General features: G+C 44.4%; 1 long non-coding RNA gene across 1 annotated transcript; it reads left to right on the forward strand.

Moving 5' to 3' along the window:
• The first annotated feature begins 54,311 nt into the window (after positions 1 to 54,311).
• On the forward strand, positions 54,312 to 102,768 carry LOC119932526. The gene is made up of 3 exons (XR_005452331.1): positions 54,312 to 54,362; positions 55,439 to 55,577; positions 101,460 to 102,768. It is a non-coding gene; the product is annotated as an uncharacterized LOC119932526 (long non-coding RNA).
• Positions 102,769 to 144,179: the final 41,411 nt, after the last annotated feature.

Raw genomic sequence — 144,179 nt, forward strand, 5'->3', positions numbered from 1 at the left:
AAACTGAAATAATCATTTTCAAGGACCTAAAGCTGTTTCTTGAAGAATGTCATCATTTTATCCTTATTTTACTTACCAGTTACTTATACCAGGGTATGCGCCGCCTTCAAAGGCATCGGCCTGCTGATTTTGAATCCTGCTATTTCCCACCACTCACCTGCCGCACACAGACTAAGAAACTTTCAGTTTCCACAAACCAAATTAATCTTACAGACAGAACAAAGAACCAGACCGAAGGCACAATTCAGCAATAAATATATTTCGCTTCCAGGCTGTGCAGCCCTGCTCTGCTTGGTATTGGATCGGAGAGAGAGAGAAGAGTTGATATTGAGAGGTCTTTGAAGCTGGAGCCTTCGGTCAGTACGTTCATAGCGAAAGAGGGGACAGGAGAAATCTCACGCGTTCCGTCCAAAAAAGTGACCTTCCCCACAAAAATAGAAGGGTTTGATTTGTCCTAGGCTGGGAGCACTTCTCGCTCTCCAATCACTTTCGATGTTACCGTGTTTCTTATTCATTTTAATGTTGATTGCACGCTCACTGGTCTTGTTTCCGCTATTAGAGCTGTGAATTCTTTGAGAAGGGGATCGAGTCTCTCTTTCAGCATACCCCAAGCACTGAGTTCTGGGGTGTGAGTCCTGGTGACACCAATAAATGCTTGTTGATTTACTCACAGATAGGACTCTTCCTCTGGCTGGTTTACTAGTCTTCCGGAGCTCCGGCCTTCATGGGTAATACGCATGCTGGGGCCCATATGGCGAGGCCCATGATGGCTGTTGACCATGGTGGACTCTTAGAAGACCTTAACTGGGGCCATCTCAGGACTGTTCAAGACCAGGTTTCTCTAAGGAATCTCTTCAAAGTTGGTTGGAATCCACAGCCCAATCCATGGGGATCTTAGGATCCTTGGATCTCACACTAGTATACACTTTGGGGGCCAAGTACCTATTTCTACCTAGTATACCATCCCTTGATATAGCCTTCAGAGAGTAACTGGTGAACATTTTGTTGGAAATGGTTGGACTTTTAAAATATTTGCCCCAATTATTAATTCTTACCAACAACCCAATAGCTTTAACTTTTAGCTATGTCCTCAGAGGGAGGCTTTTGAAATAAAACAGTGGGGGGAAAAAACAACCAACCAAAGCTCCCATCCTGATGGTGAGTATTGAAGTGCACTGGTTGATTGAAATGATTTGATTTTGGTCAACAGAAGAGCTCTGAGGTTAAAATCAATACTTTAGACTGTATTGATCATCATTTATATCAGCTTTGCAGAGACTTTTAAAGCTTTATCAACCCATCAAACTAAATAGAAAATATATTTTTTCACGAGCACTTTCCAAATTCATTCAAGACATAGTAGTTACAGCCTAGATTTCATATTAGTGGGCATAAAAGATCACAAAAGTTAAGAACTGGGGTTTAGATTCATATTTTCCATTGTTATAAAAATCTGGTTTCTGCTGCACCTGACTTTTCATTCCAGCCTGATATTTTTTTTTTTTCTGGCTTTGGACTCTTAGGCTTGGACTGGTTTGCAATCATAAATCATTCCTAACTTAGTAACAATATTGTGTCTCATCATCAGTAGAAATTCTAAAGCTTCCAAGCAGGATGTGCACTAGTGATGTTTTTTCTTAAGTCCAACTGTCTTCTAGCTCTCACAGGACTAGGAGACGTCTCTCTTTTTTTCGATGTGGTGGAAAGCCATTGTTTTACTTTTTTTTAATTTATAGGTCCCATTCTTGTTGAAAATAAACCTGGTGGTACCGTAATCAGCTTGGCAAAAGCTTTCGTTACAAAATATTCAGTAGCTCAAATATACTTTTTTCTTTCAGGGAGAGATACTCTCTTGTTCCCTCAGATCCTCACCCCACAAAACAATTATCCCTATATATAAATGACTATATTTAGCATAGAGAGTGGTCTTATGGTGAAGTATGGGGTTCAAAAAATCCCCTGGGTAATTCAGACTTTGCATCCTTTGCAGTGATATTTATCTGAACTTGGATGAGATCATAGTGTGATTACTCAATTTTCTCTGTCAGAGCCTGTCCTGTGGCTTTATAACCAATCACAGAGATGAAAGGTTTTACTGTAGTTTACTTTTGGGTTATCTCATGGTCTTCTATTCATATGGTAGTTTTGAAGATTCACATTTCCTTTATCCTAAAGAAATTATTCCATTTTCACTACATTGTCATCACAGGACAACAAATTGACATTAGAAGTTTAAATTTCAAATTGCTACCTGTCAATCGCTATCATTTTCCAAAATGGCTTTTGGAAACCCTTGTTCAATCCCTCCATTCTGCTTTGAATGGAATGACTGAACAATGACTTTTCCTTGGCAGCTACTGGTTTTCAAACATCGGTGTATTCAAATATGTTATGTTCTCTAATCCAATACATGCTTTAAGAGAAAAAACACCCAATTGCTTATACCATACTTCGGTCCAATATAGCTCCCATTTGCCAATGTGTAATTTTGACTTCCTGCCACCAGTAGATTCACCCTGCCACTAGTGTTGGCAAGGAATAATCAATTCCTTTTCTTGTTTTTTTTTTTTTTTTTCTGATTTTGGGGTTGCAGCACTCTCTCTCAATGCCTTGGGTCAGATGTCTATGGGTAAAAAAATGACATCATGGACACTTCTACTTGTATCTTTAAAGTTGTGAGATGGTTGGGTGATCATAAACAGTTATCTGGGTAAAGCAGAGTGAAAATGACTTTGGAGGAAAATATTTTGTGGGGATTGGGTTATACAGTTTGGCTCTTTCCACTAGTTGAGTTGTTTGCAAAATGATTCCCCTCCGCAGTTCATTATGAATATAAGTAAAGAAGAATTGTCCAGGGTAAATTCATGAGGTTTCCACAAGCTCCGCATCAATAAATGCTACTGCTCTTGCTGATGTGGAGAAAGATTTTCAGCTCTGCCATGATAAACTGGAGCCAAAGGAACCAATTGCTTAAGGTCTGTTGTCTCTCTGGTTAATGAGATGACATGTGTAAGTGCCGCTAGGAAATAGGCAAAATTAGTGAACTTTTTCAGTAAGCTGTCAGGTCTGCTCCAGATACGATCTCCTTCCTCGGAGCATAAGTTCCATGTGTGTAAGGGATGTACCACTTCTGTATTCTGTATTTTCCAAGCGTCTAGTAAAGTGCACTGCATACAGGCACTCAATAAACCCTACTACTGCTACTGCAGCACTTCACTGACTGTAAATCATACTCAAGATTTGTACTTAGTCATTTCATTCAGAAGCAAGAAAGGTAGGAAAACCTAAAAGGCTGTGGAAAAAAACCTTAATGATTTAATAACACAATCCAAAATATTGACTGTAAGCACGCCTGAGGTCAAGAATTATATCTACTAGCTCTGTTGTACTTTCTCAAGCACATAGAACAGGGCTATGCTTAGGGAATGAGCTCAATAAATACCTTTGATTGAATTATTAATTGATTACCAAATACCTATTCTGTGTTAGAGCAGAGATACCACAAAGAGAGCACCCTAACCCAAATTAACTGGCTAACTAATGCCAAGTACTAGGAACTTGGGTGAATACAGCAGCGTGATCAATTACAAGGAGCTTTTACAATCCAGAGAAGACAGACACTGAAATTATTCATAGATAGAAGAGAAAGGAAAAATGGTTATGTAGATGACAAATGCTTAAATAGTAGGCTATGTAAGCCACTATGTACAGAAATGGTACTGGTGATTGTTAAGTACCCAAGTGCATAGTGGATGAAGAAAAGCTCTCTTAGGAGTGTGGGAAGGTGATACATTTGGTCAGTTTGAGATTCTCCACTGCCACAGTAGATTCAATCAGATTTTCCAGTTCGAAGAAGTCCACTTAATCATGTACCGTTCACAGGCGTGAATTCTATGGAATTTATAATGTATAATTTTTCTTATTGACAGCCAGAGTCAGATTCCGTTGTTTGTTTTCCCAAGCATTGTGTTGGATTGCGTCCTCCGGTCTATCAATTTGTGCAGCCCATTCTGTGGATGATTCTTCACCTCTAATTCATCATGCAGTGGAGGAAACAGACTGAGAAGCCACGATATTGTCTTTGATCCCCATCATCATAAGACCTGATAAATAGCCTAGAGAGGGATATTGCAGTCAAGTGGTATGACTAAGATATACTGGTAGAAACGTTTACAGGAGTTAGATATGAACTTGGTTCTCGCTATAGAGGAGTAGGTTCAGCATCACATCATACATATGTAGCTACTGGTTTTACAAGATTTGCAGCGATAGTTACCGTATAGCGAAAGTCACAGCTGGGCTTGGCTGTATTGGGTGATCTCATTTCACTGCCTATAGGGATAGGTACTCTGAAAATTACCGTGGAGTTGATACATGCAGAGTGTGTGGTCTTTGGACAACATCAACGGAGTGATAGCCTGTACTCTTTGCTCCTTTAGGAACATCAGAAATGAAAAGTCTAGCTATTTGACATTGACATAACTTGCGGAGAGAGGATTGACCAGGAAGTTAATCCCTACAGTGTTTTGAGCAATCTACAAGATAGATATAACTGTGGACTGAATGGAGAAAGAGTTGGGGAAGGCAAGGCAACCCAATTTAATTGAAGTCATCCATCCCCATTTCTGGAAATTCTTGAAACGGTTTTCGCTCAGCAACACGAGGAGGGGGGAAATAATCTGAGTTTTAAGACGATAACTCGAACGGTTCCAGAGATACAAACTTGTGAAAAGTCACAATTTCGCATTGTGCAGCAAAGCCACCTTACAATATCGGGACTACCATCACTCTTTAATATCCAGCAGCGTTTTCCTGCTGTGCTTTGTCAGTCAGTAGCAACATCCAAGTCTTTTCGTAAAAGTAATTCACACTTTTTCCTCAACACTGTTGCTTTAATTACCACTGAACTCTGCTGTTGCTCAGACAGGCCTAGCAGAACAAGAGAGGGTCACCACTGCAGTCATTGCCAAAGAAGCAACTGACATTTTTTTTTCTTACTTTATTATTAACAAACCATCTTTGATTGAAATCTTCGTAGCTTCTGCGACCCGGGCTTGTCTCTGGGTTCTCTCAGGGTATTCATTATCAAAGGAGAACCGTACATGTCAGTCTAAAAAAAGAGAGAGAGAAAGGAAGAGGGGGAAAGAAAGAGGGAGGGAGGGAGAGAAGAAGAGAGAACGTACTTAAAATCCTAATCAGAAACTTTTAATAGAAAAAATGACACCTATTTTTAATGAGGAAACAAATATCCTAGGGTCAATATTTTTTCTGTAAATATATATAAATCAAGATCTCTCTATGTATAGCACATAGGTCTATATAAAAATATGGAGGTCAAGATTTATAGATTTATGCTATATATTTACACTCTGTAGTGTATTCAGGCTGACTATAGGGTCTACTTTTATACCCTAAAGTCTTGTTTTGAAAGTATATTTTTATATATTCAGCTTTATTCCATTTCAGCGTGAGGTACCATGAGCACTTACCAAAAGGAAACAGAGGACTGTAACAATCAGCATGTAAGTTTTCTTTTGTGGAATGGTTCCCCCTGGGACCAAAAGCTGGTTCCATACCCCAACAATCCTATTTTGTGAGATTTTTCTTCCACCGTGATTTTCCTGGGAGAAATTGCTAGGTTTGCACCTGGCTGTTTGGGTGACATCTGTTGAAGTTGATTGTTATCTTGGTGGGAATGAGGCCACCTTGGCCCAACTTCCTGTGTGAAGCTAAGCCCTTGAGCCCAAAGTCAACTGGCTAACTCAAAGAGTCAATCAGGATGGATGCTGTGACCTCCCTTCAGAATCGATCAAAATTATTTATTGAGTGTTTCCTATGTGCCGAGTGCAGGGAGAATTCAATAGAATAAGTAGATCCCTTCCCTCAAGGAGCTTAAACGCTAGCAGGGAAGGGATCCAATTATTTGGGAATAGATCCATGGTTAGCCTCCCTCTTGCTGACAGATCACTACAACCAGAGATTAACTGAACCAGAGAGTTCTCTCAACCAGAGAGAAGCAGAGCACAGGCTTGGGAGTCAGAGGTTATGGGTTCAAATCCCAGCTCCACCACTTGTCAGCTGCGTGACTTTGGGCAAGTCACTTAACTTCTCTGTGCCTCAGTTACCTCATCTGGAAAATGAGGATTAAGACTGTGAGCCCCACGTGGGACAACCTGATCACCTTGTATCTTCCCCAGCACTTAGAACAGTGCTTTGCACGTAGTAAGTGTTTAACAAATGTCATTATTATTATTATTATTATTATTTAATGGCAACAGCAATTAGATGAGTGTAACTGAACATGACAGGTTGATTCTCCCAAGTGGAAGGAGCACCATTGCTTGTTTTTGGTATCATATGAGAAGCAACATGGTCCAATGGAAAGAGTATGGGCTTGGGAGTGAGAGAACCTGGGTTCTAATCCCATCTCTACCCCCTATCTTCTGTGTGACCTTGGGTGAGTCGCTTAACTTCTCTGTGTCTCTGTTCCCTCATCTCTAAAATGGAGATTAAAAACCTGTTCTCTCTCCTATTTAGACTGGGAGCCCCATGTGGGACCTGATTATCGTGTATCTACCCCAGCACTTAGTACAGTGCTTGGCACATAATAGGTGTTCAACTGATATTATGGTTATAGTTATTATTTAAGGGAATTGACAGCTATAGGGGAAAGAAGGTAATGGCAAATGTAGCCAAGTATGTCTTGAATATATTTCATAATCAAAGTTCCCTGAGACACCAATGAAGTATAAAAATGAGTAAACACAATGCTTCTAAGCTGCAGACCCTCTTGTGACAGAATAAAAAAGAACAAAACTCTTTTGGATAAATATGTTTGTGATATTATACCTCCCGGGGTAACTCCACTGTATGGAATGTTGGGAAAGAAACAGGGTAAAGCACAAATCTTTCTTCAATATCGAGAATAATATGAAGATCAAACAGGAGAGTAACCCTGGGCTTTCCCGAATGGAGAGATTGAAGTGAGAGGATCATGTGAACCATTCTTTAAAAGATATTGGTGTGACTAGGAAAAAGCAGGTGCTATAGAAACTAGGAAGGCCAAACTCGGCAACTTTGGGTCAGTCAATTACCCTCTGTAATGCCTCAATCAATCAGTCATATTGATTGAGTACTTACTGTGTGCAGAGCAGTATACTCAGTGCCTCAGTCTACGGGTTGGGGAAATAGGGATGATAACATCTGTCCTTCCCACCTCACTGATGTTGCGAAGATGCAGCATGGCCTAATGGAAAGATCATGAGCGTGAGAGTCAGAAACACCTGGGTTCTAATCCCGGTTCAGCCACTTGTCTGCTGTATAACCTTGGGCAAGTCACTTAACTTCTCTGTGCCTCAGTTACTTCATCTGTTAAGTGGGGATTAAATGTATGGCCTTCTTCCTCCTTAGGCTGTGAACCCATCTGGGGCAGGGACTGTGTCTGATTTGATTAACTTCTTTCTACACCAGCACTTCTAGTACAGTACCTGGCATATAGTAAGTGCTTAACAAATACCGCGTTTATTATTACTAGATATATTATGTAAACCATAAGCTTTCTTCAAGCAAGAGCATATGGATTCAAATACCTCCTGCATACTAATGTATATGTACAATCCTAACAGTATATTAAATTTTAAATTCTGTGCAGACGTGGTTTTTTTTAACCTCCCCACAAAAAAACCTAATAAAAAAGCTAATTTAAGAAACTGATTTTTTTGCTCTTTGGAAGAAACCCTTTGTGCAAACATAAGGGTTTACTGTCAACTTTTGCTTTAACAAGCAGCACGATAATGAACTTTATATTGTTAAAGGATACTGTTATAATCATTTTTATGATTAATAGACACAAGTATAGGATCTCTGGAGGTCTGTTAAAATGAAAGTTTATTCCATGTATTGTCTGAGAGAATGAAAACTAAAATCAGCAGAGACATGAACTTGGTGTCTTGAATGAAAATTTGGGAGTAGATACTAAGAATCCTACAGCACAGCTGATTGCCTTGGGGCAAGATTTAGGGAACAAGATGCAAACTAGGTAAATTAATCAAGGACCACTTTGAGATTTCAAGATTAAAACGAACTTGTGTGGGAAATGGAGATAGACAAATCGGTGTATGTGGGTGTGTGTTTCTGTACATGTGCGTGCAGACACTTTTATATACAAGTAGAGCATGACCTAATGGCAAACTGCATGACTGTTGTGTGTGACCTTGGGCAAACCACTTAGTTTCTCTTAATTTCCTGATTTCCTCATCTGTAAAATGGGGATTAAATGACTTCTTCTTAGGTTGTGAGTCCCATGTGGGACAGGAATTGTGTCTGATCTGATTGTGTCTACAATATTAGTATACAGTATGTTAGTATATAGCAGGCATTTGAATCCGTCTAATTGTGTCTAACCCATTGTTTAGCATAGTGCTTGGCATCAGCGCTTAGAACAGTGCTTTGCACATCGTAAGCGCTTAACAAATGCCATTATTATTATATAGTAAGCATTTAACAAGGCCCCCGGTTATTATCAGTATTATTGCCTGGTACATGAGAATTCATTCACTCAATCGTATTTATTGAGCGCTTACTGAGTGCAGAGCACTGTACTAAGTGCTTGTGAGAGTACAAAACAACAATAAATAGATACATTCCCAGCTCACAGTGAGCTTCCAGTCTAGAAAATGAAAGCTTTAACAAGAAGACAGAGGACCAGGGAATGCATGTGAGCCAAAGATGGAATGCCAAACCATATTTGGGAAAACTGGCCTTCAGAGGGGACTACAGAAATTTAATATTTTTTAAGTGCTTACTGTGTGCCAGACACTGTACTAACCGCTGGGGTAGATACAAGATAATAATACTGAATACTGTTGAATACTGTCCCTGTCCCACATAGAGCTCACAGTCTTAATTCCCACTTAGCATATGAGGTAACTGAAGCCCAAAGTCACACAGCAGATAAGTGGCAGAGCCCAAATTAGAACCCAGGTCCTTCTGTCTCCTTAAACCCGTGCCCTATCCATTAGGCCATCCGGCTTCTCAGTTTTTTTTTCAAGTGCATTTAAAAGAAAATCTAGTATTCTTCATCCTGCTCATATTTGATTCTCAAAAACAGCAAAAACTCCATGTCATTTTCATCCCAACTTACTTTGTAGGTCAAGCTGAATCACTTAAAAAATAGTGAGGCTGTAAAAATACAGTGTGAAAGCGGAAGAACAATGAAAAGTAGCAAAAGCCTTGTCAGCAGGCCTCATTGATTTGAACAGATTCAGGAAATATTTAGCAAGTGCGAATGCCTCAGGATTGTGAGGAAATTAAGCTAACAAACCGACTGACCCACATTTCCATTTGAAAAGTCATGATTTCTGGAGATTTGGAAGAACACAACAGAAGCAAATGTAAATGTGAAGATTTCAAGTAATTTTGGAAATTGTGAATCAATTCAACCTTCTATAGCTGATAAAATAATGTGTAGTTCCTAAGATGAAAATCTGAAAACAATGGAGCCAAGGCAACAAAACAAAGTTTAATAAGATTCTTAAAAGGAAAATCTCGGGTCTCTTAAGGATGATGGGAATTCCATAAATATAGGCCAGAGGAAAATGATGATAGATAACTGATATAGAGAATATTAGACTATACCATTTGAAAGGTCAGTTCATATTGCCATTCACAGAAACATCCTGCTAAATAGGTCGGGGTGAAACAACTTGCGATGTTCTGTCTGTGGTGAGTTTATGCCAGATATATAAATAGATTTTTTTAAAATCATGAAGCACCGGTAAAATGAATTGAAAAGCATGGTTGAGCGAGAATCTCATATTCATTCATTCATTCAATTGTATTTATTGAGTGCTTACTGTGTGCAGAGCACTGTACTAAGCACTTGGAAGGTACAATTCGGCAACAAATAGAGACAGTCCCTACTCAACAGCCGGCTCACAGTCTAGAAGTGGGGAAACAGCTAACAAAAACTGTATCTTTTAAATGCTTTCCATGTGTCAAACACCATACTAAGTGTTGGGAGAGTTACAAGACAGCTTCTTTATGGTATTTGGTAAGCGCTTAGTATGTGTCAAGCACTGTTATAATTGCTGGGGTAGTTACAAATTAATCAGGTCAGATAGATTCCCTGCCCACCTGGGGCTTGCAGTCCAAGTGGGAGGGAGAACAGGTATTGAATCTCCATTTTTGCAGTTAAGGAAACTGTGGCATAGAAAAGTTTAGTGACTTGCTCAAGGTCACACAGCAAGCTAGTGGTTGGGCCAGAACCAGAACTCAGTTCCTCTGGCTCCCTGGTATGTGATTTATCCATTAGGCCATGATGCTTTCAGGCTAATTCATTGAATTTCCAAAGCATCTTTATGTAGAGATCCTCAAAGCATTTCTCCTGTACCATCACACTTAGAGACCATTATAGACTGATGTAGCTGGGCAGGGGTTGTTATTCCCATTTTACAAATGACAAACTGAGACCTTCTCTAAGGGGGCTAATACTGACTGGTTAGAGCTATCCAGGTCTAGATTTAAGACCCCGTTGAATGCACTTTCCCTAATTTGAAGGTTCAATTTAATAACTGTGGTATTTGTTAAGTGTTACTATGTGCCAGGAACTGAACTAAATGCTGGGGTGGATACAAGCAAATGGAGTTGGACACAGTCCCTGTCCTAAATGGGACTCACAGTCATAATTCCCGTTTTTCAGATGAGGTAACTGAGGCACAGAAAAGCGAAGTGACTTGCACAAGATCACACAGCAGACAAGTGGTAGAGCTGGGATTAGAACTCAGGCCCTTTTGACATCCAGGCCCGTGCTCTATCCGCTAGGCCACCCTGCTTCTCAACTTGAACTTGTCCACAATAAACAATAAGCACTATTCTATGATATAAGCAGAGTGATTGTATGAAGGGGGCTTTGGTGATATGAGGAGCAGAGAAGATGAAAAAGGGTAAATGAGATGGCATTAGCAAAGAGAAAATAAAGTGTGAAGATAAGGGAAAATCCTTCTAATTTCAAGGCAAAGAGCAATCCGAGATCACAAAACTCAGTCAGACCTGCCTGGAGAAAGATTGTTCACTGTATAATGGGGAGATTCCACTCTATGGAGGGAGATAATTTTACTTGATCTTGTAATCCCTATTCATACTTAATTCCTAGATTGGTTGTCCTCCCCTGAGGTAATGGAACCTGACCTTTGGTCAGAATAAAGTCACCACTCAATGTGGAGACCTTTGGCAAACCTTCATCCTCATTTTCTTATAATAATAATAATAATAATGATGGCATTTATTAAGCGCTTACTATGTGCAAAGCACTGTTCTAAGCGCTGGGGAGGTTACAAGGTGATCAGGTTGTCCCACAGGGGGCTCACAGTCTTAATCCCCATTTTCCAGATGAGGTAACTGAGGCACAGAGAAGTTAAGTGACTTTCCCAAAGTCACACAGCTGACAGTTGGCAGAGTGGGGATTTGAACCCATGACCTCTGACTCCAAAGCCCGTGCTCTTTCCACTGAGCCACACTGCTTATCTTCAGCTCCAGTTCAGTTTCTGTGTCAGTTCCACTGTCGAGCTGAAGAGAAGAAACAAACCCAAAAAAAACCGTTGGTTCAGGTATGGTGAGAGATCATCTTTTCAAAATTTAAACTGGAGTGGTGGGATTTTCTGGTGTTGCTTTGGTGACTAGCTCCTAGATTCAACTGTAGGAGATGTACTGTTCTCCTAATAATAATAATAATATGATAATAATAATAATAATAATAATAATGATTGGTATCTTTTAAGTACTTAGTATGTGCCAAGCACTCTCCTAAGCACTGAGGTAGATACAAGGTCATCAGGTTGGACACAGACCCTATCTCACATAGGGCTCACAATCTTAATCCCCATTTTACAGATGAGGTAATTTAGGCATGGAGAAGTGAATGACTTGCCCAAGGTCACACAGCCAACATGGGGCGGAGCCGGAATTAGAACCTACGTCCTCTGATTTCCAGGCCCGTGCTCTTTCCACTAGGCCTTGCTGCTCCTATTTGGGCTTTGGGCTTCTTCATTTGAGATCCTGAGCCGGTGGGGTTCTTCCTGATTGTGTGTGAGGATATTTCGTTATTTAGCTGGTGTCATACCGTATAACTACACTGTGCTCTCCCAGAACGCATGGTGCAGGGTCTGAACACACTAAGGCTCCATAAATACTTTTGATTGATTATCTTAATTCTCGCCATTTGAGAGAGTGAAATTGAAATATGGTGCTCTGTAAGGTGAAGGTATTGTAAACTAGAGTGGGATAATGTTTCACACCTTAGTCTAGCATGGCTCAGTGGAAAGAGCACGGGCTTGGGAGTCAGAGGTCATGAGTTTTGATCCCGGCTCCACCGCTTGTCAGCTGTGTGACTTTGGGCAAGTCACTTCACTTCTCTGTGCCTCAGTTAGCTCATCTGTAAAATGGGGATTAAGACTGTGAGCCCCATGTAGGATAATCTGATCACCTTCCCAGACTGAGCCCCATCCTTCCTCTCCCCCTCCTCCCCATCCCAATCTCCCCACCACCCTACCTCCTTCCCCTCCCCACAGCACCTGTATATATGTATATATGTTTGTACGGATTTATTACTCTATTTATTTATTTATTTCATTTGTATATAATTATTCTATTTATTTTATTTTGTTAATATGTTTTGTTTTGTTGTCTGTCTCCCCCTTCTAGACTGTGAGCCCTCTGTTGGGTAGGGAGCATCTCTCTATGTTGCCAACTTGTACTTCCCAAGCGCTTAGTACAGTGCTCTGCACACAGTAAGTGCTCAATAAATGCAATTGAATGAATGAATGAATCACCTTGTGTCCCCCACAGTGCTTAGAACAGTGCTTTGCACATAGTAAAGCTTAACAAATACCATTATCATTATTATTATTGTTATTAGTCTTTAATAATAATAACAATAATAATGGAATTTGTTAAGCCCTTACTATGTGCCAGGCACTGTTCTAAGCACTGTGGGGTCTACAAAGCGATCAGATTGTCCCACATAGGGCTCACAGTCTGGATCTCCATTTTATAGATGAGGTAACTGAAACCCGAGAAGTGAAGTGACTTGCCCAAGGTCACACAGCAGACAAGTGGCAGAATGGGATTAGAACCCATGACCTTCTTTGGCAATCAGCATGGCCTAGAGGGAAGAAGCGGGGACCAAAAATCAGAAGACTCGGGTCTTAATCCTGGATCAGTCCTTTGCTTGCGCTGTGACCTTGGACAGTTCATTTAACTTTTCTGGGCCTCAGTTTTCTCAGAGGTAAAATGGGGATAAGAATAATGGTACACCTGCCTTCTTATACTATGAGCTATGCGTGGGACAGGGCCTGGGTCTGATCTGATTATCTTGAAGCTACCTCAGCGGTTAGCGCATGGTATGAACTGAATTAATGCCATCATAAATTATTGTTATCTGAAAATTTACATTCATTTTCCGTATTTTGATTATCAAGGTACATAAACCCACGCATGAGCACAACACCCCATCCGCTCCTAAATCCCCTCCGTACCTAAAATCTCATCCTCCACTTGAATGCAAAATACCTTGGGTTTATTGGAATTTTATCCTACTACTGGATGCCAATCAGTGACCTCACCCTGTTGTGCTACAGGGTTGATGAGGAATGACAACCTTAGTCTTTGCACCAGTATATTTGCCAAGAGAGAAGCATCCCAGAGCTGTTATCCCAGTTGCCACTGCAAAAAGGTTAGGCTGGAAAGAGGTCTCTTATGTTTAGCTGATGTCTCCCCATTCACTCTCTAATAATAATAATAATGACGGTATTTGTTAAGCACTTATTGTGTACCAAGCCCTGTAGATCCATGTATTCACCCTGGGGAAAAGGTAAGTGTGTCCTGTAACTGTATTCTATAGCACACTCTCGGAAATATTAACACAATATAAAATGCAGGCTCTGTGTTTAATCTTTTAAACGTATATTGATGAAGTTCGCTTCAGTGAACTAAGTAGACAATAAAAATTATAAAGAAGGTGAGAAAATACCCCTGTAGGGATAGTAATTTTTTAAAACCGGGGAGGCGGTGAATAAAATCACAACCGAATATGATCTCGATTGGTTTGTCCTGACAGTTGGACCTGGCTCGGCTACATCTGCCCTTCTCAGTTTCACAACCAACAGGGGAAAATCCCTTAGTCTTTCCAGATACAGGATGCCGTTCCAACTTCAGAGTCAGATTTTGGTATTGTGGACATGACAACTATAAAAAAAGCTATAATTTAGGACATATTCTCTTTATCCTTTTATGTTGAATTTCACTTTAATGTGATGCAAATGACAGTAAGAAATACATTCAGTGAATGTTAAAGGCTTCCCATTAAAAATTCTGTATGCATTTTATATTCTAATTCATGTACAGTCAAAAACCCTGATAAAATCACAGCACTGATTTGACTGCTGCACTTATCGTATTAATGAGGATACTTTATGCCTTTTGAAAATTGGGATATAGTCCATTATGTGATTGTAAATGATGTGATTGTATCGCCCCAATTTGTTATTCAATCCCACCCCTCCCTTCAGTCAGCTCTGTATATAAGAAGAATCCCTGGCTCACCAGGATTGAGGCTGGAAAAGCTAGACTAAAAATTAGCCTTTTCTTCTTTTGTGGTGGTCTGCTTGTTAGGCAAGAATACATATGTTTCATTCTGAATCCTGAAAATTCCTTTGAAACCTTGGGACCTGCTCACCAAGGAATTCAAAACCTGTTAAAGGCCCGAGCACCCTTAAAGTAGGTGGAACTCTGAAATTCCTCTCAGACCACAACATCCTCACCTGCATTCTCTCCCACATATGCACTCCCTGCGAAACTGTCCTGTTTCCCTACAGAAACTGCCAAGCTTTTGACCCACTTCAATTTTCTGAAGTCATCACGCCCCATTTAGTCTCCACACCCAAACTACCTTCTCTTGATTCACAAAATGATGCCTTCAACAGTTACATTTCCACCGAAGGGAGCCATGAGAAAAGCATATTGTAGTGGGAGTCAGAAGGTCATGGGTTCTAATTCTGGTTCCGCTACTTGTCTGCCGTGTGACCTTGGGCAAGTCGTTTCACTTTTTCTACACCAAAGCCAACGGCCTTAACTCTATCTTAATCCTCCTTGATCTCTCAGCTGTCTTCGACACTGTGGAAGTGTCAGTGTCCTTACCATTGGTTTTAGAGCACTTAATCAGCTTGCCCCCTCCTACCTTAAATCACTGATTTAAGGTACAGCCAGAACTCACACTTTGCTCCTCTAGGACCAGGTTGCTCACTGAACCTCAGTCTCATCTATTTTGCTGCAAACCCCCTGCCCATGTCCTCCCTCTGACCTGGAACACCCTCACCCCTCTATATACACCGGACCACCACTCTCCCCACCTTCAGAGCCTTATTAAAATCACATCTCCTCCAAGAGGTCTTCCCTGATTAAGCTCTCTTTTCTCCCACTCCCTTCTGTGTCACCTGTGCATTTGGATCTCTGTCGTCAAGTATTTCATAGTCGTCAGCCCCACAGCCCATGTATACATATCCCTAATTCATTTATTTGCATTAATGTCTGTCCCCCTCTAGACTATTTCCTTGTTCCCAGGTAACATGTCTATCAACTCTGTTGTATTGCACTTTCCCCAGTGTATAGTACAAGACCCTGCACATGGTAAGTGCTTAATAAATAATAATAATAATGATGGTATTTGTTAAGAGCTTTCTATGTGCAAAGCACTGTTATAAGCGCTGGGGGGATACAAGGTGATCAGGTTGACCCACGTGTGGCTCACAGTCTTAAACCCCATTTTACAAATGAGGTAACTGAGGCACAGAGAAGTTAAGTGGCTTGCTCAAGGTCACACAGCTGACAAGTGGTTGAGCCGGGATTTGAACCCATGACCTCTGACTCCCAAGCCCGTGCTTTTTCTACTGATCCACATGATTGATTGATTATATGGTTCCCTCTGGGTGGGTCATCTTCATGAGCATTTTGGCTCACTGTGAAGAGGCTTAGGCAAGGGAATCTTCCTCTATCTTCTCAATTGCACCAAGTGTTAGTTTTGAAGATGGTCACTGGCCAAAATTTTCTCCTTCTTACTGCTTTCAAATCCCCCAAGTGCCTTCAACCCACTCTGCCCCTCACAATTACTGTCATCCAGTGAGAGAGATGTGTAGAAAAAGCTCCTTAATACTAATGATAATAGTAATGATGACTTGGACTTATTAAGTGCTTACTAGGTGCCAAGCACTGTTCTAAGCACACTGTTTCCTGCCCTCTCTGTCTCTGACAATGATGAACCCTCTACACTTGTGGATATGCGTGCATTTGATTGAACATTCAAGCACGTGTTATATTCACTGGGAAGCAGCATGGTGTAGTGGGAAGAGCACAGGCTCCACCACTTGTCCGCTGTGTGACCTTGGGCAAGTTGCTTAACTTCTCTGTGCCTCGGTTCCCTCATCTGTAAAATGGGGATTAAGGTGTGAGCCCTATGTGGGGCAGAGACCATGTCCAACCTGATTAACTTGTATGTATTCCAGTGCTTAGTATAGTTCCCGGAACATAGTGAGCACATAAAAAGTACTTCTAAAAATGGATGTAGTCTCAGCCCCACTATTAGCAACCTTTGTCTGTTCCCCTTTAGAGTGCAAGCTCCTCATGGGCAGGGAAATAGTTTTGTGCTTCTGTTGTACTCCCCCAAATGCTTAGCATAATACATTTGCTACCCAATAAAGATTGATGGAAACCATTAATGCCCAACTAGGTTAAGGTCAAAGATCTGTTTATCACACCCTTGAGTCAAGTATCACACCCATCCTCAGGATTTGTAACTCCTCCCCTCTCCCCCAAGTAGCACCCCCGGTCTGGCTTATGGAAAGAGCCCGGGTTTGGGAGCCAGAGGACATGGGTTCTAATCCCGGCTCTGCCACTTGTCAGCTGTGTGACTTTGGGCAAGTCATTTAACTTCTTTGTACCTTAGTTACCTCATCTGTAAAATGGGGATCAAGACTGTGAGCCCCACGTGGGACAAGCTGATCACCTTGTATCCCCCCCAGCGCTTAGAACAGTGCTTTGCACATAGTAAGTGCTTAACAAATGACATCATTATTATTATTACGCAGAGATACTTCTTCAGCTTCAGACATAGAGCCACAAAGCATGCCATCACACAAACAGGTTAAGATTTATGCCAAGTCTTTTTATTAAACTCCCAAAGGTTCCAAGTCTGATGGCCTCGGTATTTGTCTCCAGTATGAACTTGTGATTACTAGACTGTCACCATTCACTCATTCAATCATATTTATTGAGCGCTTACTGTGTGCAGAGCACTGTAATAAGCGCTTGCGAAGTACAAGTCGGCAACATATAGAGACGGTCCCTACCCAACAATGGGCTCACAGTCTAGAAGCATTGTAGAACATCTAGAACCCCACCATGAATGGGGCTTCCCCTAGACCCCATGTTCCTGCTGGCTTCTCCTATTTTTGAGCTTTCAGAGTCCTTCTTGCTTTCATGCCAGGGCTTTTTTTCAGTTTTTTTTTTTTTAATTTTTGCATCCTTTCCCAACAGATTCCCTTCTGCCAACTTCTCTTCTCAGAGGTGATAGGGTCAGGTGCATAGGAGCAAACTCTCCTGCAGGGTTATCCGAGCTGGAAATGCTCATTCCTTTGCAATGCTAACCACTGCACTGTAAGCTCACGTTTCTGACTCTGGTCCCCATTCGCCTAGAAACTTAACCCGAGGGCTTTATCGAGCTCTGGGTTTTCCCTGGGCTCGACTGTCATGGATGAAATGGCTTGTGTGTTTATAGTTCTGTCAGCATCACGAGTGTCGGTATACCCACTGGGAAAGGGCGTGTTTGTGGAAGAAGAAGAGACACAGTCACCCTTAAGCAGTTTTGACACTTCTATTTTTTGGTGGGCATCCGGGAAGAGGGAAAGGGTTCTCTAAAAAGCAGAGGGTGACTTCAGTAATGGTAGATACCTTTTTCCCTGCTTCCCATTCAAGTCCAATGAGACCTTTACACATTCTTCTGGACAAAAGCCTGTGCCGTTCTAATCTCAGCAGATTCACTCCGTCCCGTTCACTGCTCCTATTAATCAGTTCTACTGAACTGTACTTTCCTCAGTGCAGTTACACACACTGCATTTTTATTCTTCAGATTCTGCTTGGCCTTTTCTAAATCTTTGCTTCGTCTTCCATTCAATCACCCACAGCCTGTCGGTAGAATAGGATGAGATTCTGTGCCTGCATTTAGGCAACAGCACATTTATGTCATCTTGCTTCATATATTTTACTTCTCTTTCTCTTAGGAGGGACCTCATTTGAGAAATCCAGGCTCTTCCTTTGGAAAGAAATTATTTACTTTCATTTGGTCTGAAATTTGCCTTCTCGATGCCTTTGTTAATAAAAAAAAAAGTTATTTACATCTTCCTGGATCCTATTAGTTAGCTAAATTGCCTAATTGTTGAAGTTTAAAGAAATCCCAAGTCATTTTCGAGTTCCTAAGTCATTGTCGGTCTGTTTATAGCTGCCATAATACACATTCAAAGTCTTTACTTTCTTCAGTGGCTCTTTGTATTTCTTTAGAAGCACAGAAGCCTGTCTGAGAGGACCATTTCCCTCTCGTGCATATGAAAAGCGGGTAAATCATCTTCACTGAAAGGAACTCAGAGGAAGATAGTAGGCCAGGACAATATCTCCTTCCTCTTTTCAGGTGGATCCTAAGGAAATTTGCTGGAAGCATGGGTGACACTGATTCTGTTTGCCTTCCTGTCTCTGATAGGATTTTAATAGTCCCAAGGAATAAATTTCTTTGTCCAAGAAGGGTACTTGCCTTTCTCTCCTAACTGTCCTCAACTGGTCATGGGGAAGGTACCCAGAGGTGGAACTTGCAGAGACCGGACACACTGCAATTGATTTCGCATGTGTTGTGCTGGGTTTGCTACCGGAGGTAATGACAACATCTGCGACCTTTTGAGAAAGTGGAATCCTAACCCGTCACACCCTAGAAGGGTTCTCGGGAGAGGACTCTGACCCCCTCACTAATCCGGGGCCTCGGAACAAGGCACAGCTACTGAGCAGCCACCCGGCAGGAGTCCAGGTGGAGAGAGATTTAAAATCAAAATACAGCACATAAAATCTTCTGATGTCATATCTGTAAGCACTTAGGACACTGCTTTGCACACAATAAACACTCAATAAATATGATTAAATAAATGAATGAATCTGTACCGGACCTCAGGTAGATGGACCAGCTGAAAACTGGTCTGTACAGTAGAAGGAAGACCAGATTCACTCATTCATTCATTCATACAATCATATTTACTGAGTGCTTATTGTATGCAAAGCACTGTACTAAGCAGTTGGGAGAGTATAATCCAACAACAAACAGACCCATTCCCTGTCTGCAAGATAAATTCTCATCTCATTCAGTGCTGGACTTGCCACTCCCAACCCACCCATCCAACCTGTCATTCCTTAACCAACTGAGGTTGATGACAGAATTGATTTTTCTGGGTGAAGCTTGGGTGTGCTTTCTGCATCATTTTCTTTTAGATAATTCTGCCCTTTTTTATGATGTTTGTTAAGTGCTTACTATGCGCAGGGCACTCTTCTAGACACTGGGGCAGATACAAGTCAATCAGGTTATACACAGACCCTATCCCACATAAGGATAGGGCTCACAGTCTTAATCCCCATTTTACAGATGAGGTAATTGAGGCACAGAGAAGTAAACTGACTTGCTCAAAGTCACACAGCTGGTAAATGGCAGAGCGGAGATTAGAACCCACGACCTCTGACTCCCAAGCCTGTGTTCTTTCCACTAAGCCACACTGCTTCCCTAGATTGTGAGCTTGTGGGCATGGATTGTTGTGGTTTATTGTTGTATTGTACTTTCCCAAGTGTTTAGTATAGTGCTCTGCACACAGTAAGTGCTTAATAAATGTGATCGAGTGAGTGAATCAATGAATGATCAGTGAATGATCAAATGACTACAGCAGTAGCAGCACAGCAGTAGTGTCACCATTTATTCACCACTGGTAAAGTGCACTGTACTCGGCACTTAGGAAGTTCCAAACGAGCAAGGGGCAGATTCCCACAAGTACCCCGCAGTCTCATGGGTAAAGCGGAGATAAAATTCTTTACAAAACAGAGTAATAAAAATGAATTATTGAATAAATACATATCTATAGATACAAGAAATTTGTGTGTATACACCCTCCAGGACAGATGGTTGTTATCCTCTCCCCAAACCTTTCTGGGGGTGTGGAGGCATCTCCTTCTCTGCCCCCAAATTTTCAGGCCTTGCTAATGTAAGGGAACCTTTTCCGTTGAGCCCTAATGGCATTTCTGCAGGTTCTTGGAAAATATGAAATAGAAGGATTCCTGTAATCAGGCAGCAAGAAGTGGATTTGAGAAGGGTTATCAGTTAATGAAATTGTCCTTTGCCTGGTGCTATCTGACTGTGACTTTGTTCAGTGAAAATGAGCACCTTTCTGGCTAATGACCAGTTGTGCAAACCAGTATAATAGCTGGGTAATGGTCCTGATATTTTAATACAGTTAGTTTTGATTTAAAAAAAAACAAAAAAAATAAACCTGGAGAGAAAACATTTCCATCTTTGATATTTTTCCTTCAGGCAAGCCATGCTATCTTGCCCACATCTAAGAGCCTTTCTATTGATCAATCTATCAATCAATGCCATTTACTAAGTTCTGTGTGCAGAGCCCTGTACAAAGCGCTTGGGAGAGTACAGTAGAGTCGGTAGGCATGATCCCTGCCCTCCGGGAGCTTGTATTCTTGTGGATCTCAAGTAGCATCAGGAAGGTGGACAACTGGAAGCCTCAGCAGTCTGAATTTTGGGTAGCTCAGGTCCTTGTGTTAATCACTTTATATCTCCCATGTAGACTGTAAACTCCTTTTTATCAGGAATCCTGCCTCCCAACTCTGTTGTATTGTACTTTCCCAAGCATTCAGTGCAGTGCTCTGCACAGAGTAAGTGCTCAATAAATGCCACTGATGGATTGATATCCCTGTGCATAAATTACTAAGGGGAAAGCATTTTAATAATAGAAAATGTGCATCCTACCGGTATTGTACTGTACATTCCCAGAAATGAATCAGCCATTATGACGGACCGAGAAAGATAAAGAGCCACCCGACCCTACTGAGGTTGAAAGATTCACTATTAGAGCAGCCATGCAGCCCATCTCCATTTTAGCAATTTGACGTCCAAGGTTAAAGTTAACCCGGTATTTCAATAGCTCCACTGGTGTGGGAGTTTCTTTGCATTGATAACTTTGTATTTGATGGTCTTATTGTTCAGAGCTCCCACATAGTCAGGGAGGGGCATTTGGTAGTGGCTTGGTATTTCTCTAGATACTTGGTTCTCATACATAGGAAAATCAAGACAGCTCATTTAGGACATTATTCCAGAGAAGGAAACTTGATGCCTCACCAATTTACCATTTTTTGTTCTTCATGAAGGGAAAAAAAATAGCAATATAACTCATCTCGAGATGTTTATGTCATTGCAATTCAAAAACTGCTGGGAGGGGTTTTCCTCTTTTTTTTCCACTCAAAAAAAGAAATGTTCCTTTGAACGAAAACATAATATAGGAAACTTCTGTTGGAAAGATTTTTGTCCTTCCCCATGAAGTCGTTGATGCGAATGAGCACTAATGAGAAGCCAATTAAAATTGTGCAGGATTTTTGCAGATTATCTACGACATTATAAAACTTTATGCTTTGTTTGAAAAAAGTTGTTCTCAGCTGGAATTGCTACCAAATGACTCTTCAGTGTTTGATCATTTCAAATATAAAATACAGTGGAGCTCCCAAAGTTCATGCCATGCCATCAAAATTATTGCCTTTAATTAATATTATTATTGATCATGTAGTAGAAGTCACTTGTGTGAGGGATATAAGGATTTCAAAATTTCAAGGGAATGTTTTACAACTTAATTATGTTTCCCTGGGAGATTATCGCATAATTCAATTTATTTTCCCCTCGGGTTTCATCAATCATTATATGGGTAGAAGGGATATATGAGTCTCCTTTTCTATGTGAATTCCTTTAGAATCAAGACAAACCATTTCAGCAGCGTATAGATTGTGCGTGTAAAATAGTGCCCGTTCCCACATGGTACTGTCTGTCAGAATCCTGAGTGCCAGGCCCACTGCTCTCTTTGGAGTCACCGATGAATATGGACGGCAAATCCCCGAGGCTTTGACGAACCAAGATCTGCTCTGTTTGGCAAGCTCATCTGAGGCCTATGTAGATTTCTCTCCCCCTCCCCTGATTTTCAATCTCCGTGGACTCACTAATTTATCTTGTCCGTTTTCCGTCGGAGGCTCTGAAGGTTTTGGTAGTGCAGCACTCACGGGGAAGACCTCAGGGCCCTCGCCCTCTCGGGCCAGAAATACACTTCTCGAGCCCCTCTGTCCACAGCTCCTGGGCTGACATGGGGAGATTTCCCTAACCCACCTCCCCAACTCCCAGAAGGGCCCCGGTTCTGACCACGAGCTGCCCTCACGGCAAACGCTTCCTCACCAGCATGGAAAGCACCCGGCTTGTCAAGAGAGCCGGCCGCCTCTGGTGGCGGGCGTCCCCAGCCCTGCTGAAATATGAAAATAAATGAGGTGGAGTTTAATTTTAGGGTCTACAAATTTGTAATGTGTTCAGCAATTCCAGTTGCCTTTTACATGGCAGACTGAGGTTGTCAGACACGTTCTGTGAGAGAACAGCGTTTTGAGGCCCAAGTTAATGATGCTCTCGGGTTTCAGCCTCTTGCTCTAATCTTTACTCTCAGGAGAAGAAAAATAGATGTTGTCCGGGGAAGTGTATGTTGCAAGTGGGGACCTAGTTTCCTATCTTCCTTTTCCTCTCCCTTTCCCATCTTGTCTTTCCCTCTCTGCCTCTCCTCCTCTGTCCATCTCTCTCTCCCACTTTTCTCTTCTCTCTCTGTTTCTCGTCCCTTATCCCTCTCCTCAGCATCTCCCTCTCCCCCTCTTTTTGCAAGGGAAACGGTTTCAGGCTGGGAAGAACCGTAGTCTGGAATCCACCGAGCAAAAATTGCCCAGTGGGAAACCAGCAGAGGGAGCTCGGAAAACCGGCCGATCCAGTCACCCGGCCCTGGAGAAGTTTGATTACCCCCCCTCACCACCTGAGTCCTTTCACCCACAGGCTGGTGAAGCAGCCAGGAGGAATCAGAGATGTTCCGTTACTAGGGGATGAGATGAAGGTACCAAAGAACCAAAAAAAAAAAAAAAAAAATCAAATACTCTTAGATCTGAGTCAGTGACTTTCAAAATGACAGGTCTTCTCTGTTACCGTTAATGTGCAGCCTTTCATAATCAGTTGCTATTACAAGACTAACTTCCTCTATTCAAAGGCCCCCTGAACCCCTCATTGTCCAGCATTTGTATCCTTTGCTTTAATGAGCGCTAAATAAGAATTATATAAGAATTTTAATAATTCTCACTGGGCAGTTAATTAAGCAGCACTGTGACTAAGAGCAGACAGCTATTACTTCCTTTTACAGACAAGTGCTTCCACGGATACAAAGGGAAGGGGTCACATTTAAAAAAAGATGACGGGTGGGTGAGTAATTTTTCTCAGTAACAAATGACCTCTCTAACAAGCTGAAACAGTGAAATGAAAATTCCCCCTTTCTGCCATTTTCCCGAACTCCACTCTTTTGCGTTTCCTCAAACTTCTTTTCAGAGAAAATGAATTGCCTTTACCTTTCGGGGGCTTGACGATGTTGAACTAAAGCTCTCTAAATTTGCTTTCCTCTGTAAATCACACGGGGCCTGGCCCTGCCCAGTCTACCATTACGCATTCTTTTTGAGCGGCTTCTGTTTTTTCTCATATTTGATAGATCCTACTACAAACTTCAACTAGAGTGAGTGCAGAGGACCATAACACCAGTCTTACACAGAGGGTATTTTATTAAGTCCAGCAGTTAAAAATGTACAAAGTTCCTTGTAATAATCCATTCATTCTGTTCTCGCCTGATTCTTGGAGTAAGCCTGCACAATTATTCAAATCCCAGCTTTTAGCTACAGCATCCACCTCGCCATGGGGCTGTGCCTCTCTAATCTTACTTTGGTCTTGCATGTCAAATGGAATTAACTCCCATAAGAAATCTATGCGAAGACAACCCAAAGTGTCTAATCCTGCTGCTGTCTTCAGTTTCGGAAACTCGGAGCTGTCAACTTGTTCTGTTGCTTTGTTGAAGTTCTCACTTTAAGGTTCCAACCCATCCACAGCAAAAGTTTAGGAAATTATGCATTTTCATATAGATAGATTTTGTTTTCGGGTCTACCCTCTCATGGCCCTTTTTACGTGGTCCCTTTGTAGGAATGTTTTTTTCCACCTTCAAACTCCAAGCCCAGTTGATCCTCAGTGGAATTTCTACAACTGGTGAAAGCGGTTCTTTCATTATTATTATTACCTTTTTGGCTTGCAGTATGCAAATTTGTACCTATACTACTACTTGATTATGCCTGCACCAGACTAAAACTGAAATGGATGACATGTGTGTGTGCATGTGCACATGTGTGATTGTGTGTGTGTGTTTGTGTGTGTGTATAAATAATGATATCATTATTACTAAACCTTAGCCACTCAACCTAGCTAATCACAAAAACTAATTCTGTCTCGATTGAATCTCAAACTGCATCATCTCCCTCATGAATAAAATGCTTGGTGAAATGAGCTTGGTTAGTCAACTTGTATGTTGTATTAAAAATAGATTAACTTGGAGGAGTCACTTTTATTCCTTTTCTTCCCTCCGCTCAAGGGGGCATACCTTTCTGATTTCCAACACCAATCCTCAGAAGGAGGCAAAAAAAACCACAGAAAAATTCTAAAGCTACCTCTCAACAATAGAGCTTATCCTCTGTTAGCTGAATTTCCACATTAGTGCATTTTTCACTGGGGATTTTAGGATCTGCGCTGTTCTAAATGAACTAACCACATCATGCCTACTTTAAATCTGGTAAACAGTCCTTGCCAGTTGCATTGTGGGATGTGCTCAGTGCCTTGGTGCGGAAGAGTCAAACCGTAATCTAGTGTGGTGGGGATTTAATAAGTGGTAAACCACATGCTCTCCACATGAGAGTTCATTAAGATCATAGGCTGACCGTACTTAACGCAGAAAATGTGGTCCTGGTTTAGCCATGGGAACCGTCATAAAAGTAATAGTGTTAAGAGTCAAATTGACTGATCATTACTGAAGTACTTGTCTGTGTTAAAGAGGTTGGCACGACCTAAGGAAATACCCCGGTAATTGTCAATTCTTTAAGACTTTGGAATTTCATAGGAGACAACGAGTAGATGTTAAAATAAGAACAAATATCAGAACGCCTTTTCCGAACCAATTGTTTTTGGAGGGTTTATCGACATGAGACTCATAAGCTGCCCATTCCTTCTTTTCCTAGTTATCTTGCTTGTTTCTTTGACTCCTTATCATTGGCTTCTAAGTGACAATCAGTCCTTAAACAAAGGTAATAAAACTCTCTTGCATGTAATATGTAATTTCTTCAAAAGGGCACCTCACCCCACCTCACCACTAACTTACATATAGTAATAATAATAATAATTGTGGCATTCGTTAAGCGCTTACTATGTGCCAGGCACTGTCCTAAGAACTGGGGTGGATACAAACAAATCGGGTTGGACACAGTCCCTATCCCACATGGGGCTCAACAGTTTCAATCCTCATTTTAGAGATGAGGTAACTGAGGCACAGAGAAGTGAAGTGACGTCCCCAAGGCCACACAGCAGACAAGTGGCAGAGCTGGGATTAGAACCCATGACCTTCTGAATCCCAGGCCCATGCTCTGTCAAAACCTGTTGCTTCCTACCTGTAATTTATGTTAGTGTCTGGTCCCACTACTAGATTTCAAGTTTCCTGAGGGTAGGAATAATGTCTACTATGTGTATAACAACTCTGATGTGTTATACCATCCGAAGCACCAAAGAAACAGCATGGACAACTGAACAGAGCACAGACGCACAGTCATGGGAGTCAGAAGGAACAGGCTTCTAATCCTGGTTCCACCACTTTTGTGACCTTGGGCAAGTCACTTTACATCTCGATGCGTCAGTTACCTCATCTGTACAATGGGGATTAAGACTGCGAGCCCCACGTGGGATGTGAACTGTGTCCATCCTGATTAACTTGTGTCTATCACAGAGCTCAGTACAGTGCCTGGCATATAGTAAGCACTTAATGAATACCACAATTATTAGGACTATTATGGTAAGTCATTAACAAGTACCATTAAAAAACTCCAAGTGCAGTGCTTTGTGCTCAATAAACACCATTATTTGATTAATTGATTGCACTCTTCCAAGCACTTAGTAACAATAATGATAATAATGATGATAATAATAATAATGTGTGGTATTTGTTAAATGCTTATTATTTGCCTGGCTCTCTACTAAGTATTGAGAGAGATACAGATATAGACACCATCCCTGTCCCAGCTACAGGTCTCTCAGTAGAAACGCAGTACTCTGCTCAGTGTAAATGCTCCATATGTACTATTGACTGAAGTAATCTCCTAATCTTCCCACCCAAACTCTGGTGTTCCACGGATGTTTCCATTACCATAGACAACACCACCATTCCCCGTGTCTCACGATCCCAGTTCTTTGGCATTATCCTCATCTCACCTTTCACATATTCCCGCCCAATACCCAGATATTCAGTCGTCACCAAATCCCGTCGGTTCTACCTTCTCCACATCTCTAGAATCCACCCCTTCCTCTCCATCGAAACTGCTGTCATGCTGATCCAAACACTTATCATTTCCTGCTTGATGACTGTATCGGCTTCCTTGCTGACCTCCCTGCCCCCTGAATCTCCCCACTACAGGCCATGCTTCACTCTGTTGCATGGATGACATTTCTAAAAAAAACGCTGCTCAATCCATGTCTCATCTCTTCTCAAAAACCCCCAGTGGTTACCCAGCCTTCCCTACATTAAGCGGAAACTCCTTTTCATGGGCTTTAAAGCTCTCATTTGTCTTCCCCCTTCTACCTTACCTCACTAATCTCCTTCCATAACCCATCCCACACACTTTACTCCTCAAATGACAATTTATTCATCCACCCCACCTCAGTCTCTTCTATCTCCCTGCCAACTCCTTGTTCACATCTTCCCGTTGGCTTTGAACTCCCTCACCCATCATATCCAACAGACAACTTTTCTTTTTACCTTCAAATCTCCACCCACAGCACCTCTACGTCTGAGAGGTCTTCCGCAAATAAGCCTTCATTTCCCTGTCTAAGCCTTCCCTTCTTCCTTAACTATCACTTAGTGCTGTTCCCTTTGAGCACTTTGATAATCTCCCTTATGCACACATCCATCTGTAATATATTTTAATATCTTTTTCACCTACTAGTCTGCATGCTCCTTGTGAGCAAGGATCCTTTATAGCAACTCTCGTCCTTGCTCAGGTGTTTAGTACAGTGCTCTGCGCACACCTTTAGGCTGTAAGCTCCCTGTGGGTAGGGACTGTGTCAGTTTTATTGTTGTGCTGTACTCTCCCAAGCACTTAGAACAGTTCTCTGCACACAGAAAGCACTCAATAAATATGATTGATTGACTCATTGATCGACAGATTGAATTGGTTGTGTACTCCACCTTAATGACAGGTAATCTCATACAAATTATGTTGGAAGTAGGGTCACAGTTTCTTACTGATGGGCATTTTGAAACGAGGCAGTAGATTTTCCCGTAAAATATATTACTTTGGTTAATAGGCTGGGAAAAAGACATTAAGTCTAAATGTCCTTTTCGCATCTAGAGCTGCGATGAATTTAAATTTCCTATCAGAGTTTATAGCAGGGCTCTGGGATCACCAAGGCTGGGGGGGGGAACAGTTACTGTAAACTCAATAGAAAATGTTCTGAAGCTTTTGCCACAGCCAAGAGGGCGTAGAGCTCAGGACCGGGGGTCAAAAGGTTATGGGTTCTAATCCCAGCTCCGCCACTTGTCTCCTGTGTGGCCTTGGGCAAGTCACTTCACTGCTCTGTGCCTTACTTACCTCATCTGTAAAATGGGGATTGAGAGTGTCTGCAGGCCCCAACCAGCCCCTTCCCACTTTCTGCCCCTGTCCCCCTCCTATCAGAAGCTCTTGAGCAGAGCTTTTCAGGGAGGGTTATCTGGAGTACTCAGTGTTTGTGGGTCTCCAAAGAAAATTACAGAAGGATTTTTGACTTTCTCGTCAATTAAATTATGAGCTCCTTGTAAGTAGGAATGTGGGCCTTGCTCTCTCCAGAGAAGCTAACACTGTGAGCCCCCGTGGGACAACCTGATCACCTTGTAACCTCCCCAGCACTTAGAATAGTGCTTTGCACATAGTAAGTGCTTAATAAATGCCATTATTATTATTATTAAGAGGTCAGTGATGTAGTAAGTGCTTAATAAAATGCCATTATTATTATTATTATTATTATTACCCAGCAATGAGCTCAATAAATACCATTTACTGAATGGCTGATGGATGAACTATGGGCTTCAGGTGGCTATGAATAGGAAGGTCTTACCTAATTAATCAATCAACCATTTACTGAGCTCTTACTGTATGCAGAGCGATATAACACAGTGGATAGACATATTCCTTGGCTACAGTGAGCTTAGCATCTTCAGGTGTTCTGAGTGTTTTTGCAATATTTCCTCTACTACTACTTAGAGAAGCAGCGTGGCTCAGTGGAAAAGAGCACGGGCATTGGAGTCAGAGGTCATGGGTTCAAATCCCAACTCCGCCAATTGTCAGCTGTGTGACTTTGGGCAAGTCACTTAACTTCTCTGGGCCTTGGTTACATCCTCTATATAATGGGGATTAAGACTGTGAGCCCCACGTGGGATAACCTGATCACCTTGTAACCTCCCCAGCGCTTAGAACAGTGCTTTGCATATAGTAAGCGCTTAATAAATGCCATTATTCTTATTATTATTATTACTACTACTACTAATGATGGTAATAACGGGCATTTGCTAAGCAATTAGTGCCAAGCACTGTATTCAGTTCTAGGGTCATACAGTATAAATGGAGTATTTTTGCAGATTTCTACCCAGAGTCACAGAGAAGTTAAGTGACTTGTCCAAGGCCTCACGGCAGGCAAGTGGCAGAACCAGGATTAGAAGCCAGTATTCTGGGGCCTGTGCTTATTTCACTAGGCTACGCTGCTTCTCTAGGCTGTTGGCTCTATTTGTGGGGAAGTAGGTTGTTGCAGCTGGATGCTGGGAGTCTGGAGGGGAGCAATTGTTTGTCGGTGTCCTATGCAATGTAGCTTACTCGGTGTTTGTTTAGTCGGTCTCCCGAGTGCAGGCTCAGCAATGCGCAGGCCCAAAGACGAAAGGGGTCTCTTCTTCCTCAGGCTAACAATAGTTTGGAGGGGTCTTGGAGGAAAGAGGGAGTCTTGCATCAATCAATAGTGACCCTTCTGGGTGAGTCTGGACAGGCATAAACAGACTCTGAAATTAACCTCAGCTCTCCTTAGCGAGATGGATAGCAGATGAAGTGCGGTCCCTCAAGCGGGAAGAAACGCGTGTGGGGGTCTATTGTCCTGGGGCTCTGGTGATCTCAATCCTGACCCCCCTCACCTTCCCCAAGCAGATCTCAAAGCCTTAACGGGGTCCCTGGTAATGACTTTAATCCTCTGCGGGAGTGCTCTGGAGTAGCGGGTAGGACTCCGAGTTGAGGGGAGACAGCTCCCTTCTCAAAGCGTGTGTCCTTGGGCAAGTCACTTAACTTCTCTGGGCCTGTTCCCTCCTCCATAAAATGAGGATTCGATGCCCATTCTTCCTCCTACTTAGGCGGCGAACGCCATGTGGAACTGTGACCCGATCATCTTGCAGTTACCGCCATCCTTAGAATGGTGGTTGGCACATGGTAAATGCTTTATTAAAACCTCTGGTAACATTACTTTTGCTGTGATCATCTTATTATCGTTATTATTACTTGGATTCCATGGGCAGAGACAGCGCACATCTTTCACAGTAGGCTGCACCACGCCTGTGTACGCGTTGTCCTCTACATCCCAGTGGGAATACGGCGGACAGTGATCAGAGAGTGTGATTGGTGCTGTGCAGCCACAAGCACTAGAAACAGTTCCTCCGCATGGGTTCTTGGTCAGTCATTCCTAATCAGTCAAATGTATTGAGTGCTTACGGTGTGCTGCCTCTCAGGGTTCACCTGGAGAGTTTCCAATACTCTACCAATCTCAGCTATGGGAGGGAGAGTCAAGCAGAGGCCTATCCATTCCATTCCTAGCTTGGGTAGTGGTGAGCGAATGGAAGGCCATCTGCTACAAGTCAAAACAAACCCATGCTGGGTGGCAGCGGTGTGGAAGAGTTAAGGGAGAAGACAGGTTTACTGTGCAGAAGGTGAAAATGGTAAACATTTTCGTATCTCTATCAAGAAAACTCTATGGATGCACTACCAGAACGATTGCAGATGGAGAGCGAGGCATTCAGGAGAGATGTGTCCGTGGTGTCGCTATTGGTCGGAAATGACTCGACGGCATAAGACAACACAGGACTGTGTGCTGAGCACTGTATTAAGGGCTTGAGAGAGTACAGTTCAACAGAGTTGGTAACACATTCCCTGCCCTCAGTGACCTCGCAGTCTAGAGAGAGGGATGATGAGATACTTCATCACTGAGAAGTCTCACACCCTGACAAGGACCCAAGTCCTTCTAGACTGTAAGCCTGGTGTGGTCAGAGATCATCTCTCTTTATTGCTGAATTGTACTTTCCAAGCGCTTAGTTCAGTTTTCTGCACATAGTAAGCGCTCAATAAATGTGATTGAATGAATGAATGAATGAATACTACCTGGTTCCAAGGAAATCTGACTAGAAACAGTTGACTTTCAAAGGAGAAATCAATCAGTCAGTCAATCAACAGCATTTAAGGAGCACTCACTTTGTGCAGTGCACTGTGCTAAGCATTTGGGAAAGTACAGCAGAGTTGGTAGACACAATCCTTGTCCACAAGAATCCAGACCTTTCAAAAACATCCCTTTATTCACCCCACCTTCAGCCCCACAACACTTATGTGCGTATTCATAATTTACTTTAATCTCTAGACTGTAAACCCCTTGTGGGCAGGGAGCATGTCTATTGTCCTCTCTCGAGTGCTTAGCACACTGCTCTGCCCACAGCAACCACTCAATAAATACGATTGGTTGATAGGAAGGGGTTATTGTTTGGACTCAAAGATAGGACATATTAACTGTAAACAAATGCAACCTGGTCCCTTTGAATGTTATTTCAAATTGGTCCATTTGTTCAAAATGATTCAAAAGAATGTTGGGCAGATGGATTTTTCCACTTTTGCCAAGCGAGGTTCTAAAAGATGAACAAGGAATGTGAGAAAAGCTGTCCTAGTGTTCGATCATTAGGCCAGGTGGTGTTTACTTGACTGCAGAATTTTCTTTTTAAAGCAAACAGATCCTTCCTCCACTTTTACGTCACCTCTGGGACAAAGGGAGGAGATTCTCATCCGAAGCTTCATGGGTCAGAGCAGATCTATTCAGGATGAGGAGTTGTGGAAAGAGTAGTCTACCGGGTCCAATGCATCTTACCTTGGGGGGTCTTCCTTCTGGTACCCTTACTCTCTGTGACTCCGTTTCTTTATCCGTAAAAGGGGGATGATAGATTGTGAGCTCTGTGAGGGATATGGAATGTGTCCAGTCTGATAGCCTGGCATATACCTCAGCATTTACCTTGTAAACATATAAAAATCCCATCGATCAGAGGGTCAATAGTATTTTTTGAGGACTTACTGTGTGCAGAGCCCTGTACTAAGTGCTTGGTAGAGTACAGTATAACAAATATAACAGACACATTCCCTGCTCACGATGCTTTTACAGTCTAGAGGGGCAGACAGATGTTAATATAAATAAATAAATTACAGTTATGCACATAAGTGCTGTGAGGCACTATGTGAAAACCATTGTAATAACCATAACACATAATAATTGTTATGGTTATTATTTAGTCACCTGGCTAGGCCTGAGAGCATGGAACTCCATCTCAGGCCTGTAATAATATTTTAAAATAAATAATAATAGCAACAATAATAATAATAATAATTGTGGGGTTAAGCGCTTATTATGTGCTAGGCACTGTACCAAGTGCTGAAGTAGATACAAGGTTGGACACAGTCTCTGTTCCACAAGGGGGTTCACAGACAATTCCCATTCTACAGATGAGGCCCAGAGGAGTGGAATGAACTGCCCAAGGTCACTCAGCAGAGGGATCAGGAATTAGAGCTCAGGTCTTTCTGACTCTCAGGCCTGGGCTCTATCCACTAGGCCATGCTGATTCTCTAAATATTATGCATCATCAAATCACAGAGGATGACTAACTCAATTTTAGAAAACACATCCAGCCGTCTCTGTCACTGATTTCCACCTTCACCAGAGCGACCAGTAGGAGCTCACGACAGAATCTCATTCATTCATTCATTCAATCATTCAATCGTATTTATTGAGCGCTTACTGTGTGCAGAGCACTGTACTAAGCGCTTGGGAAGTACAAGTTGGCAACATATAGAGACGGTCCCTACCCAACAGCTAGCTCACAGTCTAGAAGGGGGGGACAGACAACAAAACAGAACATATTAACAAAATAAAATAAATAGAATAAATATGTACAAGTAAAATAGAGTAATAAATATGTGCAAACATGTATACATATAAACAGGTATATACATATATTCAGGTATCTGTGTATCTCCACACTTGAGCCGAAGAAGAGACCCTGAAAGGGCCAGGAAGGATGTGGAGATTATGTAGCTACGGTACAGTCCTCCCGCCACCTCGGTGTTTTAGCCACTCTCCTTATTTACATATGGAGGCCGCTCCCTTTGTCAAGGTATTTTAAATAATTTATTAGATTGATCTTTTCAAAATTATCCCTGGGCTAAATGTCACAGGGGAAAAAAAAAAAGGCCTTTAAACTTATTTAAAGGTTTGAGCTCGAGTGGGGCATTTCTACCTGCATCGCTGCTGATATTCTAAAAATACCTTCCTGTCCATACTATTATCCATTCTTCACGTCCAATTGCTCTGCTATGGTAATCGTCAGAAGCACACCATGTAGTAATTACTTACAGCTGACTTAAGAAAAGAATATTCAACTCCCCCACTGTTCCACTAGAAGGTCTTTATGCACTATTAACTCATTCCTGTTTATTAATACTCTACTGGTAATTTTGACTGCTGCCGCTTAGGTTTGTAATAGGAGGACTATTAAACAGCAATTATTGACCATATGGGTTGGTGAATATTTGTTTTTTTTTTTTTACCCTTTTAACTTGTTTTTAAGGAGCCATATCACAACATAGTAGGAATAGCACTGCTTCTGCACGAGATAAACGGCTGGCAGTGTTCCCTGTGTCAGAAATGTAAAATTTGTATTCCTGGACTATCGGTACAAACTGGGAAAATAGAGAAGAGTAAAGGAATGGGAAAACCCAGAGGTCTGGGCAGACGAAACCGTTGCCTCCATGCCAATGTTGGTTTCAACATTCTCCGTGTGTGTTTTTCTCAAAGAGGAAAAGATATGAAACACAAACTTCTCAACCTTTCTCTGGGAAGCAGTGGAAAGAGCTAGTGGAAAGAGCCTGGGGCTGGGAATCAAAAGGATCAGGCTTCTAATCCTGGCTCTGCCACTTGTCTGCTGTGTGACCTTGGGAAGGTCACTTCACTTCTTTGTTCCTCATCTGGAAAATGGGGATTAAGACAGTGAGCCCCATGAGGTACAGGGATTGCGTCCAACCCGATTTACTTGTATCTACCCCAGCGCTTAGTACAGTGCCTGGCATGTAGTAAGCTCTTAACAAATATGACTATTATAATCATTAGAATTATCATATTATTATTCCTGTATCATATCCAAGGGCTAACGTTCATGGTTAAAGCCCATCCATCTTATCTGGTTGTAGGTGGGAAGATAGAGGCAGGTGTATCCATCCTGAGGGAATTGCACAAAGAAAATGCATATTTATAGATGATGATCATTTTATTCCTGTTATTTGTCAAATTCCACCCTGTCTGTGGAAAACAGTCAGAGGAAGCGGCCTGTGGGCCAGCTACCAGACAATGCTTTGATCTGCTGAATGGATATTATCAGAGAAGGATGCCTGTGTAGCCATTGGTAATTTATAAACTACATTTCACATTCCCCTTGTCCCATTTCCCATTCTCCCCTTCCCCAGAGCTCAAAGCACTTTAAACACTAGTTCAGTATGGGCCTTTTGGTTACAGTTATATAGGAAGGAACTTTAAATGCTGGATTCCTTTATTAGAGCATAGCTTGAGTCCCTCTGAAATGGTAGCATGACCAGGGAGGGGATCCTGACTCCATTTTCCCATGGCCACTGCTTAGGATGAAGCAGAAAATGGCATCATGAGCAGGCTGGCATCTCTGTGTCTGTTTCCAGTGCTCCTGCTCCCCTATTCCTCTGTGTCAGAGGGTAGGGCATGGAATTTGGGGGCGGGGGGGGGAATGTAGGAATGGGATAGGATAGGAAGAAGAAGCAAACTGAAGGATAATAAGCACTTAATAAATGCTGTCATCATTAAGAGGTGAGACTACACCCCTCCCCACCTCAGACGATGAAATAACTTGATGATCCGGGGACACTGAAATGCTAAAAGTTCCTGCTGACTCTCACTTGGCTCTGGGGCAAGATGTTGCTTCTTTTTTTCAAGGTCAGTTTTAGTGCCTTTTCAAAAAGGAAGCAGGAGAACTGAGTTCTAATCCTGACAGTCACTTTCTGACTGTGTGACCTGGGGAAGTCACTCTGCTTCTCTGCATCTCAATTCCTCATCTTTAAAATAGGATTTTATGCCCCCTCTCTCTCTCCCCCTTAGATTATGAAGCCCCTGTGGAACCATATCTGATCTGATTGCATTGTATTTATCCCAGCATTTACCCAGTGTTTGTCACTTAATAAGCACTTTATGAACATTACATTAATAACAAATGTTATTATTATTATTATTATGGTCTTCAGTCATTCAATAAGCACTTAACAAATACCATTAAGAACAAAAAACAAGAGCGAGAGGAAGCTCATGAGACTGCAGGAACTTCAGTAGAAAAGATTCAAGCTGAAAGTAGAACAGGAGAGAGCATTCCTGGCTGAAATTAGAGATGGTGGGTTCACCTTGCCCCCTCCTACCTCACCTCAATACTCTCTAACTAAAACCCAGCCTGCACGCATCACCTTTTCATGCCAACCTTTTCAGTGTACCTCGATCTCATCTTTTTCACCGCTGATCTCTCGTCCATCCGTGTCCTGCCTCTGATCTGGAATGCCTTCTCTCCTCATATCCGACAGACAGTTACTCTCCCCACCTTCAAAGCCTTATTGAAGGCACACCTGTTCCAAGAGGCCTTCCCTGATTTAAGCCCTCATTTTCTTTTTCCCGACTCCCTTCTGCATCATCCTGATTCACTTCTGCATCATCCTGATTCACTTCCTTTATTCACCATCCCTCATGTCCATATCTGTAATCTGATTATTTATATTAATGTCTGCTTCTCCCTTTAGATGGTTAGCTCAATCCGGGCGGGGAATATGTCTGTTGTAATGGTATATTGTACTCTCCCAAGCACTTAGGACATGCACACAGTAAGTGCTCAATAAATATGATTGATTAATTGATTGATTGATTGATTGATTGATTGACTGAGGAGATTGGGATCCCAACTCAAGGCTTGATTTTGGCTAGACTGGGCTGCAGAAGGTAGAGGAAGGTGAAGACCAAAAAATAGGGCTCAGTGTGCAGTGTCTACACTCTCTGCTACAAGAAGAGAAGCAAGGTGAGGAAGGAGCTCTAGGTGAGAATCTAAACCATTAGAATGTAAGCTCCTTGTGGGCAAGAATCACATGTTCTGCTTCTTTTGTCCCCGCCGAAGCACTTCGTAGAGTGTCCTTTCCTATTCCTGTCTCTGTCCCTTTCCAGTTTTTTAAGCAACGAGGAGGCTAGACTAAATAATGATGATGATGATGATGATGATAGCATTTTTTAAGTGCTTACTATGTGCCAGGCACTGTACAAAGTACTGGGGTGGAGACAAGCTAATTAGGTTGGACACAGTTCCTGTTCCACATGGGGCTCACACTCCCAATCCCCATTTAACTGATGAGGTAACTGAAGCACAGGGGAGTGAAGTGACTTGCCCAAGGTCTCACACAACAGAAAAGTGGCTGAGGCAGGATTAGAACCCAGGTCCTTCTGACTCTCTGGCTCGTGCTCTATCAACTAGGCCATGGGACCAAACCACCCAGTCAGTCTCTTGAACATATCACCAGGATTTTGTCTCGTCATGGAGGCAAGAAAGAAATGGGCGTAGCGACCGTGAGACTGTATCAATGTCAATTCACAAAAACAATCTACAAAATGGTTATCGTGGGTCTCACTGAGAATTTGATGCAGTCTGTCCAAATCCCTCAAGAGGGGTTTTACAACTCACGGGAAAGTTTTGTGCCCACATTCACACCCAGAAAGCATCTTGTAAAGTCTCCCAATTAAGCCTTTATTCACCACCACGTACATAGCTGTAATCTAATTATTTATGTTAATGTCTGCCTCCCCCTTTAGATGGCTAGCTCAATGCGGGTAGGGACTATGTCTGTTATAATGGTATGTCGTACTCTCCCAAGCATTTAGTACATGCTCAAGGAGAGTGCTCGATAAATATCATTGACAGATCGATCCAATGTGGGATCCAGTTTCAGCCCCTGTTGGAAGGTGCTCTGGCCAAGTAGAGATAACCAGAGAAAGAACGCTTAGCACCGAATTAGCCAATCCAGGCCTTCAGACTTCATCACTCCATTACATTCTCCGTTATTTACGAGGAGCCTCCCGTCTTTTTGAGCCTATTGTTTGCTCTTAAAGACATCAGTGTTTGATCTTTATTGTCCTTCGAAATGAACGCTCACATGGCACGAGCAAATTTTCTCTGCCAGAGCAGAAGCAAGACACTTTAAGATGGGGAGAACTGAAGTTTTAATCATGTTTTGTATTATGTCTGTCTTAAATTTAATTAGAAATTGGTTTAATATTGGTTCAAAAATGTAAGCAAATCCTTCGTGACATTTTTGCCTCCTATTTGATTTCTCAAATCCAAAGTGTTGTATTCTTGGGATTATGCAAAATGAAAACATATTTCTATTAATGAAAAACCAATAAAATATGCATGTGGTGGGTAGGAGTGGAAAGAGACATGTATATCCCATACAGATGTGATGTTCCTCAATCTAAAAAAAGGAAAAAGAAAAATATATGGGTGAGAGTCCATAAACGCTCATGAAATCTACTGGAAATCTCACATGTGTTAAACGTGGTGTTTTCCTTTAGTACGGAAGGAGGCTTAAATACAGCAGTCTTCTTTCCGGCACTGAACCAAATCCAGGGTAAGAGGAGTGGAGTTTTCCAGGAATCTGCCTCTGTGAAGTTAAGTAAAGCTGCCAGATTTGAAGCTTTAAAAGAAGACAATGGAATATGTTAAGTAACCGAGTAATATTCTGCTGAAAAATAGAATGGTCTCTTGGGATCCCTTGCAGAATGTCTATTATTGGATTGTGGGTCTCTTCTGTGAAATTGTGATTTGACTTACTCCTCTTCTGTCCCAATCCCTTGGCATTTCACTCTGCAGAATCGGGATTCTCACAGTTCAAGCAACCCAGCGGGACCTAGGGAAGAGAACATTAAGGCGGCTTCTGTGGGTTGTGGAGGAGACAGCTGGAAAGTGGGGCAGCATCCTCCAGATTTGGTTCTTTCCCATCTGGCCTTGCCGTGGACATGAGTCCCGAACCCGCCGCCTTCTCATAAGACAGCTTCGCTCACCTGCCGGGGACTATCACGCTCTCCTGGTGAGTAGGAGGGGTGATTTTTGAAGACCGGTATAGTAGGTAGTGAGTCACTGCTGGCAGTTGCTTCTTTCATTCAGAGATTTTCCATGAACTTCTAGAAAAGGCCCCAACTGGGTGGTATATTTTAGAAATGAAAAATAAGGGGTCCAGAGAAGCATGCAAATCCATGCAGTGTCTTCCTTGGAATATACATGGTGGATCTTTAGTAGTATTTGTTGATATCCTTTTTTTTTTAAAGTGGTATTTCTTAAACATCTATGTGGCAGGTGCTGTACTAAGCACTGGGTTAGATACAAGATAATCAATCAATTATATGTTTTGAGTGCTTAGTGTGTGCAGAGTACTGTAGCATGGCACAGTGGAAAGAGCTCGGGCTTTGGAGTTAGAGGTCATGGGTTCAAATCCCTGCTCCGCCAATTGTCAGCTGTGTGACTTTGGGCAAGTCACTTAATTTCTCTGGGCCTCAATTACCTCATCTGTAAAATGGGGATGAAGATTGTGAGCCCCCCCGCCATGGGACAGCCTGATCACCTTGTAACCTCCCCAGTGCTTAGAACAGTGCTTTGCACATAGTAAGCGCTTAATAAATGCCATCATCATTATTATTATTATTACTAAGTGCTTCAAGGGAACAATACAACAAAATTAGCAGACATGTTCCCTGCCCCAAATGAGCTTACGGTCTAGAGGAATTTGGACACAGTTTATGTCCCACATGGGGCTCACAGTCTTAACCCCCATTTTACAGATGAGAAAACTGAGGCAAAGAGAAGTGAAGAGAGTTGTTTGAAGTCATGAGGCAGACAAACGGTAAAACTGGGATTAGAACGCAGGTCCTCTGACCCCCAGGCCCAAGCTCTTTCCACTAGGCCACACTGCTTGTGTAGAGAGCTCTTTTTGAATCAAGAAGCCGGCCCTCAGGGAGCTGTCACTCCAACATGGGGGCTGGAGGGTTCCAACCATTTACACACTTTAGCTCTTCCTTTTATCTTGCAGTGAAATTCCTGAACAGATGTTCAGGATATTTTTTTGGTGATCAGGGGAGGCAGAAACAATATGAATCATGGCTCCATTTCCAGAGCGGTCCAGATTTCCAAGTTTGCTCAATCACTTTCCAGAAAAGCTGTGAAAATTGAGTCTTTCTCTCCAAAGAGAAGCTTCTTCCCAACTAAAATTTCCAAATATGTAACCCCAGTGATATTTTGGGGCTTTACATGATTAGTTCTTTATTAAGATTTTCATGGAGTTAATTATACGAAGATTTTTATTTACGTAAACACTGTAAATGCATCATAACACGAGCCTAAGTGTACAAATACTGCATGTCAAATTAGGTTATAATCACTTCCAGGGGACGTGATTTTCTAACTAAACAGATTAGTTTACATCTTGCAAAATAAAAAATAAATGAAACTAACTGTAAAAAAAAAATCCGCCTTACAGCTGGACAGATCTTCTTGGCAACCCTCCAGGCGATGAGCCAGGAAGCCCTTTCAAGCTGAGTTGGGTAGTGTGGGTTGGTCACTGGGAGAAGTCTCTCCAGCTGTTTTAGCGGAGAGGATGGGTAACCAACCACTCTCGTCCAGAGGAAAACCACGCGATTCAGTTGGTCGTACCAGGAGGAAGGCATCGCCTCAAACCTCTCTTTGAATCCTCCTGAATCTTAGTGGTCTCCAGAAGGAGCTACCAAATTATTTGCGCCTCAGTTATTCTCCTACAAGAATAGCCTCCCGGTTATAGATGCACAAGTTCAATCAATTGCCCGACTGCAAGCTCACTGTGGGCAGGGAATGTGTCTGTTTATTGTTATATTGTACTCTCCCAAGTAGTGCAGTGCTTTGCGCACAGTAAGTGTTTAATAAATACAATTGAATGAATAAATGCTGTACACACAGAAAGCACTCAATAAATTCCATCGAACGAACTGAAGGAATGATAGCATTTATTGAGCGTTTACTGTGTGTGGAGCACTGAACTTAGGACTTTCATTCAATCGTATTTATTGAGCGCTTACTATGTGCAGAGCACTGTACTAAGCACTTGGAAAGTAGAATTCAGCAACCAATAGAGACGATCCCTGCACACAGCGGGCTCAGAGTCTAGAAGGACTTGGGAGAGTACAAAGCAACAGAGTTGGTAGAACGTGTCCTCTGCTCAAAAGGAGGTCATAGTCTAGAGAGGGAGACAGGCATTCATATAAATACAAATAAATAAATAATGAAATGGACATTAGTGCTGGGGGGCAGAGGATGGGGTAGCCATCCAGTGCTTATAGGGTACAGATCCAGGTGCAGAGGTATCACAAAAGGGGGAGAGAGTAGGGGAAAAGAGAGCTAAATCAGGGAAGGCTTCTTGGTGGAGGTGTGACCCCAATTTGTTCCTCTACAGCCTTAATTCTTTCTGTTAATCCATTACGGATAGTTTGTCTAGACTGATATTTCTGATCTGCACAGTGATGTTACTGGTACTTGGTATGAAAAAGTGTTGCTCTTTGGTTTGAAGCTACTGCCTTCAGATTTGCTGGTTGCGCTCTCATAATAATAACAATAATAATGATGGTATCTGTTAAGTGCTTACTATGTGCAAAGCACTGCTGCTCCACCAATTAATCAGTGGTATTTATTACGTACCTACTCCATACAGAGCACTGTACAAAATGCTTGAGAAAGTACAAGTCAGTGGATTTAGTAGACATGACCCCTGCCCACACTTAACTTCCCATCTAGATGACAATTCACCGGTGGTGGGGAATTAGATGAACAGCAATGCCTCTCATTGTAAATATCTTCACATCTACCTCCCATGATAGAATGTAAAGTCCTTGGGGTAAAGGAGCTCATCACTCCTTGGTATTGTACTTTTTCAGCTCTTAACACTGAAAAATACTTCTGCCAATACTTCTGGTGGTGCTCAATAAATACTCTTCCTATTTGTACATCGCCTTGTTTGCCTGGCCACACCCATCTTGATTTTATAAATTCAATCACATCTCAACCTCCTTCTTAATGGCCTGTAGAGGCCTAATTTTTTCAGACTGTCGATCAGAAAATTCAGGGAATTTATTGAGTGCTGACTGTATGTGGAACACTGTACTGAGCACTTGGGAAAATACAATGAAGCAGAGTTGGTAGATTCGATCCCTGCCTACAAGGAGGTCACAGTCTAGAAGAGCTGTTTTCATTTTAGTGATTCTCCAGCAGCCAAAAATCTGGCTACTTTTCAGGGCCCACTTGGCTCTATATCGTCCTTCCATGCGGCGATCAAAATTGGACACAGCATTCCAGATTTGGATATGCCACTGTGATTTATTGAGTGATGATGATGATGATGATGGTTCTTGTTAAACACTTACTGTGTGTCCAGCACTGTTCTAAGCACTGGGTTGGATACAAGCTAATCAGGATGGACACAGTCCCTGTCCCACGTGAGGCACCCAGTCTTAATCCCCATTTTACAGATGATGCAACTGAGGCACAGAGAAGTTAAGTGACTTGCCCAACGTCAAACAGCAGACAAGTGGCGGGTCCGGGATTAGAACCCAGCTCCTTTTGATTCCCAGGCCCATGATACACTGCCCTTCTATTTGATTTTTCTATCACCTTGCTGAAGGACATAGATGTTTTAAGGTTGTGGGTCACGAAAAATATCTTCCCTGCACATCTTCGTCAATGGAGCTTGACTCTTTCTTTTTCCCTCATCTTCAAACCCATCTCTTGCTATTCCCCATCTGCCCTAGCAAAGCATCTCTCTCTTCCTTCTCCGCCCGTGTTTCCCCACCCCCTTTGCTCTTGGACTCCTCTGCCGCCTCCATTTGAAGCCTTCCCTCCTTCCTCCCTCCCTTCATCCCTCCTCATCAGTCACCAACTGGCCATCTTGCTTCCCCCGGTCCCCATTTGGATTTCCAAACGATGCAGAAGTTAGCGACTTAGGGTCATTCAGTAACAATTAGCAAATGTCACATATATATAAGGATTCAAACACAAATGGCCAGCATTATTCCCCTGGAAAACTTTCCTTAGCCTTATTCCCCTGAAAAATGTCAAACTTTCCTGTGTTAGTTTGAACCATTTCCCAATCCCATCCCAAGTATCATCTCTAATCTGTGCTAATACAGTTTACTTGTAGCTTTTGCATTGGCAAAAATTATTGTTATTTCTCATGCCTCTGATTTTTTCCGCACAGGTAATTAGGCCATAAACAGAGGTCTGACAACTAATTTTATTCACAGCAAAATTAACATAGGAACCAGCAGATAATTTTAGCCCAGCAAAATGAAAATATATATATTTTAATGACATGCAAAAAAAGAAAACAAATCTCATTCTTTTCCCTCTGAGTTCTCCTCCTCTTCTGCAGCATATACAGTGATGCTCACTAATTTGGGTGGGCGAGTGGTGTTGGCTGATCACCACTCCCCCTGTCTTTATTTTGATGTCCATCTCTCCCACTAGACTATAAGCTCACCATGGGCAGGGAACATCTCTACCAACTCTGTTATATCTTTATAGTGTACTCTCCCAAATGCTTAGTATAGTGCTCTGCACATAGTGAGCTCTCAATAAATATGATCTATTGAATGATTGATTGACTATAAGATCCTTAAAGGCAGGGATTATTGTACTCTCCCTACTTTGCAGAGAGTAAGTGCTCGATGAATATCATTCTACTGACTGACTAAATCGCACATTCCTATCAGACTTCCCAACTGATTGATCCATTATTGTTCTCCTACCCCTCCTTTGCTGCTTCCTCTCCTTTCTCCTTACCCTCACCCCATTCCAAAATGGAAAGTGGCCAGGGCCAGTAGAGAAGAAATTATCTCTCGCTGCCTCCTGAAATGTTCAAATTTTCATTGGCATTAGAAGTAAAGGTATTCGTTGAGCCTCCGCTGAGGATTTGGGAAATGTGCAGCTGAAATAAGAGATGTATTTCTGGCTCCCGGGGACCTCACAATTAGAATGATCACAACAGGCATGGCTTTTCTTGTTGCAAATGTGCATCTGTATGTGTTTGGGATTTACTGTTGCCGAGATAGAGTTCTGGAGTTCTCTCTCTCCTGGAATAAATGTGTAACTTGCCAACGTCAGGTGCACCTAGAGTTTATCTCCAAAATTACCGCCTGCATCCCCAATTCCATAACCCTAAAAATATTGATTGGTTAAAAGGCATGAACCGAAGACATGAGTGAATGCCTCCATGGATTATCCTAATCAAATCAGGATGCTATTAACAGGGCTACTCACTGATCTGACAACCTTTGGTGTGAAATGTAGGCATCTCAAGGAAAGTTATGGGTTTCATTCTTTTGAATATTTCCACCAGCCATTTAAATACATTACTACTAAGCAAGAAACTAGAAAAACATAAAAAGCATTTCAAGGAATAAATTTACCCCAGTTCCCATTTGGATCTAGCTTGTAAAATTGTTGGCATTCATTATGGCGCACATCCATTTCTCTTAGGGCTCAGGTGCTGCTTACCGGCTTTCCTTCCACTAGACTAGAATCAGAGGCCAGGAAAACGAATCCGCCCAAGGTTTGGCACAGGTAGGGAACTAAACCCCCTTCGCAATGCTCCTCAGGTGAGGAAACGTGTATTTCCAGTCACATGGGCAGGGAATGTGTCTGTTTATTGTTGTATTGTACTATTCCAAGCACCTAGTATAGTGCTCTGCACATGGTAAGCGCTCAGTAAATACAACTGAATGAATGAATGAATGAATCCATTTTAACCTTTGTGAAATCTCTGGAGGAATGTGGAGCTGAAAAGCATGTGGGCATGGATTTGCTATTTCAACTTTTCAATCACATTTACTGAGTGGTTACTGTGTGCAGAGGACTGTACTAAGCACTTGAGAGGGTACATTATAAGAAAAAACAAACACATTCCCCGCTCAAAGTGAGGTGACAGTTGTGAGGACTACAGTCTTTCCTGGATGGTAATGGGGCAGCCATCCAGGAATTTATTTTTTTATTTTCTTAATGGTATTTGTTAAACTCTTACTCTGCCAAGCGCTGTACTAAACACTGGGGGTGGATACAAGGTAATCAAGTTGGACACAGTCCATGTCCATGCCCCACATGGGGCTCACAGTCTTAATCCCCATTTTCCAGATGAGGTAACTGAGGCACAGAGAAGTGAAGTGACTTGCCCAAAGTCCCACCGCAGACAAGAAGGAGTGCTGGGATTAGAATCGTGAGCTTCCGACTCTCAGGCCCCTGTTCTTTCAACAAGGCCACGCTGCTTCTCGTATTGAGGTATTGAGGAGAGGAGCTCTCTACCCAGGGGACTGTCTCAGATGACAGTTAAGCGCTCAATAAATATGATTGAATGAATGAATGAATACCATCCCTCTCTGCTGTCCCATTATGATGGCATTTATTCAGCGCTTACTATGTGCAAAGCACTTTTCTAAGTGCTGGGGAGGTTACAGTGTGATCAGTTTGTCCCATGGGGAGCCTTAATCTGCATTTTACAGATGAGGTACCTGAGGCACAGAGAAGTTAAGTGGCTTGCCCAGAGGCACACAGCTGACAGTTGGCAGAGTGGGATTTGAACCCATGACCTCTGACTCCAAAAGCCCGGGCTCTTTTCCACTGAGACGTGCTGCTTTTCATTCTAATGCCCCACTGTGCCATCCTGCTCTTCCAACCCTCTCAGCCATCCAGCTCTGCCACTAAGCAACTTGACACTTGCCAACTTGTACTTCCCAAGAGTTTAGTACAGGGCTCTGCACACAGTAAGTGCTCAAAAAATACGATTGAATGAATGAATGAATGAATGAATGAATGCCACCCTGCTCTGCCGCCTCTTCTGCCATCCTCCTCCGCCATCCCGCTCTGCGGTCTCGCTCTAACGTCCAGCTCTGCCATCCCCCTCCTCCTTCCAGCTCTTCCATTCCCTTCCGGGCCATTCCCCCCTGCCATCCCATTCCGTTCCTCGAGGACGTCCATTTGGACGGCAGGAACAGAGCCATGGAGTTAGCTCCCCCTCTAGACGGCCTCGTGTTTGTGTCTGGGCCAGCGTGTTTTAAATTACACCTAATTTTAAACGGCCGTGTAAAAACAGGGTTTTAAAAGTTTAACGGTGATGGAGCTAAAGTGGGAATTAAAACCGAAAAGAATATGAAACTCTGCTATGTTGCTCCACTTTTAAAAATAAGTTCCTTTCTCATTTGCAATTAAAATGTTGGGGATTTGCATAAAATGTGTGAAATTAGAGATAATTGAACTTCAGTAGCTATAAAAGGGGCTCTTCCATTTAAAACAATAAATCAAATGTCCACTAAAAGGGTGTTAGAGCCCATGCTCCCCTCTCTCCTCTCTTCCTGCTTGGGCCTCTGGTATTTTTCACACTTTTATGGCTCGTTTTTATTGCCAAACAATATGTGGACTTTGTAGCGGCCCTGGGAATGTCCCTTGCAGGGTGTTAAAAGCCGGAATGCTTGGGACCGTCAGGACGATTCCAGCCCCGGCCATGGCCCCGCTGGGACAACGGGGTGTCCAGGGAGCCCTCCGGGGTTTCTGCTGGGCTGTGGGGGAAGAGGTGGAACAAGTCAGTGCTCCGGAAAACCTTCCGGAATGGGGTTCCCCGTGCCTTGGGGCCCCCGCAAAGACCTCCCCGACATCTGAGAGCTGCAGATGGGTGTGTCACTGTCTGCAGCTGCTACCCCCAAGCCATCCCTGCCAGGGCCTCCCTTGATTCCAGCTGCCTGGAGTAGGACACACAGAAGTGGGCACTACCCATGGCAGGTCATCCCTTAGTGAGCCCAGGATGCTGACAACCCCCAAACCTCTCCCCACTCTTTGTCCTTCAGCAACGACTAAAGGGAAACTGCCCAAAGTTGCATAGTAAAGTAGAGAGAGCACAGGCCTGGGAATCAGAACGACCTGGGCTCTAATTTTGGCTTCGCCACTTGTCTGCCATGTGACCTTGGGTAAGTCATTTCACTTCTCTGTGCCTCAATCAATCGTATTTATTGAGCACTTACTGTGTGCAGAGCACTGTACTAAGCGCTTGGGAAGTACAAGTTGGCAACATATAGAGACAGTCCCTACCCAACAGTTACCTCATCTGTAAAATGGGGACTAAGATTGTGAGCCTTTTGTGGGACAGGGACCTCATTATCTTGTATCTACCCCAGTGCTCAGTACAGTGCCTGGCAAAAGGTAAGCGCTTAAGAAATACCATAAAACAATAAATAAAAAGAGCCAGCCCTTTGGAGTAGTACAACAGTAGCAAGATGCATGATCCTTGCCTTCAAGGAGCTTACAGTTTTTCTGTTTTGCTTTAATAGTATTGTTAAATGTTTACTATGTGTCAAACGCTATTCTAAGTCCTGGGGTAGATACACATTAATTAGGGTTGACACAATCACTGTCCTGCATGGGGCTTACAGTCTAAATAGGAGGGAGAACAGGGAGAACTGAGGCACAGAGAAGTGAAGTGACTTCCCCGAGGTCACACAGCAAACAATTGGCAGAGCTGGGATTAAAACCCAGCTCCTCTGACTCCAAGGCTCAAAGCTCTTTCATTCAGTCATTCATTCAATCGTATTTATTGAGCGCTTACTGTGTGCAGAGCGCTGTACTAAGCGCTTGGGAAGTACAAGTTAGTAACATATAGAGACGGTCCCTACCCAACAGCGGGGTCACAGTCTAGAAGGGGGAGACAGACAACAAAACAACACATATTAACAAAATAAAATAAATAGAATAGTAAAGACGTACAAATTCATTCATTCATTCAATTGTATTTATTGAGCGCTTACTGTGTGCAGAGCACTGTCCTAAGCGCTTGGGAAGTACAAGTTGGCAACATATAGAGACGGTCCCTACCCAACAGCAGGCTCACAGTCTAGAAGGGGGAGACAGACAACAAAACAAAACGTATTAACAAAATAAAATAAATAGAATAAATATGTACAAATAAAATAAATAAATAGAGTAATAAATCCGTACAAACATATATACATATATACAGGTGCTGTGGGGAGGGGAAGGAGGTAATGCGGGGGGGATGGGGATGGGGAGGAGGAGAGAGGAAGGAGGGGGCTCAGTTTGGGAAGGCCTCCTGGAGGAGGTGAGTTCTCAGTAGGGCTTTGAAGGGAGGAAGAGAGCTAGCTTGGCGGATGTGCAGAGGGAGGGCATTCCAGGCCGGGGGGACGACGTGGGCCGAGTAAAATAAATAGAGTAATAAATCTGTACCAACATACATGCTGCTCCCCTAAGTTATCTTTACTATTACAATTATTGTAGAAGATACAGTTGTAGTTTCCCAAAGCTGAAATATTTGGTGTGTTTCGAGCATTCGGTCTTTTGCCATTTAGTTTCTCAGGCGGAGCCCACCTCCTTCCATGGGGCTCTTGCAGGTCTGGGCACCGAAGCAGAGAGATGAACGGGCACAGATGCAGAGCAGCCGAAGGAAGGTTCGATGCTCCTCCAGAATCAGCCCATCACAGTCTGTCCTCTTGTTATGGAAGAAGGGGCCACCTTGGGCAATTTACCCTTCCTCCCCAGAGCTCTCCACATCCCCTTCCTTTGAAGTCTGCCTCTGTTCTCAGAGTATAGTACATAGTAAGCGCTCAATAAATACGATTGATGATGAGTATCCCAAAGGGTCCCTGGGTCCCGGTGGCCCACTGAAGAAAGAAGCAGCTTGGCTTAGTGGAAAGAGCCCGAGGTCGTGGGTTCTAATCCCAGCTCTGCCACTTAGCTGTGTGACCTTGGACAAGTCACTTAACTTCTCTGGGCCTCAGTTACCTCAACTGTAAAATGGGGATTAAGACTGTGAGCCCCACGGGGGGCAACCTGATTACCTTGTATCTCCCCCAGAGCTTAGAACAGTGCTTGGCACATAGTAAGCGCTTAACACATACCATCATCATTATTATTAAAAAACAGGATTGGAATTCAGGAGTCTTGGGCTCTCGTCTCTGCTCTGCCACTGGCCAGCTGGTTGACTTGGGCAAGTCACTTAACCATCTGGGCCTCATGGGGCTTAGTAGATAGAGTATGGGCCTGGAGTTAGAAGGTCCTGAGTTCTAATCCCAGCTCCACCGTATGTCTTCTGCATGACCTTGGACAAGTCACTGAACTTCTCTGTGACTCAGCTCATCTGTAAAAGTGTGAGCCCCATGAGGGACGGGGACTGTGTCCAACCTGATTAACTTGTATCTACCCCAGTGCTTAGAACAGAATTTGACATGTAATAAACACTTAACAAGTGCCATAATTATACCAATAATAATAATAATAATTAGTATTATTCACTTCAAAGTGGAGATAAGACACCTGCTCTCATTTGATTCAGGTGTATTTATTGAGCTCTCCCCACCTCTTAGATTCTGAGTCCCTTGTGAGACAGGAAAGGTGTCCAAACTGTTTCTTTTGTATATAACCTCGTGCTTAGCATACAGGACGCCCTTCATCCACACTGTGCTATGATTATGAGTAATTTTGTTGATGAACGATCTGTGATTTCTGGTGAGAAAACAGAAGACGGAAGAGTCCTCTGGCCTGAGGAATGTACCCTAGAGAAATTCGATGAGTGCCTATTGATTTTCTGCTCTGTGACCGCCCTTGGAATAGAGACCACCTCTGATCACAGAGGAGGAGGAAGGCTAAGGCCACTTCCAAGACTCCATTCCTCCGCTTCCCCCCGCCAAAATTAGGTCATCTCTAGCTTCCTTCAGAGGCAGGACTAAGACAGTGAGGAAAGGGACAGGGGATGGAAGGAAGGATTGCCGGCAGAGGGAAAAGAGACTCAAACTCAGTTCTGCTTTTTTGTACTCCCAGGGCAATATCCCTAACTTGCCCTGAGGATTGGAGGATCATCAAGTGTCCACCCACTGCCCTCCACCTCAACTTCCTCCCCACTCCATTCCAAGCTGCCTCCTGATCTGTTCCCATCAAGGCTTGTCTCCAAACCAGTCAGTGGAGACAGATTTTCAGGGAATCACACACACGCAGATGCACCCCTATATCTAGATTTAAATGTGCATACCTATGTGCATATTTGTATAATACAAATATATGTAAAGAGAGAGAGGGAGAAACTTCAAACTACAGCCCTAGACTTTTTCTCTCAGTTTTTATTTAATCAGACATAAACAGCAATTCATTTGGCCCTATTTCTGGTCCAGAGCCATTCACATTTTCAAGTCCCTTATGGAACCCCATCTCGTCCAGGCCCTGCAGACGCTCCAGCGGAGCTGGATAATTGAACCAAAGTTGCCTGTTTCCACGCCCCATAATTACCAAGGAGACTACTGCTGGGCAAAACTTCCTCATCGCATAAATGGCCAAATTATCACTGGGTTCATATTGCAGCCACCAAACGAGCCGTTTAAGGAAAATGAGTGTTCAAATATCTAGAGGAGGCAGCCTTGTTCCGACCTTATTGCTCTGTGGCACGTGAGCTGATGGGAGGAGCAGGAACAAGAGTGTTTCTGTTCATCGCGGGAGAAAATTAGGGCAAGTAGAAAGAGCCCGGGCCTAGGTGTCGGGAGGCCAGGATTCAAGTCCCAACTCCACTACTGGCAAACTGCGTGACCCGGCGCAGGTAATTTATTCTTTCCAGGCCTCAGTTTCCTCTTCTGTAAAATAGGGATAAGACTGATCTGGAGGCCCATTCGAGACAGGGACTCTCTTTGATCTCATCCATCCATTCATTCAATCCTATTTATTGAGCACTTACTGTGTGCAGAGCACTGTACCAAGCGCTTGGAAAGTACGGTTCGGCAACACATTGAGACAATCCGTACCCAACAACGGACTCACAGTCTAGACCTTCATAACATAACCTTATATCTACTCCACCCCAGAGCACGTAATATGTGTTTATTAAAATGCTGCTGTTAATAAAAATACTGATAATAATAATAATAATAACAAGGAGGCATTGCTAGGCCTGCGTAGATTAGACAACTAATCTATTTTTATAATTTCCAGACTAGTAGTAGCTAACTAAGCCTTCCTCCACCACATGCATACACACACACAGACACACAAACACACAGGCCACACCCTGTTGTTAGATTTCCACAGCCAGTAATAGATGTTGGGACTTTATATTTGGTTGTGTGCCACAGGGGGTGTTTGTTCATTGTTGAGCTACTTCAGAATGAAAATGTGAAGCCTCTTCACACGTATCCATCCATATAGCCATACATCCATACGAAGATTATGCTCATATTTAAATCTGTCTGGGAAATACCAGATGAACAATTACAGAAATATCTTATTGGCTTACTACGCGTTTTTAATTTAAACATGTGGGGGGAAGCCCAAATCTGTAAAATTTTATAGGATTCTTAAAAGCGCAAAGAAAAAATTGCGTCTGTAGTTAGGACGTGCCGGCGTTCTTTCAAAGCTGTTGCCCTTGTCTCTGTGGGGACTCCATAAATAAAGACGAGGGCCAGTTTTCGAGAAGCACTGTGTTTTTATTCCATGAACTCACAGATGAGCACTGTTAGCCAAATGAGTATTGAATTCCCCAAAGGCAGAGCATTTCAATAACAGTGGCAGATAAATAGATGATACCCCAGGGCGAGCCAATTATGATAAATAGGTTAGGGAGGTGCTGTCTGAACATATCACCTCTCAGGTACAGGTGACCCATTATTTATGTGGCATTGCAGGAAGGCAGGACCGCTTCCTGTGCATAGGCCATTTGCTCTACCCGCTCTTCCCGAAGAACAGCGTTTGTGGAATTGAGTTCCACTGTTAAAAGCCGTAATAATTATGGTCTTTGTTAAGTGCTTATTAGGCTCCAAGCTCTGTACTGAGCTCTGAGGTAGATACAAGAGCTTCGAGTTGGGCACGATCCCTGTGCCACATAGGACCCACAGACTGAATAGGAGGGATTGAATCCCCATTTTAGAGATGAGGAAACTGAAGCGCAGAGAAGTGGTGACTTGCCAGGTTCACACAGGAGGTAAGTGGCAGAGTCGTTTTCAGAAATCAGGTCCTCTGACTCTCAGGTACACGATCTTTCCACTAGGACTCGCTGCTTCCCGATTCTTTTCTCCCTCAACCTGCAGACCACCCCAAATCCGGCCTGCTGATTCGAAAGCCCGCAAGATGTAGTAATCCCAAGTTTTCCCCAAACATTCTAATTCCCTGGCCTGCTCCATTTAGATCAATCAGAAAAACAGAGCACAAAACAGTTGACTAAAATGAACAGACTCCATCCCCCTTTTCTTCCCAAACTAAGGAAGAACCCTCAACTGATGGCATAGTGACATCCAGACATCTTAGGTTGGTTTTCATTCGAGTTGGGTACATTCAAATCAGAACAAAGGCCAGGGGGCTTTCTTCAGTCTGCACTGAACAGTAATCAAGGCAAGTGCCCAGTGTGTACAAGCGCTGATAAAAATGAAGTTAGCAGGCTTATCACTTTGGAAGCTTGCTTTCCAGAACCCGTGAGTTTCCTGGGCAAATCCTCTGGTGTTTTTAGGTGACGTGATAAAATAACCTCAAGGGGTTTTGCGGGCGAGAGCGCCTGAGAGAACGTGGCCGTCTTCGTCCCTCTCGCCCTCTTTGTCTCTTTCCCTTTCCATCTTACCGCTGCGGGCTTCTCTCATGTCCAGATGTGTGCAGACCAAGAAGCCGCGGCGGTTCGGATGGAGGTGAGAGAGGGGGGAAGGAGCCAAAGGAACAGAGAGGCAACTCCAGGTCAAAGAGGCCCTTATATTTTTCCCGGTCCTGCCGCAGATTAATACGGCTCATGATAGGTACTTAGTTCTCTGACAGTTTCCCATGCACCTTCACAGGGAAGTTGATAGAAATGACGCCTGCAGAATGCTTAAAGCAGATGTTATCCCATTAATTAGCTCTGGACCCTAGTACGCTCGAGACTTTCCCATTTTCAGGCCGAAAGGAATTGGTCCCCGTGAGTGCGCTCCATATCCGCATTTAGTATCATCTCATAAACAGCAGTGAAAACACAGCAGGCCCTTGATGAAGATACATTAGCTTATTTCTAATTTAAAGTTATGTTGCTTAACCTTAATGTAATTGGTCACCGGTGGCCAACTGTTTGTATAGTGGGTTGATGACCAAAGAGATGTAATAAATTATAAAACTCGCTGCTTAAATGGAGGGAACAACTGTTTTGTTAAAAGCCTCGTATGTAATAATGGTAAAATAATTACCCCTCAAGCAGAATAACTGCGAAGCTGTTAATACTAACAACATGGTCCTTCCCAGGAAGGTTAGTTTTCTTCCCGATTTAAATGCTTGCTCCTTTCCTTCCGGGGTTGTCAAAGAGTAGTATTGAAGGTGCGGAGCCTAACTTCCATTAGAATAAATTGGGAAATCCCACCCCTTGTCCCGGTTACAGGCACGGGCTGGGGGATTTGCAAATTGAAATAATTAACCCCCTTCCATGCGCAAATAATTCCATTTCGCCATGCGATTCGGAGTCACTGCTGAACACATCTTGAGGAAGATCTGATCGGCTGGGACGGATAACCAGGATGATCATCAATGGTGGAAGTAAGTAATCGACCCAACTTTGCTGTTTAATGATGAATCATCTGCCAGAAGCAAAACAAAGGGACACCTTCTCCCGCTCTGAGAACCGGGGCAAACGAACCAGGCCTTCGGCCAGTTACCGCCCTTATTGGAGACTCATGGATGGGCCCTCTCTTCGAAGATCCAAAACGACAAGAACAGGGGGTGGAAAAGTCTCCGAGACGCTGTGTTAAATCTAGCAGTTTCTGTAGGAGGCCATTTCATCTCTAACTCCCTACCGAAGACTTCCGGTCCATTTAGAAGCGCAGAAATGTCAGAAACAGCCACACTTCTATTCTTCCACATTTGCCTGAATTAGCTAACTGTTCATTCTCCTGAGAAGAACAAGAACAGTATTTGCTTTTCTCGAAAGCAGGTCTTTTTCTCTAAATATTTGCGTTTGGAATTTGGATTGCTTCCAAAGGGCATCGGCTGCACAATGGAGGATAAAGGTTTTTCTCCCCTCTCACACTGCATATGGCTGAGGCGGACCTCCCAATAATTTAAACTATTTACAGTACCTCTAAGGTCACCATTTCCCTCGACTCCACGAGCAAACCCAGGGGTACTCTATTTACCGCCAACTTTTGATTTACCTCACGGGGTCGGTTTACAAAATGGAGACATTAGCATGTGAAAGTCATTATTTTTTCTAACACGACTTGTAATACTAAGTTTTTTTCTGTTTGCCACACTAGTGTAAACAGTCCCGAAGCTGACACCCTGTTTGTTATGGAAACCCCAGAAGCCCAGATGTGAGGGTATTTTGATGTTAAAAGATGTCTCGGGAGGGCCAAGATGTCACTTCCCTTTGGGGGAGACGAGATGGGGGAGGAGGTGGCTGGGAGAGGCGGGTGGAGGATGTCTGGGCGATTGGGGTTTTTGGCGAGCCTGGTGCTCTGGCTGGTAGAGGGGGAGATAATCGTCTTTGAATTCGAGGGCCCCGGTGGGTGAGTGAACCAGTGGGCTGGATGTCTCTCTGGCCCGGCCACATTCTCGTGGATGCGATCTAGGAGGAGCTCCCCTTCTTAATAGCAAAAATGACTAGGTTGCTATTCCAACTAAAAATCAATGCAGCTCACAATTTTAATAAGGAACATGAATCTGAAAATGTGTTTAGTATCAGGTTATATAAACACACCCTAATGAGATACCATAAAATCCATCACATTAAAGGCTGGCTTCCTGCAAGGTATATTAGATAAAAATGTTCAATATATTTGGTCAGTCTACAGCCCTCCACATAGTAAAGCAGTTCTGTCAAGGCAAGATGCATGCTTTGCCCCTTAAAACTGTTATGTTTTGCACATTTTATAAGGTTCTTTGAATACATGAATAAGATAAGTTATTCCCATCTCTTTCTTAAGCAATCTCAGAAATGGCTATGACCTGAAATTGGAAATCTTGTAAACACCCATCCGAAGAAAATGTGTGCCGCTCCGTCTTAAAGAGACGGTACATGTTTAATTAGCCCAACTTCTTCTAGCAGAATACTATTAACATGCACATTAGCATCATGCCATTGATTCCTCCTGCTGCTCCACCTTAGGGGCAGCAATAGGAGCTAATCGTATTGCTCCCATGCGCATAATAATGAAATTTTGTCTTGTCTCGAAGGCAGTGTTCTTTGGTCTGAAGTACAGCGGGGAACATTTCTGGTTTAGAAAATTCCTGACCAACTCATTTAAAAAACGGGGAGGAAAAGAAGGCAAGTTCCACACGGGGAGAATACCATGATTGCAAATATATTAGTTCGGCTGGGGACTCAAACATTAAGCAATTGAGGGGATAAGCGCCGTTATATTTGCATATAGATATATGTGTGTTCTATATATTTAAACAGATATCTGTGTTCACCTGCAGAAGCACACAGAGCAGAGTGGTCTGGGAAAAAATGTGTCCACCCTGGTGGAGGTGGGTGTGTGTTTGTGTTTGTGTGCGTGTGTGCTTGTGTGTGTGTGTGTGTGTTTTGGGCCGTGAGGTGGTACAGGCTGGAGGAAGGGAAGGTGAGAATCCACAAGAGACCCAGGAAGCTCCCCTGACCCCCAGCCCCGCAAGTCTTTATCATCTGTTCTCCAAGAAACAACATTAGAACAATGACACGACGCAGTTTCAGTGTAAAATACCTCTGCCTTTGCATGAAGTATTCCAGTGGTTCTCATGAAAAAAAACCCAAAGCCAGAAAACAAAAAAGAAAAAGAAAAATCCAAATGGACAATAAGACACATACGGGGGGGAAAAAAGCATGCAGACTGGAGACTACTGAATTAAGGCAGGTTGTGCCAACATTTCCCCGCACTGTACATTATTTGTATTCAAGGTTTTTGAAATGACATTGTAATCTGATGATGCACCAGCCTATTATATTGTCTAGCAGGACAAATATCTTTGCGTTTTCTCTGTAGAACTAACACAATTTTTCCATGTCAGAGGTGCATAATATCCTGGCGGTCATAAGGAATGATGCTATTAATCCTCTCGGGCAATCTCCAGGTCTGATTATTAGGGAAATAAATTTGCATGCTGCATGTGAGCTAGGTGAATCACCAAGAGCACAAATTATATTTCCTGACAGCAAGTTAGAGAATGGAGCCTTGTCCGCTTCTTTCTCTTTTTTTTTTATCTTTTCCCCCCCTCTGAAAGCTATAGAATTTCAATTCATTACATGAGATTGGTTAGAATTCAAGTCTCTTTTTAAGTTGATATTAAGTTGAGTCTGTTATCTCTGTTAGGGCTGCTGGGCTCCCCTGAGTATCCACCTAATCACTACTTAAAAAAATCGAAACATATAGTTAGTGTCATGATTTAGGTACCAGAGCTACTTTATTTATCAGCGCAGAGTGAGATAATTTCAATTTGAGGCACTGTAGCCCTCATGAATTTAACTGACTTGAAAGGTTTCCCCCGCCCCCACTCTGCCTTTTATTATTATTATTTTTTTTTTTTTGGCATATTGTCACGACGGTTATTCTGGGTTTTCTTCGTGCCAGGTTCCCATCCGTTCTACGGGTTCGATGCCTCCCATCCTCTCCCGACCCCAGACCCATTTCTGGACACGTTGTGAGGGAACATCACTGAGCACCGCTCTCAGCATTTGACATCCATCTGCTATGCCAGCAAGGCTTCTGGGTATGTCGGTGTTCAATATCCGTGATGAATGTATTTTTATTATTTCCAGCGTTTGGCATCTGAGAAACCTTTTTGCATTATTAAATTGGAACGGGGAGAGTGATAGCAAATAGGAGCATAATAAATTGCTTTATGTCCTAATGTATTAATTAAGCAGACGTTTATTATAATCGGCATTTTATAGGCTTGCCGTAAAAAAAAGGTAGGATTTCTCTTTGATCTCCGGAAGCGGGATCCCTGTGGGGAAAGTGGGGTGGACTGGCATCGTCTTGTAGGTCCGGTCCATGACAGGAGGGCCAGAAGTGGAGATGTGGCCAGCGTGGAGGAGAAGAAATTCCTCAGTCCGAGGTACAGTGGAACATGAATCCACATAGATTGGGTTCAGCAGGCCAGAGTCCCTGGATCATAAAATGCCTCTCACGACACAGTGGGGGCCGGAAGATGGGTCAGAATAGGAAGCGTGATAGTAGCAGAAAGAAACGGGGCTAGAGGGGTTGTTTGACCATGCCGGATCTCAAATGTTCTTAATTATTTACTTATTCACGGATAGCCAGCAACGCCATTGAGTTCAGTGGGCCAATCTTGCTCTGCGTAGACATCATGACAAATTTGGCACAATGTTGCCTCCTTGACTGCTGTATTGAAAGGCTCCTCCGAAAGCATTGGCCATCCTAAATGAGCAAGGCAGCATTCTGGGCCTTGGAGTCTGAAGGTCATGGGTTCTAATCCCGGCTGTGTGACCTTGGGTAAATCACTTCACTTCTCTAGGCCTCAGTGACCTCATCTGGAAAATGGGGATTGAGGTTCTGAGCCCCATGTGGGACAGGGACTGTGTCCAACCTGATTTGCTAGTACCCACCCCGGCCCTTAGTAGAGTGCCTGGAATGAGTAAGCAATTAACAAATGCTATTATTGTTATTATTATTATTCGGGATGTTCTCTAATGGGTTCTAGATGTGTTTCATGCAGTTTATTTACAGAACATAGGTACCATTGGCACCCAGCTGTGTGAGTGTGTGTGTATGTATTGCATGTGTGCATGTGCTGTTAGCTGGCATGGGGTTTGGGATCAAGAACAGACATGGAACATTTGGGAAAAGGAAAGAACATTCAGAGAGAATTCAAAGCATGGCAGTGATGGGGAGGGGGCAGGTGATGATGGCAGTAAAGGCAGTAGTGGGCTCTCACCGGTATCCAGCCTTGGATGCGTCCCCAATGAATAGAACCCAGGCCTGAGAGTCAGAAGGACCTGGGTTCTCATCCTAGCTCTGCCACATATCTGCTGTGTGACCTTGAGCAAGTCACTTCACTTCTCTGGGCTTCAGTTACCTCATCTGTAAATGGGGGTTTAGGCTGTGAGCCCCATGAGGGACAGGGACTGTATCCAACCCGATTAGCTTGTATCTACCCCGGCACTTGGAACAATGCTTGGCATATAGAAGGGCTTAACAAGTACCATTGTTATCATTAATTATTATTCTCTGGACCTCAATTACCTCATCTGTAAAATGGGGATTAAGGGTGTGAGCCCCATTTGGGACAGGGACTGTGTCCAACCTGCTTAACTTGTATGTGCCCCAGCACTTAGAACAATGCTTGGCACACAGTAAATGTTAACAAGTACCATAATCTTCATCATCACTGGTCCTGTCCCTCAAGCCTTTGGGCAGTGACCCAACACTGAGTAGATAGAATCCACCCTGGCCAGGCAAACTGGCACAACTGTTCATCTTTGGAGGTAATGTAACATTTTCCAGTGAGAAGGTTACGCTCTTGTTCTTAGCAAATAACCCAAGAGCTACCCTGCCCGTGGCATTTCTACACGTGAAAAGTGGAAGGACATATCCTTGACCATGACGACTCAACCAAATAGGTCATTGGTTTCATGGGGTCACTGTTTGAGGGAAATGTAAATAAATAGTAATTTAAAGATGATACAAGATAAATGTGCCCTGGGACAGCCCGGAGCTGCTTTGTTACAGGAAACACAAGGCTGTGTTTATGGGGCTGTAAACAGACTAGCGTGTGTTTATTGTTGGAGTTGGAATTAAATCAGAACACTCAAAAACCAAAGTTCAAGGCAAGATGAGGCCAAAGCTCTGGAGTATTGGACATGATGACAGCATAAGACCGATATTTGTATTTTAATAAAAATATCTTCCAGTAGTTACTCCTCCCACTAACAAGAGGAGTCATATAATAATTGTGGTATTTGTCAAGTGCCTACTATGTGTTAAGCGCTGAGGTAGAGACAAGACAATCAATCGGACAATGTCCCTATCCCACACGGAGCTCACAGTGTAAAGGAAAGGGAGAGCAGACATTTATTTAATCCTCCATTTCCACATGAGGATAAGGAGGCATAGCAAGTTGACCAAGGCTACACAGCAGGCAATCGGTGTAGCCGGAATTCGAACCTTGGTCTTTTGACTCCCCGTCCTGGGCACTTTCCACCGGGCCACACCGCTTCCCGATGTGGCGAAAGTCGCATCAGTTGTATTTTTGATGAGTCTTGCTCTCTTCTCCCCACTCCATCCCCTTGCTCACTCCCTTTCTCCTAACTCAACTTCCTCCCCCTTCGTAAGTGGCTGACCACAGCTCGCCCCACCTGCAAAGTACATCTGAAATCGTGTCTCCTCCAGAAGGTCTTCCCCGATTATTTTCCCTTCTCCCCAGCTCATATTCCCCGCCTTGCATCTCCCTGCTTCTGTGTCTATTACTCAGTTCATATCCCGTTTTCTTCTCCTATCTAGATCATTTCACAACCTGTCCGCCCCATTAGACTTGAAGTTCCTTGTGGCAAAGGATCATGTCCAACAAATCTATTGTATCATCCCAGGTGCTTAGTTCGGTGCTCAGCCCACAGACATTCAATAATTACTACCGAGGGATTAGATTGCTCTCTGCCCAACTAAAAGATAATTGCCAAGTTTTGGAGGTTTGGTGTGGTATTTATTAAGTGCTTACTATATGTCAAACACCGGGATAGATACATGTTAATCCAAGTTGGAGTTGGAATTAAATCAGAATGCTCAAAAACCAAAGTTCAAGGCAGGATGAGGCCAAAGCTCTGGAGTACTGGACATGATGATGGCATAAGACCGAAATTTGCATTTTAATAAAAATATCTTCCAGTAGTTACACCTCCCACTAACAAGAGGAGGAATCATCCTTTTCTTGAGTCATATAATAATTGTGGTATTCGTCCAAGTCCAACTTGTACTTCCCAAGCGCTTAGTACAGTGCTCTGCACACAGTAAGCGCTCAATAAATATGATTGAATGAATGTTAATTAGGTCAGATACAGTGTCCCTGTCCCTCATGGGGCTCACAGTCTAAGTAGGAGGGAAAACTGGTATTGAATCCCTAGTTTACAGTTGAGGAAACTGAGGTACAGAGAAGTTAAGCGACTTGCCCAAGGTCACATAGCAAGCAACTGGCAGAGGTGGAATTAGAGCTCAGGACTTCTGACTTGGGCCCATGCTGTTTCCATTAGGCCATGCTGCTTCTCCGTTCCATACCCAAGTTAGCCCGACTCACTTGGGGTTACCGACTTGGTTGCACTCTGCCAAAGGAAGCTGCAGCCGCCCGCTCCTCTGTCAGCCTTCTTCCAGCTCAGTCTTCTCTAAGTCTTGCGCTGCCCTTAAAAATGAATTGTGTTTAATGACATGAGGGAGAAGTGAAGCTTTCCAAACTGCCATCGGTGACATACGACTGTACTGGCCAGACAGTCGGCACGATTCAAAGGGAATTAATCTGGAAGAGCAGCAGACTTCAATGCAAAGGTTTAGAGAGAGGGCGGACGGCTGCGTATTTACAAAAGGGATGTTGCTTAACCGTCTTTGTATCCGGGGATCGCCTATGGCTACTTCCTGCTTTTCAACCAGCAGTTGAGGGATTAGGTTCACCTGAAGTCAGGTCTTAAAGGAGGACTCCGTCTAGTGCTTTCCTTTTCTTCCTTGAGTTGGACTTCGCTAGCTTCTACATTTTCTTTTTGAAAGGCTACAAGGCCTTTCCTTCTCCCGGAAGAGCAGAGATGTAAAAGAGAGTCTCCCTCCAATCACTCGGAAAAGTTAAAACCCCTATGTATCAGTATCCTGGAAGGAAAGGAGGAAATATGGTAATAAAGGTGATAGTGATACCTTAATTTCACAAATATGCAGTGCTAATTATGTAAACAGTTGAGAACTCTAAAATCTTTTCATCATGTGTGTCATACAATTGAACTATTATGCAGCCTAACTCAACATTATACAGTAATAATGTTATTTCACTTTGGCTAGTTGACAAGCCTGGGCCAGTGCTGTCTATCAAACAAAACTGTTGTGCCAGATTGTATCTTGGCGATAAGCACGAAAGAAGAGCCACTCAGATTCTGTTTACATATTAATCACCGCATCAGCCTCAGGTCTCTCCTTCACCGGTCCCCTCTTTGATCTTGGGTGGGCCAGATTCTGCCTTCTCCCTTCCCGGCTCTCTAAGCCTCCGTCTCGGTGATTCTTCCAGTCGGATCTCCTCTAGGAACGCTGGGAGCCAGGTGACGCTTTCCCCAGTCCTCACCTTTTCTCTTTCCCATTCCCATTTGTGGGCTACAAGGTGGCAGGGATGTGTCTGCTTTGGCGACAGGCTTAGGCCTCCAATTCTTGGGTAAAATGGGATGAGATTCAGCCCATCTCGGGCAACCATCGTGAGGTTAGAACAAGGACTGTACAGAGACAAAATCTAAATAATCTTGCCACTGACCTCTAGTCCAAGTTCTGCCTCTGGCCTGGAATGCTTTCCCTCTTCATATCCAACAGACAATGACTCTCCCCCGCTTCAAAGCCTTATTGAAGGCACATCTCCTCGAAGAGGCCTTCCCTGACTAAGCCCTCCTTTCTTCTCCCACTCCCTTCTGCATCGCCCTGACTTGCTCCCTTTATTCATCCCCTCTCTCCGCCCCACAGCACTTATGTACATATTTGTAATTTTATTTTTTTATATTAATGTCTATCTCCCCCTCTAGACTGTAAACTCATTGTGAGCAGGGAATGTGTCTGCTACATTGTTATATTGTGCTCTCCCAAGCACTTAGTAAAGTGCTCTGCACACAGTAGCACTCAATAAATACAATTGCCCTTATTAATGATTTGAAGGGGGAGAGAGTAGTGGTCTGGTATATGTGCCGGACACTGTTCTGAGCGCTGTGATAGTTACAGGATAATCGAGTTGGGCACAGTCCATGTCCCACAAGGAGCTCACACAGTCTTAATCTCCATTTTACGGATGAAGTAACCAAAGCACAGAGAAGTGAAGTGACTTGCGCAAGGTTACACAACAGACAGGTGGCAGAGCCAGAATTAGAACTCAGATCTTCTGACACCCGGGCCTGTGCTCTTTCCACTAGGCCATGCTGCTTCTCTAAAAATAATGGTCTGATGTTACTTCTGTTGTGAGGGAGCTTCAAATGTGTCAGACGAGATACTACTCTCGGGCCTTAGTACTTTGGAGGGCCCTTTTTAGTTTGATTGATCCCCTCCTCAGGTGGCAGGAAGCTACCCAACCATCCAGTGGAGCTCTGCTTTCTGAAACTCCAGGAATGAGTGAAAGACTGTGCCTGTTTGTTGTGATATTGTACTCTCCCAAGTGCTTAGTACAGTGATGATGATGGCATACAGTGCTCTGCACACAGTAAGTGCTCTGCACACAGTAAGTGCTCAATAAATACGACAGAATGGAGATCCTACTTATGGCCCTGAGTTGGAAAATAGCCTCTCATCTGCCCACACCCCACCTATGTCCTTTTTTGAGTTAAAGAGATGCATCGGAGGCACAGTCCCACCCCAGAGGGAGAAATCTGCCCTCCAGGCCTGTGAGACTGAAAAAGCTCTGCCCAAAGAGTGAGTCCCAGGGGTGGAACACTAGTAGTGGTATTTATTGAGCTCAATGCAGTGCATGTACTAAACGCCTTATTAAATACACAGGGACTGTTCAGTGCGCCGTGCAGTGCTCTGCACATAGTAAGCACTCAATAAATACGACTGATTGACTGTTAGGGAACTTTCACTCTAATGAGTGCAGCAGTTCTTGACTCCAGAGAGTTTATAGAAAAGAACCAAGGCCAGGGAAGGCGGCCCACTCATTGTGGCCCTGAGTTTGGCAGAATGAGTTTCACCCCAAGTCACGAACGGCAGAGGTCACCCCCAGATCTTTGCTGTGGTCAACGCTCAGCATGGGAGAAGCAGCGTGGCTCAGTGGAAAGAGCACGGACTTTGGAGTCAGCAGTCATGGGTTCAAATCCCGGCTCTACCAACTGTCAGCTGTGTGACTTTGGGCAAGTCACTTCATTTCTCTGTGCCTCAGTTCCCTCATCTGTAAAATGGGGATTAAGACTGTGAGCCCCCCGTGGGACAACCTGATCACCTTGTAACTTCCCCAGCACTTAGAACAGTGCTTTGCACATAGTAAGCGCTTAATAAATTCCAATATTATTATTATTATTATTATTATTATTATTATTAGCATTAATGGAGTATGAAAGGAGCCACAATGGGGAGAGAGTCGTAGCTTCGCACAGACCCGAGAAACGGAAAGGCGAGAAATGGCTCACTTCTCTCGCTTGCATTACCTGCCTCTCTCCATTAGCCACCAGCCCCACACTCCGGGCATTTGGAACGCAGAACACACACCTTTAAAGCTGTTATTTTCAAGTTTTAATAATGTTTTGCAGCTCATTTCCTGTTTCTCAGCTGCCAACCTTGCCAAAAGCACTCCTTGTCAGGTACTAATTTGGGTGATGTGACGACCACTTGATCTAAATTTTGGTGGGTAATTACTGAGTCAGAAGTGAGTAATTTTTTGATATCCACTGGCAGTCAGAAAGGAGGATATTTTACTACCCATTCATTAGAGGTTCTCCGGTTGAGAAATGTCCTGAATTCTGCTCTGTTTGCAGACACATGGAAAAACTGATGGCTCCAATGAAAAGTTTCTTTCTGCCTATTTTGGCAGTGCTTCCGGGGTAGGTTCCAGTTTTACATCCCGAACCCACGTGTGAATGTCGCTGGATGTGTAGCATTCGTTCCAGGAGAGGAGCTTTGGCAGTCCAAAGTTTTGGGGATGGGCTTAGAAAAGTGGGTCGCATGTGTCTGGGGTGGGCGGATCTCAGAAGGCTCAGAGAAGTGCCCGAGAAATCACTTATGTCCTTGGGTCTTGCCAGAAGGTTTTGACCCTTCTTAATTTGCCTGTAAAATGTTCTAGTCATGCGACGTGTTGCTTACTGTGTTTTCCCCAGACTTGATTAATTGGAAAATGAATGAAGCAATCAAGGGTATTTATTGAATGCTGAGTGTGTGCAGAGCAAGGAATTAAGAATTTGGAAGAGTAAGATAGAGTTAATAGATTCCCATATTTCCATTCATTCTCTAAGAGGGTGTGTGGGGGAGGAGAGAGCAGGAAAGAGAGGGCCTCCCTTCCTGTGGGCAGAGAACAAACACACTCCATTACTTTGGCTCACACCTGCAGAAAAGCATGTTCAGAGTATTCAGTGGGCGCTCAGTAAATACGATTTCTACGCCTGCTATTACTACTTCTACTCACCTCCAGACTAAGCAGAAGAAAGGGTCAATTCAGGTCAGTTGTGCACAAGCTGCTCATGGGGAAACAATGGAAGAGATATTTTTTATTGTGGCCTTCGATTGCGCTGACCTTTGAGACTTCCTTTTTTTCATAGTATTTCTTAAGTGCTTACTATGTGCCAGGCACTGTGCTAATACTTAGTACTAAGTACTCAGTGCTTAGAACAATGCTTTGCACATAGTAAGCGCTTAATAAATGCTATCAAAAAATACTGGTGTAGATACAAGATAATCAATTTGGATACAGTCCCTGTCCCACTTAGGGGTTTAGGGGTTAATCTCGATGTTGCAGATGGGGAAACTGAGGCACAGGCAAGCGACGTGAATTGCTCAAGGTCACACAGCAGACAGGTGGCAGAGCCAGGATTAGAACCCAGGTCCTCTGACTCACAGGCCCAAACTCTTTCCAGTAGGCCACACTGCTTCAGCCTAAGGGTGTTTTTTTTTAACTGATGGCAAGGAAAGCTCTGGTCTGTTGGGGAAGCAGGAAGATCCCGCTTAAAGGTCTCTTCAGTTGGAGGATCCATGATGAAACCGGTAAAATCAGTTTCATTCCACAGGTACACGACGATGTAATCTGGAACTTTCCACATCTAGACCTTCAGGTATCTGTGAGTTCAGTCTAGTGTCATCTACTCAGAGGTCATTGAATAAGTTGTCGATCGTATTTAGTGATCACTTACCTTATACGGAGAATACAATATAACCGAATTGGTAGACACATTCCCTGCCCGCAAAAAGCTTATAGTCTAGAGGTGGGTGATGGCTTTTAACCAATTTGGCTGACAGTTGAGAATATCCCTGCTCCATAGCCCTGAAGTCAACCTTGGGACAGTCATCCTGAAATCCCCAAGTGATGTTTAGTGAGGATCCGATCTCTTAGCATGGGCCAAGCTTTCTTCACTGAGAGTCTCCTTTAGGTAGACCTCAGAGAGCTGAAGTCTATAGGGTAGAGAGTGGGATGTGTAGAAGTTAATGAATCAGCCTTTTTAAGAAAGCGAATGAATCAATCAATGATATTTATTGAATGCTTACTGCCTGCCGAGTACTGTACTAAGTACTTGGGAGAGTACTACACAACAATATAACTGACACATTCCCTCCCATATTGAACTTAACAGTCTAAAATATCTTCTTTTCCTCCTTTCTTCTCATTATTAAATCTTAGCGATGTTCACCTCCAAGCGGGCAACACAGAGAAACCAAAGGAGCCACCCTAGTGGAAAAGGATGATTTAGGCTAAAGAAAACTGAAGAGTTCTCCCTCCACACAATGCAACTGAGACAGTATCAGCTATGCCAGCTCTGGCATATCTTTCACTCTCTTCCACCAGTAAAACGCTCTCAGAGAATGTGAAATTAATGGGGAAAATATTGATTTTGGCTCTTAATTTGCTCTCAAGGATTGGGTCGCTTGCAATCTAGGGGGAGCAAATCTGAGAAATATCTCTTCATCCATTTCTTCCTATTAAAATAGCACATTTAGAAAATATTATCTGATATTAATCTGGTGAATAGTGTTATAAATGCCAGAGTTTATGTTTATTACACTTATTAAACTGGTCCTGATATCTCATAAAAAATAAAATAAATGGCCAGGTTAGAAATGTAATACTTTGTATAATTCTTCAAATCTTTCATATTGTGTTTATTAAGATTTTATTGAAATACAATACATACAGGGCAGAGGGAGCGATGCTTATCACCTGAGTTCCAATAGCCCTGGAAAGACAAGGTGGCTTCTCTTTCTGGGGTGTATCCTCACTAGGCCACACTGCTTCAGCCTAAGGGTGTTGGTTTTTTTTTTTTACTGATTGCAAGAAAAGCTCTGGTCTGTTGGGGAAGCGGGAAGAGCCTGCTTATATGTCTCTTCAGTTGGAGCATCCATGATGAGACCAGTAAAGTCAGTTTCATTCCTTCATATCCATGGGGAGGATATGAAGGAGGGAGAAGGAAAGGCAGCTCCGGGCTCTCTGGGGAGAGGTCTGCAGGTAACTGATCTCAGTTCCTTCTCCGGGATCGACTACATGTCTCATATTCCGGCAGACCAAGGGACCTGCCCAGACCTGACATCCCACAACCGTGTATTGTCAAAGCCCTCTTGAAAGGCCATCTTCTCCAGAATGCTTTCTCTCTCACTCTCTCTCTCTGTCTCTGTCTCCCTCCCTCTCTCTCTCTCATATTTGTTAAGCACTTACTCTTTGCCAGACACTGTACAAAGCACTGAAGTAGAAACAACTCAATCAAGTTGGACGCAGTCCATGTAATAATAACAATAATTGTGGTATTTGTTAAGTGCTTCTTCTAGACTGTGAGCCCACTGCTGGGTAGGGACCGTCTCTATATGTTGCCAAAGTGTACTTTCCAAGCGCTTAGTACAGTGCTCTGCACACAGTAAGCACTCAATAAATACGATTGAATGAATGAATGAATAGGTGCCAGAGACTGTACTAAGCGCTGGGGTAGATACAAGCAAATAGGGTTGGACGCAGTCCCTGTCCCTTATGGGACTCACAGTCTCAATCGCCATTTTACAGATGAGGTAACTGAGGCCCAGAGAAGTGAAGTGACTTGCCCAAGGTCACCCAGCGGACAAGTGGCGGAGCCGGAATTAGAACCCATGACCTTCTGACTCCCAAGTATGTGGTCTATCCACCATGCCATGCTCACAGTCTTATTCCTCATTCTACTTATGAGGTAACTGAGGCACAGAGAAGTTAAGTGACTTGGTCAAGGTCACAGAGCGGATAAGTGGATTAGAACCCAGGTCTCTGATTGCTTCCCAGCATCCCAAGTCATAAAGACCCACCAAGCACCTGTAGTGTTTTTGTCCTTATTTATTCCCCTCCTCAGCACTGATACATAGGCCTTTATTCAGTTGATCATGCAACTATTTCAATTAATCTGTTTAGAAATGACATTGGCCTCCCTTGTTAGAGTGTCAACTCCTTGTGGGCAGGGAATGTGTCGACTGCTCATTTAGTGTTTCCCAAGCACTTGGTACAGCATGGCACATAATGGGTTCTGAATTAATTCTAGTATTTCCAGTACTGCTTTCACTTCCTCCCAGAAGAGAAATAATAATGATGGTATTTGTTAAGCGCTTACTATGTGCCAAGCACTTTTCTAAGTGCTGGGGAGGTTACAAGGTGATCAGGTTGTCCCACGGGGGGCTCACAGTTTTAATCCCCATTTTACAGATGAGGTAACTGAAGCACAGAGAATAATAATAATAATAATGGTATTTGTTAAGCGCTTACTATATACAGAGCACTGTTCTAAGCACTGGGGGGATACAAGGTGATCAGGTTGTCCCATGTGGGGCTCACAGTCTTAATCCCCATTTTACAAATGAGGGAACTGAGGCACAGAGAAGTTAAGTGACTTGCCCAAAGTCACACAGCTGACAATTGGCAGAGCCGGGATTTGAACCCACGACCTCTGACTCCAAAGCCCTTGCTCGTTCCACTGAGGCACGCCTCAGTGGCCAACTGAGGGGAAGCAGTGCTTTCCGGGAACATAGGGGAGCAACCAGTGCTTTCCATCATGCTATTTTAGCAGATGTCCTGACTCCATCTCTGTCACTTCACAGGGGTTTTGAGGCAAATGGGATACAATAGGATATGTGACAATGGTTTAGACCCCATGGACGAAAGGGCTTATGGAAATATAATATGCCGTCATCACAATTTGTATTATGGTCATAATCATCATTATTACTAATAATACAAATGTTCCTCCCACAACTAATTAAGATTAAATCTGTCCAATGGAAGGGGAAATGAATGGTAGGAAGACTTCCACAAGAAAATATTGGCGATTGCTCTAGAGAACTGATTTTTCAAGCACCGGGAATGACGCTTGTAAACCTTTAGAAAGTGCCTCCTGGAAACCTGGAAGGTTTCTCCCGCAAAATGGAGAGTGTAGAGTGAATGGATAGTTTGCTGATTTTGTGCTTGAGAGATAGGAAGTGATTCTGTGCAGCCGTTACAGGAGTAAAATTAAAAACTAAATAATAATAATAATAGTAATAATAATATTAAAAATGAATTGCGCTGATTTTTTCCTTCCTAAGTTCCTCTCCGGGAGAAAAACAAGCACGAAGACCTTCTTCCTCTCCAAAAATATTAGTGACTAAACAAATTGGGGCCCACTTCCTGTGCCGTGGGAAACCAGGAGCGGAAAGGGGATCAATCTTCTAGGACGCTAAAGTATCTGCAAAACCACAGAGTTAAATTATGGCCTCTCTCTCCCAGCAAGATTCAGACATCAGATATTTTGAATTACTTAAATGGTCCATTTTGCAAAATGCAGCCAGCTAATTGAACCGAAATTAATGATGTACATTTTCTTAGTTTATGTTATTAAACTGTGTTTGATAGTCATTTGCTAAATCTTGGGAAAACATTGAATATGCAATAATACGGTTGGGGTCCCCTGTAGCACGCAGAAAACGAACGCGTTCTATATGATTTACTCATTTGGAACATATATTTTTTGAAGTAATAATATGCAGAGTTGAAATTTGCTGGGGCTAATGAGTTGGATACCAACTGAAAACAGAAATACGATTTTGTATATTGGTATTAGGGGAGGAGAGATGATTTCTGCCCTAAACTCTTCCTTTCCTGACTGGGAAGAAGTGTTTCTTTCCTGCTTTATCTGGGAAGGGGGAGGGAAGATGCAGGAAAACACAGAAGATATTTTTCCAGGTCCCAGCAGGGCTGTTGGATTTTGTTTTAGCTTTAAAAGGCTGTTGCTTTTTTTTTCTTCAAAACTATATTCCTCCCAAATTGAGGTGGAAAAAAAAATCAGCTTGCAGCCAACTAATTTGAAAACTTAAATATGTAATTTTGTGATAGTCTATACTTTGCACTTTGGTAATTTAGAAAAATTGCATAAGGCTGCAAAAAAATAATGAATAGCTTTTAAAGTAGAATTCTGCAAATCTGCATCATTATGTTTATCTTCGGTATATTTACAGCAGAGCAAACCTAGATGAGACACCATGAGGATCCGCACCAGATATGCAATTTTTTTTATGTTATTTGTTAAGCGCTTACTATATATCAGGCACTGTACCAAGTACTCGGGCTGAAACAAGCTTATCAGGTTGGACATACTCCCTGTTCCTCATGGGGCTCACGGTGTAGATAGAAGGGAGTAGGATTTAATCCCCATTTTACCACTGAAGAAACTGCGGCACAGAGAAATTAAGTGACTTGCTCAAGGTCACACAGCAAGCAATTGGCAGAGCCAAGATTAGAACTCAGGTCCTCTGACTCCGCAGGCCCCTGTTCTTTCCGCTAGGCCTTGCTGCTGCTTCCTCAATTACATATCCCATCTTTTTAGGGATATGTGTCTTCAGTAGACCTGATTCTAAGGACAAACGGGACCAGGCTGGCTTTGACCAGTGCCTTGGGGTTACCGTCAAAAAGCGAGAATCACAGGGAAATGGCAGTTGTATATCTGAAATCCCCCAGTCTCCCACCCCTTGACCGGAGCCTGTGATGGCAGAGAGCTGGTGGGAGCTGAGGAGGAGGGATCCACGATATCTCTAGACAAGGAAGGGAGTTAGGAGTTCCCCCAGAGAAACGCTTTAAGTTCAGAGGTTCTAGTGACTTCCATATGACCTCCTCTGGCTTCAATCAATCAATCAATCAATCAATCGTATTTATTGAGCGCTTACTATGTGCAGAGCACTGTACTAAGCGCTTGGGAAGTACAAATTGGCATCACATAGAGACAGTCCCTACCCAACAGTGGGCTCACAGTCTAAAAGGGGGAGACAGAGAACAGAACCAAACATACCAACAAAATAAAATAAGTAGGATAGAAAAGTACAAGTAAAATAAATAAATAAATAGATAAATAGAGTAATAAATATGTACAACCATATATACATATATACAGGTGCTGTGGGGAAGGGAAGGAGGTAAGACGGGAGGATGGAGAGGGGGACGAGGGGGAGAGGAAAGAAGGGGCTCAGTCTGGGAAGGCCTCCTGGAGGAGGTGAGCTCTCAGCAGGGCCTTGAAGGGAGGAAGAGAGCTAGCTTGGCGGAGGGGCAGAGGGAGGGCATTCCAGGCCCGGGGGATGACGTGGGCCAGGGGTCGATGGCGGGACAGGCAAGAGCGAGGTACAGTGAGGAGATTAGTGGTGGAGGAGCGGAGGGTGCGGGCTGGGCAGTAGAAGGAGAGAAGGGAGGTGAGGTAGGAGGGGGCGAGGTGATGGAGAGCCTTGAAGCCCAGGGTGAGGAGTTTCTGCTTGATGAGCAGATTGATCGGTAGCCATTGGAGGTTTTTGAGGAGGGGAGTAATATGTCCAGAGCGTTTCTGGACAAAGATAATCCGGGCAGCAGCATGAAGTATGGATTGAAGTGGAGAGAGACACGAGGATGGGAGATCAGAGAGAAGGCTAGTGCAGTAGTCCAGACGGGATAGGATGAGAGCTTGAATTAGCAGGGTAGCGGTTTGGATGGAGAGGAAAGGGCGGATCTTGGAAATGTTGCGGAGCTGAGACCGGCAGGTTTTAGTGACGGCTTGGATGTGAGGGGTGAATGAGAGAGCGGAGTCGAGGATGACACCAAGGTTGCGAGCTTGTGAGACGGGAAGGATGGTAGTGCCGTCAACAGAGATGGGAAAGTCAGGGAGAGGACAAGGTTTGGGAGGGAAGACAAGGAGCTCAGTCTTCGACATGTTGAGCTTTAGGTGGCGGGCGGACATCCAGATGGAGATGTCCTGAAGGCAGGAGGAGATGCGAGCCTGGAGGGAGGGGGAGAGAGCAGGGGCAGAGATGTAGATCTGGGTGTCATCAGCGTAGAGATGATAGTTGAAGCCGTGGGAGCGAATGAGGTCACCAAGGGAGTGAGTGTATATTGAGAACAGAAGGGGACCAAGCACTGAACCTTGGGGAACCCCCACAGGAAGAGGATGGGAGGGGGAGGAGGAGCCTGCAAAAGAGACTGAGAAAGAACGACCGGAGAGATAAGAGGAGAACCAGGAGAGGACGGAGTCTGTGAAGCCAAGGTCAGATAACGTGTTGAGGAGAAGGGGGTGGTCCACAGTGTCAAAGGCAGCTGAGAGGTCGAGGAGGATTAGGACAGAGTATGAGCCGTTGGATTTGGCAAGCAGGAGGTCATTGGTGACCTTTGAGAGCGCAGTTTCCGTGGAATGAAGGGGACGGAAGCCAGACTGGAGGGGGTCGAGGAGAGAGTTGTTGTTGCGTCCGGTGACCCCGACGTGTCTGAAGGCTGGCCCGGATTCACGGGCCGAGAAGTTAGTGCCGATTGCTGTTCAGAGGGGGACTGCCCTCCTCAGCTTGTTTCCTGTGAGGGAAATCCTCTGAGTCCATGCCAGTTCGGATGGGCTGAAAGTGACAGTGGCCCAACACGGATATCACCACTGGGTTTTACCGCTATCAGCCTAAGAGCCGGCTCTGACAACAGGTTTCGGGGTGTGGCTTCCGTTACCCCAGGTTTGGTCAAGGGGAGGAATTGAGGAAGCAGCTGGGCTGGGCGTTGTCAAGCAATCAATCAATCAACCGTATTTACTGAGCACCTCCTGAGTGTTAACTACTGAACTGTTCGGGACAGAACGGAAGCAAAACACTGAATTTTTGTCCACTGGATGTTTGCATTCTTACTGAGGACACAGAGATATGGCATTATTTGGAAATTGTAAGAGAAACATGAAGGATAAAATGGGAAATAGAGGAAATAAGCAAGGATGAAATATCAGAATAAATAAATGCTCAATTGAGTAGGCATACATGTATGCCTACTCAATTGAGCATTTATTTAATCTGCCTATTTTTATTATTATTATTATTATGCCTATCCTCCCCAGCACCTATACATATAGAAGTGCTGGGGAGGATGGGCATATATATATGTGTATATATATATATATATATATATATATATATATATATATATATAATATGCCTATTATTATTATTATTATGCCCATCCTCCCCAGCACTTGTATATATATAAGTGCTGGGGAGGATGGTCATAAATAAGGATAATATCAAAATGATAATAATAATGGTAAGAATAATAATGGCGTTTGTTGAGCACTTACTATATGCCAAACACTGTACTAGGCGCTGGGGTAGATAAAGAGATAAAGATAATAAAGTCCCTCGTGGGGCTCTCAGTCTAAATAGGAGGGAAAACAGGTATTGAAAAATCCATTTTGCTGATGAGGGAACTGTGGCACAGAGAAGTTGAGTGATTTGCCCAAGGTCACAGAGCAGGTAAGTGGCGGAGCAAGGATTAAAACCCAGGTTCTCTGACTCTCAGGCCTGTGCTCTTTCCTCTAGGGCAAGCAGTTTCCTAAGCACTTAGCACATAAAGTGCTAAGACAGGCTGATGGATCCATTAGACTTGGAATATTGGGAATTAAATGAGCAAGATGGTAGGCTGTACCAACTCTATCATATTGGACTTTCCCAAGGGCTTAGTTCAGTGCTTCGCACATGGTAAGCACTCGATAACTATCTTTGACTGATCGCAAAGTGTTTCCTGGAGGAGGTGGGATTTTAGAGGGCTTTGAAGGTGGAAGGAGGTTGAACTAGCAGCTTTGGGCAGGAAGGGAATTCCAGGCTAGGTACAGATTGAGATGAAGGTATTGGAGGTGTGAAAGACTCAGAAGAAAGGTGTAGTTAGAGGTGCACTTTAAGGAGGGAAGAGTGTGAATTGGACTATAGTAGGTGAAGAAAGCTGCTAGGCAGGAAGGAGATAACTTGAAGACAGCCTTGAAGCCAATGTTCAGGGTTTGGTTTGGTGCAGCGATGTTTTTTGAGGAACGAAGTTGTACTTCGTACAGTGCTCTCCACACAAGAAGCTCTCAATGAATACCACTGATGATGATGATGTATTCAATGACATTTCCAGGGGTTGATCGCGACTAGAAAAGAAAAGTCTGGTGTGAGGCCAGGAGAGACTGGAGGCTGGGAGGCCAGTGAGAAATCGGATCCAGTGATACCTACCGTGAACAGCTTTTCATCTTCTTCCTGCCTTGTTCTTGTCTCTGAAACGGTTCCACAGACATTAGCCTCCCTGAGTTCAGTTCTTCCGAGCATCTAGTATATTTCTGGGTTCAAATGGAGACGGTCATTTCTGGCCAGAATTCTGGCTGGAAACTGGAGGACACCGGTGAGATGTCAGAGCCTCTCATGAACTAATTTAAAGAGCGGAGACCATCCCACTCTCAATCAGAGCCCCTGCCCCCTTCCTTGGGATGTTTCTATTTTTCTGCGAGCAGGGTTTATCATCATACCTTTGTTAATCAATCAATCAATCAATCGTATTTATTGAGTGCCTACTGTGTGCAGAGCACTGTACTAAGTGCTTGGGAAGTACAAGTTGGCAACATATACAGCCCCTACCCAACAATGGGCTCACAGTCTAGAAGATTGTGTCATCATCAGAGAAGCAGCGTGGCTCAGTGGAAAAGAGCACGAACTTTGGAGTCAGAGGTCATGGGTTCAAATCCCAGCTCTGCCAATTGTCAGCTGTGTGACTTTGGGCAAGCCACTTCACTTCTCTATGCCTCAGTTCCCTCCTCTGTAAAATGGGGATTAAGACTGTGAGCCTCCCATGGGACAATCTGATCACCTTGCAACCTCCCCAGCGCTTAGAATAGTGCTTTGCACATAGTAAGCACTTAATAAATACCATTGTTATTATTATTATTATACCTTTATCATAGTTCACATTAGAAGGTGAGAGTTTTTCTCTCATGAAACTCATCTCTTCATCGGTCTGTGTTTTTGCCTTTCGGTTGACGTTGAATGATGATTGTGTCATCTTTCCCTTTGGTCTTTTTTCCTTTCATCATGGTCTCATCACCATTCTCCCAACAATCATAAGCCCGTTGACAATACAATAGTTTTTCAAAACAAAACCCTTCCCTTAGCTGTCAGAAGACTATAGGGCAAACTGAGGAAATAGATATTTTTGGGTTCCCCTCAGATAAAGTCTTTTTTCCGTAACTGTAGTTTTGAAGACCCCGTTTCCTTCCCAGCCAGAGAAGACCTGATGTGGAATTGTCACCGAAGGACAGAAATGACATCACACTCCAGAAGATATTTCTTGTTTAAACAAGTTACAAGGAGATTATTTGAGGGGTAACAGCTAGGTTATGTAACCCATAAAAATTTGAATGATTTACAAATATTTAACAAGGAAAAAACTAATTAGGCCGCTCCTGTCAGGAGGAGACCACACTTAGAAATGGTATAATCAATACGGGAATGTCTGCTGTAATACAGTCTGTCAGCTTTTTAACCAACCAAAGAAAACTTCAGTGAGTCTATAAACAGAGCTGACCCCCTCGATGCTGAAATCGGTGTGTTTGGCGTTGATTTCGGCCCTCACATCAGGCGTTAGCATAAACACGTCACACAGGCCTGTGTGGGTTAAGCTGAAGGCCAAGGGCATTAGATTCACTTGCAGACAGTCTCCCTTAGAGAGAGAGACAGTGTCAGTGACACACATCTTTGGTTCCAGTTAGGTCTAGGCTGCCTCTCCCACATCGCTCCCCTGCCCACCGCTGATTAAGCCCTCATTCTGTCATATTTATTGAGCGCTTACTGTGTGCAGAGCACTGTACTAAACGCTTGGGAAGTACAAGTTGGCAACATATAGAGACGATCCCTACCGAACAATGGGTTCTCCTACTCCAGCTCCCTTCTGTGTTACCCTTGCACTTGAATTTGTACTTATTTTTATTTACTTTTTTCACCCCACCCTCAGCTTCATGGCCCTACTGAACACATCTGGAGTTTATTCTCATGTCTGTCTCACCCTCTAGACTGTAATTTCCAGGTGGGCAGGGAACAAAGCTATAATCTTTGTTATACTGAACTCTTCCAAACATTTAGTACAGTGCTCTGCACACCAAAAGCGCTCAATGACTATTATTGATTTTGTTGTCAGTCTCCCCCTTCTAGACTGTGAGCCCATTGTTGGGTAGGGACCGTCTCTATATGTTGCCGACTTGTACTTACCAAGTGCTTGGTACAGTGCTCTGCACACGTAAGCGCTCAATAAATATGAATGAATGAATGAATGAATTGATTCAGCATCATCATCAATGGTATTTACAGAGTGGGAAGGAATCTACTCTGAGTTTGGGGAAATGTGACGGAAGGAAGACACTTGACTTCTAGCTTCCACTAATGGATGTTTAGACATATTTCAGCCCTGCTGTTAGTCTGGCAAAAAGAGCCTGGCCTCAGGAATCAGGACACCTGGGTTCCAGGTCTCTCTGTGGCTGACTAATGTGGAATGTGGCTGCAATATGTACTCATGTAGTTTGTTTACATCCCTGTCCATCTATCAGCTCATTGCACTCCAAGCCCAAGAGTGCAAGTTATGCTGTACATTCATTCAGTTGCATTTATTGAGCACTTACTGTGTGCAAAGCACTATACTACTACTACTAATAAAAATAATGGCATTTGTTAAGCACTTACTATGTGCAAAGCACTGTTCTATGAGCTGGGGAGGGTACAAGGTGATCAGGTTGTCCCACGTGGGAATCACAGTCTTAATCTCTATTTTACTGATGAGGTAACTGAGGCCCAGAGAAGTTAAGTGACTTGCCCAAAGTCACACAGCCGATTAGTGGCAGAGCCGGGATTTGAACCCATGACCTCTGACTCCAAAGCCCGGGCTCTTTCCATTGAGCCATGCTTCTTCTCTAAGCCCTTGGGAGAGTACAGTATAGCATCAAATAGACATATTCCTGCCAACAACAAGCTCAAGGTCTAGAGGGGAGACCGCTACTCCAGAATCCAGTCCTCTTTGTGGGTTCAGGAGAGAGATTTTTTGATCTGAATTTGCTCTGCACGCAGTAAGCTCTCAATAAATACAATTGAATGAATGAATGATCGTTCCTAGTGGGACATGCCATGTCACAGAGAGCTCAAGAATGATTTAAAAATAGGTGAGAACCGGAGAGAAAACATGGACAGACTTGAAAATAGATAAATATGTTAGCGTGAACTAGCTAAGTAATTGACTATGCAAATAAGTATGCAGATGAAGATATGCATAAGTACATATGCACTGAGGCTAGGAAAGAAATGCATAAAAGCCAAGTGTGGCATTGGGTGGAAGTGACTCCAAACTGGAACCCAAGTATCCTGGAGAGGTGGGAATTGGGGTTGTTAGGGTAGCAGCCTCTCTTCCTCCTCATCTTTCCATCTGCCCTCCTCCTCTCCCACAAGTGGACACAGCACATATATTAATGTGCATGCAGACACGCAAGTATGTCTTCACCCATAAACATCCACTAGCAATAACACATGCAGGTCTGCCCCTGGGAGTCAAGATGGGAGCTTCTGTGGTTTATGGGAGAATTGGGGTGAGAGAGAGAGAGCAAAGGCCTGGGACTCTAGAGATCCTCTTTGTCATTTGTTCATTCATTCATTTATTTGTATTTATTGAGTGCTTACTGTGTACAAAGCACTGTACTAAGCACTTGGGAGAGTGCAGTATAACAATAAATAACAATGTAACAAACTTCCCACCAACAATGAGCCTACAGTCTAGAGGGGGAAACAGACATTAATATAAATAAATGCATTAAATGAAATGGAATAAATTAGTGTGTAGTACCCCAACCCGCAGCTTCCTGCCCTTATTGAACCCAAGAGGCGTAGGAATCCGCCACCTTCCTTTTAACTGGTTGCCAGACTCACGTCACTGTGGGACCTCAGCTAAATTCATCCTATTGTTAGCGGCTGAAGGCTACAGGTCAACCCCAAGCGATAAGAACAGCTAGCAACACCCAAATCTACAAAAGGATTAAGTTAGACTAAGTATTTCTAGACTCCTCATCTCCCTCGTCTCCTCCGAGTCCTGAGCCTAAAGGATCTCCCCTCTCCCTTCATTGCTGTAGGAGACTGAGAAAGACCCTAGAAGAGAAAGCGACATATTGGACGAGTCTGGCCAGATGAGGAGAATGGCTCTTTGGCCTTCCAAGGAGGCAAGGGAAATTGCCTCCTCTTCCTCTGGCCCCCTACTCTTCCTTGATTTCAGTGCTGAAGCATTGAACAATCAATCAGCCCATCAATCAGTGGCATTTATTTAGTGCTTACTGTGTGCTAATCGCTTAGAAGAGTACAATACCATGGAGCTGGTAGACACAAAGAAATACTCTGTATAGGTTCCCCCCAGTATAAGCTCCCCACCTCCATTTTAGAGAGATGCACTTGATCAGTGTCTGCAGTGTATTTTCTCCTTCAATCAATCAATCTATTAATCGATCAATCAGTGGTATTTCATGAGTGCTTGCTTTGTGCACTGTATTAAATGCTTAGGAGAGTACGATACAACAGAGAGGGTAGACACTTTCACCAACATTAACCTTTCCGAACTATGCCTGGCCGACGCTTTCCCGGGACCTATTGACAGTTCCGCTGATGAGAAACTATCTCCCGTTTTAGACACAATCACATGACTAACAGAAGCTAGAGCAAGAGGAGAAGTGGCAGAAATAGATGCTGAAGTAACACCCGGCAGACCCATAAATTCACACAACTTTCATCGGCCTGGTAGACAACCAAAAAACACCTCTCCTTTCCCCGCCACGGGCAAAGCCCACAGACAGCTTCCTGCTGTTTCTGAAAAACATCAAACCGAGGAAGTTTTGCTGCCATTAGGCAGGTTCAATTCCCATCGGAATGAGGTATAGGCAGAAGTGGATTTTAAGGGTTATTAACAGAATGGATCCTTTTAACAACCTCACCTATTTGGATGTAGAAGTGTTTAATAATAGCAATTGCCGTAGCATTACTGATGACAATAACACTATTAATGGAATTAGTTAAGTGCTTACTATGTGCAAAGCACTGTATTGAGCACTGGGATAGATACAATGGAAAAAGATCAGACACAGTCTCTGTCCAAGAGGCTCATAGTCTAAGAGGGAGGGAGAATGGATATTTAATCTCAGTTTTAAAGGTGAGGTAACTGAGGCATAGAGAAGTTAAGTGACTCCTCACACAGCAGGCAAGTGGAGGAACCAGGATGAGAACTCAGACTAGGGCATTCTCCACTGGGCCACACTGCTTCTCTGGTCTTCATGTGGCAGCCCCTTTAAGAACTGGGTAATCGTGCTTTGTGATCAATACGATTCATGATTTACCACTGAGATTAAGACATTTAGGCAAGCAACGAGATCCTCGGATGAGGTTGGCTGTTTTCGGTGGGATCGGTTACTTCTAAAGAATAGGCTACTTCCTTTTTTAATTTCTTACGGTATTTGTTAAGATGCTTACCATGTGTCAAGCGCTGTTCTAAGAGCTGGGGTAGATACAAGTTAATGAGGTTGGACACAGTCCCTGTCCCACATGGGGCCTACACTCTAAGAAGGTGGGAAAACAGGTATTGAATCCTGATTTTTTATAGTTCTCTGAGGCACAGAGAAGCCAAGTGACTTGTCCAGGGTCATAAAGCGGACAAGTGGTGGAGCCGGGATCAGAACCCTGAGAGTCAGACTTCTCTAGTGCTCTTCCACTAGGCCATGTTTTCTCCGGATGCCACATGGGAAGTGAAAGAGCGCAGTGGATTTCAGCGGCACTTGGGAGACAGTGAAGTTTTAAAAGAAATGATTTTTGGATGAGAGGAAGGTGACCAGTGCCAGATACTGAATAATTAGAATAGGCCACATTGGACCTTCTTCCTCCTTGGCTTCTTTACCCTTCTTCCCCTCTGCTCCCACTGCATAAAATCCCTCTCTCACGTCTCCTTCTCAGCCTCTATTCTTCATCATTCTCACAGCCATGGAAACTACAAGCTGGGAGGTCGTTTCCCCTCCCTAGTGTGGAAAAGCGTTAGTACAGTGCTCTGCACGCAGTAAGCACTCAATAAATACAATTGAATGAATGAAAACTGGCAAAGGGCCCACTGGAGGTGAAGAAGAGAGGAAGTGAGAAAAGAAAGGAAGGGAGCAGGAGGAGTGGGAATGGGAGAAGGAGCGGGAACAAGGAAAAGAGTGAAGAGAGGGAAAGCGGGAGAATGGAGGAGCGGGAGAAAGGGGAGTGTGAGCTTCTGCATTTAACTCTTTGAAGATGGCTATGGCCGGCAGGGATGTTTGCTTGGGTCCCTTTAAAATAATGTCCTGAGGGCTCATTTCTGTCAATTTTGCTGGTCTGCGACCAAACGAGTCAAGATGGTGGTGTTGTAATATCTGGCCAGAGGAAGCAGTGATTGATATACATGTCCTGTTGCCCCTGAGTCATAGGGACTACAGGGGTGCTGCTTTGGTGTGTTTCTTTGAGAAGGACAAATTAGTTTCCAGGGATTTTCCCTGGGGCAGCTGTGTACCTGAAAAAAATAACTAAAAAACCACACTCCTTGCCCCAAACTCCAGCCTCTCCTTTAGTTCACCGTCCGGGAGCAGCAGATAATCGGACATTATCGCCAGCCACGGACAGGTCCCTCGGGGTGTTTTGTACCTCTGGATAATCCAGAAACCTGGATAATCAGCAGGATCCTTTCACCTCGTTTGTTATAGTACATCAACCAGAGTGCGATGTTCAGGGATTTTAGCTTTTCCCCTTATCATCTGTCCTTAAATATTGAAATATTGAAATTACTGATTGAAATTATAAGTATTGAAATGACTTATAAGGTGAGGGTATTTTTGTATTTACATTTTTTTATTTTAACGGGGTAAATAAATCGGGTAAATTATGGCTACAAATTCTGATGATTGAAACAGAACCGCACTGCAGTGCACTGTCTGGAGAAACAGAAATATAAGGCAGTGATGTGCTGTTGGGGGCAAATGCATCATGGCAATAGATATCTTCAATGGGAAAACATGGGCTATTAAGTAATATCAAGATTATTAATATTGCCTGCTCAATTCACATTAGCGTTTGCTTGGCAATCTCTAACTGCTGTTAGTTTTCAGCACTCTCCTATAACAAATGCAAGTGACGACTTAAATATATCCTCCCTCCGTTCCAAATTCAAGAATGGGTTTCAGTCCTATTTTTCATTATTCCTCGGTGTACGCGTTGTTGAAAAGTGATATTCATACCCATTAGACAAATGGATCTGGAACTGTTGCCGTTACAGACCGCCCATCAACACCTGCTTGTTTCTTTTCTTATTAAAAAATGTGATATGTAGGGAAATCCAGCTCTATTGGAAAGGATGAAAATGCATATCACTAGCAAATCCAAGAGTTTCTTCAAAGAGCAGAGGGACCTGCTGCTTTTGGGAGATGATGGATGTGAAAGTCTGTCCTTTGTTTATATTGCCGCCCACAAACTCGCAGTCCCCTCTCCTAATTTAATGGAGGTTTTATTGGAGAGATTTAGTTAGTTTTCAGAACATCTTTGGCGTGGATGTAAGAGATAAAGTTAGTGTCTGTCCAGTGGTTTGCCTGGTCATTCTTGCCTAACTGAAAAGAAAGTAGAGCTAAGAGAGAGGGGGGTGCGGGAGATAGAGAGAGAGAAAGATTGTGTGTGTCTCAGTCTCTCCCTCCTTGGTTTTCAATGATGACCCTCCTACTTTTGGGGAGAGACAAGAGCTGGAGTCTGACTGATTTAACTGAAGTGAGATTGACCCACCTGTCCAATCAATCAATCAATCGTATTTATTGAGCGCTTACTTTGTGCAGAGCACTGTACTAAACGCTTGGGAAGTACAAGTTGGCAACATATAGAGACAGTCCCTACCCAACAGTGGGGTCACAGTCCACATCATTTGAACGTAAAGATGGGTCTTGTCTTTGTTAATGTCCCATTCAGATCCTGTCTCTGCTTTCCAGCTTGCTTCTTGATATCACCTTTATTCATTCATTCAATCGTATTTATTGAGCGCTTACTGTGTGCAGAGCACCGTACTAAGCGCTTGGGAAGTACAGGTTGGCAACATACCAAGCGCTTAGTACAATGCTCTGCACATAGTAAGCACTCAATAAATATGATTGAACAAATATAGAGATGGTCCCTTCCCAACGACGGGCCCACAGTCTAGAATTGTTGCCAACTTGTACTTCCCAAGCGCTTAGTACAGTGCTCTGCACACTGTAAGTGAGCAATAAATAAGATTGAATGAATGAATGAGTGAATATCCTGGTCATTGCAAACCCTTAAGGTGAAAAGCTCAATTAATCAGTCGAGTGTAATCTCCCCTATAAAACTGTAAACTCCTCCCTCATTAGAGTGTAAAACTCCTCTCTATAATAATGGTATTTGTTAAGCGCTTACTATGTGCCAAGCACTATTCTTAGCGCTGGGGCAGATACAAGGTAATCAGGTTGTCCCCCATGGGGCTCACAGTCTTAATCCCCATTTTACAGATGAGGCAACTGAGGCACAGAGAAGTTAAATGGCTGCCCAAGGTCACACAGCAGATAAGTGGCGGAGCCTGGATTAGAACTCTGATTCCCAAACAGGTGCACTTTCCACTAAACCACAGCTGCTTCTCTATTAAGAGTAATCCCCTCCCCTATTAGAGTATAAACTCCTTCCCTTTAGATTGTAAGCTCCTCCCCCATTAGAGGGATAACTCTTCTCCATTAAAACGCCAGCTCCTGCCAATTAGAATGTAAATTTCTCCCCCATTAGAGACCAATTTCTTCCCTATGAAAATGTAAACTCCTCGCCCATTAGAGAGCAAGCCCTTCCCCATTAGAGTGTAAGCGCCTTGTGTGCAGGGAATTTGCCATTTCTTCGTTTTGTATTTTCCAAGCGTTTACAGCTTGTTCAGTTAAATGCTATTACTCCTGTTCCTACTAATTATTCAGTGCCTAAAGTATGCGTGAAGACAGTTCCCACCGAATGCCCCACGGACATAGGGGCTGTGCAGTGGACTACAATGAGAGTGCCTTTAAAGAAGATAGAGTATTTTGCCACAGAAAATGAGAATTTCTTGAAATAATAGGTGAGCTGTCCTTGTTATTCATAAACATCTTATTTATGCATCTTCACTGTTGTGATAAATTAACTGGGTTTGTTTTATATTTCCCTACAGTTTACTTTAAATAATCCTTCACAGTCTTTCACCACAAGACCACAGAAGATTCTTTTTTTAATACCCAGATTGCTGAAATAGCATTTTGAACACAGACTGTAATGCATAACAAGTGTATAATTTCTTCTTGAGGGTGCTGTGCACAAACTTGGTTTCCTCTCAGCCTCTCCAAATTTTGTGTTTCATTCATTAGGACCCCTTAGTGTGTGCACGTAGGGGAGGGAGAGGGTCACTTACGATCAGCAGCTGTTTGCTGGAGCTAGCCACTTGAGGGAATAAACCCAAATTCACACACCCTTGTCCCACTATGCACCCAATGTGCTCTGCATTCAGTCAACAAGTGAAAAAGCAAAACAAAGCAGGATGAATTCCAGGAAAGCCCCTGAGTGGGGGTCTATTATGCACACCAAGAAACAGCATAACCTAGCAGAAACAGCCTGGTCCCCAGAGACAGAGAAACTGTGTACTAATCCCACCTTTGCCTGCTGAGTGACTCTAGGCAAGTCACTTAACATCTCTGTGCCTCAGTTCTCTCACTTGCAAAATGGAGATTCAGTATTTTTTCTCCCTCCCACTTAGACTGTGAGCCCCGTATGGAAACGGAATAACTTGCATCTACCCCAGCTCTTAGGACAGTGCTTGGCACATAGTCTTTAAACCAACATAAGCTCATTGCGAGCAGGGAATTCATTCAGTTGTATTTATTGAGCGCTTACTGTGTGCAGAGCACTGTACGAAGCACTGTACTAAGGGAATGTGTCTATTGTTTTATTGTACTCCCGCAAGCACTTAGTACAGTGCTTTGCACACAATAAACTCTCAATAAATACATCTGAGTTTAATTGAAATACTACTCTCTGAAGCACTTAGTACAGTGCTTTGCACACAGTAAACTCTCAAATACAACTGAGTTGAATGGAAATACCACAGTTATTACATGGAATCAATCAATCAATCGTATTTATTGAGCACTTACTGTGTGCAGAGCACTGTACTAAGCGCTTGGGAAGTACACATTGGCAACATATAGAGACGGTCCCTACCCAACAGTGGGCTCACAGTCTAGAAGACATGGAATTAATCCTTGGCCCCATTCCCTCAGATTTGGCAGTCTTCTCCTCTTGTTTCAAATAGATTGAACTGGTGAACTTATTTCGTACCAACCCCTGGGCTGAGCACTGTGGAAAATGCAAGATAATCAGTCTGGGCATGGTCCAGGCTTCACTCAGAGCTCACGACTAAGAGGTTACGCTGAGGAGCCTCTTAACGTGGAAGACAAACCCAAGAGTTTGATCTCCACATTCTCAGCTCTGACCTCCAGCCAGTTTCTTCCCTCGGAGTTGGTGTAGGTCACCTCTCCAGACAACGGGAAGAACCGAGCCACCTTCGGTCGGCCCAGCGCTTAGTACAGTGGTCCGATGCTGGGGACCGGAATAAGTGGAAGCCGAGGGAATGTCATCAGCTAGAGTGATCCAGATCTCCCCTGTGACTGCCATGGCTGATGTATGCCTACAGCATCATCATCATCATCATCAATCGTATTTATTGAGCGCTTACTATGTGCAGAGCACTGTACTAAGCACTTGGGAAGTACAAATTGGCAACATATAGAGACGGTCCCTACCCAACAGTGGGCTCACAGTCTAAACAGAATGGAGTTTGGGGCCTCTGGTTATCATTCCCCTTCCCAGCCCTGGCCACATAGTCTAGTTGATAGAGCAAGGGCCTGGGATTCAGAAAGACCTGGGTTCTAATTCTGGTTCTGCCACTTGTCCGCTGGGCAAGTCACTCAATTTCTCTGCGCTTCAATTCCCTCATCTGTAAAATGAGGATTAAGACTGTAAATCCCATGTGGGACAGGAACTGTGTCCAATTTGATTAGCTTGTATCTACCTCAGTGCTTAGAACAGTACTTGACACATAGCAAGTGCATAATAAATACTATTATTATTAATAATAATAATGGTACTTGTTAAGCGCTTACTATATGCCAAGCCCGGTTCTAAGCGCTGGGGTGTGGGCAGGGATTGTCTACTACCTCTACTGCATTGTAATAATAAATAATGATGGTATTTGTTAAGTGCTTACTATGTGCAAAGCACTATTCTAAACACTTGAGGGGATACAAGGTGATCAGGTTGTCCCACGTGGTGCTCACAGTCTTAATCCCCATTTTACAGATGAGAGAACTGAGGCCCAGAGAAGTGAAGTGACTTGCCCAAAGTCACACAGCTGACAATTGCAGGAGCTGGGATTTGAACCCATGACCTCTGACTCAAAAGCCCAGGCTCTTTCCACTGAGCCACGCTGCTTCTTGGAAAACCAGGGGGAGAGTGGATAAGCCAGAGAGTGAGTGGAAAAATCAGGGAGTGAGTGAGTGGAGAAGTTAGGGAGAGAACAGGAAAGCCAGGGAGCTAGTGGAAAAATCAAAAGGCGAGCAGGAAAACCAAGGTGAGAACAGGAAAACCAGGGAGTGAATGGGTAAGTCAGGGAAGTGCAGGAAAGCCAGGAAGCAAGCGGTTAACCAGGTATCAAATGGGAAAACGAGGGAGTGGGAAAACCAGAAAGAGAGCTCAAAAACCAGGGAGCGAGCAGGGAAATCAGGGGGTGAATGGATAGGCCATTGAGAGAGTGGGAAAGCTAGGAAGCAAGTGGAAAAACCACAGAGTGAGCAGGAAAACCTGGGAGAGAACAAAGAAACCGGGGAGCGAATGGATCAGCCAGGGAGAGTGCCGGAAAGCCAGGGAGCAAGAGGATAAATCAGGGAAAGTGGCTAAGGCAGGGACCAAGTTGCTAGCCAGTGGAGCCAACGCAAGAAGAGCAGCTTCTCCTGCTGCTCTTCTCCTTCCCCCACGCCCACAGCCACTCCGATGCCAAAATAAGAGAAAACGCTTCCCCTTTTCTTTTACTCCAAGGCAGCGGGTAAGCAGAGTACACGGTCCAGAGGGTCATTAAAAAGCATCAAAGGCGGCAGCCTCATGATGGTAATAAGACGGCTGTGAGGAAATAAAGTGGGCATTGATCTGCACTATCGAGTGTGACATTTTAACCGAAGCTAAAAGCCGTGAGCCCCTGGCCCTCTGCTCTGTCTGCCTGCCCGATTTTAGTAAATTGTCTCCCCCTCCCCGCAACCACCGGCCCCACAGGTCAGTTCATATTAGCTGGCTTGTTAATACTGAGGCAATCAATACTTAATCAACAAGTAATGGGATTTTGCAGTCATCCCGTATGATCTTTCAATAAAGCCCCGAATCCATCGCCGCGCATTCGGTGGCGTCTGACTCGAGGTGCACAATTGCAGCAGAGAGGGGATTTGATGGTCTGATGCTCTTAGGCTGATCTGCATCTGATTAAGACACGAGGCCATCACTGTCCTTCGGTTCTTTGTTCTTTCTTCCCCCAGAACGGAGCCTGGCCCTGAGATCCTTCATCCGTGCCTTTCAGCGCGGCAGCAAAGGAATTCTTATTTGCCCTGTGCGCGGTCTTCCCTCCTCTGTGGTCGGGGGATGCAACGCAAAAGCCAAACAAAAGCTAAGGGGGAACACATTTAAAGGAAGAGAAGGACAGCCTAGTGGGTAGAGTATGGGCCTGGGAATCAGAAAGATCGGGGTTCTAATCTTGTCTCTGCCACTTGTCTCCTGTGTGACCTTGGACAAGTCACTTCGTTTCTCTGTACCTCATTTACCTCATCTGTAAAATGGGGATTGAGACTGGGAGCCCCATGTGGGATGGGGATTGGGTCCAACGCCCTTATGTATCTACTCCAGCGCTAATTATAGTGCCTGGCACATAGTAAGTGCCTTACAGATGCCACAATCATTACTATTATTATTATTATTGTTGGTATACTAGAAGGCTACATTCCTAATTCAGTCTATCCCTTTGCCCTTCCTGCTTTTGCAAGACAGCCCAAGGCAGCGAGGTCAAAGGTTGCCTGCTGAAGGCAAGGGCTGTGGACTTCATGTCTAAGCAGGTGGTTCGCCTAGTGGGCATTGTATGTGCCCAGAAGACATGGCAAGAAGCTGGCCAGCTACGACCCCTGATCCTGTCTCTGTCATTCGTCTGCTGTGTGACCTTGGGCACGGTCACTTAATAATAATAATCATAATAATAATGGCATTCATTAAGTGCTGACTATGTGCAAAGCACTGTTCTAAGCGCTGGGGAGGTTACAAGGTGATCTGGTTGTCCCACGGGGGGCTCACAGTCTTCATCCCCATTTTACAGATGAGGTAACTGAGGCACAGAGCAGTTAAGTGACTTGCCCAAAGTCACACAGCTGACAATTGGCAGAGCCGGAATTTGAACCCATGACCTCCAAGTCCAAAGCCCGGGCTCTTTCCACTGAGCCACGCTGCTCCACTTCCCTTCCCTGTGCCTCAGTTACCTCATCTGCAAAGTGGGGATTAAGAACATGAGGCCCGTAGAGAAGCAGCGTGGCTCAGAGAGAGGCAGCATGGCTCAGTGGAAAGAGCATGAGCTTTGGAGTCAGAGGGCTCAAATCCCAGCTTCGCCAATTGTCAGCTGTGTGACTTTGGGCAAGCCACTTAACTTCTCTGTGCCTCAGTTCCCTCATCTGTAAAATGGAGATTAAGACTGTGAGCCCCCCGTGGGACAACCTGATCACCTTGTAACCTTCCCAACACTTAGAACAGTGTTTTGCACATAGTAAGTGCTTAGTAAAAGCCATATATTGCCAACTTGTACTTCCCAAGCACTTAGTACAGTGCTCTGCACACAGTAAGTGCTCAATAAATACGATTGAATGAATGAATCATTATTGTTATTATTATTATGTGGGACATATACTGTGTCCAACCTGTATCTATCCCAGCACTTAGTATAGTGCCTGGCAAATAGTAAATGCTTAACAAATACCATAAGAAAAAGAGCAATGGTACTCCTCTGGCTTCCTCTGGTGTGAACCAGCCCCTGGTGATTTCCACGGTTTAGCATGCCTTGACCACATATTTTTACTTCCACCTTGACTAAAGGCAACACCCAAAGCCCCCTCGTTGCTCTCAGTATAACCTCCTCACATCCTCTAGACTATAATCTCATCCTCCAGTTTGCCGGCTTATCCTCTAATCTATGGGCAGGGAATGAGTGTGTTATATTGTTATATTGGTTAGTACAGTGCTCCACACACAGTAAGCGCTCAGTAAATCTGATTGACAGATTGTGCCACTGCCCTTCCCCTCCTGAGTGCCTGAAGCCAGGCTCGCCTTGCAGCTCTCCCTTCCCTGTATCCAGCCTCTCCCAAACTTTCTGAAGCCTCGGTCATCCTCTCTCACTCTCTTCAAACCCAGCTCTTCCAGGAAGTCATTCCAGACTGAGAGGAGGTAAACGCAAATGAACATTTCCCACCAACCCTCAGAGCTCTCTCTCCAGCCCCTCCATGTTCAGTTGTCCACTTTGATAGAACAAATGATGAGATTCTGACATTTTTCATGCATAATCTGGCCTGGAAATCACTGCCTTCTGCCCCTACTCTCTAGCTCCCTGTTGCCTCCATTGTTTCCTACTCCTCTAACAGCTGGGGGTTCTCAATAACTACTGGATGTGATGATGATGATGGTAGTTGGGGAGAAGGATATGGGCCAGGAACTTTGCTCAGTTATATACAATATTCACCAGAGGTACTATAGGCAGCTGTTACCTCCTACTCCATCAACTGTTGGAAATAAGTCTGGAGTCCAATCTCCACATCTATAAGGGCTGGCAGAGACAAGCAGTTGATTTTTTTTTTTTTTTTAATGGTATGTGTTAAGCTCTTACTCTGTACAAAGCACTGAATTAAGCACTGAAGTAGATACAAGATAATCAGGTTAGACACAGGCCATATCCTACGTGAGTTTCACATTCTCAATCCCCATTTCACAGAAAAGCAGTGTGGCTTAGTGGAAAGAGCACCAGATTGGGAGTCAGAGGTCATGGATTCTAATCCTGGCTCCACCACTTATCAGCTGTGTAACTTTGGGCAAGTCACTTAGCTTCTCTGTGCCTCAGTTACCTCATCTGTTAAATGGGGATTAAAACTGTGAGCCCCACGAGGGACAACCTGATTACCCTTTATCCACCCCAGCACTTAGAACAGTGCTTGACACAAAGCAAGCACTTACCAAATACCATCATCATTGTTATCATTATTATTATTATTATTATTATTCCACAGATGAGGTAGCTGAGGCCCAGAGAAGTTAAATGACTTGCCCAAGATCACACAGCAGAGCAGCGGCAGAGCTGGAATTGGAACCCATGTCCTTCTGACTGCCAAGCTAGTGCCCTGTTCACTAGGCAACATTGCTTACCTCAAATTTGAAGGAGTCCACCAATATCCCACGAAACAACAACACAGAATCTGAGAAATGGGGTTCTATCCAGATACTTAAAGAAACAATGTGACACCTCCCCAATCTGAAGCTTGTGTATGGCTGAAGATCCTTCCCCGATACAGAGCAAGGGAAGGAAGAAAATATTGAAACCATGTAGGATAATGCCAGGAAGACAAATCCCAAATTGCTGGCTCACTGAGGGCCATGGACCTTCAGTGATGAGGATGGAATAATAATGATAATAATAATGATGGTATTTATTAAGTGTGCCAAGCACTGTTCTGAGCACTGGGGTAGATACAAGGTAACCAGGTTGTCCCATATGGGGCTAACCCTCTTAATCCCCATTTTATGGATGAGGTAACTGAGGCACAGAGAAGTTAAGTGTGTTGCCCAAGGTCACACAGCAGACAAGTGGTGGAGCTGGGATTAGAACCCACGTGCTCTGACTCCCCACATGGCTACGTGGCAGATGGCCTCACTCTGTTTTCCCCCTCTCCCGTGCTGAGCATCAGGCTGCTGGCTCAGGCCGAGCTGAGAGGACCAAGCGGGAATTGACCAGTGGCTCCCTGGATTGGCAGTTTTCCGAGCGTCTCATTGTGAGGAAGGGCACTGAGATAGCCTATCCCAAACACCCATCCCCTAGATGCTAAGCAAGGCCCAGCAAGGAGCGAGCCGGGCTCCCCGCTCTCCCAAGCTCCTTGTTAATAATTAGTATCTGTAATTTATTTATTTCTCTTAATGTCTGTCTCCCCCTCTAGACTGTAAGCTCATTGTGGGCAGGAAATGTGCCTGTTTATTGTTATATTGTACTCTCCCACGCGCTTAGTAAGCACTCAATAAATGCTATTGACTGACTGACTAATGATAATAGTTATAGGATTACTATGCGCCAAGCACTGTGCTAAGCTCTTGGGTAGATACAGGTCTATTGGGGCGACACAGTCCTTGTTCCACGTGGGACTCAGAGTCTAAATATGTATATATGTTTGTACGTATTTATTACTCTATTTATTTATTTATTTAAATTGTACATATCTATTCTATTTATTTTATTTTGTTAGTATGTTTGGTTTTGTTCTCTGTCTCCCCCTTTTAGACTGTGAGCCCACTGTTGGGTAGGGACTGTCTCTGTATGTTGCCAACTTGTACTTCCCAAGGGCTTAGTACAGTGCTCTGCACACAGTAAGCGCTCAATAAATACGATTGATTGATTGATTAAATAGAGGGAGAACAACTACTGAATCTCCATTTTACAGATGAGGAAACTGAAGTTCAGAGACGTTAGGTAACTTGCCTGAGGTCACACAGCAGGCAAGTGGCGAAGCCAGGATTAGAAGCCAGGTCCTCTGACACCCAAGGCTGATTTAGATAGTTAAAAAGATCAGCAGGCCACACGTCTTCCCTGGTCTTTCAGGGGCTCCGCACGGCGGCTGGCCTTCTGTGTTGGGTGGGAGGAGGGGAGAGGGAAGGGATGAGGGTGATGGGAGATGGGATGAGGGTGATGGGAGTGGGATGAGGGTGATGGAAGGTGGAATGAGGGGGAAGGGAGGTTCTGCGGTTCTCAGCAGGCCTCCAAGCAGCCTGGCCCTATTCCCTGGGAAATGGCGACTGCCGCAGCTTTGACCCCAAGGGCTGGAGTCTCTTTCCCAGGCTGGCTTTGATTTGAGTTTCAGCCAAGTGGCATTTTCTTCTCCCTCCCCGTCCCCGTGTCAGCCCTCCCCTCCCACCCCTCACCTCCCCCCCTGCTTTAGTACCACGGTTTATGATGCAAACTTGTCCAGTTTCCAGAATCGGTCTGGAGAGTGTTGTCTTAACAGGGGTCTCAACCTCAGAATCAAAAAGGTCATTTGTCTGCTTGGTGTGCATTTTATAAAGAATGACAGTTTACAGCAGCCCCTGGTGTCTATATTTGGTCAAAATCCTATACGGGCTTCAGCTCGGCGAGAGATAAAGGGGAAGAAAGGGAGCAAAAGAGGGGGGTATCGGAAGAAAGTTGGGCTGCTCTCCTCCTGCATCCAGATACCCTCTGGTCAGTGTCTGACGCAGGTCAACCAGAAAGGTCAGCGGTTTTGTGGGGGGTGGCCAGACACAAGATGTGTCCGGACTGAAAGAAACGTTCATTCTTGCACAAGCCAGACTGTCACCTAGCTATCAGCTGGGAACTCCAGCACGGACAACCACACTCCCACCCGTCTTCGAGGGACATGTCGCTACTGGTCTGTTATGACGCCTTTTATCAGCTCCAGAAAGTGGCTTTGTTTTTCATGGCCCAGATCATTCCCACCCCACCTCCCAGGCTACTGGGTTTGGGTGATGGGCCTTTCCACTGGAGATGTGAGCTTGAGGATGGGGTTTGGGGAGAATCTGCTCTCCTCTGCTCTGCCTCTGCCCCTGCCTTTGGCCTTGGTGGGCAGGGCAGGCGTTATGATTAAGTTTCCTCTCTGGGTTTAGTTGTCGTCTTTGTTTCTGCTGCAAATTAATTTCAGATGCTGGATCCTTCAGCCATCCGGCCTGGGCTCAGGCGATGGAGCTTGGGAAGAGGAAGCAGTGTGGCCTAGTGAGTAGAGCACGGAACTGGGTGTCAGAAGGACCTGGGTTCTAATCCTTGATAATTTGTACTTCCCAAGCACTTAGTACAGTGCTCTGCACATAGTAAGTGCTCAATAAATACGATTGATTGATTGATTGATTAATCCTGGCTCGTCCAACTTGACTCCTTAACATAATAATAATTACTTTTATTGTTGTTATAATATTTATTAAATGACTACTATGTGCCAAGCACTGTGCTAATTACCAGGGTTGGTAGATGATAATGCCCTGTCCCACACAGTGCTCACAATCTCAGAGATAGAGAGGACAGGTATCTTTTTCTTCTTTTCCAGGCCAGGAAACTAAAATCCAGCACGGTCAAGTCACTTGGCCGATGTCACGTAGCAGGCCAGTGGAAGAGTTGGTACTCGAACTCAGGATTTCTTACTCCTAGTGCCCTTTCTACTAAGCAAAACATTCTTTATATTCTTGAAATTGAAGTGTAGTCGAAGCAAGTGTTTCTCCAGGATTTCATGGTTTTGTCCTTCATAATCAGTAACGTCACTGCGTCCAGTGCTCTCCCATCCCCACCTTCCCCCACTCCGGGTGTGGTGAAATGAACGGTGATGGCAGCACCAACGGACCCCGAAGGACCCAGAGAGGAAGACACTGTAGCCCCCCGGCTCCTCTGACCAACTTTTTGGCACTGGATACCCTGGGTGGAAAGCCAAGTCAAATTTGATTTTCATCTTCACTTTAGTAAAGTAAGAGGCTCTTCGTGCTCCCTCACCAAGGTCTCTTTGGTATTTTTTTCCACGCTTAACATGGATAATGCTCTTTTAAGGCAATTCAAAGGACTTTGCATTCAGGGTCATCTAAACAAAAGATAATCATAGGCATATAATTGAGATCAGTTATTGACATTTTCCAGCCTCCTCCACTCTGGCTTTCTTTACAGTTGAAATTTTGGAGATTGAAAAGCTCTGAACCTCTCTAGTTTGGTGTGTCATTTACCTATTGGACAGTCCAAGTTCACCTTTCCCAAAATCCTCAACAGCTTGTGGCCAGACAGCCAGGAAGCCTGGTGGGCTAGCCCATGGAAATGGGGCAACCACTCACCTCTTCAAGGGCCGTAAGCTCCTTGTGGACAGGGAACATGTCTATCAAATGTGCTATATTGTACTTCCCCAAGCACTTAGTACAGTGCTCTGCACATGCTAAGTGCTCAGTAAATACGATTGATGGATTTATTGGAGTCCATATGGGGCTGGGGGGCGAGGAGGCAATGCAAATGTGTTTTCACGTGAGGCCTAGATAATTTTTCCCAAGGACCTATCAAGGTCCTATTATGAGGTCTGTATAAGTCTCCTCTCCCTGCCTCCTTCCCTCCTGGAAAATCTAAGGAGTGTGAGGAAAATGTTTGTACAGAATAATATTTAATCTTCTATTCTTTGCTCCAAAATTCTGATGTTTTTGCCTCGGTTTCACTTCCCCCACGCTTTGGTCAGCAAACTACTTTCTTGAGTACTTACTGTGTGCAGTGTACTATGTCCAACCCGATTTGCTTGTATCCATCCCAGCACCCGGCTCTTAGTGAGCATTTAGCAAATATCACAATTATTATTATTGTTCTCATTAACTGAATTAAGCATTTGGGAAAATATAGAGTGGGTAGATGGGATCCCTACCCACAATGAGCTTTATTCATTCCATCATATTTATTGAGCACTTACTGTGTGCAGAGCACTGTACTAAGTACTTGGGAAGTACAAGTCGGCAACATGTTGAGATGGTTTATAGCCCCTCTCCCCTGTGGCCGCTATTAGAGAAGCAGCGTGCCTCAGTGGAAAGAGCCCGGGCTTTGGAGTCAGAGGTCAGGGGTTCAAATCCCGGTTGTCAGCTGTGTGACTTTGGGCAAGTCACTTAACTTCTCTGGGCCTCAGTGACCTCATCTGTAAAATGGGGGTGAAGACTCCCCCTCCTTCCTCTCCCACTCCTCCCCCCTGCCTTACCTCCTTCCCCTCCCCACACCACCTGTCTATATGTATATATGTTTGTACATATTTATTACTCTATTTTTTATTTTATTTGTACATATTTATTCTATTTATTTCATTTTGTTAATATGTTTTGTTTTGTTCTCTGTCTCCCCCTTCTAGACTGTGAGCCCGCTGTTGGGTAGGGACTGTCTCTATATGTGCCAACTTGTACTTCCCAAGCGCTTAGTACAGTACTCTGCACACAGTAAGCGCTTAATAAATACGATTGAATGAATGAATGAATAAAGACTGTGAGCCCCACCGTCGGACAACCTGATCACCTTGTAACCTCCCCAGTGCTTAGAACAGTGCTTTGCACATCATAAGTGCTTAATAAATGCCATTTTTATTATTATTAGCTCTTCCCAGGAGTCCTTGGGGTACCCAGTGAATGCTTCCGTGCACCCTGACATAACTGGGAACCGAGGTTGTCCATGTTCAGAAGAAGAAACGAGTCTCTCTTGTCAGTTGGATTATTAGTAAGGTCTGGGCCGAAGTCAAGCAGGGCTTCTGCATGCCATCTGAAGCCTCCGGTCTGCCAAGGGAAAGGAAATGCTTCAGAGGTTGTACTTTATGTAGCCAAAGGCTTGACCTCCAAGGGCCTTAAAAGGGCTGGCATACTTAAAGGTGCATTACGGGGCCTCGCACTAATTCACCGTGATGGGTAAAGTGCTCTGTGGATACCGCAGGAGATTCAAAGCCCTTGAGGATCCTTTAGAGCCAAACAACGTGGGCATTTAGCGTTTTTTCCTCTGGCGCTCTGCATTTGCCACCGGTCAGGAGTGAGCGTCCAGGGACACCATTTGCATATTCCTCGGTTCAAAGCCGGGAAAACGCTTCCACGTGTGAGCGGCCTGGAGCAGGTCGAGGGCCGCTTGTGGAGAGATTTCGGCCCCACAGCCGAGTTGGCTGGTGGAGGAGGAGGAGGAATCCTCGAGACCAGTTTTAATTCTTAACAAGATGGACGTGATTTATTCATTCAAACTGGAAGTAACAATTGCAGTCGAGAGGGATCAGCTGAAACCTTTAATTACACTAGAAAGTGTGGCTGGATGTAGCCTGCCCAGTCCAGATCCCAGCACACCACCTTAGCATCATTTTTTAATTTTTTGCATTTGAAAGTTGCGATGGAGGAAAGAATCCAGCTGCTCCAAAGAGCCTACTTCAAAGCAGTGTCTAAATCTAATTTGAGCTTCTGACCTACTTGTTGGTGCCTTCTCATTAAAATATAGAAATATTATATATATAATTATATATAAATAGAAAATATGTTATGTGTGTGTGTGAATTTTAGATAGGTATGCATATACTATATATGTGTATATTTTGGGATGTGTATAATATGCCCTAGTATATATACATACACATATGCAGAAATTTTGTATAGTGTAGTTATCTTTTTTGTCAGTCTCTTGTGAACAAGCAACAACAAATGCTATTGCAAAGTTGATGTTTTGTGGGTTTTTTTCCTCATGATATTTGTTGAGCAATGACTTCGTGCCAGGCCCTATTCTAAGCACTGGAGTTGATACAAGGTGTCAGTTTGGGCACAATCCATGTCCCACATTCGTGTTCATTCATTCCATCGAATTTATTGAGCACTTTCTGTGTGCAGAACACCGTTCTAATGGCTTGGAAACTACAGTTCAGCAATAAAGAGAGACAATCCCTGCCCACACTGGGTTTACAGTCTATAAGGAGGGAGACAGACGTCAAAACAAGTAAAGAGGCATCAATATAAGTAAATAGAATTATAGATATATACACATCAAAACAAGTAAGCAGACATCAATATAAGTAAATAAAATTATAGATATTTACATAAATGCACAAGTGCTGTGAGGTAGAGCAAAATGAGCAAGTCAGGACAACGTGGAGGGGAGGGGAGCTGAGGAAAAGGGGGGCTTAGTCTGGGAAGGCCTGTTGGAGGAGGTGAGCCTTCAGTAGGGCTTTGAAGGGGGAAAGTGTGATTGTTTGGTGGATTTGAGGAGCGAGGGCATTCCAGGCCAGAAAGCACTTAGAACAATGCTTTGCACATAGTAAGCACTTAACAAATGCCATTATTATTATTATTATTATTATTATTATTATTATTATGTGGGCCAGGGGCCGACAGCGGGACAGGTGAGAACGAGGCACAGGGAGAAGGTTAGCACCAGGGGAGTGAAATGTGTGAACTAGGACATAGAAGGAGAGAAGGGAGGTGAGGTAAAAAGGGGCAAGGTGATAATAGAGCTTTGAAGCCAATAGTGAGGAGTTTTTGTTTGATATGGAGGCTAATAGGCAACCACTGGAGATTTTTGAGGAGGCAGAGTGGCATGCCCAGAACGTAGAAAGATAATCCAGGCAGCAGAGTGAAGTATGGAATGAAGTGGGGAGAGACAGAAGTTTGGGAGATCAGAGAGGAGGCAGATGCAGTAATCCAGTCGGGATAGGATAAGAGATTGAACCAGCAGGGTAGCAGTTTGGATGGAGAGGAAAGGGCGGATCTTGGTGATGCTGTGAAGGTGAGGTCGGCAGGCTTTGTCGACAGATTGGCACCAAGGTTGCGGGCTTGTGAGATGGGAAAGGTGGTTGTGCCGTCCCTAGTGATGGGAAAGTCTGTGGGGCTCACAGTCTTAATCCCGACTTTACAGATAAGGTAATTTAGGCAGACAGAAGTTAAGTGACTTACCCAAAATCACATTACAGACAAGCAGAGGAACCAGTATTAGAACCTAGGTCCTTTGGGCTCCCAGGCCCGTGCTCTATCCATTAGACCACATTCTAGATATAAAAATATAAATAGATGAATATATAGCAAACATAGGCATGAACTTCCTGAAATTTCCCCTGTTCTTCTCAGTCCCTCATTCCTCCTGCCGTTTTTCAACTCTCCCATTTTTCCAAGGTTTTTCTCGAGATCTCCCACCTCTTCTCAAAATCCAGCCCCTTCATCCGCGTCTCTGTGCACCTCATCAAAACACTTGCTTTCTCTTTCTTCCCACCCTTACAACCATGTGTGACAGTAATTTATTTTAATGTATGTCTCCCCCTCTTTCCTCTCCCCTTCCTCCGCCTCCCCATCCCCCCACCTTACCTCCTTCCCCTCCCCACAACACCTGTATATATATATATATATATATATATATATATATATATATATGTATATATGTTTGTATGTATTTATTACTCTATTTTTAAATTTATTTTATTTGTACATATTTATTCTATTTATTTTATTTTGTTAATATGTTTTGTTTTGTTGTTTGTCTCCCGCTTCTAGACTGTGAGCCCGCTGTTGGGTAGGGACTGTCTCTATTTGTTGCCAACTTGTACCTCCCAAGCAGTTAGTACAGTGCTCTGCACACAGTAAGCGCTCAATAAATACGATTGAATGAATGAATGTCTCCCATCTAAACTGCAGGCTCCTTGTAGACCAGGAACGTATCTACCAACTCTGTTGTACTCTCCCCACTGCTCAATATAATGTTCTGCACACATTAAGCACTCAATAAATGAGTGACTGATTGATATCCATATATTAACCCCTGCCCAATTTTCCTTTGTGTTGGTGCCAGTGTTCCAGTTCCCTACCTGACACACGGCAAGAGACATTCAGGCGCCCAGATACAGAAAGAGAGATTAGGAATTTGGTATCGCTCCACAAAAATGTTTTGCAAGAGCCCATGGGATTAGGACCGCATTCCTGTTAAATGATTGATCTAATGAGCGAAAGAGTAGAGGGAGTTTGTATGTGTGTTTGTGTGTGTGTCCTGCATGTGTTTGTGTGCCTGTCTACACATGTGTTTGTATGCAAATGTGTGTGTGTGTGTGTGTGTGTTCGATTTTAAAATGATCTGTTCTAGTTTCAAAGTGCAAGTCTACAGTGAAACCAAAGGTACTTCCCAAAGGAATTGTAGTACCGTTGGAAGAAGGAAGCCTGAAAAACAAGTCAGTGGTTCTAATAAAGAGACGGGAGGTCTGGAGAATTGAATTTTCTTCCTGGCTCTGGCCTGAAGTTCTCAGTTGGATATGGAGAGAGAGAGAGAGAGAGAGAGAGAGAGAGAGAGAGAGAGAGAGAGAGAGAGAGAGAGAGAGAGAGAGAGAGAGAGTTTGTGTGTTGGGGTCTTTAGTTGCAAAACAGAGCTATGGCAACCCATTATTTTGTCCCAAGTTTTCTGCCCCCAATAATAGGGCCTCTTTTTTTTCCCCTAATGAATATAAAGGCAGCTAACAACTTCTCTCACAGTGGGCCAGTGGGCATGGCGACCCTCCATCCTACCTAATCCTTTACTCTCCAGCCAGGCTTCCACCTCTTCTTGGCACCCCCTCCCCTACCCCTACTGAGTAAAGGATTCTGAGAGATGCTAAGCTCTGGTGATTTGTGACTATAAGACACTGTGCTGTTCTTTTCAGGACCCCAAGTTGGCATGACTTAGAACCTAAGCAGACAGCCCCCACAAATAGGGAATGTGAGGTGAGCTGGCCCTGAAGACCAAGGTGTTCAGATATGGTAGGGACAGGTGGATGGAGGAGAACCAACCATCTCTCCCTTGACACCCCATTACTATCCTCCCTTTATGCCCCACCTTTGGAACCATGGTTTCTAGGAGTGGAACAGGAACATTTCTTTGCCTATGAGGTGGTTGTGGCTGGACATCTTTTAAGAATACGAATAATAATAATTATAAAAATAAGTAATAATGGTATTTGTTAAAAGCTTACTATGTGTCAAGCACTGGGGGTAGATAGAAGCTAATCAGGTTGGATTCAGTCCCTTTCCCACATGGGGTTCATAGTCTTAACTCACATTTTACAGATGAGGGAACTGAGGCACAGAGAAGTGATTTGCCCAAGATCACACAGCAGACAAGTGGCAGAACTGGGATTAGAACCCAGGTCCTTCTATCTTCCAGACCCATGTTCTAACCATTAGGCAATGCTGCTTCCCTACTTTGGCTTCTCAGTGAGATACCACATCCCACCCACCACACATAATGTTAAGAACGGGGAGGGACTCAAGACGTCGAAAGAGCTTCTCCAGCCCCTGGGATTAACTCTCTGAATTTGGATGGTCTTTCTCATCTTGGATATGTTCATATCCAAAGATTTGGTAACCTTTATGCCACAAATAAACCTTGTGAAATGTTTATATTCTATCTTGTGCCTTTCTAGTCAGAGTTCAGCTGAAGAGGTTGTTCAGATGATGCTTACTGGCTTTCACTCTCTTAGTGTCTAATCAGCCACTAGTATCAATTTAGTCATACTTTCCATGGAGAACTGTGCAAGCACTTGGGAGCATATAGGAGAGTTAGTAGGCATAATTCCGGCCCTCAAGGAACTTTATGTCTAACAGAGGAGACCGACACTACAGTAATTTTGAGTTGGAAGGAAAAATGGCTTTGCAGATCCATCATTAATGGCATTTATTGAGAATTTACTGTGTATACTTACATGGTATAATAATGATGGTATTTGTTAAGCAATGTTACTATGTGTGAAGCACTGTTCTAAGTGCTGGGGTATATACAAGGTAATCAGGTTGTCCCACGTGGGCTCACAGTCTTAATCCCCATTTTACAGATGAGGGAACTGAGGCACAGAGAAATTAAGTGACTTGCCCAAGGCCACACATCAGACAAGCAGCAGAGTCGGGATTAGAACCCACGTCCTCTAACTCCCAAGCCCATGCTCTTTCCATTAGGTCACGCTGCTCAGTACTTGGGAGGGTACAATAAAGAAGTTGGTCGACATTATCCATGACCACAAGGAAGTGGCAATCTACAGGGGGAGACAATGTGGAGAGACTATGAAGAGGTGTGTGGGCTGAGTTATTGGGGTATATAAGTCAAGGTTTGCAAGGTGTTTGTGAATACACGAACGTTCAGTCGGCACAAAAGTGCCGATGTGAAGCTCTATGCCACTTCCCGCTGTGGAGATTGGTCCATAACTGGTTTGGTTTGGGGCTGTGTTGGGAAGCCCCGGGGTCTGAGTCCTCTCGAACCAGGAATCTGTTTTCTATCTGAGAGCAGTCCTCTTCAGAAAGCCTAAGCTAAACCGATCCCACCCGAGATCACCCCTCAGGCTGCCAGCTGGAAATTCCAAGCCAATGGCTTCCCATTCCACCTCCTTCTGCAAGCCAAGTGAAGGATCCAGGGCCTGAGCTTTCTGATTCTTACTTCCCATCATCTGCCTTCCTGTTCCCCACAGAAAACTTCCAGGGACTATCAGAGGGAGAAACATTGGATGGAAGTTGTTGAGGTGGAACAGTTAATAATAAATAATAATAATAACGATGGCATTTATTAAGCACTTACTGTGTGCAAAGCACTGTTCTAAGCACTGGGGAGGTTACAAGGTGATCAGGTTGTCCCACCGGGGGCTCACAATCTTCATCCCCATTTTACAGATGAGGTAACTGAGGCACAGAGAAGTGAAGTGACTTGCCCAAAGTCCCACAGCTGACAATTGGCGGAGCTGGGATTTGAACCCATGACCTCTGACTCCAAAGCCCGGGCTCTTTCCACTGAGCCATGCTGCTTCTCTGATGCTAACAATCATAGTTGTGGTATTTGTTAAGGATATTTAATCTCCATTTTACAGATGAAAAAATGGAGGCACAGAGAAGTTTAGTGATTTGCCCCAAATTATAAAAGTTTAGCTGGGATTCCCCTTCTAGACTGTGAGCCTGCTGTTGGGTAGGGACCGTCTCTATATGTTACCAACTTGTACTTCCCAAGCGCTTAGTACAGTGCTCTGCACACAGTAAGCACTCAATAAGTACGATTGAATGAATGAATTACTATTACTAAAAACCATCATTATTATTGTTGAGGTACACATGATTATTCTGATTAATTTTATTACTGTTTGGATTTGGTGGTTCTCAGCCATGCAGAATGCCTTCTCCATATCCCCACACTCTTAATCCCCATTTTTTTGCATTTTTGATCCTCCTGCTTTCGTGAACTCTTTTAGCTTCCCCTGACCTCAGCTACTTTTTCCGGCTGGCTTTCCTTGAGCTCCCGTTTTCCCACTCTCCACTTCCTCTTCCCCTAGAATCCCTCCTTCTTCCTCCCCAAATCCCACAATGCACAACCCACTTCCCACCAGGAAGGAAGAAGCAGACTACTCAACTTTGACTCGACAGATTCATTCATCTGTCTCTGAAGCGTGCTCACCTAGGAGGCCTGCTAAAGCCAAAGGGTGAAATCCCCCATCTTAAAGAGCCACCAATCTATGGGGGTTGGTTTGCTCTTAAATGACCTCACTTTCTGTCTGTGCTCAGCACTGAATGGTCTGCCTCTGGCTCGTCGAGTGAGGGCATGATTGTGAGAGGCAAATTTACCGATTGGTAAAAGGCAAGAAGGGTTAATGGAGTGTCCTCACATCTGCGTCCCGTGGAGAGTCCTTGTTCTCAGACTGTCCTCCCTCTTAGAACCCACACCCAACATAAGCACCGTTTCCTAAAGACGACCGAACTTGAAGAGGTGCCATTTTCCCACGCATCCCAAGCTCCCGACCCCTTTAAAAGCTCTTGGCTCTTCTCTGCATTTTCAAGGCCCGTCCTTTGCGGTACTGATGGAGATGGGTCCATTGGGAGGGTGAAGCCCAGCAATTATCCTTCAGGCCGCGCCGGGTATCGAGAGAAGAGAGAAGGCTCTCCTGTTCCCTTTCTCGGCTGTTCTTTCACAAACAGAGCTCTTTACTCGGCTTTGAGCGGAACAGCTGAGCACCAAGCCATTATGTTCAGGTTGTGTGCACTTCACTGTTCTCACCTGGTAGGGAAAATTAAGTTCTTCTTTCAAACAAGAGGAAAAGATCATTGTTTATTTACGCCGCTGCCCCTGGCATACCACTGAGTGTGCCTATCACCCGAGTTCCTGCCTCACTTGTCTAACTAAGGACTGGGCATCCCAGGCTTAGCGTTTCACACGTCTCAAAGAGAGGAGGATCTGTACTGTGCTCTTACTCTGGTGACGCTGAAAGGGAAAACATCCAAGAGGTCATAGACTGTACACTGAAACTGGGATTTGAGATTTTCGTTGGCTGGAAACTGGAGCAGTAAGCTAGATGCTCAGGGATCAGTCAGATAATAATAATAATCATAGTGACATTTATTAAGTGCTTACTATGCGCAGAGCAGTAAGCCAAATGCTCAGGGATCAGTCAGATAATAATAATAATGACATTTATTAAGCGCTTACTTTGTGCAAAGCACTGTTCTAAGTGCTGGGGAGGTTACAAGGTGATCAAGTTGTCCTAAGGGGGGCTCACAGTCTTAATCCCCATTTTACAGATGGGGGAACTGAGGCCCAGAGAAGTGAAGTGACTTGTACAAAGTCACACAGCTGACAATTGGCAGAGCCGGGATTTGAACCCATGACTTCTGACTCCAAAGCCCCTGCACTTTCCACTGTGCCTCGCTGCTTCTCTTGAAATAATAATGATGACATTTATTAAGTGCTTACTATGTGCAAAGCACTGTCCTAAGCACTGGGGAGGATACAAGGTGATCAGGTTGTCCCACTTGAAGCTCACAGTCTTCATCCCCATTTTACAGGTGAGGCAACTGAGGCTTAGAGAAGTTAAGTGACTTGCCCACAGTCACACAACTGACAATTGGCCGAGCTGGGATTTGAACCCGTGACCTCTGACTCTAAAGCCTGGGCTCTTTCCACTGAGCCACACTGCTTCTGCTTCTCAGATGGGGAAGGAGCCTCTCTCCCACCTCCCCTCCTTCCCCGGGACCAACAGAGAGGATTCAGGGACCTCATTTCTGGTATCCACGGCGACACCCACCTTGAACACCTTGGAATTGGAAAGCGGGAGTGCCCCTTTCCACAGCAAGAGTGAAGACAACTTGTGGGCAGGACAAAGTCTTCCAAGTCTGCTATATTATACTCTCCCAAGTGCTTAATACAGTGCTCTGCACACTGTAAGGGCTCAATGAATTTGATTAATTGATGAATTGATTGCATTAAATGTATTTAGTAAGATTATAGAAGTGTATTTTCATTGCTAACAGGGCTCTGCGCAGACTAAGGGCTCAATAAATACTACCGATTGATTGACTACAGCTCACCACACATCCTAGGGTCAGGAGCACGGAGAAGGCAGTCATCCCTTTCATATAAAACATTCACAGCAGGTGGCAACCCTGGTCCCCACCCCAGATGCCCACCGACCCAATTTCCATCACGATACCCAAGAGGAAACTGGGCACATGGCAGACTTAAAAGCCGTCTTTGAAAAGGGGTCAAGGGAGAGCTAGGTTACCGAGTGACTCAATCAGGTCATCCCGGGGAGAAGATGTTTTTTGGTGAATCACGTTTGCTGATTACTTTTTCTTTCTTTTTCTTTTCTGCCAGTCACCTAGGCATCAGCAAGTGTCCTCAGAGGGAAGAGAGGAGGAGAGATAATGCCAAATATCACAGTCTGGGAGAGGGGCATTTGAACAGCCACCAGCATCCAGAACCAGTTTTCCTTCCTTAAAGAGAGAGCGAAGAGTCGCCCCTGACTTCATTGTTGTGTTCTTTTTTTTGAATTTTCTGCCTGAATTTACCATCGGCACAACCCTCCCTCCCTCCACCGCCCCCCATTTCCAAAAGGTGTAGAGAAGACGTGCCATATGTGGATTCCCTCTGCCGATATGTTTCCCAAAGCCCCCATAAACTGACATTAATTGTTTTGACTGCACGCATCCACTCATGACAGCCTGCTGCTCGCTCCTCTCCGGTCAGACTCTGAATGCACGGGCTCATCAGCCTCACCCGCACCGCCCGGAGTTGGAAAACTCTGCAGCAGACCGGAGAAGAAGGGAAGAGAGGAGCGTTTTTCCGGAGAGAGGCGCGCTCTGAATATTTAGCAGATCACTGCCCGAGAGGAGACGTCCCAGCCACGGCGGGTTATTAAAATTAAAAACTGTTTGGTTTGCCTCTTCATTACAGGCAGGCTGTGTTGGAACACATTATCTTCGACGTCGTCTCTGTCGATAGGCGAGTTGTTGACCTACACGAGGCAGACGCACAAATCCATGCAGTACCTTTCTCCTTCCAATAAAGCCATGGAAATCTGATGGACTTGCTGGATAATATTAAAACTCGAGAAAAAAGCTTTATGAAAGCGACTCCAGAACACTATCAAATTATTAGTATGCTTTTTCATAATACAGACGGTTTCACATTTTATTGAGAGAGAGAGAGAGAGAGTTTTCCTCCAGCCCTCTTGGGAATGATTTTATTGAAAGTATCAGCATGAGAAAGATGCCTGCATCATTTCTTCAGTGCCAGGGGTGAGAATCTTTGACTGGCTTGTTGTAATGTGAACATATAAAAATTCACTCAGTGTTCAGACCCTGCCTTTTATTTAATGGATAATCCAGCTGGATCCACTCTGATTCTTTACATTACTGCTTGCCGGTATTAAGCGTCTGCTCTAGCTACTTTACATTTTCCCGATCACAGATCCCGAATCGAAGAAACTTATTGCCGTCGGGTGAAAGCGCCCTGGAGTTTCTGCATGGGGAGCTGACAGGTATTCGTGTTTTACTGGGAGTAATGTTGGTGGGGTTAACTAATCCGAAATCTCTTGTTTGAAATGATGCCGTGCCTTCATTAAACAACCAGAACTCCGTCTCTACCTCTTTTTCTTTGACAACAGAGATAGACACCTTTTTTTCTTCCCGGTTTAAAGCGTTCCAAAAGCCCAAACCTCTGCTGGGTAAACAAGAGGTTCAATCCAGTGGACCAACTCCAAAGTAGCTGGACGAACAGGCCCCGTTCATCGGTTTGACAAACCAATAAGTCAGGTTGCATCGTGCTTGGAAAGCCATTGTACTGTATTAGAACTCGGCGGGGATTTAATTTCCACTCCTGGGGCTCTCCATCGTTCTGTTCCTTCCAGCTTCCTGAAATTCAAATTTAGAGACCATTATGAGGAAATATCTGTCACAGATGGATGGAGTCTCCCGTTGTAAACGATGGATGAGCTCAGTCCAGTCACGGAGACAGAGATTTTGGGATAGAGAATCTGCGGGAAGGAATTGATTATGGTGCTACTGGTTTGGCCTACAACAACCACCCTCCCTCCTCCTTGCTGGTCTCCAGTATATTTGTTAGAAAGGGGTAGCTTGCTCTCAACATAAGGACACAGAATCCAGTGCAGTGGTCTTTCCAGGGTTTGTTTTGCTCCAAGGCAGTTGTGAATGAGTCTTGGGGGATTTGGGGATGGCTCTGAGCAAATAACATGGTGGAGGAGATCTTTGGGCCCAGGGTGGGATTTAAATGTAGAGTGGAAGCTCCCTGATGGCAAGGTTTGTATCTTCTGACTTCCCCAACTAATTTCCCCTCATTTCCCCTACTCCCTTTCCCTTTTGAGTCACCTATTCACTTCCGTTGTGGGCAGGGATTGTCTCTCTTCATTGCTGAATTGTACTTTCCAAGCGCTTAGTACAGTGCTCTGCACACAGTAAGTGCTCAATAAATGCGACTGAATGAATGAATGAATGATCTGTACCCTTTAAGCATTTGATATTTACCCCATCCTCAGTCCTACAGCATTTATGTTCATAACTGTAACTTATTTTAATGTCTGTCTCCCCTTCTAGATTGTAAGCTCCTTGGAATGTGTCTATTAACTCTTTTGTATTGTACTCCCCCAAGTGCTTAGTACAGTGCTCCAGACACAGTAAATGCTCAATAAATACCATTGATTGAATGATAGACAGACTCTCTTGTGCTTGTCCCCAGCACTTAGTACAGTGCTCTGCACACAGCACGTGCTCAGAAAATACTTGTAAAACATGGGGTAGATAAATAATGTCCTGCCCACAAAACCCCCAGTCCATGATCCTGGTGAGATTTTGTTGGACTGATATGCTTCCTGTGGTCCTTTATAATCCGACCTTTACTCTCTGACATTGTGCAATGCCTGATGACCTCCTTAAGGTGATGAATCTTAGAAGGAATGGAACTATGGTGAGTTTGAAAGGGGAATGAGTTCTAGGAAAGGAAAAGGTTGTGAGCCTGGAATTGCCCACAACACTTAAGTATATATCGGTAATTTTATTTATTTGTATCAATGTCTGTCTCACCCCTTTTGACTGTAAGATCATTTGGGGCAGGGAATGTGACTGTTTATTGTTATATTGTACTTTCCCAAGCACTTAGTAGAGTGCTTTGCACACAGTAAGCACTCAATAAATATGAATGAATGAATGAGAAATGTGAGAGTCAAGTGTAAATGCACAATAAGAGATTCATTTGGGAGGAATGGAAAATGCTTAACTGAGGGTGGGAGGTAGCCAGCAAAGAGAGTAGGTATTTATGAAGGAGAAACCTGGTGGGAATCTTTGAAGCCATCAGGTTTTTGCTTCAGGCAGCGGGAAATGGGAAACTCTCAAAGGTGAGACCTGTACTGAACTGGGTTTTCGAAAGATGACCCTGAAGAGGGGGGAAGCTGGAAGAACCAATGAGAAAGCTGATATGGTAGTTGAGAGGAAAGCTACTAAATCAATTCAAGGCCGGTAAAGATAGTCCTGTTGTCTCCTTTCTCTGGTGGCCAAGACGCATAATTCATCTCTTTTCCGGTCTAGAATCATATGACGAAGGAGACAAGGGGCTTCCGATCTGTCTTCTGGAATTCAGTTTGATTCCTTAACCCATATGCACATCGGACTGAGATCTGAGCAGCCCATAGGATCTCGTGAACCGTAAGCAATAATACAGGATTTAGAAATGCTCAGTAGAAAGACGATGCCTGGACAACACGCTTGTGTTGTCTAATGCTATTCTTATAGCAACTGTATTTGTAACGAGTTGGCTCTCTACCACATTTACCTGCATAATTGCCTCTAGCACAGAATTCCTCCCCTCCCCATGCCTGATACTTGAGGAGGAAAAGAAAGATTTATTTATTGATTTATTTTGGCACATAACTCCAGTGATTTTAAGCAGAGTGGCACAAGCCATAGTAAGGAGGGGCAGTGAGACGTGGTAACACCAAGGAGAAAGGCTTCCTCCTGGAAAGGGAAGCTTCATCTTTAAAATGGGGTGCTCCAGGGAAGGAGTAGGAAAAGAGAGGTGGGTCACTATAATATACCGAGTGACTACTGTTTAACTCACTTGAGACACAATTTCAAAGGGGCCTCTAAACTTCTCTCTCTAGACTGTAAGCTCATTGTGTACAGGGAATGTGTCTACCAACTCGGCTGTATCGCTCCCTTCCAAGTACTTAGAACAGTGCTCTGCACACAGTAAGTGCTCGAGAAATTCCTTGATTGACTCTCCTCCTTTTTTTACTCTCTTTTTTTTTCTGGCTCCCCTTATCACTAGAGTTAATTCTCCACCTAGTATCCCCTCCCCTCTTTTGAGGTTGCAAAAATTTTGCACAAGGTAGGGTGCGCAAATATGCAAGTCTATATAGTATGTGTCATCAAGAGTTATAATAATAATAATGATGGCATTTATTAAGCACTTACTATGTGCAAAGCACTGTTCTAAGTGCTGGGAAGGTTGCAAGGTGATCAGGTTGTCCTACGGGGGGCTCACAATCTTAATCCCCATTTTACAGATGAGATAACTGAGGCACAGAGAAGTGAAGTGACTTGCCCAAAGTCACACAGCTGACAATTGGCGGAGCCGGGGTTTGAACCCATGACCTCTGACTCCAAAGCCCGTGCTCTTTCCACTGAGCCACATTATTTAGTTATTTAGATGTAGTAGCCAACTCGGATTTGAAAAAAATGAAGCCTGCTCTGAAATGGACAGATTACCTTGTGGCTCTGTCGACTAGACGGAGGTCATTCTAACTGGATCTTGGAGGAGTGCAGAGGAACAGGGAAGCAGCACCTTACCTGGAATGAAACCTGATCGGGTTTGCCAGCAATTAGTTTGATTATTAGCTATGCATTCCCAAGCCTATGGAGACCTGCCTTTGCTTTCTGGATCGCCCTGACTGACCCAAATGGGGCCGCAGCCCTGTGGGAGCTTCTGCTGAAGGAAAGGAAGGGAAGGGGGGCGACTGGTAAATGCGAACAGGTCGTGAAAGCCTTGAATTGACAAAAATATTCAGCCCAAGCACGATTATCTGGCCACCTCTTCATGTGTTATTATTATTCCAGTTGTTGACACTTGAATGAAATGTGGTCTAATTGGGCTTCCTCACCCCCGCTTCAGGCGACACCAATTGCCTTTTTTAAAAATGATGATGGCGTGGAGGGAGACTCTTTTTCCCCTTTAATGTTTCAAAGTTGCCATACTTCCAGCAGCACTTGCACGCTTCCTGGAAGGGCCATTGGACTCCTGGGAGGGCTTGTTAGATGGGGGACGAATCCCACGAAGAAATATGAGCCATGGTTGCAGACAAAGTTAAACACAGAATAGGACACGACACGAAAGTCATCAGTCCCCTGACACCCGTCTTGCCTCCCTCCCTGCCTCTCGGCTGTTCTTCTCCTCCGCATAGCTTTTCCCCGATGCTTTTCTTTTCTATACTTAAACACGGAATGCTTTGTGCTGGGACTGAAGCATAGGTAGACTTACCAATTTCTTCCCCCCTTTAGATTCAATAACTCGACAAGCGTGGGATAGTGCCCGAAAGACCCCAGACCGTCATGAAATGAAAGCAGTGGTCTACCCAAGCTCTTGGCCTCCCCTCCCGCAATGGGGGTGTATCTCTATTTAATTTCATGCTGACAGGTACAAACTTTAGAGGACATGCGGAAAGGTGGGGGTAAGGAGGGAAGGTGGCTTTTGAGAAGGGAAGTGGCTGGAAGTCATTGCATCCCTCCACAGCCAATGGGGAAAAAAGGGACAAGGGTTTGGATTTTTGTAGCGGCTGTCGTCTCTTCTGACTTTTCTAGTGACTTTAAAGCTACAGGTTTTGAACGTAATGTTCTTCCCAACCCAAAGCTGCTCCCAGTAGAAGTAGGTGAGAGGAAGGATTTGTTAACCTGAACGGAACAAATGTAAAGCCACAGCGGAGACTGGATTTTCTCAGGTCCCTGCACGTATGTGAAAGTCGGGCTCTTTAGATTTTTCTGTCCTGCTGAATGGAAAATTAGAAACCAGTATCAGCACCTAGTGCAGAAGAGATGCTAGGGCCTGGCAGATTGGTATATGGGATGACCATCCATTTCTCACGAAGCCAAGTGGGGAAGGCAACTTAGGCTCAGGGAAAGAGCACCAAACTGGTTGAATATTTTCAGTGTCGTATTCTTGTTGCCAGCCAACGGAGGGACTCTGGGGCTGGTGTTGTATTTTTCCTTTGTTTGTTTTTGGTTTTATTTTCTCCTCATTTTGTCTTTGTCTTTTACAAAAATTATTTATTTATATCAGTGTCTGTCTCCCTCTCCAAATTGCCAGCTTGTTGTGGGCAGGGACTGGACCTACCAGCTCCATTGTATTGTATTCTCTGAAGCACTTAGTACAGTGTTCTGTACACAGAAGGTGCTTAATAAGTACTACTGATTGATTGGACCCCTGTACAAGATGGGCCCAGCTTGGGAGTCTGGGAGATTCTGAGCACACAGGCAAGCCGGGGTGGGCTGAGAATAAGACGACGATGATGATGGTGCTATAAGCACTTACTATAATCATAATAATAATAATAATAATAATAATAATGACATTTGTTAAGCGCTTACTTTGTGCAAAGCACCGTTCTAAGCACTAGGGGAATACTATGTGCCAAGCACTGTTCTAGGCACTGGGGTAGATACAAGGTAATCAGGTTGTCGCACGTGGGGCTCACGGTCTTAATCCCCATTTTACAGATGAGGTAACTGAGGCACAGAGAAGTGAAGTGACTTGCCCAAAGTAACACAGCTGACAAGTGATGGGGCCGGGATTAGAATCCACGACCTCTGACTCCCAAGCTGGGGCTCTTTCTACCAAGCCATGACAAGGCACGTGCAATTGTAGAGAAGCAGCGTGGCTCAGTGGAAAGAGCCCGGGCTTTGGAGTCAGAGGTCATGGGTTCAAATCCCAGCTCCGCCAACTGTCAGCTGTGTGACCTTGGGCAAGTCACTTCACTTCTTTGGGCCTCAGTGACCTCATCAGGGAAATGGGGATTAAGACTGTGAGTCCCCCATGGGACAACCTAATTGCCTTGTAACCTCCCCAGCACTTAGTGCAGTGCTTTGCACATAGTAAGTGCTTAATAAATGCCATCATTAATCGACGTGGGTTGATTTGAGAGTGGTTCCTGTAGGGAAAACCTGCCGGGGTCTGGGGAAATGCTGCAGGCTCGTGCTGAGCAAAGCCTCGCATGAGGCCTGCCAGATTTCGAATATCCCTCACAATTCACCTTCCTCCTGCCAGACCTCTCTTGTGAGCACGAAGCCAGGGAAGAGAGCAGTGAGGAAGGAATGAAGGAATCCTGATCCACTTTGTGTTGTGGCCTAATGGAAAGAGCATGGGCCCGGGAGCCTAGAGGACCTGGGTTCTAATCCCGGCTCTGCCACTTGCCTGCTGTGTGATTTGGGCAAGTCACTAAATTTCTCTGTGCCTCAGTTTCTTCATCTGTGAAATGGGGATTCAATATTTGTTCTCCCTTCCACTTCAAGTGTGAGCCCCATGTGGGACAGGGACTGCCTGGCCTGATTAACTTGTCTCTTCTCCAGTGCTTATCATGGTGCTTGCCACACAGTGAGTTGTTAATAAATACCATCCTTATTATTGTCACACTTTCAAAATTCAGAGGAAGAAATCATCACCAGCCCCTGCCCCCCACCCATATTGCGGCCCTTTAAGGTGGCCACCTTTCTCCATTACTTTCTGAAGCTGGCCCTGACTGCATATAATAATAATAATAATAATGGCATTTGTTAAGTACTTACTATGTGCAAGGCACTGTTCTAAGCGCTGGGGAGGATACAAGGTGATCAGGTTGTCCCACGTGGCACTCGTAGTCTTCATCCCCATTTTACAGGTGAGGTAACTGAGGCACAGAGAAATTAATTGACTTGCCCAAAGTCACACAGCTGACAATTGGCGGAGCCGGAATTTGAACCCATGACCTCTGACTCCAAAGCCCGGGCTCTTTCCATTGAGCCACAAGACAGTCTCTCAGAGCCTCAGTTTTCCCCTCTGTAAATCGGGGGCAATATTACCCATTCTCTCTTCTGCCTCAGGGATCAGTGGATGACAAATGAGATGAAATCTCTAAAAGCACCTGATCTCTTTGAAAGAAAGGTATTACATCGATTCCGACTGCTACCATGATTACTATTGTTATTGCAATTATTTTCCCCATTCTTTACCGAAAGCTTTTATCCACTCTAATGCTTTGGAGAAGCTCTGAATTCACTTGATCTTGTGGCACGGGTGTCTTCTTCTTCAGAAACACGCCTTCCCAGGAAGACTCTCCACAGCGGTACGCCGGCTTGGCTGAGCCCACTTGTAAACTCAGGGAAAAGCGTCAGGAAGCCGATGAGCGCGATATTGTTCCTTAGCTCATCTCTCAGTATTAGAGGCTTTCTGTGTCACCATGTACCTGGCAGCTGATCGCAAACGGACAGCATCGAGCAAAGGGCTCCCGAGAAATAATGCTGCAGTTTATTGAGATAGAGTGGGCCTGCAGACCCCCGGACAGAGAGCCACTCGTTTGGGTTTTTTGAGGCAGCCGTGAGTCCATCCACAGCTGGACAGCCGGTCCTGAGGTGCGTGCGTGGATGGTGGTTAACCAAAACTAACAGGATGCGGGAAGCCAAAAGCTTAGTCACATCTTAATTGTTCTCTGGAAGTGGTAAGGTGTGGAGGTGAAGAAGTGGGATCCGGGGGAATGGGATGGGATAATAATAATAATAATGATAATGGCATTGATTAAGTGCTTACTATGTGCAGAGCACTGTTCTATGTGCTGACGAGGTTACAAGGTGATCAGGTTGTCCCACGGGGGGCTCACAGTCCCCATTTTACAGATGAGGTAACTGAGGCCCAGAGAAGTGAAGTGACTTGCCCAAAGTCACACAGCTGACAAGTGGCAGAGCCAGGATTTGAACCATGACCTCTGACTCCAAAGCCAATGTTCTTTCCACTGAGCCGAGACATTTCTTAGATAATAAGAATTTCTACCTCCCTCTCTCTTTCCTTGGTTCTTCCCTCCTCCTCCCTCTCTTCCTCCCTCCTTCCCTCTCCTTTCATCCTTTCTTCTAGCCTTTGCTTCCTCTCTCATTCCCTTCCTCTCTTCCTTCCTCATATTTTCTCTCCCTCCATCTCTTCATCCCTTTCATCTTTTCTCTCCCTCCCCCTCCATCTATCCCTCCCGATCGCCCTCCCTGTCTCCCAAACCTGTTTCTGTCTGGTTATCCTGGAAACAGAGACAATTGAATCGTTTTCAACAAATTATTAAGGCGACATTTAAAAAAAAAAAAAACCAGAAAAGAAAACCAAAGGATGGTTATAGCCTTTTGTTGTAGAAAGCTTTTCCGTACAGTGTAACGTAAACAGATTAACTGCAGTGTTTATTCAGTGTGAAAAAACACTTCCAAGAGCCTCAGGTGCTTGCCAAGATCATAATTGTACCTTCTTAAATACTTTCATTACTTGGAAGTACAATACAGGAAGCAAGGACACATGCTTTCCATTTTCTTGTCAACAAAACACCTCCAAGAAATGAAACTCTATTTTCTCCAGAAAACGTCTCTAGAAAGGAGCAGGGCCTTAAGGGGTGGTTTGTGTTTCTTTCTCCAACCCATTGGAGGGGAGGCAGGAGTGTCTTCTCAAATAAGAGGGGCTGGGGGACTGGAGTGGAGAAATGGATGGAAAGGGCCTGGAATGCCCTCCCTCTGCCCATCCGCCAAGCTAGCTCTCTTCCTCCCTTCAAGGCCCTACTGAGAGCTCACCTCCTCCAGGAGGCCTTCCCAGACTGAGCCCCTTCCTTCCTCTCTCCCTCCTCCCCCTCTCCACCCCCCCATCTTACCTCCTTCCCTTCCCCACAGCACCTGTATATATGTATATATATTTGTACATATTTGTTACTCTATTTATTTCTTTATTTTACCTGTACATATCTATTCTATTTATTTTATTTTGTTAGTATGTTTGGTTTTGTTCTCTGTCTCCCCCTTTTAGACTGTGAGCCCACTGTTGGGTAGGGACTGTCTCTATATGTTGCCAACTTGTACTTCCCAAGCGCTTAGTTCAGTGCTCTGCACACAGTAAGCGCTCAATAAATACGATTGATGATGATGATGATGAAGTGCTCATTAAAGGTGAGCACTGGAGTGTGTGGCATTTGAGCCAAGGTGCTATCATCCCAGCTGAAAGTGCAGCACAGTGTTGCCAAGGGAGCCCACATGGGGAGACAGGCTAGTGGTAAGGCAGGTCTAGACAACTCAACACACCCTGGGGGAAATTCCCTGGGCCACGCTGTGTCCCAGACTGCCCACAGGCAGCCTTTTCTGCCCTCAGCGGGGCGTGTGTGATCGAAGCACAATCAAAAACCTCTCCCAGTTTGCTCATCTGAAGAAATAACAACAATAATAATAATATTTGTTAAGTGCTTACTATGTGCCAAGCACTGTTCCAAGTGCTGAGGTGGATACAAGGTAATCAGGTTGTCCCACGTGGGGCTCAGAATCTTAATCTCCATTTTACAGATGAGGTAACTGAGGCCCAGAGAAGTTAATGACTCGCTCAAGGTCACACAGCAGACAATAACAGTAATAATAACGGTATTTGTTAAGCTGTTACTATTTTCCAGGTACTGTATTAAGCGCTGGGGTGAATACAAGCAAATCAGGTTGGACACAGTCCCTGTTCCACGTGGGGCTCACAGTCTCAATCCCCATTTTCCAGATGAGGTAACTGAGGCCCAGAGAAGTGAAATGAGTTGCCCAAGATCATGCAGCAGATGAGTAGCAAGAAACACCAAGGCAACTCCTCAACTCAAATAATAATAATGATGGCATTTATTAAGCGCTTACTATGTGCAAAGCACTGTTCTAAGCACTGGGGAGGTTACAAAGTGATCCGGTTGTCCCTCGGGGGGCTCACAGTCTTAATCCCCATTTTACAGTGAAGGGAACTGAGGCCCAGAGAAGTGAAGTGACTTGCCCAAAGTCACACAGCTGACAATTGGTGGAGCTGGAATTTGAACCCATGACCTCTGACTCCAAAGCCCACGCTCTTTCCACTGAGCCACGCTGCTTCTGAAATGGTCATAGACAAGAGCTAACAGACCAAATCAGCCTTTCAGGAGTCTGGCTCTAGACTTGAGCTGTTTACAAGATATCTGTCTTCAAACTTCTCCCTCCTTCTCAGTTTCATTCTTCTTTTTCTTTGTCTTTTCTCATCTGTCTCTTTTACCCAGTTCTCCCTCTCCCTTGGCCCCATCATCTTTCTTCCTCCTCCGCTGCTCCTCCCCATTAAATTGTAAAAGCTCCTTGGAAGCAGAGGCCATGTCCTTAACTTCAATCTGAGCATCTAGAACAATAATAATAGTAATTGTTATTATTTAGGTTTTCGTGCCAAATAATTATAGAATTTGTTAAGCGCTGTGTTGAACATTTTTCCAAACACAAGGGTAATAATAATAATAATAATGGCATTTATTAAGCGCTTACTATGCGCAAAGCACTGTTCTAAGAGCTGGGGAAGTTACAAGGTGATCAGGTTGTCCCACGGGGGGCTCACAGTCTTAATCCCCATTTTACAGATGAGGGAACTGAGGCACAGGGAAGTGAAGTGAGTTGCCCTAAGTCACACAGCTGACAAGTGGCAGAGCCGAGGTTTGAACCCATGACCTCTGACTTCAAAGCCCAGGCTCTTTCCACTGAGCCATGCTGCTTACATGATAATCAAGTTGGAGTCTAGCTCACGATCTAAGTGGGAGGGAAAAGAGGTATTGAGTCCCCATTTTACAGATGAGGAAATGGAGGCATAGAGAAGCTAAGTGACTTGGCTAAGGTCACACAGCAGGCTAATGGCTGATCTAGGATTAGAACCCTGCTCTTTCCACTAGATTGTGCCACTTCTGGAAGTCGGCTGCTTAACATAGTGCTCAGTGCACAGTAAGCACTCAATATCATTAATCAACTCTCTCTTTGCCTCCTTTCTCTGCTCTCCTTCCCTCCCTTTCTCCTTTCCTCTCTTTTTTCCTCCCTTTTGAAGGGTAACATCAATCAATCAATCTATCAGTGGTGATTATAGAGCACTTACTCTGCGCAGAGCACTTTACAAAATGCTTGGGAGATTACAATACAACAGAATTATCAGACACGTTACCTCACCGCTAAGTAGGCGAGCAGTGTGGCCCCGGAACAAGGATGTGGGCTTGGGTGTCAGAGGACCTGGGTTTTAATCCTGGCTCGACCTTTTGTCTGTTGTGTGACCTTGGACAAGTCACTTAACTTTTCCGTGCCTCATTTACCCCATCTGTGAAATGGGGATTCAATACCTGTTAGACTAGACCCTCTGTGAACAGGGTTGCATCTGGCCTGATCTACTTATGTCTACCCTGGGGTTTAGTACAGTGCTAAGTGCATAGCACTTAACAAAAACCACCATTATGATCATCGTTATTCATCTAATGCACATGTCCTTCTGCCTCCACACGTTTCTATATATGAATATCGCACCCCTACCTCAATCTCAGTGTGTCCCAAACTGGACTCCTCATCTTCCTTTTCAAGCCGGACCGGATATGCTCTGGACCGGTCAGAGACCTGGGGTGGGCAAGCCTAGGAGTCGACGATGGATCATCCTTTCTATCCCTAAGCTACACTGTTTTTCTATTTTGTATCTACCCCAATCCTTAGAACAGTGCTTGACACACAGTAAGGGCTTGCCCCAGACTGAGCCCCCTCCTTCCTCTCCCCCTCCTCCCCCTCGCCATCCCCCCCGCCTTACCTCCTTCCCCTCCCCACAGCACCTGTATACATGTCTATACATATTTATTACTCTATTTATTTTACTTGTACATATTTATTCTATTTATTTTATTTTGTTAATAAGTTTTGTTTTGTTGTCTGCCTCCCCCTTCTAGACTGTGAGCCCGCTGTTGGGTAGGGACCGTCTCCATATGTTGCCAACTTATACTTCCCAAGTGCTTAGAACAGTGCTCCGCACACAGTAAGCGCTCAATAAGTGTGGCTCAGTGGAAAGAGCATGGGAGTCAGAGGTCGTGGGTTCTAATTTCGGCTCTGCCACTTGTCAGCTGTGTGACATTGGGCAAGTCACTTAACTTCTCTGTGCCTCAGGTGCCTCATCGGTAAACTGGGGATTAAGAGCACTTAGTACAGTGCTCTGCACACAGTGAGCGCTCAATAAATACGACTGACTGATGGACTGTGAGCCCCATGTGGGGCAACCTGATTATTGTCTATCTCCCCAGGTGCTTAGAACAGTGCTTGGTAAATGCTTAATAAATCAGCGCTTAGAACAGTGCTCAGCACTTAGAACAGTGCTCTGCACATAGTAAGTGCTTAATAAATGCCATTATTATTATTATAATGAATATGATTGAATGAATGAATGAATCCAGAAGACACAGACTCGCTGGGATGGAAGCGTTGGATGGAAAGGAAAGGAAGATGTTGGATAAGCTTTAGCTGTGGTGGAGTCCCACAGCCAGTACCAGCTGGACCACGCCAGGCCTCCCCTTGGCAAAATCAGGGGGAAATATCTCTCACTTGTATCCACCCTCTTCCAAACCCAGTCCATCCCTTTGAACAAGAGGAGAGTGCTGAGTTGCCCGTTCCATTTAATGATTCTCCCGAGGATCGCATCCCTTGCTATCACCAAGAAATCACTTCATCATGCTGGGTAATTAATACGAAGGTACAGTATGGCGAGCATATTTTGCAGGCTGCTCATCCTGCCAGTAATCTACAGGAAAGCCCTGACAGTACACCTGGGGGATGCTGCTGTGTGAAATTAGAATATAAACCGTCTCCCAGTTCCTCTTACTTGGCCAGAACCGGAGGCTGATGGCGGACGTCTTTATACGTGAGACGTGTAATAAGAAGGATGTTGGGAAATCCTTTTTAGCTGAAAATTAATAAAGGCTGTAATTTGCAGATTTCTTTTTTCCCAAGAGTGGTTATGGCCCATTAAGGGCTTGAAGGGGATGAGAGAGCAAGTGGGTTCCTGGTGAGTATTTTCCTTCAGAAGGAAGGCCCCAGCCCCGGTAAGAACCAAATTCCCACTCTCTAAGCAGGGATTGCTGGAGAAGCAGCGTCACCTCTTGGAAGAAGCCTGGGACGGGGAGCCATAGGTTCTGGGATCTAATTCTGGCTCTCCCATTTTTTTTTTAATGTTATTTGTTAAGCACTTACTAGGTGCCGGACACTATACTAGGCCTCACGGTAGATACAAGCTAATTGAGTTGGACACAAGTCAATGTCCCACGTGGGGCTCACGGTCTTAATTCCCATTTTAAAGATGAGGTAACTGAGGCACAGAGAAGTGATGTGACTTGCCCAAGGTCAAACAGGAGATGAGTGGTGAAGCCAGGATTAGGTTCCAGGTCCTTCTTACTCCCAGGCCCGTGCTCTAACCACCAGACCACGGTGCGCAACTTGCCTGCTCTGTAACACTGAGAAAGTGTTTCTCCATGCCTCAGCTTCCCCATCTGCAAAATGGGGTTTTGATACTTGTTCTCTTTCCTCCTTAGGCCATGAGATGTTTGTGGAACAAGGACCATGTTTGATCATCTTATAGTAACCCTAGTGCTTGGTACTTAAGAAGCAGTGTGGCTCAGTGTCTCTTCCCCTTCTAGACTGTGAGCCCACTGTTGGGTAGGGACTGTCTCTATATGTTCCCAACTTGTACTTCCCAAGTGCTTAGTACAGTGCTCTGCACACAGTAAGTGCTCAATAAATATGATTGATTGATTGATTGATTGGAAAGAGCCAGGGCTTTGGAGCCAGAGGTTGTGGGTTCAAATTCTGGCTCTGCCAATTGTCAGCTGTGTGACTTTGGGCAAGTCACTTCACTTCTCGGGGCCTCAGTTCCCTCATCTGGAAAATGGGGATGGAGACTGTGAGCCGCACGTGGGACAACCTGATCACCTTGTATCCCCCCAGCGCTTAGAACAGTGCTTTGCACATAGTAAGCGCTTAACAAATACCATTATCATCATCATTAAGGGCTTCAGAAAACCACACTTATTATTACTATGATCCCTGCCCTAGCTGTGGTTCTGTGTGTGTGCTGTCACTCTGCTCTAAGCCCTGTGACAGCATTTATCTGGCCGCAGCTGTTTCTTATTGCCATCTTAGAGATTTCCTGAAGGGATGCTTTGGCCCTTTTTTTTTTTTCCTGTTCTCAGGCCACAGAAGCACTCTTTAAGAAAATGATCAGCCCACTCTTAGCCGGTTTCTCCACACACCCCATCTTCAGCTCCTGAATTTTCCAGTTTTGGCGGACATGCTCTCCTCCTCTCCCTTCTGCTTTCCCTGGCTTACCGTGATCGAACAGGCTACTGTGACTGACGAGGTTTTGTTGGTTGATTCTTCAACTTCCCCTCCCTTCCCTCACCATCCCCATCTTCCTCCATCCCTCTGTCTTCCCACCTGCCTTCTGTCACTAAAGCCAGGTGATCCATATTGCGAGGCTCGCCATCTGCGATAGCGAAATCCAGACTCGTTTATTAATTGTTATTAACGCCTGTCATCCCCTCTAGACTGTAAGCTCACTGAGGGCAGGGAATGTGTGTTTATTGTTGTGTTGTACTCTCTCCAGCCCTGCACCGGCACAGAGAAGACTCTAAAAGGATCTCCCTCCGGTCTGAGCTCCAGAAAGCACCCTCAGCCTCAAAACAAACACCTTTTGTGTTGCGCTGTGGAATGACAGTCCCAAGCCCAGAAGGCTCTGGAGTCCAAGGCCAAGAAACCCGGTCGCTCTCCATCGGCATGCTAGCTGCTGGATGCTCCCTGCACTGTCTTTCCTGGCTAGTCATCATCATCATCATCATCAATCGTAATTATTGAGCGCTTACTATGTGCAGAGCACTGTACTAAGCCCTTGGGAAGTACAAATTGGCAACATATAGAGACAGTCCCTACCTAACAGTGGGCTCACAGTCTAAAAGGGGGAGACAGAGAACAAGACCAAACATGCTAACAAAATAAAATAAATAGAATAGATATGTACGAGTAAAATAAATAAATAAATAAATAAATAGAGTAATAAATATGTACAAACATATATACATATATACAGGTGCTGTGGGGAAGGGAAGGAGGTAAGATGGGGGGGATGGAGAGGGGGACGAGGGGGAGAGGAAGGAAGGGGCTCAGTCTGGGAAGGCCTCCTGGAGGAGGTGAGCTCTCAGCAGGGCCTTGAAGGGAGGAAGTGGGCACTGCGGCCCACTGGAAAACTTTGCCCAGGAAAACTCAGTGATTGACTCTCTCTGAACATGAGGGCATCTCTCCTCTTATGGAACACCAGCTCATGCATTTCTCTTACTATTACCTCTGCTATTACAGAGAAGCAGCGTGGCTCAGTGGAAAAGAGCCCGGGCTTGGGAGTTGGAGGTCATGGGTTCAAATCCCGGCTCCGCTACTTATCAGCTGTGTGACTTTGGGCAAGTCGCATCTCTGTACCTCAGTTACCTCATCTGGAGAATGGGGATAAAGACTGTAAAGCCCACGTGGGACAACCTGATCACCTTTTCATTCATTCATTCAATCGTATTTATTGAGCGCTTACTGTTTGCAGAGCACTGTACTAAGCGCTTGGGATGTGCAAGTTGGCAACATATAGAGATGGTCCCTACCCAACAGTGGGCTCACAGTCTAGAAGGGGGAGACAGAGAACAAAACAAAACATATTAACAGAATAAAATCAATAGAATAAATATGTACAAGTAAAATAAATAAATAAATAGAGTAATAAATACATACAAAGATATATACATATATTCAGGTGCTGTGGGGAAGGGAAGGTGATAAGGTGGGGGGATGGAGAGGGGGAGGAGGGGGAGAGGAAAGAGGGGGCTCAGACTGGGAAGGCCTCCTGGAGGAGGCTTTGTATCCTCCCCAGCATTTAGAATAGTGTTTTGCATGTAGTAAGCACTTAACAAATGCCACTGTTATTATTAGTAGTAGTATTACTATTGTTATGACCACTGCTGCCACGGCTATTGTTACTATTAATATTACTATTACTACTACTACTCTTACTAGGTTGAATAGACAGGATTTAGTGAGAGATTGAATATGTGCCTTGAATGAGAGAGAGGAGTCAAGGGATAAGGCCTTCCCAGACTGAGCCCCCTCCTTCCTCTCCTCCTCCTCCCCTTCCCCATCCCCCCCCGCCTTACCTCCTTCCCCTCCCCACAGCACCTGTATATATGTATATATGTTTGTACGTATTTACTACTCTATTTTATTTGTACATATTTATTCTATTTATTTTATTTTGTTAATATATTTTGTTTTGTTGTCTGTCTCCCCTTTCTAGACTGTGAGCCCACTGTTGGGTAGGGACTCTCTCTACATGTTGCCAACTTGTACTTCCCAAGCGCTTAGTACAGTGCTCTGCACACAGTAAGCACTCAATAAATATGATTGAATGAATGAATGAATGAATAAGGCCAAGGTTACAGGGTCATGAGACAGGAGGGGTGGTAGTGCTGTCTACAGTGATGGGAAATTCAGGGGAATCAATCAATCAATCAATCAATCGCATTTATTGAGCGCTTACTATGTGCAGAGCACTGTACTAAGCGCTTGGGAAGTACAAATTGGCATCACATAGAGACAGTCCCTACCCAACAGTGGGCTCACAGTCTAAAAGGGGGAGACAGAGAACAGAACCAAACATACCAACAAAATAAAATAAGTAGGATAGAAATGTACAAGTAAAATAAATAAATAAATAAATAGAGTAATAAATATGTACAACCATATATACATATATACAGGTGCTGTGGGGAAGGGAAGGAGGCAAGACGGGGGGATGGAGAGGGGGACGAGGGGGAGAGGAAAGAAGGGGCTCAGTCTGGGAAGGCCTCCTGGAGGAGGTCAGCAGGGCCTTGAAGGGAGGAAGAGAGCTAGCTTGGCGGATGGGCAGAGGGATTGGGGGCATTCCAGGCCCGGGGGATGACGTGGGCCGGGGGTCGATGGCGGGACAGGCGAGAGCGAGGTACAGTGAGGAGATTAGTGGTGGAGGAGCGGAGGGTGCGGGCTGGGCAGTAGAAGGAGAGAAGGGAGGTGAGGTAGGAGGGGGCGAGGGGATGGACAGCCTTGAAGCCCAGGGTGAGGAGTTTCTGCCTGATGCGCAGGAAGGGCAGGGCATGTTACTACTGCTACTGCTACAACTATTACCACTACTATTATCATTATGATTACTCCAACTGCTAGCAGGATTACGATTATTATGATTAGTACTACTATTACTACTACTACTACTACTAATAAACTTTGTTTTGAGTGGTGGCTCAAGGCTGAAATCGTACCTCATTGCCAAACTTCAGGTTAACATCGCAATGGCAAGACTGAGTTAATCTCTTTCAAAAAAGGACGTTACAGCGGCCCACTTCCAGGTGATTTAATTTTAGCAATAATAGTATTAATGAACACCCACTCTCTATACCAAGCGTTTGGGAAGTACGAAACAAAAAGTGACTCATTCCTTCATTCAATCGTATTTATTGAGCGCTTACGGTGTGCAGAACACTGTACTAAGGCTTGGGAAGTACAAGTCAGCAACATATAGAGACGGTCCCTACCCAACAATGGGCTCCTTCCCCGCCCTCAGGAAGCCCACGCTGTAACGGGGAAGATGGTTATTAAAACATTTACCAACATTGGCAAAACATTTGCCAATTGTGTAGTCATAATAAATCGGGTGTCTCACCTTCCTGTCTTAAAGTTGCCCTCCTCGTCCAGGACACCTTCGCTCGGCTGGCTTTCCCATGGCCAGCCGAGCGCTCTGTAAACACGCAGAAGGCACCTGGGCCTCCCACGCTTAGCTGGCTCAGCGATCCACACGCAGACGTGTGATGGGCCCGGGAGCCATTCGAGATCCCAGAGTCGTTCGGTCCCTTTCCTTAGAAGCCATGACGTCACCAGTCGGGAATACGATGTCAGGGCTGTAAAAGCAACGGGAGGCATTTGAAAAGTCCAAGGCCACGCCGGGAAGTTTACGGTTAAAGCTGAACAGAAAGTGCAGTGTTCTTTCCCTCTCGACCTCCGCCTTCTTTACGCGTTCTCGTGTCAAAGGCACGGAGGTGAGGCAGAAACCACCATCCCCCTTTTCCCCGCGGGAATAGAGCTGTCTTTTATTACCGGGACTTGTTCTCTTTTTAATAGCGCTGCAGTTAAACTTTTTAGCGAGAAGTGGCCTGGCCAGACTACTCCAGGAGAGACTGAATAGCCACGGTCCCTCTAGAACTAGAACCAGGAAACCAGGGCTTGTTTCCACTGGAAAGGTATTGAGGGGGGAGAAGAGGCGGTGGCAGGGAGCCTGCTTTTTTATTGGAACCTCTCAGAGGACCACAATCGTTGGGGTATGTTAATTGTTTTCATTTAATAAGACTCCAGGCTCTCTGTCCCAGCTCTCCTCCACATCTTATTATGGGGGGGTGTGTGTTCTCGCAATCGCGTGTGTCTCCCTTTCCACCTCCCTCCAAGGACTCAGGACTAATAAGGCTTTTTTTTTAATAATTTATATTGATATGCTTTGAAAGACAACGATCTCACATTCTGATGGTAAACTATTGGGTAAATCGTCTGTCAAGAATGATTAAGGGGCCAGAGAGACTGATTTATGAGGAAAGATTAAAAGTAAAGATGAGGGGCTGGGCTAGGGAAATACAGAGAAGCAGCGTGGCTCTGTGGAAAGAGCCCGGGCTTGGGAGTCAGAGGTCATGGGTTCTAATCCCGGCTCAGCCACTAATCAGCTGTGTGACTTTGGGCAAGTCACTTAACTTCTCGGGGCCTCAGTTGCCTCATCTGTAAAATGGGGATTAAGACTATAAGCCCCACGTGGCACAACCTGATTACCTTGTATCTCCCCCAGCGCTTAGAACAGTGCTTGGCCTACAGTAAGGGCTTAACAAATACCAACATTATTATTATTATTATTATTATTATTAATAAATCCTACCGGGCTACTGACAGCCTTATACTGAAATTCGGAAGGGGTGGAACTCTGGGAAAGGGTGAAGAGTTATGCAGCAGGGTAACTGGACTCTGAAGGTGTAGTAATGGGAAGAAACGGAAGGGTGGGAAAGGGAAGATGATGGGAAAGCCTTCCCAGGCCTGAGATATGTTCAACTGAGGGATGGACCTCTAGGGAAATGAGGAGAACCATCGAACAATTGTATTTACTGAGCACTTACTGTGTGCAGAGTGTTAACGGAGGTGGTAATCACGTACCCTGCCCATAAGAGGATTACAGTCTAGAGAAGGAGTGTCTCTTGGTCTGGTACTTGTCAAGCCAGACTGGGAAATGGGCCCCAGGGTGGAGATATCCCCTTCACCCCTGCTTCTGGCTCTTTCCAAGGTCAAGTTGGAGCTTGTTGGTCCTGGGCCCGGAGACATCCCGAGGCTGTCTGAGAGTAGCCAGAGTGGATTGGGAGGTGAGTCTTGCCTGCTGCCCCTTGGGCAAGTAACTTCTCTCTCCCCATTCCCTCATCTGTAAAATATGAATGAAATTCCTGTTTTTTTCTCCTCACCTTAGACTGCGAACCCCGTGTGGGACAGGGACTGTGTCAGCCCTAGTTATCTTTTATCTGTCCCAGTGCTTTGTACAGTGCCTGGCACATAGTAAGTGCTTAACAAATACCAGCATGGCTTAGTGGAAAGAGAACAGGCTTGAGAGTCAGAGGACCTGGGTTCTAATCCCGGCTCTGCCGCTTGTCTGTTGAGCAAGCCACTTAATAATAATGATAATGATAATGGCATTTATTAAGTGCTTACTATGTGGAAAGCACTGTTACAAGGTGATCAAGTTGTCCCACAGGGGGCTCACAGTCTTAGTTCCCATTTTACAGATGAGGGAACTGAGGCACAGAGAAGTGAAGTGACCTGCCCAAAGTCACACAGCTGACAATTGGCAGAGCCTGGATTTGAACCCATGACCTCTGACTCCAAAGCCCAGGCTCTTTCCACTGAGCCACGCTGCTTCTCTATGCCTCAATTACATCATCTGTAAAATGGGGATTAAGACCGTGAGCCCCACATGGGACAACCTGATTACCTTGTATCTACTTCAGCATTTAGAACACTGCGTGACACGTAGTAAGCGCTTAACAAATACCATTATTATTATTACTTTTATTGAATACCACTGCTTTATTAGTAGGGTTATTGCGAGTCAATGCAGGGTTTGTGGACGTCCTTTGCCTCTGAAGCCATTTAGAATGAAAGCTAAACTGTAAACTCATTATGGGCAGGAAATGTCTGTTATATTGTACTCTCCCAAGCACCTAGTATAGTACTCTGCCTATAGTAAGTGCTCAATAAACAGGATTCATTGATTGATTGATTTAGGAGATAACCAACTGACCCAAGGGAGGGGGCTGGAATAAGAAACATTATGTTTCTGTTATATTGTTCTCTTCCAAGTGCTTAATACAGTGCTCTGCACACAGTAAGCGCTCAATAAATACGATTGGATGAATTAGCTGGCCTCACCTACCACAGCCCCCAGACCCTCTGAAGACACTGGGTGGAAAGTGCAGGCCCTGGGACTCTTATTTTTTGCACCAGGAAATGTACTAAGTGTTGCAAGCTCATCAGGTTGGGCAATATAATAATAATAATAATGATGGCATTTATTAAGCGCTTACTATGTGCAAAGCACTGTTCTAAGCGCTGGGGAGGTTACAAGGTGATCAGGTTGTCCCACGGGGGGCTCACAGTCTTAATCCCCATTTTACAGATGAGGTAACTGAGGCACCGAGAAGTTAAGTGACCTGCCCAAAGTCACACAGCTGACAACTGGCGGAGCCGGGATTTGAACCCATGACCTCTGACTCCAAAGCCCGGGCTCTTTTCCATTGAGCCACGCTGCTTCAGGGACAGGCAAGGTCCCTGTCCCACGTGGTGCTCGCAGTCTTAATCTCCATCTTACAGCTGAAGTAACTAAGGCACAGAGAACTCAAGTGACTTGCCCAAGGTCACACTGAAGACAAGTCCTACTGACTCTCAGGCCTGTGCTTTATCCACTAGACAACGCTGCTTCTCTTCATTGGTCGTTTCGATTTATGGCTCCCTCCTGAGTTCCCGCCGGACTAGCTTTCAACGTTGGTAGGACCCTCCCCTCTGCTTCTCTCAAAATAAGAGATCAGAGGAAACGATGGAGATCCAGGGTCATTAGCATGGGGATCACCGTCCTCCGAAAAGGAGACAGTGGAGAATTGGGCATCAGGGTCCTCTGCTGAGTGACCCCGGCCATGACCTTCCAGGACAGAGAGCAAGAAGCCACAGACCATTTAGGACCTCTGTGTCCTTTCCTGTAAAAAAATCCATGTAAATATGCCGTCATCCCAATTACTTTCCTGCGGAATGAAGCAGCATGGCTTATTGGATGGAGCACAGGCCTGGGGGTCAGAAGGACCTGGGTTTTAATCCCGGCTCCACCACTTTGCTGTGTGACCTTGGACAAATCACTTCATTTCTCTGTGCTTCAGTTACCTCATCTTCAAAATGGGGAGAAAGACTTTGAGTCTCTTGTGGGACAGGGACTGTGTCTAACCTGATGAGTTTGTATCTATCCCAATGCTTAGAACAGTAATTGACACACAGTAAGCACTTAACAAATGCATTAATATTATTATTATTCCACTGCCCTCTCAGCCACTGGCAAGCTGAAGAGGAGACACCTCAAAGAGGGTGGATGAAAGAAACTTTCACTGCACAACATAAGGAAATTATGGGTGGTTGTGGGCCTTATTCTAGACTTCCATTAGTTGGGGTTATGACTCTGTTGTGGGTCATGTGTGTGGGTCTGTGGGTTTGCGTTTGTGTATGTGTATCAGAGAGAGAGAGAGAAAGACAAAGTGCGCATGTGGATGAGGATTAATTATATTTAAATTATACCAGGGGTTCAGTAACCAGTGGCTTGAAAATTAACTGAATTATGAAAGCTGAAATGTTGCTCATAGCATCAGTTAATGACAGGGTCGCTGCCACTGTCATATTCCAAAGAAATGTCACACTTGAATGAGGCTGAGATGGTTGTATTGTCCCAGGGTTTCAGGTAGGGAAATTGAGACTCGGCCTCCTTGGGCTCCGTTTTAGCCCGGGTTTGAATCTCGTGAGTTCTCCCTTCAACTCATTTTGTTTCCGCCTGGCTCCCGCAACATATGGAATCCCCAGCTACTCTGTCGTGATTCAGAAACTTTGGGGGCTGGGAATACCAGATCGTAAATAGATTGCAAAGTCCTTCTACACACCCCCTTGGGTGGTCTGGATAAATCCTCGTGGTGTGTTGTTTCTGATTTTCCCCGAAATCAAATATGTTGGGATAATTCTCATCCAACGGGTACTATTAGTGATGTGCGTTCCAGGGGACCCCCCCCGTCCCCGTCCCCGTGTACCTCCCCGATAAACAGTGACAGATGTGGATCTATCCTTTCCGCTCCTACCTACCCACCCCGGGGCAGACGCTCTTAATTGAAAAGAGGAAAGGGAGTTTGGGACTGATAGGGTCCAAGATGAAGAAACAGCCAAAGGAAAGGCTTTGACGATCGAGAGGGGCTGCGGACACTCGGCGGGGGAGCAAGAAGGGTCAACCCCTGCTCGTTTTGGGGGGAAGAGCCCGGTTGTGTGTGTGTTTGGCGGGGGTGGACAAGGAGTGAGGTGGCTGCTTAAGAGAGGGGCCACAGATCAGTTAAGGAAATGGCGAGCACGCAGCCCAAGTCAGAAGCAATGCCTGAACAGACAGTAGTAACAATAACATTATTATTATTAAGCACATGTAATAGTAATAACGATGGTACTCGGTAAGTGCTTACTAAGTGTCAAGGATTTTTCTAAGCACTGGGGTGGGTGCAAGAGAAGCAGCGTGGTGCAGTGGAAAGAGCTTGGGCTTTGGAGTCTGAGGTCATGGGTTCAAATCCCAGCTGCACCAATTGTCAGCTGTGTGACTTCGGGCAAGTCACTTCACTTTTCTGGGCTTCAGTTACCTCATCTGTCAAATGGGGATTAAGGCTGAGAGGCCCGCCATGGGACAACCTGATCACCTTGTAACCTCCCCAGCACTTAGTACAGTGTTTTGCACATAGTAAGTGCTTAATAAATACCATTATTATTATTATTATTATTACAAGCAGCGTGGCTCAGTGGAAAGAGCGTAGGCTTGGGAGTCAGAGGTCATGGGTTTCAATCCCAGCTCTGCCACGTGTCAGCTGTGTGACCTTGGGCAAGCCACTTAACTTCTCTGTGCCTCAGTTACCTCATCTGTAAAATGGGGATTAAGACTGTGAGCCCCAAGTGGGACAACCTGATCACCTTGTATCCCCCCAGAGCTTAGAACAGTGTTTTGCACATAGTAAGCGCTTAACAAATACCATCATTATTATTATTACAAGGTAATGGGGTTGGACACAGTCCCAGTCTTAATCCCCACTTTACAGACAAGGTCACTGAGGCACAGAGAAGTGAAGCGACGTGTCCAAGGTCACATAGCAGTCAAGTAGTGGCCGAATCTGGATTTGAACCCGGCTCCTTCAAACTCCCAAGCCTGTGTTCTATCCACTAGGCTATTCTGTTTTATGTGCCAACCACGTTTTATATACTGGGATGGACATATTTCGTTATACCAACCCCAGCACTTAGTACAGTGCCTGACACATAGTAAATGCTCAACAAATGCCACTATTATTATATAATCAGATCAGACATTCCCCAGTCTAAGGAGGCGGGAGACTGTGTCCAATCTGATAAACCTGATTAACCGGCCCCTCCTAACTGAATTTGGGCAGAGCCCCGAACTATTTGCTTGGGAGAGTTCAATATAGGAAAGTAGGTAATAATAATAATAATAGTATTCGTTAAGCGCTTACTCTGTGGCAAGCACTGTTCTAAGCGATGAGGTAGATACAAGGTAAGCAGGTTGTCCCACGTGAGGCTCAGTCTTAATCCCCATTTTTGCAGACTGAGGCACAGAGAAGTAAAATGACTTGCCCAAGGTCACACAGCAGACAAGTGGTGGAGCCAGGATTAGAACGCACGTGCTCTAACTCCCAAACCCGTGTTCTTGCCGCTAGGCCACATTCCCTGCCCACAAGGAGCTTACAGTGTAGCGGGGGAGACAGACATTAAAATAAATTACAGATATGTATGTAAGTCCTATAGGGCTGAAGGTGGGGTGAATAAGGGGTACAAATCTGAGTGCCGGGATGATGCAGAAGGGAAAAGGAGTAGGGAAAATGAGGATTTAGAGGGGAAAGGCTTCTTGGAGGAGATGTGATTTTAATGAGGCTTTGAAGCTGGGGAGACTGTTAGTCTGGAGGGATGAAGGTCAGAGGCAGGATATGTTGCCAACTTGTACTTCCCAAGCACTTAGTACAGTGCTCTGCACACAGTAAGCGCTCAATAAATACGATTGATTGATTGATGGGAGTGAGGGTTCGGAGATGAGCTAGATGTGATCGAGGTATGGCAATTAGGTTGGTGTTGGAGGAGTGAGGTGAGCATGCTGGGTTGTAGTAGAACATCAATAAGGTAGGAGAGGAGGAGGCAAGGTGATTGAGTGCTTTAGAGCCAATGATGAGGAGTTTCTGTCTGATGCAGAGGTGGATGGGCAACCACTGATTCCTACCCTGAGGGAAATCGAGTGCCGAGAGGACCCACGAAAGAGCAGCTAAAAGACACGATTGTTTTCCTCAGAGAAATTCACTGAAAACCCTTGCTCGCTATCTGACCACCCGTGACTTCACTTTACTGGCTGTTTGAAGGGGAACAACGAAGGCGGCAGCTTTATCTAGATTTCCACCACACTTTTACAAGAGAAGATATCCCTTTAAGTAAGGAAGCATTAGCCACTGCCCCTTCCTCTGGTAGCAGAGTGCCCCTACAAGGAAAGAATTCGGAAGATTTGGACTCATAAATTACTTTTCTCTGAACTATTTCGTCCACACTCATCCGTATTTTTTCATTTTCGGTTCCTGTCAGGACAGGTATAAGGCTGGAGTTCTAGGGCTCAGAGAAAGAAGAGGCCAGAGCAGCGGATCCTGGCCACGGACCGAGTTCCTGAATCCACACAGACCCGAGGTATTTTAAGGGATGGTGTGTTCTGCTCGTTGGGGGTCAAACCAGCTGTGGGTGGGATCTGGGTCATTCATTCATTCAATCATATTTATTGAGCACTTCTGTGTGCAGAGCACTCTACTAAGCGCTTGGGAAGTACAAGTTGGCAACATATAGAGACAGTCCCTATCCAACAGTGGGCTCACAGTCCAGAGAGAGCCTGTTCTGAAGGGGTTCTACACTGGGAAACTCCCGGAAGCCCTCGCTTCCCCAAGAAGGAACCAACCTTGTGTCTCCCAACTTTGACTTGATGTGTGGCCTTGAAAAGTTGTTGCCGACTTGTAACGATAATAATGATGTTGGTATTTGTTAAGTGCTTACTCTGTGCCAAGCACTGTTCTAAGTGCTGGGGTAGATACAAGGTAATCAGGTTGTCCCACTTGGGGCTCACAGTCTTCACCCCCATTTTACAGATGAGGGAACTGAGGCCCAGAGAAGTGAAGTGACTTGCCCGAGGTCACAACCCACGACCTCTGGCTTCTCAGCCCGTGCTCTTTCTACTGAGCCACGCTGTTTCTCTGTACTCTCCAAAGCGCTTAGTACAGTGCTCTGCACACGGTAAGTGCCCAATGAATGCGATTAAATGAATGAATGAATGAAAAATGAGACAAAACGAGAGGATTCCAGATTTGCTTTGACCCACGTGCAGTGAGTGTACACATGTGCAGCCCCAGTGAGGCTGCAGTCCAGTCTCTACATCCTTCTGTGTACTTTTCAAACACGGGTGGCGTATGCACGTGTGTTCAAACTGTCATCTAGCTCAGCGCCAATCTATCTCCCACATCTGCCTCTGGCTCGTATCACCCTCCCTCTTCATATCTGTCACACAATTACCCTCCCCATCTCCCCCATCTCTTCCAAGAGACCTTCCCTGACTAAGACCTCCTTACCTCTTCTCCCATTCCCTTCTGCATCACCCTTGCATTTGGCACACAAACACACACACATCTCCTAAACCCTCATCTCTTGGAGAGCGGAGAGAAAACAGTGGGGCCCTGTGAAGAAGGAGCCCTCTAAGTCTTTTATCTTGCTACAGATTCAACCACAAGTATTGATTCTTTATTGACCCAAACTGTCCTACGCGCGGCTGTGGTTTTTTCTCATATAGTGTATGGAAGAGTTAAGGCGGATACTACTTTAATATTGATTTTTTGTGAAGAAAGTGTAGGAAAGGGGGCAATTTGTGTCTGCGCTTCCTCTTCACTCTAAGAGAGCCCATTGTTAGGAGCTTAGAGCATTATATCAAGGGTCTTAATCTGAAGCAATCTTTTTTTACAACTTAGAAATAGGCTTGGGCAAATGTGTTATTGGTGTTAATGATATTTTGAAGTGAAGCAAATTTGTCAGCCTTTCTAAGTAAACTGCTCGACTGAACCGTCAGAGAACCTGACAGGTTTAGCCTGTGTGTTTGCAGATATTGCATTCTTCTCTTTCCTTTTTGTCTCCTCTGAAAAGGAGGTCCTTTTGAATAAGCATTAATAATGATGTTAGCTGAATAAATCTTTAATAAATTGAAATGATTACCTTTGGCTCAAGTAAGCAGGCTGCCTCAACAAGAAGTGTAATATCATCTAATTACGCTTATTTTAAGAAACAAGATGGTCAGAGGCTAAGGCGAAAGGCAAGAGAGGAATAATTGCCGAATGGGAAAACCGGCTGGTCAGGATGAGCCAGAAGTGGATGTTTTGATTGGCGTATTCATTTGGCTTTGGAAGTAGAAGGGGGAATTTGAATAGACAAAAAGAAGTACAGGGAATGGTATGTGATTATCTCAGAACCGAACCAGAAAGATGTTCAGAGGAATTCCCTAGTACCTTTAAAGAGGTTGAATAGTTTGCAAACATAAAATGATAATAAAAATAATAATATTTGCTAATCGTTTACCATAATGATAATAATAATAATTGTGCTATTTGTTAAATGCTATGTTCTAAGCCCTTGGGTAGACACTGGATAATCAGTTCAGAACCTCATAAGAGGAAGGAAAAGTAGGTATTTTTATGCCCAAAGACTGTAAACTCCATGTGGACAGGGAATTTCTAGACCATGAGCCTGTTGTGGGAAGGGATTGTCTCTATTTGTTGCTGAATTGTACTTCCCAAGTGTTTGGTACAGTGCCCTGTGCACAGTAAGTGCTCAATAAACATGACTGAATAAATTGAATGAATGAACTTTGTTGCATTTTACTCTACCAAAGAGCTTAGTGAAGTACTCCGCACACAGCAAGTATTCAATAAATACCACTGATTGATCAAATTTTACAGACAAGCAAACAAAGGCAAAGATTAAATGACTGCCTCAAGGTCCCACTGCAGGGAAGTGGCAGAGGTGGAATTAGAACCCAGATCTCCTGACTCTGAGTTACTTTCCATTAGGCGATGCTGCCTCTCAAAAGATACCATGACATCTGATAGTAATAATGATGATAATTCTAATAATAATAATAATGGTATTTGTTAAGCACTTACTATGTGCCAGACACTCTTCTAAGTGCTAGGGTAGATATATGATAATAGGGTTGGATATAGTCCTTGTCCCACATAGGGATGACAATCTTAATCCCCATTTTACAGATGAGGGAACTGATCTGATGCAAGATCATATCATCAATCGTATTTATTGAGCGCTTACTATGTGCAGAGCACATATGCTCCCGGAGGTCAGGATCAAGTCTAATATTTCTATTATTAGTCTTATTATTATTAATAATAGAACAGTCAGTAAAAAGAAAAATTGCTAGGGTGGTTCAGGAGGGTGAGAGGGTGTGTATGGGTGAATTTGAGACAAGCCCGTGCACAATTTGGAGTCCGAGTAGCATCATTTGAAATCCAAGTTGAATGAGAGTTCGTAAAGAGGCATTGAGGAATTTACCTCTTTTACAAATTCTTTCCATTGTAAATAGTCCGAGCATCATGTGGTAGCATCTAACTTGTGACTCCTTAGGGGAGTCCTTAGTTTATGAGAATATCATTACTCTCTGGCCTTCGCTGAATCTGCGGGGCAAGGTGAAGGTAAGAATGAGAGTTACAGTAGCACCTTAATAATAATGGCATTCATTAAGCGCTTACTATGTGCAAAGCACTGTTCTAAGCGCTGAGTCTTAGCTGTGTTTTATTTTTCCAGACAATACAGAGGTACCAGATGTACACTACTCTGAACAGTTTTATGCGGCCTCGAAAATAAGTACCAGACCACAAAATATCTTACAGGCCGGCCCTTTTCCCAATAGGTGAATAGAGAGCAAAACCGTCTACTTCTTGCAGAACATGAATATTAAGTTAGTCTGGGCCTGTGTCCATCTGTCAGTCAGAACACAGTGGTTTGAAATCAACATTTGGAGGAAAAGGCTCTTTGGCCCCAGCTGGCTCCCAGGAAAAATAGCAATAGTAACAGCACTGAAAATAATAATAATAATAATAATAATATGGGTATTTAAGTGCTTACTATGAGCTAGGCACTGTTCTAAGTGCTGAGGTAGATACAAGATAATAGGGCTGGACACAGTCCCTGTCTCACATAGGGCTCACAGACTTAATCCCCATTTTACAGAAAGGGGAACTGAGGCCCAGAGAAGTTAAGTGACTTCTCCAAGGTCACACAGCAGACAAGTGACAGAGCTGGGATTGATAATAATAATTATAGTATTTGTTAGTGCTTACTATGTGCCAGGCACTGTTCTAAGCACTGGGGTAGATACAAGGTAATTAGGTTGTCCCAAGTGGGGCTCCCAGTCGTAATCCCCATTTTACAGATAAGGTAACTGAGGCCCAGGGAAGTGAAGTGACTTGCCCAGAGTCACACAGCAGACAAGTGGCGGAGCTGGGATCAGAACCCCCGTCCTCTGACGCCCAAGCCCGTGCTCTTTCCACTAAACCATGCTGCTTTTCTCTAAACAGCCACCATGTTGGTCCAGGCAGTTCATTCAGTACTAGTTACTGAGCACTTACTGTGTGCGGAGCACTGTACTAAGGGCTTGGGCACTGTACTGAGCGCTTGCATAATCTGCTTTGACTATGCCGTCAACTTCCACCCAGGGCACAGCTCTCTCTGCCACAAGTCTCTCCATTCTGCCCACCATTCCCCATCTCTCACAAATCTTCAAGAGTTACCCACTCCAATCCACATCAAGTATTAACTTCTGATTGCTTTTTTGAGACCATCCATCAGCTCTTTCCTTCCTACTATCCACTCTCTTCTCCTATTTCACCCCAGCTCACACTCATCAATAATAATAATAATGGTATTTGTTAAGCGCCTACTGTGTGTCAAGCACACATGATTACAAGGTAATCATGTTGTCCCAGGTGGGGTTCGCAGTCTTAATCCCCATTTCACTGATGAGGTAACTGAGGCACAGAGAAGTGAAGTGACTTGTCCAAAGTCACCCCATGTGGGACAAACTGATGACCTTGTATCTTCCCCAGTGCTTAGAACAGTGCTTGGCACATAGTAAGCGCTTCACAAATGCCATCATCTCTATCCATTAAGCCATGCTCCTTCTCAATAATAATTGTGGTATTTGTCAAGTGCTTACTATGTGTCAAGCACTGTATTGGGCACTGGAGTGGATACAAGCAAACCAGGCTGGACACAGTCCCTGTTCCTCCTGAGGCTCACAGACTTAATCCCCATTTTACAGGGGTAACTGAGGCCCAGAGAAGTGAAGTGACTTGCCTAAGGTCACACAGCAGAGACGACTCCCAGGACTGTGCTCTGTTCACTATACATGCTGCTTCCTGAATCACAGCTCCTCCAGAAAAATCTTCCCTGATTAATTTTTCCTCTTCCCTAATCCTAACCCCGCAACTACCTTCTCGGCACTCACCACTTTACCAGCCATCTACTTTATATATGAACAGGTACATGAAACACTTTCAAACAAACCCTATTGCATAAGCCCATTCTCTCATCTCCTTAAATACTTCCTTTCTTCCCCATCCGTGTCTCGTGTCAGCATCTGTCTCCCCCATTAGACTATAAGCTCCTTGGGACAGAGACCGTGTGTCTACTTGTCTACTACTTATATTATTCTCTCCCAAGAGCTTAGACCAGAGGCCTTAATACAGAAGGACAGGTGTCATCCTCTCCTCTCCTCTCCTTGTCACTCCTAGACCGAAGGGCAACAGAATTAGGATTTTCATCACTTGCCAATCATATGGAATTGAGTTCCACTCTGAAGCTGCCTTGGAGACGTACAGAACCTATGTTAAAATTTATCTCTCTCTCTCTCTCCTTCCCCCCTTTCTCTCTCTCTCCCTCCCTCCCTCCTTCTCCCTTTCTTTTTCTCTTTCTCTCCTTCTCCCTCTCCCCCCGCCCTCTCTCTCTTTCTCTCTGCATCTCTCTTGCCTTAATGATTTTCCTAAACAAAATGAGCCGTTCTCTGAAAATGTTTAACCTCTACAAAAATGCTAACTTAAAAGAGTGTGTGGAAAGGCGTGATGTCTCTCAGTAGAGCCAAATTTCAAAATGCTTAGCCTTGGCAGGGGCCAAAATAAACAAGCCTGGGTTGGAGCCACCCAGCTCCCTCCTCTTCCCTCCCCTCAACTTCTCCTGTGTGGATTCCGGATGCCAGCAGAGCTGGGTTAACCCTAATTGTGTCGTATTTAGTCTGGCAATGCCAGAACTAACTCTTGGGTAACTTGGCCCTCGGGGACAGAATGGCACCTTTTCATGACTCATCATCCCTGCTCTTCATTGGCTTTTTCTGTTGATTAAATCCTCTGGACACGACTTAATTTCCTTTACTCATATTGGGGTTGTTTTTTTTTTTCACATGAAGTGCATATGACTATCATACCAAACAGTTTCTGTAAGGCATTGCCTTCTGTGCATTTTCCATTGGTACGGGTTTCCACTGCAGGGGGATGGGGGTGAGTCTGTAATTAGTAGTTAGGGAACTGTGAGCCCGTTGATGGGCAGGGATTGTCTTTATTTGTTGCTGAATTGTAGCTTCCAAGTGCTTAGTACAATGCTCTGCACACAGTAAGGCGCTCAATAAATATGACTGAATGAATGAATGAATGAAAGGTAGGTGCTATCCAAGGAATATGGATTCCTTGATAATAATAATAATAATAATGGTATTTGTTAAGCGCTTACTATGTGCAAAACACTGTTCTAAGCGCTGGGGAGGTTACAAGGTGATCAGGTTGTCCCACGGGGGGCTCACAGTTTTTAATCCCCATTTTCCAGATGAGGTAACTGAGACACAGAGAAGTTAAGTGACTCGCCCAAAGTCACACAGCTGACAGTTGGCGGAGCCGGGACTTGAACCCTTGACCTCTGACTCCAAAGCCCAGGCTCTTTCCACTGAGCCACGCTGCTTCTCCACCATCACGGTAGGCAGCATGTGGGATTCTGGGATTGCTTTTATGCTCTGACAAAGTGGTCCAGATTCAGCTGTAAACCAAAGGATGGGAATGGATGGATAAAACCATAATTTGAGGACAGGAACCCCAAGTATCCACCTCATGGTATTCCCGTTGTCATAGCCCAGAGTGATGCTGGGAGACAGCACTTATAATAATAATAATAATAATATTAATAATGGTGTTTATTATTAAAGTCGACTCTGCTTTCTCATTCACCCCTCACATCCAAGCCGTCACCAAAACCTGCCGGTCTCAGCTCCGCAACATTGCCAAGATCTGCCCTTTCCTCTCCATCCAAACTGCTACCCTGCTAATTCAAGCTCTCATCCTATCCCGTCTGGACTACTGCACTAGCCTTCTCTCTGATCTCCCATCCTCGTGTCTCTCTCCACTTCAATCCATACTTCATGCTGCTGCCCGGATTATCTTTGTCCAGAAACGCTCTGGACATATTACTCCCCTCCTCAAAAACCTCCAATGGCTACCGATCAATCTGCGCATCAGGCAGAAACTCCTCACCCTGGGCTTCAAGGCTCTCCATCACCTCGCCCCCTCCTACCTCACCTCCCTTCTCTCCTTCTACTGCCCAGCCCGCACCCTCCGCTCCTCCACCACTAATCTCCTCACCGTACCTCGCTCTCGCCTGTCCCGCCATCGACCCCCGGCCCACGTCATCCCCCAGGCCTGGAATGCCCTCCCTCTGCCCATCCGCCAAGCTAGCTCTCTTCCTCCCTTCAAGGCCCTGCTGAGAGCTCACCTCCTCCAGGAGGCCTTCCCAGACTGAGCCCCTTCCTTCCTCTCCCCCTCGTCCCCCTCTCCATCCCCCCGTCTTACCTCCTTCTCTTCCCCACAGCACCTGTATATATGTATATATGGTTGTACATATTTATTACTCTATTTATTTATTTATTTATTTATTTATTTATTTTACTTGTACATTTCTATCCTACTTATTTTATTTTGTTGGTATGTTTGGTTCTGTTCTCTGTCTCCCCCTTTTAGACTGTGAGCCCACTGTTGGGTAGGGACTGTCTCTATGTGATGCCAATTTGTACTTCCCAAGCGCTTAGTACAGTGCTCTGCACATAGTAAGCGCTCAATAAATACGATTGATTGATTGATTGATTATCAAGCACTTACGATGTGCCAAGCACTTCCCTTGTGCCTCTCTATTCTCATGAGTCTCCTTGACCCTCCTTCATTGGTGCTCTCACAAAGGTTCCCATCTCCAGTTAGGTTCCTGTGGTGATCACTCCCTACCCCTCACACCCATGTCCAGGGTGACAGAGCTGTCTGATCACTCTCTGCCTGATTTCTGAGCTAACCCACTTTCTTTCCCAAAAGACTTTCCTTTGCTTCTGGTTCTCACCTGCTGAGGTACAAACAAGAAGACAAACATCAGAGGAAGGAAAGAAGCTTTGTCTTCTCTGGCTGACGGGCACAGACGTATCTTCATGGCCATGTCAGGGAGCTTTTGGGTCTGAAATCCCAGACCCTCTTGCAGGCCGATGCCACCTCTCCCTCCAAAGCCCCAGCTGGAAAATTCAAAAATAATAATGATGATGGCATTTGTTAAATACGTACTATTTTCCAGGCAGTGAACTAAGCACTGGTGTGAATACAAGCTTATCGAATTAGACACAGTCCCTGTCCCACGTGAGGCTCACAGTCTCCATCCCCATTTTGCAGATGAGGTAGCTGAGGCCCAGGGAAGTGAAATGACTTGCCCAAGGTCACACAACAAACAGGTGACTCCCAGGACCATGCTCTCTCCACTAAATTGGCTGTGAGCTCTTTGTGGACAGGGAATGTGTCAGTTTGTTGTTGTACTCTCCCAAGCACTTAGTACAGTGCTTTGAGCAGAGCAAGCACTTAATAAATAGGATTGAATAAGTGAGTAAATGAACCTTCGTGCACCCCCATCTCGGGCCCAGCCATGAATCAATCTATCTATCACTTAATATGTACTTGGGAGAGTACAATGTAACAAAGTTGGGTAGACATGTTCCCTGACCATGATGAACAGGATATGCTCCCTGCCAACAGTCTAGCGCGAGAGACAAGACGTCGATATCAATAAATAAATTACCAATATATACATAAATGCTTTGGGGCTGAGGGTGGGGTGAATATGAAGTACTTAAACATGAGAGAGTCAAGTGTGTAGAGGATGCAGAAGGAAGAGAGAGTAGGGGAAAAGAAGGCTTAAGTGGGGAAGGCCACTTGGAGGAGATGTTGTTTTAATCAGGCTATTATTATCCTTCCAAAACGACGAATTTATGAAGCATTCAGGTTCTGGTGAAGGCAGACAGCCATTTCAGTTTTCGCTTCCACAGAGTAATAATAGTCATCAATTAGTGTATAGGAGGATGGGAATCTAAAGGTGAAAGGACAGCACTGGCTTTCAAGAAAAGAGCGAGGCTCCCTGCGCTGAGCTTTCCTAGACGTCCGCCCCAATTGAGGGTTTATGTTTGTACATCTCTCTAGAATGGATTGCTGCACTTAAGATCAACTCCCATCGCCTACAGTGCTGTCTGGGCCGTAATTGCTACAAAGTGAGGTACTGCACCATACATTGTCATAAAGATGCCAAGAAATGAAGGAGAAAACTACTAGGGGCTCAGCTTCTGATACTTACCATTTAAATAGGAGAGCATTAAATCCACAAATCGAGAAGTTTGGATCCCTCCCAGACAGCAGGGAAAGAATCTCTACGGTGGCGACTAAGCTCTGAAAGAGAGGGAGGGATTTTCGTTTACTTGGAGAAGTGTCTCCTTCCCTTTCACGGGTCCTTTGGAGTCGATCTTCTTCTCAGGGTCCTTGACCATAATACAATTGTGGTCTGTGTTAACTACTTACAGTGTACTGAGCATTGGGGTAGATACAGCATACCCAGTGCTTAGTACAGTGCTTTGCACATAGTAAGCTCTTAATAAATGCCATTATTATTATTATTATTATTATTATTATTATTATTATTATAATCAGGTCAATGTGGCTTAGTGGATAGAACACAGATCTGGGCGTCAGAAGAATCTAGGTTCTCACCCCGGCTCTGCCACATGTCAGCTGTGTGACCTCGGGCGAGTCGCTTAACTTCTCTGGGCCTCAGTTATAATAACATTTATTAAGCGCTTACTATGTGCAAAGCACTGTTCTAAGCATTGGGGAGGTTACAGGGTGATCAGGTTGTCCCCCGGGGGGCTCACAGTCTTAATCCCCGTTTAACAGATGAGGGAACTGAGGCCCGGAGAAGTTAAGTGACTTGCCCAAAGTCACACAGCTGACAAGTGGCGGAGCCGGGATTTGAACCCATGACCTCTGACTCCAAAGCCCAGGCTCTTCCCACTGAGCCACGCAGCTTCTCAGTTATCCCATCTGAGAAATGGGGGGTGAGTGTGAGTCCCATGTGGGACACGGACTAGGTCCAAACTGAATAGCTTGCATCTACCCCAGTGCTTAGAACAGCTCTTGGCACATAATAAGTGATTAATAAGTACCATAATAATAATAATAAGGTCAGAGACAGTTCCTGTCCTACATGGGGCTCACCATCTAAGGGAGAGGGAGAACAAATATCCCAATTCTTACAGCTGAGGAAACCAAGGCACAGAGAGGTTTAGTGACTTGCCCAAGGTCATACAACAGGCAGAGGTGATATTATAAGCCAGTTCTCCTCACTCCCGGTCTTGTGATCTTTCCTCTAGGCTGCACAGCTTCCCTCTTAAGTAAGTGTCCGGGACATTGCATCGCTATTAGAACCTGAACAACTAGGAACCTGAGGGATGAAGCAAGGCTCTGAACTATCTCCTGCAATGCGCTCCATGCCACATAGATTGGAAATGATAAGATCAGCGTGTCCCTACAGGTTTCCAGGGAACCAGAAATCCATCCTGGCTGTGGCCTCCCAGCTCAAATGAAGAGGCAATTTAACCTGATCATTCAGGTTAAAAATCCTTTGTGAGAGGTAAAAGTGAATTTGGGGGGGGCCTCAGATTGACTGTCTACAGATGACTGTCAGGATAATTGTCCCACTTTCCACTTGGATTGTGTAGATGTGCCTCCCTTCCTCCTCTCTGCCCCCCCCCCCCCACCCCAAGTACACCAGACCACCATTCTCTCCATCTTCAAAGTCTTATTAAAGTCACACCTCCTTCACGGGGTCATTCATTCAATTGTATTTATTGAGCACTTATTGTGTGCAAAGGGTCTTTCCCAATTAAGCCTGGAGGCTTAATCCACTGGAGTGGCTCTGTCTTCTGCATCATCTATGGACTTGGTTCCGTACCCTTTAATCACTTGGTAATCACTCCACCCTCAGCCCTGCAGATGTGTAATTTATCTATTAATTTACATAAATGTCTGTCTCCCCCTCTAGACTGTAAGCTCCTTGTGGGCAGGGAAGGTGTCCACCAACTCTGTTGTATTGTACTTTCCCAAGCACTTAGTACAGTATTCTACACAAAGTAAGTGCTCAATAAATTCCATTGATTGATTGATTGATTGATGTGAATTCTAAATGGGATGCGCATGGTCCCCTGGGAGATGAGCATTCCTAGCTTCGACCGAGGATCCACTAGTGAGTCTTTCCCATTGGAGGATCCGACTTGACTCCATCCTTGACTTTTTCAAAGGACTAACCTCCCCAGGAAGTCTTACCCAAATATTATAGAGAATGATAATAATGATAATAATGATACTACTACTACTACTACTACTACTACTACTACTACTACTACTACTACTACTAATAATAATAATAATAATAATAATAAGTTATGGTCCCAAACCTGGGCTAAAAAGGACCACTAGACCAGCCTATCAACCAATCAGTCAACTGATCAGTCTATGGGATTTACTGAACACTTCAAAGTGCTGCACAATAGAGTTGTGAAACTTTAGACAGAGGAAAGCTGAGAAGGATATAATAATAATAATAATAATGGTATTTGTTAAGTGCTTACTATGTGTCAAGCACTGATCTAAGTGCTCGGGCAGATACAAGGTAATTGGGTTGGACACAGTCCCTGGCCCGCATGGGGCTCACAGTCTTCATTCCCATTTTACAGATGAGGTAACTGAGGCCCAGAGAAGTGAAGTGACTTGCACAAGGTCACACAGCAGAAAAGTGGCAGAGCCTGGATTAGGACCCAGGTCCTTCTGACTCTCAAGCCCGGGTTCTATCCACTAGACTGTGCTGCTTCTCTATCCAACTGTTGACTCCAAAGACTTGGAAGGGAAAGAGAGGAGTCGGTGATGGGAGGAAATGAGAAAAATCACCATAGGAAGGGCAAAATGAAGAGAATGAATCGGGCAGGCTCGGTGCCCATAAGGTTTAGAAAGAGGGCCACAGACATGGTGACTCACTACTTTAAATCTTTTTTTGTGTTCCCTACTGTGAGTGACGCTCTGCCTTCCATTCCCTCCCTCCATCCTTCCACTCTGAGGAGTTTTGTGGGACAGCTAGCCCAGCCCTTAAGTCCTGCTCATGCATATCGCTGCTCTGGCTGGTCTTTAAAACATCACCCCGTCTCTGGCTACTTTCTGATCTTAAAATAACTCCGGGCCTATTCATTCATTCATTTAGTCGTATTTCTTGAGCGCTTACAGCTCCGGGCCCAGTCATTCATCCATCCATTCATTCAATAGTATTTATTGAGCGCTTACTGTGTGCAGAGCACTGTTCCAGATCCTGTGATGCTCTATTAATGTCTCCCCCTCTAGACTGTAAGCTCGTTGTGAGCAGGGAATTTATCCATTATTTCCATTAAATTGTTATATTGTACTCTCCCAAAATTTTATATTTTATATATATGTATCCATTATATTGTACTCTCCCAAGCACTTAGTACAGTGCTCTGTGCCCAGAAAGTGCTGTCAATCACTCACGATTTATTGATTTGAACATTGAAATTCAAATTCAAATCACCCTGGAAAAAGACTGATTTTTTTCCAACCGCCAGTCAAATCCGCCTGTCTCTTTCCCCTATTGCTTGGCAGCATCTGCTGTGACAGTGCCTGGCACACAGCATAGACAAAACTCACAGTGACCCGGAAGTCTGGCAGTCAGGATCACAGGCAGACCCTTTGAAGTCACATTCACTCTAACTTGATACATCTGCTGCTGTCAAGATCGGAGCTGCACGCTTCGCTGTGGCTCAATTTCCTCCCTGGCCTTCTTGCTCATTGAACAAATACTGTGTGCTATTTTTCTTAATAACCCCATAGAGGTTCTCTATTCTCCATATGAAAACTTCTCCATTAGCTTTGGCTGTCACTGAGGGAGAACCGTTGATCTCAGAGATGATTGTGAGAGTTTAGAGTACCTTCCCCTTTCCTAGTTTTGTCTAGAAAGAGAACCTGTCCGATTTGGAGAAGAGAGTGTCTGTCATTACCCTATCGAGAAAGCAACAAAAGAGATGTGCTCTCCTCCAAGAGGCCTTCTTTGATGAATCCCTCCTTTCTTCTTCTCTCACTCCCTTCTGCATCTCCCCAACTTGTTGCCTTTATTCATGCCCCCCTCCCAGCCCCACAATGCTTATGAATCTATCTGTAATTTATTTCTATTGATGTCTGTCTTCCCCTCTAGACTGTAAGCTTGTTGTAGACAGGGACTTTGCCCATTTATTCTTGTGTTGTGTTGTAGTCTCCCAAGCGCTTAGTACAGTGCTCTGCACACACTAAGCACTCAAAAAATATGATTGACTGCCAGAGACAGGACAATCTGATTAATTCTTGACTATAAGCTTGTTGTGTGCAGGAAATGTGTCTACAAACTCTCCCAAGCACTTCTAACAGTGTGCTGCAGACAGGAGGCACTCACTAAATACCAGTGATCAATTGATTGATTCTGAAGATACTCCTCCTTTGCTCATTCTCAATTGAATCTTTCCCCCTCCAGAAACCACCCTGACCCTTCTGAGAGCCCCCAATCTCCCAGGAGAGACCTCTGGGACCATCCAAGTTACCTAGAATCCTTTGGAACAAAATAATAATAATAATAATGATAGTATTTGTTAAGCGCTTACTATGTGCAAGGCACTGTTCTAAGTGCTGGGGAGGTTACAAGGTGATCAGGTTGTCCCACAGGGGGCTCACAGTTTTAATCCCCATTTTTGAGATGAGGTAACTGAGGCCCAGAGAAGTGAAGTGACTTGCACAGAGTCACACAGCTGACAGTTAGTGGAGCCGGGATTTGAATCTGTGGTCAGAGTTGTGCTTTGTAGGTTTATGAGTGGCTGCTGAAATGATAATTGGAATCATCCAGGCTTTGAAAATCCAAGTTCAAATGGAGCTTGTGGAGATTTCACGACAGATTTGGTCGGGCTTAGGTGGGGCTTGACAAGCGCCTATGGGGAAGAAGAATGGAATAAAAATGAACCAAAGCAGAGCCTTTCGGTAGGAGATCATTCCAGCTGTAAAAAATTCTTCCTAAGTTGAAGGTCCTGGGAGACTGCATTCTCTCCCACCGAACCTCCCCAAACCAGCGGGTTCTAGGAGCAGTTGCAGCCGAGGGTTTTCACAATGATGCTTCATCAGTGGAGAACACAGTGGACAGAATAGTTTGAAAAGTCAGCCAATCAATCAACAGAAGCCTGATAAAAAGGGATCCTCAGTCTCCGTCCCAAGTCTCACGTGGCTTATCTGCCAGAGCTTAGCTGGAGTGTATCATTTTCTGTGTCTTGAGTTCCTGGACATCAATCAATCAATCAATCAATCATATTTATTGAGCGCTTACTGTGTGCAGAGCGCTGTCCTAAGCGACATGGACATGTCTCTTCCATATTCATCCCTTCTTCTTGAGAAAACACAATGTAACCATGTGGGTAGACATGTTCCCTGCCCTTGTGGAGGGCTGTCTCGAGGGGGAGAAGAGGACCAAGATTTTCATGCCCATGTCTTAAGTAGTTTTTTTTGTTTCTTCTGCATTTCCTGGGTCAAAGACTTTTTAAATGGCACTTATAGTCCAGGAAACACCATTCTGGGGACAATTTAAATACAATGAAGACAAGTTGCACTAGGGCTTAAGGGGGCATGCAACTCCACCTCACTTTCAACCTGGCTCTTGGGAGATTGGTTTGGTGGTCCTTGAAGCTTCAGTGGTGACCAGCTTCCTCTATGGAGGTTGTCTCCCCTATTATATGGCAAGTTCTTCTCGAGCAGGAAATGTTGCTTTACGCTGTATTTTCCCAAGTGCCTAGTATAGTGTGGAGTCCAGTGGCATCACTACTGTCCCTGGGACAAGTGCATCAGAGCAGCAATGATAGTAATTGTGATATTTCTTAAATGCTTAACATGTGACAAGTACTGGAGTAAATGTTGGGCTAATCAGATCAAACACAGTCCCCATTCTATATGGCACAGTCTAAGTGGGAGGGAGAATAGATATCTAATTCCCAATTTACAGTGAGGAAACTGAGGACCAGAGAAATTAAGTGATTTTCCCAAGGTCACACGGCAGGCAGGTGGCAGATTCCCAGGCCTGTTCTCTTTCCACTAGGCTACACTGCTTCCATATATATCCATCTACCCCCCCACCTCCCTCTCCATTTCTCTATCTACATATATATACACATATATATGCTTGTTTACAAACACAAGACTAAGAGTTTAACTGACTGGAAATATTTATAAAGTTAGAATTAACAAACTTCTTCTCAGTCTTGGTCCAGTAGCTATTTGAAAGGCGACCTCTGTAATGGAAATTTTCAAGGGCATTGTGCTTACTATTTTAAAAATGTCAGAACGTTGGGAGTTTTTGCATCCACCGTCTCCCAGGGACTTTCTTTTAGTCACAGTCTTGCTCTTTGACAAGCTGAGGGTGGTTCCTAATTGTTCGGCTTCATCTGACCGAGGCTAGCCATTTTCAGTCTATAGCAAGCTCTGAAACACTTTTCAACTCTCTGGAGCTTGGGAAATTAGGATTCTGCCAAGCCCATCTTTCTTTCACTTTAAACACCCATAGGTGAGAGAAGAGAAACTGAATCTAAACCCATCTGATTCATTTACACTTAACTCATCATTTACACTTAACGCAGCATTCAGAAGGGAGCTTCGATGCCCAAAAAAACATGGTGAGGCCACTCCTTGGAGATGTCTTTTTCCAGTAAGTGCTTAATACATTTGATTAATTGATTAATCCTGTAGATATCCAAGTGCTGTTCTAATTCCACCCCCCAAGGCAATCTGCCAGGGACAGTTTGGAAGTTCTGGAGCAGAAGGAAGATGGTCATTTGGGTGTGGGGAGTGGGAAATGGGTTGCCATTGGCCATGTGATACCGCTTGCTCTGAATCATCCAATCTGTAAAGAAAACCTAGCAGAAATCACGCACCTCACCTTAACCCTCCTATTAGATCAATCAATGCTGTTTATTTAGCGCTAACTGTGTGCAGAGCACTCTACTAAGTACACGTGAGAGTCCAATTCAACAGAGTTGGTAGACATTTTCTAGGCCCAATCTCCCCAGATGACTTGATTCTTTCTGGAAAACCCCACAGATGTAATCAAAGACCTAAAATTAGAAAATTGTTTCATCTAATCCTGTTCACATGCATGCAGAGCAATGTATTGGGGTCCTTTTCAAGCCCACATCTCTGTATTTGGTATTAGTCTGAAAATATGCTTTTTGTTCCTAAAGAGGTATATCCCCGAAAGACATATTCACAGTCGAATTTATGGGAGCCTTCTATCGCCACGTTTATTGTATGTAGCTCAAAATATAGGATTAGACCCCATCCAGGCAGGTGCTATAACTACTGTACTGAAGAAATACCCATTCAAGGAAAAGAAGCATGAGACAGAGAGACAGAACTATTGAAATGTGGTCACTGTGAGCAGTTTTTGCTCTGCAAAAAAAAAAATTATTCATCCTATTTAGTGTTTGTTATTCCTGAAAGGTATATCTTACAGAAACTGCGTAGCAGAAACTAAAAATTTTAGGGTTATTATTAAAATGAACTTAGACTAAAAATATGTCCGGGTTAGATAGAGTGGCTTGATGGGAACATATCTAAGCCTGACCGCTACCAGATGGAAATGAAAGTTGGATTTAGTGCAATTTGCTCTGTGAGTTCACCCAGAAATTTTGGACTGTCATTTTTGATATTTTCTAATCATTTGAACATCAACAGTGAAAATGAGTCATGGGGATTTTAATGTGGATCTCTGATTTGCAGTATGTAGACTCTGTCCTCTGAAGCAGCATTTTTTGTGGGCTGGTTTTTCTATTTCTATGGAGGCAGCCATTGTCAGGACCTAAGGAAATGCACACACGCACAGACACACAATAATGATGATGATGATATTTGTCAAGTACTTACTATGTTTCAAACTCTGTAGATACAGAACAGACAGCTAGCTCAGAGTCCCTGTCCCACAGGGGGCTCACAGTCTAAAATAGAGGGAGAACAGGTTTTGAATCCCCATTTTACAAACGAGGAAACTGAGGCCCAGAGAAGTGAAGCTGTTTTTCCAAGGTGACACAGCAGGCAAGTGGCAGAACCGAGGT

The sequence above is a fragment of the Tachyglossus aculeatus genome, chromosome 9, assembly GCF_015852505.1.
Source record: "Tachyglossus aculeatus isolate mTacAcu1 chromosome 9, mTacAcu1.pri, whole genome shotgun sequence".
Taxonomy (NCBI): Eukaryota; Metazoa; Chordata; class Mammalia; order Monotremata; family Tachyglossidae; genus Tachyglossus; species Tachyglossus aculeatus.